The sequence below is a fragment of the Corylus avellana genome, chromosome 5 (genome assembly GCF_965113065.1).
Source record: "Corylus avellana chromosome 5, dhCorAvel1.hap1.2, whole genome shotgun sequence".
NCBI classification, from domain to species: domain Eukaryota; kingdom Viridiplantae; phylum Streptophyta; class Magnoliopsida; order Fagales; family Betulaceae; genus Corylus; species Corylus avellana.
In genome coordinates, this window is record NC_142494.1 from 25352221 (window position 1) to 25494650 (window position 142430).

The window sequence follows — 142430 nt, forward strand, 5'->3', positions numbered from 1 at the left end:
TGTCGCCGTCAGCCACGCAATGCTCAAAGAATGTTCCATGGATCTCAATGAGACCGCTCAGAAGCTCCTTCTTCAGGGTACGATTGCCTTTCCCTTGTCATTCTTTCGCGTCTCTGCTTCTCTTTCAGCTTAATGGGCTTTTCATCTTGATCGGGTTCTGTGGGTTTTTTTGTGATCCGTGTGTTGGGCTTTGTGTTTTCTCTTTTGGGTTGTGTTGGTTCAGTGTTGTTTTCTTGCGGGTTTGATTTGATTTCACTTTAGATTAAGTTTTGGTTGTGGAGGAAGTGGGAATTTTTTAGTTTCATAAGATGGGTTTTCATTGTTGGTTAGCTTTTTATAAGGCGAAGTTTGAGATTCTTATATCCTCTATATGTTTTGACACCTTTCTATTTATGAAGGAAAGCACTTTTTCCTATTCTTTATTATCTGTAAAAATTTAGCTTTGTTGGATGCTAGAAATCATATTCTGGACCATTTAATGGTTTATGTCAATAGTTAGATTGTTCTGCTTGATTTTCCGAAATAAGGACTAAGCAATGAAATGGGGTTTTATTTCGTAGTCATTGTTGGGTTCTTGATGAATTGCTTCCAAATACATGTAGTTCTTTCCCAAGTGTGTTTAGGGTTTCTAACGGGTCGGGTCGAGTTACTAAGCTATTTTCGTGTTATAATCGTGTCAGACCCGATTACCCATTTAACTAAACGGGTCGTGTCTGTGTATAGGCTAATTGTGTACTGGGTACTCGGGAGTCGTAATCAGGTCGTGTCAAATACCTATTTTGCCACCCCTTACATATTATCGTTATAAAAGAAATATGTCTCAAACACCGAGTCTGCAACATCACTTAAAAGTACTGATTTACCATGAGCAGCCGATAAAATCCTACAATAAGTCTTCAAGCATTGACTAGATCACTACCATTACACGAAACAGCAGCAAAATGCCTCGAGATCTTTCTCAAATCTGACATGTAACGGTAGTTCAACTATAAAATAACACATGTTTTACAGGTAAAAAAGTAGTTTAAATTCATGACTTAATCATGAGTATATTACACAAGGATAATGTGTTATTGGTGGTGAACTTGGTTGTTTACAAAAATGTTTGCAGTCACAAGTAGTAATAATGTGAGACTCTTAATTCAATGATAATACAATATAAATATAGTCTATGATAATTTAGAGAAGCATGTCATAGTTCAATTTCATATGGTCTATCCAAACTTTTAGTCTTGTTTTGATGGGGTTGGCGCTGTCCGAAGAAACCTGTAATACAACATCGCTGATTCGCTGCCCCAATGTTGCTATGTACCATCATCATTAATGGCCCGACCGGATTTAAACCCCGAGTGATCCACACTATTAATAGTGTCGTAATTATGATCTCATTTGTACATGATGCACTAGTCACCTAAAAAATCATTGGATCCAAGGATAGACAACAAAAATAAATCTCTTTGATCCATATGGTCAATTTGAATAATAGTAGCCGATGGCTTTCACCTGAACATGAACCACCATGTCATACAATGTAATTATCCATTATCTTTTATTGCATGCATTTACAAAAACTCAAATTTTCACCATTTCATAATTCATCAATCTTTTTTCTAAAAAGTGGAGTTGACATCTTTTTAAAATACATTTCATATGAGTTGTAAGAGCTTTCATTTGATTTTTCCTAAGTTTAGGGAACAAAACTACTTTTTGCTTTCCTATCAAACTATATTTCACAATAACTTTCCTTACCTTTCTCTATTCTATTAAAATATTATTTCTTTAGGAAATATAAGTTCCTTAATACCTTCACATTTTTCACAAAATTCTAACACAATTCCTAATGAAACACAAAATAAGGAAAGAGGAAAAAGGAAAAATGAAAGATAAATGTTTATATTAAAATAATGTATAAGAAACCACTTTCGGTTCCCTATACAATGGGAAACACTGTAACTACCCAAGAGTGTTGGTTAAATTTAGGGAAACTGATGTGAGTGACTTTTTGTGATTTTTTTGAAAATTTTCCTAAATATAGAGAATTGAATAGGCTATAGGGTATGCTCTAAGCATGTAAGTTTGCTGCATGAAATAATCATGTCATGAAGAATTGAACCAGCAACTACAAGTATTCGTGTAAATTTTACTATTAGAGGTAGCCGAACCACCCCAAGGAGGCTATTAAGTGTGGTTTGGTCACCATAAATGGCCTTTGAAAATAGTTCAACCAATTCAACGAATCATCTCCAAATTGGCTAGAATGAGTGGTCAAGCAACTCCTATTTTTATTATTATTATTTTTTTTTTTTTTAAAACAATGTGTACAACATGATTGATGCGGATATGAGACCCCACGATTTCCATCAAAATTTATGACCAAGTTGGGTCCATAAATTTATTTGTATTTTTTGATTACCACCAAAAAAAAAAAAAGTTTAATAACTTTTAAATTTTAAAACACTATATGCAAATCATGTCATGAAAATCTCGACGGATTTGCTTGTCTTAACATGTGTTCTGTCGCCCAAAAAGCTGTCGCCTTGTGGCCCATATAGTGCTGCCTGCTGGATTGCATGTGCCGAATGAGAGAAAAGGAAACAAAATTCAAGAGGAGCTCTCTCTCTCTCTCTCTCTCTCTCACTCTCTCTCTAATAATAGGCCCAAACAAAAACGGTGCTTGAAATAAAACAAATAAAAACTGAAAAATGGACAAAAAATTAATTGTAATTTAATGGATTAGGATTAAGGATCGCCACTAAAAGTTTGTTTGTTTGTTTTTATATGGCTGCACAAGAGGAAAAAAATAAGGGATATACAAACTTGTAATTTTCACTTTAAGAAGTGTGATATTTGTCTTATTGAGCTATCTTTTAAAAACTACTAAAAGTTGGTTTGAGATTGCATTTTGGGGTTTAAAAAGTAGTTTTAATATTTTAAAAATGGTGACACACAAAAAGTTGGTATGTTTGGTAAAACAATTTAGGAAAAACTTACTTAACCCTCCTAAACTTTCATCACTTTTGTAATTACTCCTTAAAGTTTAAAAACTTTCAATTTAGTATACCGAATTTCCAATTTTTTGCAATATCAACCTAGATCTTTGAAATTTTTCATTTTTTTTAATAAAAAAAAATATGAGTATTTTGAGAATTTTGACCGAATTTAACAAAAAAAAAAAAAAAAACCTAATGGATGTGCGATATAATAAAAAATTATAAATTTGATACACTAAATTTAGAGTTTTTCAACTTTGGAGAGTAATTGCAAAAGTAATAAGAGTTTCAGAGGGTTAAATGGAGTTTTCTCAAAATTTTAAAATTATTTCTTTGTCTTGTTTACTCCAAAAAGAGCCCAAACACACTAAAAAAAAATAAGAAAAAAAAAAAAAGGCTTTAAATTTTTATTTTTATTATTATTATTATTATTTTTTTCGAGCTTATATGAAATCTATTTGTTCCGATAGATAGCTAGATAACTTAAAATTTATTTCAAAAAGTGGGTTTCATATTGGCTTTCTCACAAGGTGTTGCCTAAATTACTAGCAATTTGAGCAACAAATTTGTGAAAACTCTAATCCAAAACTTGTCAAAGGTGTTGGAGTTGGTGAATGCTTTAAAGGTATTGCCATTTTTTTTTTGGTCAAGCAATACTACTCTTAACGCCCATTTTACCTTGATTGATGTGACATATTTTAAATAGCTTTTGTTTATTTATTGTAGTGGCTAAAATGAAGAGAGAGAGAGAGAGAGAGAGAGAGAATATAGAGTTAAATCTAAACCGTTAAAAAAAACTACAACGCATACGCTGTTTGAGCAAAAGTTATCGCAAGCTTATTTGCTTGTAGATTAAAAATTTGTTTGGGATTGCAATTTCAATAACTGCGATTTTCAAATTTTCTTTTTTATAGATTACTTTTTTGTTACTTTTAAACATTGCAAAGGCGTTTAGTAAACATGTTAAAAAGTAGTATTTATCAAATATTTATTATGCGAAATTGTGATTTTGGTTTAAATTCGCGCTTTTTCAAATAAACACCCATAGCCGGCTTATAGCAATTTTTTTTTTTTTTAGATGAAGTGTTTTTTAAATCGTAATGCTAAAAGCCTTACGTTTTGTGATATCTTTTAAAAACACAAATTATTTTTGCGAAATCGCAATCTCAAACGCATCTTAAGAATGGTATTTTTTATATTTATTTTAGGGATGAATGCAAAATTGGTTATTGTAGTTGGCCTAAATTACAAATCGCTGCATGTGGTATAAAAAAATTAATTCTGAGATCCTTAGGGTAGGTCAAAATAACAATTTAGTCCCTGCAGTCGAATTCCGTCAACACACTTGACAGATTCCGTTAGTGTGCCACGGCAGCACCAATGAAATGATGACATGTATCACTCTTAATAAAAAAAAAAAAATTAAATGTATAAAACTAAAAACTTAAAAAAATAATTTAAAAAAAAAAAAGAAAAAAGGGGTGGCCTTCGATCTGTTTGTGCCAAAAACCTTCAACTTCTTTGTTCTCTGTTTTTGTAATGGGTTTCAGGTTTGAGTAAGATTCATAATTGACTATTCAAGAAGCATGGTTATATGTTTCTTTGGGTGTGGGGTGTATCTTGGGTTTTTCTGTCTGCCCTGTATCACGGTATCACGTTTTTTTATATGTTTTTTGCTACAGTATGTTTAATTGAATCATTGAAATCTTAATCGTTGTAAGCCTTTTTGGATCTATTATTTCTGCTAACCACGTGGTTCACAGCACAACCGATGAAAAAGCCGTCGGCGAGCTCTGTGACTTGAGACGGAGAGCTTGAGGTCTCCGTGTGTGGACTTTATGTCCGGAATCATACTGCATTTAAATTAAGGGTTAAATACTTTATTTTTGTATGGTTTAATAATTTTATTTTTTATGGTTAATTTAAGTTTTATCATATGAGGTACATGTTGTTTACATAAAAATAAAAATAAGTCTAAATTTCGTCCAAATTTTGACGAAAAGTCACATTAACACCATTAACAAATTGACATATGTCCATATAATTAATTAATTTTTTAAAAATTAAAAATTAAAAATAAAAATTGGCAACTTGGCCATTTGGGTGGTTTGGCCACCCCAAGGGCCCCAATGGGAGTGGCCAGACCCCATGGCTAAAGGAGGTGGCTAAATGGCCAAAGGAGCCACCCAAATTTTTTTTAAAAAAAATTAAATATAATTTTTAATATTTTTAATTAATTGTATGGACACGTGTCAATTTATTAATGGTCCTAACGTGGTTTTCCGTCAAATTTTGAACGAAATTTAGGCGAAAGTACCATCTCAGTTTTTATGTAAACTACAGTTACTTCTTGAACCCTATAGAGCAAAAAAATATAGTTGTTAAATCATACGGAAATAAAGTATTTAACTCTTAAATTAATTTATGAAGTATTTAATGTTTTAGTTTTATATATTTAAATATTAATATATTAAATTTTATTTTTTATTTTAAAGTAACATGTCTCATCATTTTATTGGTACTGACGTGGCACACAAACAGAATTGTTAAGTATTTTGACCGAATTTGAGTGCATGAACCAAATTGTTATTTGAGTCTACCCTAAGGACCTCTGAATTAATTTTTATACTACATATAACAATTTGTAATTTCGATTAACCACAAACCCAATTTTATATTTATCCTTTTATTTTATAAGTAAATATTTATGTAAAAAAAAATAATAAAAATAATAATAAAAAAAAGCCCCTTATATTGCTGCACTACACCTGCTCCAATTTCATTAGCTTCGTTTGGCAAGGGGAGGGCCAGCACTGTAGCTGGAACGGTACTGTTCCAGCTACAGTGCGGAGCTGACATTTTCAGCTTTTTCAAAATTTTTTTTTTTTTTTAAGCAAAATATTAAAAAAAAAAAAAAAAAAAAAAAAAGAAAACAGAGGGAAAAGATGGGGTGGTTCCAGCCACCCCTTGGCCAAAATGGGGTGGCCGGACCACCCCATTTTTGGCCAAGGGGGTGGCTGGAGCCACCCCCTGGCTGGTCGATCTGGGGGTGGTCGAACCACCCCCAGATCGGCCAGGGGCCACCCCCTTGGCCAAAAATGGGGTGGTCCGGCCACCCCATTTTGGCCAAGGGGTGGCTGGAACCACCCCATCTTTCCCCTCTGTTTTCTGTTTTTTATTTTTTATTTTTTATTTTTTTTAATTTTTTGCTTAAAAAAAAAAAAAAAAAAAAATTGAAAAAGCTGAAAATGTCAGCCCCGTACTGTAGCTAAAACAGTACCGTTCCAGCTAGAGTGCTGGCCCTCCCCTGGCCAAACGAAGCTATTATTTTGCCTCAAGCAGCTCTGGATCCGACCAGGCTCTGCCACCAGTACCCTTTCCTTTGTTACACAAACTTTAATAAAATTTGGCACGATTGATGTGATGTAGGTCTGGATTTTACCAGGCTCTGCCACCATTCTCCTTTCTTTTGTTACACAAATTTCAATAAAATTTGACACGATTGATTTGATTAATAATATAGAAATAGAGGTGGGCCCAAATACGGAAAATTAATTACATTTTCCAATTTTGGCTCTCTCTGACTGATACCACTCATGGCTCATCACTAGCCCAATGAGGCCCACCCATCAAACTCACATTTTTACTCGTACTTTTTTTTTTTAGCTATGTTTTTGCTCCTACTTATTCCAAGGGGGAACATCCCGGTTCCCACTAGTGTGCCCCAAATCTTTATTTTAGCGAAAATTATATTTTACTCCTTAAAATTTGGGAGGATTTATAATTCGGCCTCCAAAATTCTACTTTTGTCAATTCACCTCGTAAAGTTTTAAATTTTTATAAGGGTTAAATACCTAATACCCCATGGGTTGAGGAACTTTATTTTTACCCTCTGAGGTTTCATTTTTATCACAGGACCCCCCTGGAGTTTTGATAAAGGACCAACTTAGTTCATCCGTTAATTGACCGTTAAGACTGACAACATCTGATTGGTCCACGTGTCAGTCTTAACGGTCAACTTACGGATGGACTAAGTTGGTCCTTTATCAAAACCCCAGGGGGGTCCTGTGATAAAAATGAAACTCAAGGGGAGTAAAAATAAAGTTCCTAAACCACATGGGGTATTAGGTATTTAACCCTTATAAAAATTTGACTAATATTATCTCAAAATTCACGTATTGCACCTAATTTTTTTTTTTAAATTTTTTATAAAAAAAAAAAAAAAAACAAAAAAACAAATTTGGAGGTGCAAAAATGGCTAGATGGCTAAATGGGTGGCTCCGATTTTTTTAAAAAATTTTTTTATAAAAAATAAAAAATTATGGACAGTATGAAAAGTTTTGGATACAATTTGTCAAATTGCAAAAATTTGAAACTTTGGGGGATGAATTGTCAAAATTGAAACTTTGGAGGTCGAATTGCAAATCACTCCAAACTTTAAGAGGATAAAATATAATTTTCTCTTATTCTACTAAAGTATTCAAATTTTAATATCTTTATCTCTGTACTTGTCATGCATCCTTCTATTATTAAAAAGAGAGATATTAAAGAACTTCAAAGAGAAATGACTTCTTGAAACCTTATGAGGTTTATGACTCTTCCTACATTTCTTTTGCTTTTTAAACCGCTTTATGCGGTCCTTTGGAGAGGATCGGGCTAATTATTTGGCCCATTTTCTACTTTGTTCTGGTTACTTGCACTGTTTATTTTTGTGTTTGGGTCTATTGTAGGGGAGTCCACCCATTTTCGGTGTTTTGATCACTTGTAACCCTTTCCCAATATGCTTAGGAAAAAAAAAAAAAGACTTCTTGTCTTTAGTGTGTGTTTGAGAGTGCTGATTTTTAAATTAAAACATAAAAAGTACATTATTTGGGAGTGCGTTTAAAAAAATAATAATATGATTTAAGAACATAAAAATAACTAAGTTTTCACATTGCAGACAATACACTATTTTAAAAACTAAACTGCGATCATAAAGATGAAATTATGATTTTACCAAACACTCAACTATATTTTAAAAATTTGTGTTGTCAAATCGCAAATTTTAAAATCGTTATTTTTTAATCGCACTTTTTGAAACTACAAACCCAAATCAACCTTTAGTTTTGGCCACCCCAAACAAAATTTTCTTGTTTCCCCCCTATGACTGGATCTAATTGCAGATTGTTTTGCAATGTTCTTTGGACTTCATTCTAGTATCTCCTATCATTGGCTTTGATTCAACATTCATCAGTATCTCCTCTGTTGTTGTGATTCTCCTTTAGGTATGTTGTTGCAATTCTCTTGGTTGTGCTATCTCTGGTGTACCTTGTCCAACCACTTTAATTGGTGGCCAAGTTTCTCGGTCTTATTACCAAGAATTAATAAGGCTGCATCATTTATTTAAAAAATTTTATTTTTATTTTTGTTTACATACATTGATGTGGTCGTTTGCCGAGCCCTTTGTTGTAGTTTCTTCGTTGATGTACTTATAAATAAATAAAAGAGACAAGTCAATTTGCAACTGTCAATTTCCAAGATTAAGTACCTATTAAAAAAAATGTTTACATTTAACTCTAAAAAGTAAAAAAAATTAAAATAAATAAATAAAGGTACTTTTGTTGATTTATCTAGTCACCTTTCAAAATCGCTAAATATCAAAATTCTCTAAATATTTATCTCTTTTAATTAAATATTATTCTTTATTGGTGAAACTAAATACCATGAAACTAATTGTAATGCCCATCTAGTATTACATATACACAGATACAATTAATTAACTCGCCCAACTACAACTTCAATTCAAACTGTTTTCATTCACAACATAAAAATATTAAATATAATTGTACAAAAATTTTAGGGATAACTTCATTTGGCCCTGAAATGTCACGTTTTTTGCAAACACTTTCTTAAAGTTTAAAAACTCTCACTTTGGTATATCAATCTTTTGATTTTTTTTCAATTACCCCCCCCCCCCCCCCCCCCAGATATTGGGATTAAATCAAACAGTCGAAGGGGTAAAAAAACCTTCATACTCCTTAAATTTTTAAAATTTCAAATTTACCCTTATATATATATATGGTGACACATTGTGGGTCGCCTTGGCTACCCGTCATTTTGGGTCAATCAAAAGATCGATACACCAAAGTGAGTTGTTAAACTGTGAAGAGGTATTTGCAAAATGTATGATATTTCAGGTGTAAGTGAAGTTACCACAAAATTTTATTTAATTCTCTTATAAGAGCATCTCCAACAACACTATCTATTTTAGTTACTCAAAATAGACATTTTTCTATTTTAACTACTAGCTTTTGTTAAATCACCAGTTATCCTAAAAGTTTAAGCTGATAGGAAGAGGTAAATTTAATCGCTCAATCATTACTTTAACAGCTTTTCAATGCAAACTCCAGTAGAATATCTATTTAACTCTCTATTTTTATTAAAAAATTATTTTTAATGTTTTCTTTATCTCCTCTCTCTTCACTCACCGCCCCCACAATCCCTCCCCCTTCTCTTCCTTTCCCCTAAATGGTCACACAGAACCACAACTGGAGTTTCCTTAAGCTCTAGATTTCGAAGTCTTGACGATGTTTCATAGGAGAGAGAGAGAGAGAAATATGTATTTGGGTTTATGTAAATATTTTTTAAAGCAATGCAGGGTTGGGATTGAGAAATTTTTGGGGGGGAGGGGGGGGGGGGGGGGGGGGGGGGGGTGTTCTCGTGGATTTTTGTGTGTTTATGAGAGGTGGAGGGTGCGTTGGGTTTTGGGTAGTGTTCTTCAGGCCTGATGGTTTGTGTTTGGGATTTTCTTTCAGCTGAGAGAAAGTAAGGAATTTAAGTCAATTTTGGGGGCTGGTTTAACTTTAATCTTTGATGATGTAAAGCTTTTCAAAGATGTTGGGCAAAGTGGTGTCAAATTTTGCATCTTTGTGTGTTGTTTTATGCTGCTTTAAATTTGTTGGGAGGAGTTACGGTGCAGCTGAGATGAGCTTTGAGCAACCAAAGGAGAGAGATGAAGAGAGAAGATAAAAGTAAAATAATAAAATAATTAGATAACGTTTAGGGCATTAACATTATTGTAATGCTCATATTTTCTTTCCAATTTTTTTTTTGTTGTTGGTGTCAGGAATGAATTATCTTGTTTTACATTTTCTTCAGATCTTTTCCTGGGTTTTATTACAACAAACATATTTGATTGTAGGTTGGGCATGCTGTGGGGCATTGGTCTAGGTTCTAGTCCCCAACTTCATTATTCATAGATGGCACAATAACCCAAATATGTATACATAGAAAAACAACTTCTGATTATAGGTAGTTGAATGAGGCAAACAATATAGATTTATTTCCTTTCATCAAACAATTGGTATAATAAATATTTTCAGTTTACAATGAACCTTAAATAATGATTGAATACATTTCCACCTAATTAAAAATGCCTAGTACCATGTAATCCACCCAGAATGCAGCAGCACCCATTCGTGTCTGAACCGAGGAATCCAGGTGAGGATACTCTTGTCTCTCTCATATACTAGTGCAGCCCAATGCCTTGATCGTCTCTCGACGCCACATTGCAGTCTCAGGATTAAATCTCAATTCCCATGTAGGCCAGTAGTGCAAATCCTGCTTCAATGTTAGTACCCGAGGCTTTCCATTCAGGTGGACTGTCCGCACACGAACGAACTCCCCATGTTCTAATTCCTGAATTGCGTTAAGAGGAGATCATCATAAATAAGCATACCACTTGCTACACATGCAAACACACACTTGTATCCCACAAGAAGTGAAAGGTTTTTAAGGCCCCAAGTCAAATTGACCCTTTAAGAAAGTGACAAAATCCCACAGCTTCTATTTTATATCAGGCGCCCAACAACTTACAGACAAGGTCCACGCACTGGTTTTAACTAATGCTAAATGCCTCTGCCCCATAGTATAGCATAAATTAAGATACATGCTCTCTGTTTTCAAGAGAAGCCACAATGTTTTTATGTTTTCCAATTTCCAAGTCGCTATCAACATCAAGTATTTAAATCAAACAGAAACAAAAAAGAAATTAAGGGAGTGGTGGGTTAAGGGGAGGGGGGTGTTGTAGAATTTTCAAATCACATAAGAGGCACGCACATGCGCACGAGTGTGCCACACACACGCATACACATGCATATATTGAAATAGAGCAGGGGAGGGAGCTAGCGGATATACCTTTGTCACATTAACAAAAGCATCTAAATCAGGAGTCGGTTTTCCATTAACTTCAACAATCCACTGAAGTGCATACAGACCATACCTATGCACTGGACTGCCGTGGCACCACCTGGTAAATTTCACAAAGTTATGATCCATGATTAGTTGAAACTTTAGAAGGGAAAGTACCAACTTTTATTAAAGTGTAGAAGAGTAGGAGAGGCGATTAGCTAGGCTTGGCCCCGGGTTCGGTCAACAGTGAGTAGAAACACGATAAAATTTGTTGTCTTGTGATGTTTGACAGGCATTAAGCTGAACACTTACTACTAAATTAGCCTTTTTAACTACTTTTGTGGGTGTAAAACATTTCTATACTGCATCCAGAAACAAGCAGTTTGCAAACACTTGGTCGAGCTACTTGTTAGTGAGAATGCCGACAGAATAGCTATTGTGTATTAAAATTAAATATCCTTCATATCACTGCCAACATTCTAAATGTTTGCTGTTATGTCCATATCAACAAAAGCATAAGATATTTGTAATGAGCAAATCTCATACCTCGCCACATACACACCATGACCTTCTTCAGGAAGAAATCCAAGAGCACGTACTGCTGAATGAGGATCCTGAACAATACACCCACACCAATTTATCACACGGGTTGTGCCAATCCCATCCCTAACATCTGTCCCCACAAGAATATCAATTTCACGTCCCTGGCAGACCACACAGATGAAATTATTAATAATGATTCATTCAGTGCTCCTCATATAAGGATTCAGTGCACAATAATATGAAGCAGATAAGTATACCTACGCAATACCTTCCTCAAGCCCTGTTCCTAAATAAATGTTAAAATAAAAAATGTGAATCTACATGGAACGTATTATTTGGTTACCTGCCGAAAAATGGTCAAGTTAAGCTTTCCATCATTGTTATCACATTTGTCTAATGCTTGGCAAGCAGTTTCTATGTCATGGAAACATGTAACTGGCTCTTTGTCGATTGCCAAGATCATGTCTCCTTGTTCCAGTAAATTTTCAGCTTGGGATCCAGCCAAACAACCTTTCACACGTAAAACCTGTCGTCTGATTGGATCTTTCTTGACAAGAGCCTACACAGAACATTCACTAATTACTAAATTATAAAATAGGGATATTGGTATTACAATAATATTTATCTAAGAAAGGAAATAAGGACACCAAAGCAACACAATAAAAAATAACTTATCACAACAACAGGCGCACAATTCCAACATCTAAACCTGGCAAAATCAATGGTGTTTAGCCAGAACAATACATAAAGTGAAACATAAGTTAATAAGCAAGATAGGTTAAAACTGGTCACATACATCCACTTATAAGGCTTTGGCATTGATAGACCAAGAAAAAAATATTCATTTTGCATCCTCAGATCTGTTTCCGCTATTTTATACATGTTCTTATGTTCTCTCATTCCAATTCTGCTAGGCCTCCACTTAACGCCGCAAAGTTCTTTTTTTTTTTAGTCTACGAGTCTTCAAGTAAAGCAGACAACTAAATTCAAGAAAAAGAGAAAAAAAAAAAAAAATACACAATTTTTATCACTCATTAACCAAGGATTAATTAAGACTATAATGATAATCAAAATATGACCAGTTAAATCAAGTTTGAAATTATTAAAGGCCACACTTCTTGCAGACTATGTTACTAGAACTTAACAAAGAAACATTAATTCTATTCGAACCTACCAAAATTATTGAACGTCTTTAATGTTCTATTACTAAATTCCATTGTCTAGGATACTTCATCAACACGTATGTGTTTTAGGAACCACAATATTAAACTTGTATAAGCCATTATGGACTCACAATAAAAAGAGAATTAAATAAACAAACCATTTTCCTTATCACAAAGATGAATGAATTCTTAAGTTTAAATCAAGGGAGAAATGCATTCACATTGCATACTAAAAGAAGAAAAAAGAAATGATAAACTATTTGCTCAGGAAGAATACGTACTTGCACCCAATCATCGCCCAGTCCAAAACTCCGGGCCTTTGACAGCAACGTAGGATAAAGTTCAACCTCTAAAATTCTAACGAGTGGCATGGGCCTTCTGACACCATTTATGAGAAGAGGTGGCCCCTTTGCACCAGATATGATTTTGTCAAGCACTTGGCTGATTGTATATATTGGGATACCTCTGACAAATTGATGATCCTCGGACGTGTTGCAGCCAAATTTCAGCTGAAATCAGTAATTTATCTATCAGAGTAAAGCGATAATGAAGCACATCAGAAGAAGAAATTTTACAATGGAAACCTGAGTTGAAAAGCTTCCCCATATAGCTTGGACCCTTCCATGCTCATCAGTTAACGCACCCGAAAATGTACTTCCAAAATCTGAGATACAGAGAAGGGTAAGACATCAGAAATGCATCAAACTCAACATCTGGACAAATAAGATCTACTTTAATAACAGAGTGAACTTGCCAGTATCAAGCTCGATGACTTCCATGTTGGTTGCCCTATACCGTGGACAATCAGCTGAGCCAATATTCAATGCAGCACATGGATTGGTCACAATGGATTTTCTGGATGTCGCTTGCAGGCTTCTACTTAACCCCACAAGATACACCGAGTCGCCACGACATAATGCAGGCTCTGTCTCAAAAAGTATAAGAATGAATATGCATATATTAGGTAAAACAACTGTCATTGGACTTGGAAATTCGTAAAAGCAGATTTATTACTTCCACGCATGAAAGAAGACCAGCTGTATGTCTGCTAAAACATGGGTAGTGATGCAAAAGTGTGACATGGCAAAAATAGACTTTTTTTGGAATATGGAATCTGACCAAGTCACTATAAAGCGAACAAATGAAAATTGAGGAAACAATATGAAAAGTCAAGCCTACCAGGAAGTAGCTCAGCAGCCCGAACAACGGAGGCACCAACTGCTCCTAGAGCAGAAGGATCATATGCGACAAGAGCATAATTGTGAACAGGGTGGAGAAAAACAACCTATAAAGAAACTGGGCAACTTAAGCAGAATAGTAAACAATGTTTTTCAAGATTTATAGACATCTAAAAAATTTACCTCCCCGGGAATTTCAATTGGAAAAGCAGCAAAAGACAGCATCACATCAGATGCAGATATTGCAACTGTGTTCTTATCAACCACCACAAGTCCCATGCTTTGAGAATGATATATAATGACACCAGTCCCAAAAAAATGTTGTGAATGGACACCATCAAGCATACATGATGGTGGCACATGGACCTGCAAGTATAAAAACCATCTTATTAACAACATGTAAGCTCTCGAAAGAAACACTTACGTAATGAGAAAGCAGTGAGCCATCCATGCCAGCATGTTTGACCCATTGAGAGTGTGTTATATATATAAAGTAAAATATGGAAGAATGACTCTCTGAACCAAATATAGTAGTAACAAAGATGGAAACGGTGCTTCAAAACTAAAGACTAAAGAAAAACAAAAGCCTCTTGTAGATTTCGATTGGATGTGATCAAAATAATAACACCCCACATTCCTGGTATAAGCAACTAAACAAATGAACCTATGACTTTATCTACAACCCATTCTTGTGCGTGTTGGTTGTGGGGGGGTGGGGTGGGGGGGGGCATCATTTGGCCCAAAGACCACAGACTCCCTGGATTGGAGGGGCCTCATCTGTGACATACCTAAAAGCCAATATGACTTGCACTAGATACCAAAGAGGTGTTTGCTCATCACTGGAAAGTACAAGTTAGTGACTTTACTTTAAAACGGAACTATTAAGATTAATATTTTTAGGGATGGTTTTAAACTTGCTTTGCATATGATACTAACATTTGTATAACATATGTTCACACTTGCGTGAAGCGTGATCCTCTTCCTAGAAAATTCTGGATAATTAAACTTAAAAGGGCCAAATTGGCACACTCATAAAACTCAAAAAGGAACATTACTTCAATTCAAAGCCCAAGGATTAATTGATGGGAATCTTTAATGCAATAGGCACCACAAACTTTAATGCAATGGGAATCTTTAATGCAATGGGATTAATTGAACAAGGTTAGAGGGTAAAGTGTAAAAACCTTTAATGCTTACGTAACAAGAAAAAAGCAATAGGCACCACAAACTAGTTGGGTAAAAAATCCACTAGGCGATTCAACAAATTTAGGCAATTGATTGAAGACAACAATGATTTTATAAGATAATTACCTCAAACATTACAAGAGTGGGCTCTATCACACGTTCAGAAAAAGAAGCATTAGCGGCAGTTGCTGTTGCTGTTGCACCTTGAAAATCTCTTAAGATAGCATTTTGTGCAGTGTTAGGATCCTCCAACTTAACTTCTCTGGTTTCAAGCAAGGTACAGTCAGCAACAACATTTGTATTAGCAGACAATTCCTCTTCCACCCTTCGTTTCTTTGTACCAACAGAGTCATCCCGAGGTCGTGTTTCGTCACAAGTATCTTCACAATTTGTTTCCATACTGGTAACACCATCAGTCAACTCCTGGTTGTTACTCTGATGTAAGTCTCCCATACAATTAGCCTCGCCTCTCATTGAAAACATCTCGACTGCCAGACTCCCAGCATCATTGATACCAGGGGATAGTAAAAGGGAGTCAGATTGAAAAGCAGGCTTTGCAATCCACAGACCAGTACTATCATCACGAGTGTATATTTGCGGAGGTGCATACCATTCATGCCGATCAATTGTGACAAGTACAGACTGCAGCCAAAAAAAGTCAGAACAATCAGGAAAAACTACAAGGGGAGGGGGATGAGGGGGGGAGGGGGGTTGTTGAGAGAGAGAGATCTAAGAATAAATGTTATTCTAACAATGAATACAAGTACATAGCACAGAGCACAGAGCACAGAGCACAGAGCATACAACAGAAGACCCAAGGAAGGACAATTAGTGCCACTCATGCTTACAAGTGTGATCATATCAACCAAGACTTCTATGGATAAGATCTAAGAATAAATGTTATTCTAACAATGAATACAAGTACATAGCACAGAGCACAGAGCATACAACAGAAGACCCAAGGAAGGGCAATTAGTGCCACTCATGCTTACAAGTGTGATCATATCAACCAAGACTTCTATGGATAAGAGTCAGCGCATCTATGTGCTAAAACCAGGGGAAACAATCTAATTGAGAAAATAGCCACAATAGATGAAAGAACCAATAGGCCTCAATAGGTCCATGAATATTGTCCTCTATTAGTCAAACAATAGTAGTCATTGGAGTAAACCAAACCAGAAATCAGTAATAAGTGTCAATTCACCATTGTGATAAATGATCAATATACTGTAATAACTAATCATCACATACCTTCCTCCGATGACGATCCATGTAACTTATATACTCCAATGGCACTCGAGCACCCCTAGAGAGCTTGAACAGAATTGCAATTAGTTCCTCAAGACATGATATTTCTTCGCCAGCAAATTTTTTAATAATGGCATGGCGAGGAACTCCTGCTCTAAAGAGCATATATCTGCAATAGGTAAAATAATATCTCCATTATATTTAAAAGGCCTACAGTGTCAAAGTACTGAAAGCAAACACATATTTGTCCAATTTTTCAATATGATTGAATTGCATGCCCATACTGTAACACAAACTCAGGATTATTGGCATGAAAGTTAGTGCCACAAGTTCAAAATGCCTTATTGAGAGTCTTGACAACTCAGGCACAATTTAGCTGGCCACTCTTTCAACTCATATTCTACACTAGTATGTGATTAGACCGAAAACATTTCTGTGAAGATCATCAAAAACAGGGGCAAATTAATTGTAAGGGGGCTCCAGATAATTACAGTATCGAACCCTATGCTACCAAAACTTCTAAAGAAATGGATGGAAGGGTTTTAAGAAAGTTAAATAGTACAATACATAAAATACCAATACAACAGATGCTGAAGAACAAAGCTTTTTCTATCAACATCGAACTGTTCGAAGTCTTGGCAGAACAGTCCCAAAGCACTGGGTGGAGCTTCTAAGATATCACTCAGCAGTCCTCTTAGGCAGCTTACTACCAGGTTGGGCTAGCTCATATATTAAAACCCCACAATACTTATTTATTACAGTGACCCACTTAGGGAACCATGGAATATGTTATCAGGCAACATATCTTCTACCAATATTAATTAGGGAGAACAATCATTCTAGTCTTAAATTATATATTTGACAAAGAGGTAATACAAAGTACAAAAGATCAACATAAATTTGCAGATTGTGCATATGTCAATAGATGAATACACCAAAATAATTAGTAACATTAATCTTCATACAAAACCCATTCTCTGCAATGTGCACCAACTGGATTGAGAGAAGTGGCTTGGGTTAGCTGGGTCCTTACTTCTAACTGACTTTGTTAGATAAGCCTTGACACGTTCTGTTTCCAACAATTTAATAGTTGGCCAAAAACATGGCACTGACTATCAGTGGTAATACATGTTGCAAAAAGGGAAACAAACAATAAGTATTGTTTGGAAATAATGGCCACAAAGGAGGCTACATCTCTGTCTATGAATCTACTGGTTGGAACCATAACTATCAAGGCTTTCAATTTTGTTCATCCTTTTAGGAGGTTCATTTCTTAGGTGTAATCATGTATTTGTGCAAAAAATATGGGAAAAAAACCAAATGTTCAGTCCATTGCCCAGCCATAATTTCATGAAGCTGTTGAAGCCCCTTGACTGCAGGTTGCTGGAAAATCCAAGGGTGCTGGTTCAAAGGATTGGGATTTCTAGAAATTCAGTTTGTAATTCTTTATGAGACTTCTTCTACACTTTTAATAGCTTCTCTTATTTTGGCAATAAAAATTGATGTTAGTTATCAAAAAGAACATGTAAATTTTCATACTAGATATAAATAAACTTACCCTGGTTCTGTAACATATACGAGGCCACAGTGGAAACGGAAATTTCTGGCCTACATCAAGTAAATATAAATTAGTTATAATGTCTTCTATAATAATAAGAGTTACATAAAATACATAGGTAGCAGAAAGCAACATTGACCACACTACAATTTAGCAAAGCTAAGTTCAACAGGTTTGGCTTCACACTAATTGAAGGTCAGATTCAAAAAATAAAAATAAAAAGAAGAAACTGATGTAACAACTGAAGCATCCTCGCTTCATTCAAGAAAGGTTTAAACTGATAGCATTCCAACAAGTTGTGAAAACCTCCGCCTGATCTGATCACATGCAATAAATACAGCAGTGCCCCCGAATGAAGCAAGAGCAACTGGGAGAGAGGGAACTTGCTTAGCAGCTTTAGAAAATTACATTTCCTAAGTCTCAAACTGATGCATGCCATGCATGAAATGATCATCCAATCACAGTCAAAACTGATGAATCAACTGAGAGTCTTGCGCAGCCAAGAATCTTATGTCAAAAGGACTAGCGATGATGAAGGAAAGAACAGGATTTTTAGCACAATACGTAAATAAAATGGAGGATAAAAAGTTGCCACTCTTAAGAAGCAAGCAATAATTACAAATTGCAGCCTACCTGTTGATAGGAAAGAGGGTGTATCACTGCGCCACTTACTTCTAAGAAGTAATCAGGAGTTATTGAATGTAAATCCTGCACCTGAGGTATATATAGAAGATATTAAATTTTGCAATAATAAAATAAAAGTAAAATGGAAAACTAATAGAAAGCTCTGAATATAACCAAGTAAACAGTACATAGAAAATAAATTGTATCGGTAAAATCTAATATGCCATTGAAGGTGGGAGCTAGCACAGAAAAAGGATGAGCATCCATAGACAGGGTGATCCAATGGCCAGCCCAGAAAAACCAAAATCTTGGGGATTGAGCCTGAGGTTTTAGCCTTTAGGCAAAGGTTGGGTGCTTTTTCTTAGCCCAAGCTTGACTATCAGCGGCCTGGCCCAGCCCAAAAGTTAACAGTCTTAACCCAAACGACTTGAGCTACAATTTTTCTTTGTTAAAAAGGAGGAAATTACAGCTTTATCTCGTAAAATTATACAAAACTCTTTCTCACTTTCAAACTGAAAACTCTTCTCAAATATCAATCATCCAAACAGGTTTCCAACTGACTCCCACCATTAATACATTTTTCAAAACAAGCCACAAAATTATTTTCAAAATACAAAACACAAAACACATTTTAAAAACAACTAAACACATGCTCATTTTCCAGGTGTGGAGGCTGCCTTGTTACATTTTTTTTTTCTTAAAAAAAAAGAAAAGAAGTGGAGTCAGGTGTGGTGGCCTATGGTGGTGGCAGCCACCGCATTGGCTGCCAAAACCGTTTGGCACAGCAGTCACCACAAGATCTGTTTGGCAGTCTCGTGATGGCCAACAGATTTGTTTGGAGACCCCGCAGTGGCCAACACCAAATTTGAGAAGCAGATACCATAACAGCTGCCAATCTATCTAGCAACCTCCACAGGGGTGGCAGCCACAAGCCATGGAGGCCAGCTGCAACAGGCCCAATAATTTCTTTTATTTAAAAAAAAAAACACACACACACACACTTGTCAGTTTATTGTTTTTCAAAAATTTTACCAAACAAATATTCTTTTGTGACCCCACTACAACACTTTTTCAAATGTGACCCCCACCAAAACACTTCTCAATTTTCACATTTTTCAAAACCCAAAGCACTTCTCAAAACTTTACCAAACCAACCCTAATGTTTTTTTTTTAGACCTGGGACCACCACTTCTCTCTAAGGCCAAGCCTAATAATTTAGCTAACATATGGTATTGGTTCAGCAGCCGCGGCCTACACCATTAATCAAGGAGAGGGACACAATACGAGCTTATTTCATTTCCTGAGATTATTACACGCAAAACAACCATAATAGAGTTCAGCCTTTAAAAGCCATGTGATGTGTATAGACATCATTGATGCTAATTTCCGTATTTCATCCACCCCCCCCCCCCCCCCCCCCCCCCCAAAAAAAAAAAAATTCTATACTATAAAATGAAATACATGCAGACTTTTTCATGCAACCAAGGAAAAAAAGGATTAAGAAAATAATTAAAGTAGTTTATCTTTAAGTAATAGCTCAAGAAGGGTCTTATATTATCTAACTAGTTGAATATTGATGAGTCAATTTGCAAAATTTTAGGTGTCTCTTTTCTGCCAGGCTTTCCCTTTAAGCCCTTGCTCAGGGATCTAAACCACATCTATGAACATTGCAAAGGACCTAATCTTGATGTCATATTTGCAAAACTGACCCTTAGTCCAATAGTCTTGGGTCCATGGTTATTCGCAGTCAACTCCATTTGGATTTCATTCTTATTCATGCCACTATGGCCCTTATATAATTAACAAGCTTCATTAGTCACTTACTACAGCTACTGCTAGGTGTTTGCTGTAAGACCTACAATTCTATATGGGTCAAGAATTTCATAGACCAACGCATAGAGTGGCTCTAATGGTTTCTAAGTGAGTCTCACCAGGATCAATATCAGCATGCAGATAATGGTCTCCAAGTGAGTCTCACCAGGATCAAGTTCAATATTTTTCACAGCAAGCTATGTACCAGAATACCTTAGTACACTTTTCTCTAGAAAAAGTAAAAAGGCAGTAACCAATGGTTACTTGAACATTAGCAAAACAAAAAACCAAATAAAGTAACTCTCACCACCAAGCTGACGGTCACTGATTTGCCACCCCTTTCAGTTTGTAATTCAATGTTCTGGTTGACACTGTCATCAAGCAAAGTCTCCAACTTCAAGAATTGAGTAACCACCTGCATTAGGATTTGCATGCATTAAACCAACTCATGCAAGAAACAGCTCAACAGTAGTAGAAAACAATATCTACTAAAAAAAAATATTCTTCTTCAAACTAAGGCATGATTATTCAAGGCTATTTGCCCTTTGTTACATAATGAATAATGTCCAAATGAAGTTGCACAACTCCACATGAGCAAAAAAAGCAGTAAGGATGTCCCAATGAATGCGTGGAAAAAAAATATATAGAAAAAAGAGAATATTGGGGCTTGTTAGAAATCGGCTCTCTTTCAATTATCCCCATCACCAAAAGGAGAAAAACAAAACACACACACACTTCTTCATATCAGCTTCTATACCCGGCTCGGGAAAAAAATAATAACAACAGAAACATTATGTTTCCAAAATTTCATCTTCTATAAGAATTACTGGAAGCTTTTTTTTTTTTTTTTTTTTTTCTGTTTTTTTTGACGAGTCAACTAGTGCTGCTTTCTAGTAATGAGTTTTATATAACAATGCAACCAACAAAATAGTCCAGCATTTACAATATATGATTAAAATCATATACAATAGCTCATTGCAATAAATCAATGAAGTCAGGAGTAAATCAAGGCATAACTTACTTCCCCATTCACACGAACAAGAACATCTCCTGGCTCCAAATTCTTATGAGCCGGGCCACCAGGCACCTGAAACAAGGCCAAGACCATATGGGTCAAAAACTCACAAAACTTTACCTTTAAAATATGAAGGTTACATTCAGTATGCAGAATAAACCTCTGAAATAGAATAGCTATTCCGTAATTTGGTTTTTTGTTTTGTTTTGTTTCTTTTTTTTTTTTTAATTCTTAGGAATACTTAATCCACAGGAAAAGCTATCCGTTCCCTATGGGATAGCACATCGATTAATCTTCCCACAAAAACACTCAACAGAGAACAATTGAATCCTCTCTCTCTCTCTCTCTCACTAACATCATAGACAATTCTGGCATTGTTGTTGAAGCTGAAGCTGAAACTGGGAAAGATAGATGCTTTGTTACATTAATTACAGGTCCGCTAAGCCTTTTGTCACTAGCTGAAATAACAAAAACCGAGAATTCTTCTCTTAAAGCTAGAAGAATACACAATAAGCATATCAACCAGGACCTATGGAAGAAAACCATTTCTGAATAAAGGAGATTTTAATGATTTTGTAGAAGAAAGATATGCCGGTGTAGGTAATAGTGGTGGGAACACTACTGAAAGCTTTGGGGAGAATTTAGACAAGTACTGCTTTTATGTATGTGGCATCATCAGGCATGAATTAAAAAAATAGTCATACCATAATTGTTTATATTTAAAAACTAGAGAAAAAATGTCCTTAAAAATGTGAATTAGAATTGTATTAAAAGGGTGTTTTAGAAAATTTGGCTACAATATGATTCCATTTACCAGCGTATTGCATTGTACATTTGTACCAAACAAAATAATACATATTTAGTGTTCGATTTTAGTGTTACAACCAAATTCAGGAATAGGAATAGTTATTCCATTCGAGCTTCTTCTATTTCTAGTAATAACTATTTCTTTTCCCAATGGAATAGCATCATTTCGTGTATCAAACGTACCATATGAAAGATATTTTTTTGATAAGTAATTGAAAAATACTAAGAAAATTATAATAAAGTTTAACATTAGAAACACAAAATCTACTCTCTTTTTATAGGAAAAAAAAAATCATACAAGCGTACTTACCACGGAGTCAACAACAAGCATTCCAGTTTCCCCCGCTGGAGATGCATGTCGTACCACCTAAACAAGTCAAAAGTACAATAAGGAATCAAGGAACCCCAATTTTATCAAAACATTATTTGGAAACAACGCATGTGTAAAGGTAGAGACCTGCTCTGTTTCACTATGTAGACCAAGCCGACGTGTCTCATCAAATCCTTTATGGAGAAATGTTGCCTATTCCATGGATTACCAAATCCAAATCAAACAACAATAAATCTCAGATATTGTATACAAAACATCCATATTTTCCAAACCGAGAAAATAAAAATTTGCATAACTAATTCAACGTTTTTAACACAACTTGATAATGACACCACTGGCACATCAAAGATTTTTGAAGTGAAAAGCATCATTAACAGCCACTTTAAAGATCAGGAGAAAACAACCACTTCACAGTCTACACAAAGGACAACTTTTTCATAACCATTTTCTTTATTTTAGGTAAGTTGTCATTTCCTTCATATGACTCAGTATTCACTGCCAGAAGTCGGTCAAATGAATGGTGTACGCATGTCTCTATTCCTTTTACTAATTTCCTAAGTAAATTAACTCAGTGATCAAACGCAAGAGTGCACAAAATTCCATTCTCCCACCACCCCCACACACCCAAACAACAAATGTCCTCAATGTTCAGCTGATGTACTATAGTTTCCCAGTCTTAAGACCCTATCTTGGTATGTGCTTAAATAAAAATTATAAAAATGCAGCATGCTTTAGAAGACAAGCAATAACACAATGATTTACCATGACAGTCAAGTGAAAATTAAATTCTGGCCTAATCAACAAAATATGTTCAAACTTGTCTAACGTGGTACTAGTGGAAAAGTAAACAATTAAAAAAGTAAAATTACTGGTAGGTAAGCTCTGCAAGGATAACATTAACAACAAACCTGAAGCGTACCACGAGGAATGGTAACTGCCTCCCATTTATTTACATAAGAATCACTGCCCTTCTGAAGAAACCTCAATGCCCTCACAACCTGCCAATCAAGCCGCTCTATGTTTAGTGCCTAATTTGAATTACACGCTCCCCACTAGAAGGATTGTGCTTGATATCAATTAGAACTGGAAGCATGGCATAAAGGTTCAGCAAATATACAAGAAGCGCTCACTCGTTCTAAAGGCAAAAAGAACGCTGATGCACTCGATGACTTGCTCCCAGCATTCAAAGCCACCGCTCTGCCTTGCCAATCAATAACTGGGGAACCACTAGAACCACCTTTAGTCCCAGATGCAGCCTGCAAGCAACCAAATCATTAACTAAGAAAGAAGAACGTTTAGGCTCAAGCTGCAAAAATGCAGATCAATAATATGGTGACAGACAACCAGTAAGGAATGTCAAAAATCAGTTATAGCAGAATCAAGAAGATGGCTCTTCATGACAACTATGTCCCACAAATTAGCAGCAATTTTAATGCACCATGGAGCATTATAAGATGTCAGGACCTTCTATCGACTGACACCAAAAGCCCAAAACCATAAAAGCGTAAATTTGAAGGCTTTTTAGTGCACACACCAAGCATAATTTTTTTTGATAAGTAATAATGCATTAGAATAGCGCAGAGGGGCGTAATCCAAGTACACAGGAAGTATACAAGAGAGCGATTAAGAAGGAGAGAAAGAAGAAGAAGAGAACATAAAAAGAAAATCAAGAAAATTGATTACTAAGGGTGCAAGCCAGCCTGCCATCCAAGTGAAGAGAGTATACAAAAAGAAATGAACAAGGACCTCAAGGTTCCTCGACAAATCCTCAAAGCATCTAGCATTCCTTTCCTTCCATAAACACCATAAAAGACAAAGGGGAACCATTTTCCACACCACTGCACTGCGGGATTTACCACCCTACCACCAGCTCGCAAACATCTCCTTTACGCTTCTAAGCATAACCCAACACATGTTGAACCGAGAGAAGATAACATCCCACAAAGTGCGCGCAACCCCACAATGAAGAAAGAGATGATCCACAAACTCCCCTTCTGATTCACACATACAACATCGGTTAATCACAACAATACCTCTCTCCCAAACATTATCCAAGGTAAGAGATTTTCCAAAGGCGGCCGACCAAGCAAAAAACGCCTCTCAAAGGAACCTTGGTGCGTCAAATACTTTTCCAAGGGAAATGGTTGGGCTCTTTAAGAACAAGCTTCCTATAAAAAGAGCGAACCTCAAACTTCGCTTTTCTTGAAGGAATCCACCACATCCGATCCTCCCCTTCCCAACGCATCGAGAGCGAATACATGAGCGAGAAAAGAGAGGCTAAGACCATCTCCTCCCAATCTTGAATCCTACAAGTAAAGGTAACATTCCAAAGAACCCTACCTTTTAAACACTCCCTGATATCCACAATGAAAGCATCCTTATTACTAGCAATATTGAAGAGAACGGGAAAAGCCTCCTTGAGAGAACTCGCCACACCAAGTATCCTCCCAAAATTTGACTTTCGACCCCAAGCCAGGATCAAATCTAAAGTAACTTTGAAACAACCTCCAGCCCCACCTAATGTGTTTCCATAACCCCACGGTCCCCACCCCATGCGATCCACAAGGGACCTTAGAACGCCAACCACCCCAAAACACCCCATACTTCGCCACCAAGATTCTTCTCCACCAAGCCTCTTCCTCATGAGCAAATCTCCACAACAATTTCCCCAAAAGAGCTTGATTAAATAAACGCAAACTCCGAATCCTTAAACCACCCTCAGAAACCAGAGAGCAAACCTCGTGCCAACTGACCAAGTGGAACTTAAACTCATCATTGAGCCCACCCCATAAAAAATCCCGTTGGAGCTTCTCAATGCGATTCGCCACAGTAGCAAGGATAGGAAAAAGAGACAAAAAATAGGTAGGGAGATTGAATAAGGTGCTCTTGATGAGGGTGAGCCTAGCCCCCTTGGACAAATACTTACGTTTCCAAGGGGCCAACCTTCTAGCAATCTTCTCCAACATGTCCTCCCATATAGCCAAAAGCTTGAACGAGGACCCTAGTGGAAGACCCAAATACTTCAAAGGCAACGAACTAGTACCACATCCCAGAATACCAGCCAAATCACCCGCCTCATCCGTACCTCCAACAAGGACCAAAACAGATTTGACCCGATTTACTTTTAACCAAGAGATAGCCTCGAAGCCAATAATAAAGGCTTTTAATAAATCTGATTTGGTTAGGAACAGCCCCACAAAAAACCAGCGTATCATCAGCAAAAAAAAGGTGAGAAACAGTTACCCTGTCAGGCTCTCTAGCTCCCACATAGAAACCATTGATAAACCCCCTATAGATAGAAGCATTAATCATCCTACTGAACGCCTCCATGACCATGATGAACAAAAAAGGCGAAAGAGGATCGCCTTGTCTCACCCCACACGAGCTCTCAAAGAAGCCAGAAGAAGAACCATTAATCAAAACTGAGAACCGCACCGACGAGATACAATGCTCAATCCATAAATACCATTTCTCACCAAAACCGCACATTCTCAACAAGTAGAGTAAAAACTTCTAGTTCATATGATCATAAGCCTTTTCCATCACCAAGCATAATTAAGTGGCTCAATAGTTGTGTGTGTGTAATTGGCCTCAAGGAGAGGGGAAGGAGAGATACGAACTAGTGATCTCCACTTCGTGAAGCAGCATGGTCTCCAGTCGATTGAGCTACCCCTTGGGGCAAAGTGGCTCTGTAGTATAATATGGCAACACACTTAACAAAACAAATTCATTCAAAAATTACGAAACATTAATTCCATTAAAATATTTTCAAAAAGCCACCTCAACACTACTTATTTTCTTCCAAGGAAATGAAAAACTAAGAGAAATTCTTCACATTCATACACGCATAGGATTGGTTGCTAAACTCTTGCATAAAAGACAACATGAAATAGCCACCAATGTACCAAGATTGAAGAACTGGAAAATAAAACAATTAGATCAGAAGGAAAATGAATCCACTGCCAAGTTCCATTCAGCAGAATCAAACCAAGATCCAAAAACTATTGCTAGCTTTCAAGGGAGAGAGAGAGAGAGAGAGAGAGAGAGAGAGAGAGAGAGAAACTAAAACAATAGAGGGAACAAGAGAATATACTACCTATCATCAAATTTAACCATTTGAAACAATAACTATTTTAAATTTAAAGATTAAAAAAAGCAACAAAAAGCAAGGCCTGCAAATGAAAGTGGACAAACTACTAATGTTATCAATTTCAATTTCAAACGTGCTAGCAATAAATGTGGACATGCCTGGGCATGAACTTCTTGTTTTAGTTTTTAAATATCATTGGGAGAGCTTGAGTGAAGTTGAGAAGATGCTAAGCCCCGAATGAACATAATCATAACTCCCAGAAAAGGTCAATTACTCAATAATTTAGTCTTTGTTGCCGACATAAAAAAAATAAGAAACTATCTTATTATAGGTAATGATTAAGATACTTACTTGCATGTAGAAAGTATTGAAGTCATTGTAGCCATCCCTACACCAAATAACAATCATTATTTACTACTATCGGTAGTGAACACATCATAGGTACACAAGCATGGGAATCTCAGCTTGGTTTAGAATTATAATTCCTGCATAACAAAGGGCTGACAAGAAGCCATGACCAGAACCTCGCAAATTGCATCACATTCTTAAGAATTTCAATGGCAGAAAATGGAAAATATAATATCGTAACTCAGTTTTAATGAAATAATCTCATCTCACCACCAATAGATGTAGAATTTGAATACGCACACAACTAGATCAGAGAAACAGAACCAAAAATCTATAAGAGACAAGAATTTCAAATTTGCTCATTGATGTAGAATGTGTATACACACTCTACTAGATAAGAAAAAACCACGACCAAAAATCCCTAAGAGAAGATTTTCTAATTTGCTCAAGTTGATGTCAATTAAATGTCATTAAATTATGTTTTCCAAATGTGCATTTCTTCAAAGAGTAAAGCAAACAAAATAGAACTTTCGTAGAGATACCACATACTTTTTATAATGAGGAGCATCTCTATCTAATCGAGCAACAGTGCCAGCCAAAATGGAAACCTGTAAATTCAGCATCAAATCAATGAAGGAACCTTGATGGAAAAAAAAACAGTATTAGAATAAATTAAATTCCCATAATCTTATGATAGGGACCAGATGCAAAATATATGTAACATCGAGAACGAAGCTATGACAATATTCCCTTTTTTTTAGCGGGTTGGTAAGCAGGAACCAAACACGACAAACATAGACTACATGTAGGCCACCACAATCAAGTTCTCACAATAGTTTTACCAGGAAAGTTGAAATGATAAATCATTAGCAATTGCACTAACCACTACCATGTTCAACATCAAACACATATATAGATATATACCTGCATGCATACATAAACTTAATTTCATGAATTACATTCCTATACAAGATCATATATACATAAATATCTTTGGACATGCATGTAAGCCTGCATGTGTGTTTGCCGGTTAAAATTTTGAAGCTGCAGAGACATACAACAGCTAGAGCAGGAGTTATAACCACCATCAAAGTGGCCTTGTCTCCACTAATTGGAGTCACTCTATTTTTATAAATTATGATCATCATTTTAGCTCTACTTACAAATAAGGGTTAACTTTATATTCATAGCTTGGTGAAACATGTGAACCCCGACCGCACGTGCATTTATAAAATTAAAGACAAATAGAAATGAACCCAGACCCTAACGGTTGGAGATAAAATTAGATGGTTTTGTTAATAGTATCAAACCTGGACCGACCCAGCCAGTCAAACTAGTGAACCAGTCACTCAAAGGTTCAAGGTTTTATTTGGATCACCAGTCACACAATAAAACTTACTCAATTCACCCAATTCTTTTACAAGTTTGAGCAACTCAACTTATAAGACTCTGTTTATCATTGATGAAAGCTTAATACAACATGGGTCTTGTTTGACAACGCTTTTTGGGGGAGCTTTTTGCTTTCTAGCAAAAAAAAGCAAAAAAACAAAAGCATTAACAAACAACTCCAAACATAAAATACTTGCAAAACACTCAACTTTTTTCGATAAGTAAATTATCTATAACAAAACACTCAAAACTACTTTCACCTTTATGTGACATAATCACTTTTTCAACCAAAAAGCAAAAGAGCAAATTTTTTTTTTTCTTTTCTTTTCTTTTTTTTTTTTGGCCACCCTGCGGGTAGAGTAGTAAAAGGAGACGATGTAAGGTCAATGCTTTAGGTGGGTTCCCCATTTGCCTTACGTAGGAATTCAAGAACATTTACTCTTTCCCTTCATTTTGAGATGCCATTATTATCTCAAATGGTAGTATCAATGGATTCCTTATAGAGACGTCTTTCTTCAATGCTACCTCTTCTATCGATTAGCAGGCATAAGAGGAAGATTGCCAAGGAGATGCTTAAACCTTGCTACTATTGAGATTATATAAAAAGAACAAGTAGAACAGTTTTTGGAGATTAGTTGGAAGCCATCAAGGAGCAAAGTTCAAGGTCTCTAGCAGGAAATGGCTCAGCTGAAATGAGGATATTCCGATGGATGTAATGAAAGGCAATGCAATTCAACAGGTGCTTCTTCCTCCTCTCCTAGATAACATATTCCTTTGCAGAATTTAAGCCATCAACCAAATTCTTTGTTCTAAACAGGTTTTGGTTGTTGTATATACACAATCCTGCTCATTATAAGATCAATAGTATCAATGTATCATAAGACATCAATCAGACTATCTTCATTTTCTTAAGTTCCATTGGCATTTTGTCATGCTAATAGAGTAAAGGTGGTCAGTCTGCTGGTCTCTAGCAAGTGAAAGTTAAGATTTCTCCAAAATTCTTTAATGAATGAAAATAGACAATTAGATCAGAAAGGTTTTTGAAAGGCCTATGTACTTAATTTAACCAAAGAATGTATTGGCGCTCTATTTGTATGGCCCTGGATTATTAAATGCATTAATTGATGGTAAAAGAGTACTTCAGTAACTGTATGCTACTTGAGGCCCTGGATTATGCCGAGTAAATGTGTCATTTAGAACTATGTTTTAGCTTTTCATTTATTGCTTTCTTCTGTGAAATCGCCAAAGCTTGTTTCTTGTTCTATACATGTGATTCTTGCAGTGTCAAAAGGAATTTATGAGCAAGCATGCATCTTAAAGCTAACTAAAGCTCGACTGTCATCTACAAAATATCCCATTGTACAGGAGTCCTTGACATATTTTCTGACATCTAAAACAAAACCATGCATACAGAAGTGGATAAGACATGCAAGCATCTGCAAACTTTTACCGAGTCTCTTAAAAAGTTACAAAAAGATTGGCATAATCAGTTTGTTATTATACCCTGAGAAGTAGAAAGAATTAAAATCCCCATGTAAATATCTCAAAAATTAATCAAGCTCTAAGAGTGATTTCCAGTCAAAATTTGATGTGAATACCTTTTCACCACTATCATTACCAACAACCCTAATTTCCAGTCCAACACAAGCAGCCTCGGGAGCAAGAGGAATCTCCTCGTAACTAAGAAACTGGATTGCACCAGGATCATAACGAAAGAAGCCAAAATCATGCACCTAGAAGATTGTTCATGTAAAGTTAGTGCCACTGAGAAATACACAGGAAAGAAAATTTGTTGAAATTTGAGTGATATATCTATTATTTGTGTCAGCATAAGGACAATAAGGCATACACATTAACACAAGCCCTGTGCTAGCCAAATAAATCATCTATACACTATGACATAACTACAGTATAGATCATGTTGAAAGCAAACTAACTTAATTTTCCAAGTGCAATAGCTCTGAAACTCTTGCAGCATTTCAAAAGCAATGTGAAAAGAAAATGAATACGCGGAAAGAAACACAAAAATATATAGACCAACAAAATTGACCTGCTCCTATTTGTGGCAGCATTTTTAACTAACACAGAAGGATATGAAATTAAAAAATAAATAAATAAACTATACCAAAGTATAAGAGAAAAATAACAGAAAACTAGAAAGCTAGCCATTCCAGATATCATAAACAAAGAAGCAAAACAAAAACAAGACAATAAACTACAAAACAAAAAGTACACATTTAAAATTGTTATTTGGACCTCAAAACCACAAATAAGGGGGCCATCACATCAGAAATAGTGATCCTGGTCTAGTAACTATCAAGACATTTTCTCCCCTCCATAAGGGTGATTAAAGAAGACTAGAAGAATAAAGGTTCTTCCATACCAGCAAGCTATAGATTGGAAACTAAAGGGTTTGCTAGATGAGCCCTAGGTGAGCTCAGATTCTCCAATTCCTATTGCGTGAGTTCTAGTTATTTCTCTCTCTTCCCTATTCCGGTAGATATGGCTAATAGAATTGAAAAGCTTTCGAGGGACTTTCTATGGAAAGGACTTGGTGATGAGTTTAAATTACATTTAGTGAAGTGGTCGAAAATTTGTACTCCAGTAAAATCAAAAGGATTCGGGGTAAAAAATCTGATTTAGTTTAACCAAGCCTCATTGGGTAAGTGGTTGTGGCAGTATGCTACAGAGAGGGAGACTTTGTGGAGATTGGTGGAGACTTTGCGGATGTCAGTGGTGGATACTAAGTATGGTAGTTTGATGGGAGGTTGGTGTTCTAAGGAGGTTGTCAGGCCCTTCAGAGTAGGAGTGTGAAAATGTATAAGGAAGGGGGGGGAAGCTTTATCTAAATTTGTTAAGTTTGAGGTGGGAGATGGATCAAAGGTGCGATTTTGGCATGATTTATGGTGTGGGGAACAGGCCTTGAAGATTGTTTATCCAAAATTATTTAGTATTGCATGTTGCAAAGATTCGTGGGTTGCAGGTCATTTGTAGTTCCGAAATGGAAATGTTCATGGGAATATTTTCTTTACAAGACGAGTGCATGATTGGGAGGGGGAAGTGGTTTCTTCTTTCTTTGAGTTGTATCTCAAAAGTAAGGCAAGGAGGTGAGAATAGAATTTGTTGGATACCTTCTAAAAGGAAAAAAAATTAAGCAAAGTCCTACTTATGTGTGTTATCCATTCCTGAAACTTCCACTTTTTCGTGAAAGAGTACTTAGAAGGTTAAGGCTCCTTCGAGACTAGCGTTCTTTGTGCGGACAGCGGCTTTAAGAAAAATCTTGATTTTGGATAACTTAAGAAAAATGAACGTTATTGCAGTAGATTGATGTTGTATGTACAAGAAAAGTAGGGAATATATTGATCACCTCCTTCTTCATTGTGAGATTGCAAGAGAATTATGGAGTTCACTTTTTCATTTTTTTTGGTGTTATTTGGGTTATGCCTAGAAAAGGATGAGAGAATTATAGGTGAGTTGGAGAGGACAAATGGGAAAGTGTAATGCTTTGGAAATGTGACTGTTGGCTCATTTATGTCTAATGTGGTGTATTTAGAGAGAACAAAATGCAAGGAGCTTTGAAGATCAAGAGAATATATTGTTAGAGCTGAAAAAGATGTTACAGTCTCTCTACACATGGATAGCAACAATCAATAGCCTGCCCGTTTCAAATTTTTTCGAGATTTTAGGATTTTTGTTCCTCCTTTCCCTATATTAGGGGTTTATCTTGTATAGTTCTATATATTATGATTTTACTCCTATGTGCTTTTAATGAATGTTTTGAGAGCTCGAACAGGGGAGGTGAGAACTGAATTATTTGTAAAAACAAAACTAAAACATGCAAAAGATCAACAGAAAGAAAAAATGTTAAAAATATATATATATATATACTAATGAGCTTCTTTAGCACAAACTCCAAGCAGACCAACGCTAGAGATCTATTACCTCACCAAGAAGCCAAACACCATTCCACACCCAAAGATCAAATCAACTTTCCATTCAAAAATGCTACATAACTTGCATGAGTTTTCACTCACTTACATAATTTAGGAAGGTACCACTAGTCTTCTTTTTGGGGGCAGGGAGAATATAGTTCACACCCATTTTGCAGCCATTTGGATTTTAAAACTCCAGCTTCCAATTATTTAACATTAAAAACCAAGTTATGGCCTGTTTCCAATCCAAGGACCTCCATTAGCATTTGCATCAATCTTTGAACGATTTTTTTTTTTTCTTTTCACATAAGCCATCCAATTTCTTTTTCATCACTTATGCCCCCCCCCCCCCCCCCCCAATTTCTCTCTACCCTCCCCACCATGGAGGGTCCAACTTCCAAGGCCGGGGTGGTCAGTTGAGAGAGAGAGAGAGAGAGAGAGAGAGAGGGAAGATAGGAGACAGAAAAAAATAGTTTAAAAATTCATATAAATGCTAATAAAGGTCTTGCATTGGAAATGGAACACAACTCGCTTAATGTCAACAAATTGAGAATTGAGGTCTTAAAATCCGAATGGCCTAAGTACAAGACGTGTCAAATATATTATCCATTTTTCTTCTATAACTAGTGCCGGAATCTTTCTTCCTTGTTAATGTCCACCAAGTATCTTTTGTGATTTCTACGTATGTCTTTTAAGTTTTAACAAAACAAGAAAGAGAACTCACCGGATCTCTGTATATAGGATGCACCGGAATTTCTTCACGGTTCACGAACGTGGCCTCTGCAACTACAGGACCTACACAACCAGCAAATATAAATTAGTGAACGAAAGCATAGATAAACAAAAAATACAGCCACAGGAACAGTCCTACAGTAAAACAAATATAAAAGCCCTCCTCCGTCTCGTCGCACCCAAAATTCCAACGGCTTTTTGGGTTTTGAAGTGCTTCAAGTTCTTCCATTTTTTCCCACATTTTCTCAGCGACCAAACAAAGAGACAGCGCAATTGAAGAATCATTCTTTATTCTTTAAACTGATGAGAAGAAATGGAATACATATAACTACCGGGCTTGACCACATGCCGGTTGGTGAGGATAATCCCTCGGCGCTTGTCGACGACGAAGCCGGTGGCGTAGCTGGCGCCTGCAGACTCGGTGTCGAAGGCGCGGCAGGCGGTGGTGCGAAGCACGACCACGGCGGGAACGACCTTGTTCAGCGCCCGCCTCCAGTCCTCTGCCGTGGCCACGTTCTCGCGAAACGGCGGGTCGATCTCCATGCACAGCTCGTCCTTGGCGGTACTGGCCCCCTCCACCAGCCCCATCGCCTCCGATCCTAGCCTCTCCAACGGATCACCCATTCACAGAATAGCGCTAGGTCTCGTTGTTGTTGTGAACTTTTCTCGGGAAAGTGAAGGAAAGCGAGAAAAAGTTTAGGGTTTTAGGGTGGGGTGTGCGGAATGGGTGAATGAAGAAGAGTTGGGGAGTGTACTTTAGGCGTGTCGCGTGGGTGTGTTTGCTTTGTTTGTATGTGTTCCTGTTGGTGAGGACTGACTCCGAGGTTCTGTGATATAGACATATAATAATAGTCATTTTTAGAGCGAGGCGGCCAATGATTTGACTAATAGTACACAAATTTCCATTTGCTCTTTTCATTCACCCATTTATATTTATAGACGTGTTCCTAAAGATCCTTCACAAATTTAATTGTGATATAATATAAAAAGTAAGATGTGTGTAATATTACTCCAATAATTTTGATTGGTGAGATATTAGAACAAGGGCAAGTATGCATTGGCGTTGGAGACAAGGTCACAAGGGTGTCTTTGGGAAAGCATTCTATTTATTTATATAGTAATCAAAATTGATTAATGTCACATAAGGGTAAAAATGATTTTAAATCTCTTTTGAGAGAAAAGTGAAAAAGTCGTTTGCTAATATGAAGAACGTGAAGGTGAAATGAGTTTTAATTTTTTTGTGAGATAAAAGCAAAGAAAATTGTTTGATAATGTGAAGAAAATGAGCGTGATTTTTTTTTTTTCTTTAGATAAACGAAAAAGGAAAAATAGTGGGTTGCCACATAAATACCTTTTATTTCATTTAAAGTATAGATAGTCCTATTTCTAACTCTCGAAGAGGGACTAGATTTGAAGTCTTAATTAAATAATAGGGACCAGGTCCTGATAGTTTAACAGTCCAACGGTTCATAAGCTCAGCCGACCAACAAGATATATAAGAGTGCACATTCACCAAAGAGATGTCACTAAGCAAACGACCCTCTCTCCGCTAGCTTAGCTAACCGAACGCTTACACCAAAATGTCCTTCCTAATAGGTTGAAGAAGAGAATTTTAACGTTATGTAATAAACTCTTGATTAGAATCTCTTGAATCCTATGAAGATGTTGGCTTATATAAAGAGTCAAAGTGAACCTCGCATTTATACAATCTAACCATTGGCTAAACAATGTCAAAATACCCATCCCCATACATCTATTTACTTGAGTGTCGGAGTAGCCTCATTGAATCACACGGTGAGCCCTTTTAATCCATTTTTTATCTTGCATAGCTTCTCCTTGAAAAGTACTTGTTTGAACTGTCTCCACATAACTTTACTGAAAGCAAAAGTGTGCGCGCTTGTTGGTAAAAGGGCGCAGCCGCACAGAGGCGGTCCATCAAGAAAAAAGTATCAATTTTCTATGTTCTGCTATGCACTTCAAGAGATTCTCAATGTCCAATCGGGACTCTAATGTTTGCATTTTGCATAAAACAAAAACTTTGGGTCTTGCTTAACTCACGAACATAACAATTGTCCTACTAATCAGCTATACCAAATCAATACACCTAAACAAAATGCTTCTTGCGGGAAACTGAGGGTCCTGGAAGCAGGCTGCAATAATTATTTAGTTGTACTACCTCTGAGGAATGATCCATTCTGGACCAAGTCTTGAAGTGGTTTGTCTGTGGATCTTATGAGATTATAGGCAAATGCTCCAGCAATTGTTCCAATAATTGGCCCTACTATATACACCCACAATCCTTTGTACACATGCTTTATAACAGCCGGCCCTATGCTCCTTGCCGGGTTCATTGAAGCTCCCGAAACCGGCCTGCACATGTTTAAAGGTGCTATAAATAACTTTTACTTCAAGTCTTTTACAAACTAACTTGAAGCTAAAGTCTTGTAACATTCTGAAATGTAACACCACATCAGTCTTATTAAATTACCCAAACGTCATCACAAAATAGAGAGTTACCCAGCAATGAAGACGTTTAATAATATAGTCATGCCCACAGCAATCCCTGCTACTTCACTTATCTGTCAAAAAAATAAAAGGAATGGGATTAGCATCCTTTGTTTGTTTATATAGATGCTAGCTCAAGTCAACAGACAATAAAGTTTTGAATGTGTGAAAATACTGCTCTACTATCTGTGGCAACGCCCGAGATGACAAACATGAGAAGGAAGGAGCTGATAATTTCCAGAACTAAGGCTTGGATGTTGGATCCAACAGGCACAGTGCCAAAGTAAGCATCAGGGGTCACATCAAACACCAGAGCCAATGTGCCACTAGCAAGAATTGATCCCATTAGCTGAGCAGCTATGTACAGAGGAACCTGCACTTCATTGGAACAATAGATATAGATCAACAAATCATCGAAGAGGTTAATTAGCCTAAGTTCTAACCCTTTAGAAAACTCACCTCCTTGTAATGGAAGCGACCAAAGATGGCGAAAGAAATGGTCACCGCCGGATTAAAGTGAGCCCCAGAAATATGACCAACAGAATAAATCATGACGGTGACTATCAAACCCCATGTCACACATACGCCCGGAAATGTGACAGACCCATAGATCTTATTGACAGCGACTGCGCCACAGCCAGCAAATATCACAAAATATGTGCCAATCACTTCTGCAATCAACTGCAAATAATAACCCACCAAAATATTCACTTCTGTAATCAAGTGAATATGAAAAGGAATGAAAAAAGAGCTGCGCAAATCCCACAATAAGTCTTGATAATGGTTTATTATAAGTATTATGATGCGTTTTTTTTTTTTTTTTTTACCTTTTGTGTGATGGTTACTACTGAAGCTGATGAACAAAAGGCAGCATCCCCACTGGTTTTGGCTGTGGTGGATGTGCCAACACCTTCTTCAAGCTTTGAAATTTCTTGCTCTTCTATGCCCATTGTTATGAAAAGCAATTAATTATGGTCTGAGAATGAAAACTTTGAGGGGTTTAGAGTGAAAGTTTGTTCTATACATATGAAGTGATTTAGGGTACGTTTGGCATTACGATTTTATAAATAAAAAGTGCGATTTAAAATCGAATCCCAAAAAATAGATTGTTTGGAATTGCATTCTTAAAAAACTGTAATTTTGAAAAAGCGGATATTTTGCATTTTCAAATCTCATGTATGGAGATACTTTTTTGAAAATTAACAATTTTAAATGATAAACTGTAATTTTAAAGGTCAAACTGCGATTTTTCTAAATGTCAAACTACGTTTTTTTAAAAATCGCACATTTTAAAATCAAAAACCCAAACAAACCCTTAATAGGGTTTTGAAGATAAGAGCAAAGTAGTTTTGTCATTTGGATTGGATGTAGTTGAGAAAAAATCGTTAATTTAGGATTTGTTGGAGACTTGGCTAGTGGGTCAAGTGGATTTAAGATGCAGTACTCTTATGTGATTTTTGGCTTTAGCTAGATGCCACTTCTCCTACTTTGTTGCCTTCTTTATCTTAAATGGATTAGGTTTTTAAATCCTATAAGGACGAGTCAGTTTTTGTTTGATTTGGCCAAGCATTTTAAGAATCATCAGAATTTTCATTTCAATTTATAAAGGATTTTACCCCCAACAACACTAAATTCGTATACTTCAATCTGTTTCGGTTATTCAATGATATATATATATATATATTCTTTTGTCTTCTTTTGATTCACATTTCACGTGTAATAATATATAATTCTGTTCATGGTCTGCCTCCAAAAAAAAAAAAACGTCATTTTGCTTGATAATAAGAGAAATTAAAATCTGTCACATGGTTCAATGCTAGTGAGGAACATAATTAAATTTGGTAGGAGCCTTTATTAAACCCCTGTCGGCATGATATTTATCCTAAGTTGTTCAATATGATTAGAATGGATTTGGTTCGTATCGTATTTGGTCCTGTAATCCTATTAACTCCACATGCATTCAAAGGGCATTCCCCACTATGTCGTAAAGAAATAGTGAAACATGTGATATATTTGACAACACGTATTTTTTCTTCCTATTCATAACCATCCTTTTGACTTTTTATTTACATATTTAATTAGACAATTCATCACGTACCGACAGGGCCGGCCCAATGTATTTGGGGGCTTTAGGCAAAACTTTAAAATTGGGCATTATTTTTTTAATATTTAAATATTAATTAAATAATATTTATTTTAATACTGCAGGAGATCTTTACCTAATAAGCACTGATTTCGCACTCAGCAATTTTTTGTTTGAGACTAAAATTACTATTTTGCACTCTTTGTTCTTTATACTTAAATTAAGCAGGCTTATTTTTGTCTTTCAGCATTTTCATAAATTGCAAAATAACCATTTTAAACTTTTTGAAATGTGAAAGTTGAACATTTTAATCTTTTGTGAGGAACTGAATTTTTGCAAAATAATCACAACATACAAGTCAATGGGATTCTCATTTTTTTTTTTTTTTTTTTCGTTCTTATTTTATAGAGAGCCTCGATATTATAAACAAATAATATTATTTTTTTAAAAACATGTCTGTTGAGGGGCTCGTGGCTGTTGTGCAGAAGGTCTCCATATTATAAAAATAATAATATAGTTTTTTTAAAGCATGTTGAAGGCCTCAATAAAGCATGTTAGGGCATTGATATTATAAACAAATAATAATATTTTTCTTAAAGCATGTTGAGAGCCTCAAGAAAGCATGTTGAAGGCTTTTATGCAAATTTTTTTTGGCCTTACTAAAAAATATTTTGGGCCTTAAATTTTTTTTTTTTGGGCCTTAGAAATCTGGGGATCTAGACGCCGGCCTAACTCACCTAGCGGTTGGGCCGGCCCTGCGTACCGACAACCCTTTTCCCTCCTAATGGCTTTTCTTCTTCTTTATTTATTTATTTTTTTTGGTTGGACCGACAGCAAACCACCCTAATATATTATCATCATCGATTCATTTAGATTGTTCATTGTAAATGAACGGCTCGGATAAGAGCTATTACGCACAATACAAGTCGTTGCACAGGGATGAGATACGTCCAATCATAACCTGAAAACAAGACACTAGAAAACCTAAACAAAGAAAAGTAAGAAAAAAAACCGTTGCACTTGGTTGACAAGTGAATGCAACGTTTAAGAATTTCCCACCTCCGACAAGTCTAGTGTGGTCACCCCACCTAACATCTTTTTAATTTTGTCAATTCAGGAATCATACTGGAAAGATTCTAGAAAAATCTTACAAAGAAGAAAATAGGCGGAGGATTGAAGCCAGCAAAAGAGAGGAATTGGACGCTGGTGGAAGCAAAGGTCAATTCAACAAACAGGAGACAGATGCTGACTCAACGCCCATCGATCTTGAACCAGAAGCCTAAAAACCTCAGCTCACATCCCATGAAATCTAACATGTTCACCCTTGGCATTCATATCAAGTAAGGCAAGTAAAGAAAAGGAGAAGGAAAACCTTTACCATCTGTATAACATTCATACAACATTTTCTTTACAAAATTATGCTTTAAACCATACAACTTTTAAGTTTATTGACAGTTTTACCAGTCACCCGGTACCAACATAGACGGCCTGGACTGGCATCACTATACCTTATTTTCTTTCTTCTCGCTATGGAAAATTACATCTTACAAACCCCATATGGAAAAAAGAAGAAGAAAAAGAAAAAACAAAGCCGCAACTAAAACAATCGCTTTGAAGAAACTTCAGAAGTACAAGTAGCAATAGGCAGATCAGTTGGCGTGCATACAAGAGCCCTTTGCTGCAAATGTCTCAAGCTCTGCTCCATGCTAACTTGCACCATGTCAGCCAGCATCTTCTTTGCTTTACCTGATTGTTCATCTCCATCAATCTGAGAGATAATGTTGCACACTATATTCTCCAGTGTGTCAGGTTGAAGCTCAGATCTTGGATAAGGAGAGTCTCTCAGTAACTGCAAGAGCCTTTGTGCTTTAGACTGAGACTTGGGTGTTCCTTGAACAGTGAGCTCAAGAAGTCCAGGTATTACACCTTCTCTAAGAATTGGTTCCCTATATTTACATCGGTCGCTTTGACACATTGTCAGTAATGCTCCAACCGCATGCTCCCGACTTTGGATAGACCCATTTTCAAGCACCTCCACAACCGCAAGTACTCCACCTTCTTCAGATGTCAAGGCTGTTCTGCCCTCATCGAAACCCACTAAAGATTCTATGAGAGCGCTGCATTTTTCGGCGGTTTTTGAATGTTTTTTGCAGCTTTTGAGCAAATGAACTATTGAAGGGATTGGTTCTGTTTCAAGAATGACCTGAAGATTATTATCAGGGTGTGTTGACAGATTGGAAAGGGCCATTACAGCATCAGCCTTGGCTTGTGGGCTTCCATGTCTAAGAATTTCTACAAGGAGAGGAACGGCACCAGAAGCACTTATAATTGGCTTGTTGATGGTTGAAGCAGACAGAGTAAGCATAGATGCAGCTGCATACTCCTGTAGGTTTAAATCCTCTGACTTGAGGAAACTAATTATGGGTTCCAACGCACCAGCTTCCACAATGCTGATCTTATTCCTGCAAGATAATAAAACAAGGGAAATTTTTACACATCCATTAAACACCAAATTAGTTCTTGTCTGCAAAATCTGCTAACAAAGATATTTATATTATCCATGCTCATTAATCAAGCCACCCCCTTCAAGAAACTAGTGGCTATTTGTGCATTACACAACTCTAGCAGATTGAAACAAAAAGGTGAAACACATAATAAAGAAACTGGAGCTTCACAGAATCTGTATTTATATGGACTTCTATAAAATGCGGGAATTACCCAACCACAAAGCATGATTCCTTTAATAAAAATACCCACGTCTAACAACATAACACATAGTTGAATTAGATAGTGTTCAATTTATCCCCCGAAATTTTCAACTAACTACCAAGAAAATATAGATACTATAATCTCAAATATAGGGCACTTCAATTATACCATCTTATCCAAATGACTACATAAAAGTCCTTTCCCCTGAATTGCTAATTAGTTATTACTCATTTTGTTGCCAGAAAATCAAAAGTGAAGTTTAAAATAAAAGAAGAAGAAGATAGAAAGATAAAAAGTAACACACTACCACTTTGATAGAAAAAAAAAGTAACACGCACACACACACAAAACGTTGAAAAAGAAACAATGGTAGAATCCTTCACTCTCACACAAGGTATAAGTTTTCTACCTCACCAAACAGGAACCCAAATTACAATAAGAAAACTTCAGAGAGAAGATAAAAGAAAAAGGCAAAAGCAAGAAAAGGAAGAAAAGACCGAGTAACATGTGAATCAAAGGAACCACCACCACCCACCCACCCACCCACCCCCAGTCGAATCTCATAGCGGTTTCAACCATAAAAGCATCCAATTCCTTCTAAAGGGTACAGGTCAGAAGCTTTTAACCATCGAAAAGCAGATAAATTTGTATACAATCATAAGGTCAAAACAACGAGAACTCATTCCCCCCACTAAATCAACAGTTTCTTCATTGGTTTAGACCTTTCTCGAGAACTTTTTTTTTTTTTTTATTACGTGTCCAAACAGGCTTTCGTTTTACAAAATATGAAACGCACATAAGCAAGAGCAAAATTCTTTTGGGGTTATTTATTTTAAAATAACAAAAATAAGTTAAGTATTTGTTTTGCCTTTTGGGGTTTTCTTAGCATCCAAACAGAGCATAGTCCGTCGCATATTCGACGTCCTAAAATTCTAACCGATCAATTATTTTACAAATCTCATTCATGTCCATGACCATGACCATGACCAGATAGTTAACTGAACACCCATACGTGTTCGGTCCCTGAGAAAATTAAGGAAAAGAAAAGCACATCTCGGGTTCCAAGGCATAAAGATTTTAATCATTCTCTCACTCTCTCTCTCTACCCACTTTCTCACCAACCAATCAGATAAGCAAAGAGTAAAAAAAAAAAAAAAAGAGCAGAATCTCCGAGTACCGTACTGAACTATTATTTGTCACGCAAATTGATGGATCCGAAGATATTTATTTTATTTACACTAATACTAAAAAATAAAAATCATATAATAATATTCGAATGCCAATTCCAAAACCCACTAAAAAATTATCCACAAATTTCAGCGAGGCCCTTGTTAAGAAGGGAAGAGTAGAAAACAAACTTACTGTTCGTCTTTGACGGCGAGGTTGAGGAGCGCAAGGAGGGCGGCCTCGTGGGACTCGGGGGAGCCGGCTCGGAGCATGGCGACCAGCGGATTCACGGCTTGGGCGAGCTGGCGCCGACACCGCTGCGAGCTCTTCGTCAGCCGCCGGATCTCGCGCGCCGCCTCCAGCCTGCAATCGGAGTCGCCGGATTGGATGAGCTTGAGCGCGCGCTTGACGGCCGAGGACGAGGAGTGCGGTCGCTGCAGCCCGCTGTCGCCGTCGGGGTTGGCGTCGTGGCTGTGGCTCTCGGCGGCGCACTCCATGGAAGAAAAGTAGGCACGCGAAAAATCAGAGCGGTGTGTTTCAAGAGAAACGAAAGGTGGGGGTGGCGTTAAGCAACAGTCATAAAAGAAGGGAGGTGGGGGTTGGGGTTGGAGGGTTGGGCTGTGTGTGTATGTGTGTTTGTTTTCTTTTTATCTTTATTTTCAACGGCTTTTTCTTTTCTTTCCTATTAACTTGTTTGGCAGTTGTTGGTCTTGTCGTTCGGTAACAAGTCATTAAAAAAAATATATTTATGTATAAGATAATCAAAAGAAAAAAATTTACTTACTATTCCTAATATTTTATTACCCGTTTTCTTAAAAGTTTAATAGTTCGTTTGAATTTGTAATTTTAATAAATATTATTTTAAAATTACGTTTTTAAAATTGTAAAAGCGTTTAATAAAACATATTAAAAAATATTTTTTATCAAATATTTATTATGCAAAATCATAATTTTGTGTTATAACTTTTACGTGGCATAATGCCACGTGGTCCACGTAACTATGTAAGGCTCAATTAAACCTTTATCATATTTGTATTTTAAAATTTTAAAAATGTCAATTTTAATTTATCATCTCTAATAAATTTGGAATACTAACCCTTCCATTAAATCGGACGTTTTTTAAAAGATTATAACCTGAAATTGATAGTTTTTAAAGTTGAAAAATTTGATCACAAGAATAATAAAATATCAAGAAACGAATCTCCCGTTGGCCCCGACCAGGACCGTCTTCATTTTGTGAAATGAAAGATTTATTTAATGGTTTTTTTTAATAAGAAAAGATTTGATAGATTTGATGGTATGTTGACGCAATATATTAATCATACCATTTAAATTTGTTAAATGACGTCGGCAATAAATTCTCTACATTTCAAACATCTATATAGACCTTGTATGGCAAACATTTTTAAATTTATGAATGTAGCTGAAAATAATTAATGTGGTATAAAATTTTAAATTTTTTATATTAAAAAGTAAACAATTTTGTTTTATATAAATTTATTTATTTTTGAAACATATCATACTCATTTATTGATAAAAATTACGCGCCTAAAGCTCTTACATACAGAACAAAAAGCTCTGAAGTAAATCATAGCCAAAGCTAAAGATACAGTCATCAACAACAGACCAAATCAACAAAAACACAGCATCCGCTAACCTATAACTAATAATAATAAAAAGTTAATAATATAATATACAACATTATCATAAATACAATCAAACATTATTTTTGGCTTTCGGTGAGTTCTCTTAAATACAATCAAACATTATCGTAATCGCAGAACAAATTTTCTCAATTTCACTTAAAATAAAAATAATCCTATGTTTTTTGGGGCAAAATTTTGAAAATAATAATAATAAAAATAGAGAACCCATTATATGAAAGGTTTTGAAAACTTTCAACATGGGCTCCTAAAACTTTGAATAAAGTTTTACTTTTCAATATGGGCCTCAAAGCAATTCGTAATTTCATTATCAAAACATTATACTACCCTGAGAAAATATTAAACCTCAAAAATAAAATAAAAATAAAAAGATCATTCAAATCGCTCACTTTTCTCTTCCACGTGATTGGTGTCAATTTGTTAAATTGGGTGATCTTTGTGATTGATTCCTAACAAAATCATTTGTCCATTGAAAAGAAAAACAGTCCCATCCGTCGTTTCTGTTTGTCTAGGTACCCAAATTCAAAAAATATAATTATAAAAAATATAAATAAAAAATAATAAATATTAATATTAATAATAAAAACAGTCACTCCCTAGAGGTGGAGGACAGCCACCCCCACCTCTAGATTTTTTATTTTTTTTTAAGAATAAAATAGGTTAGTAGAAGATTGAAGTCGCACTTGATTGTAAGAATTTTTGTTTATATTTATGACTTTATAATTTCATTTATTATAAATTTACAGAACTTTATACTTTGTAAAGTAATAACGTATAAATCTTCAATAACGACATAGTTACAGTGAAAACACTAAAAGATAAAGAATACAAATAAAAAATGTTATTTGTTTAAAGGTGGGAGATAATCTTTATTGACCAAGGGATAAGAACCGTTAAAGGAAATTGTCGTGTGTGGTTGATCGTTCTTGGGAAAAGAATGATGAATGCGCTGACGAGAGAGGTGGTTTAATTCAATTTGAATGGCTGAAAAGGGGCGTTAAACAAAAAGACTTTAAACAGTATTTAGTAGAAACAAAAAAGAAGAATTTGATTAAAATAAATAAATATGACCACAAGTACATAACTGAGACAAGTATTGATGGAATTAGTAAAGACAAGTGTCTTGTTCTTTTTCTATCTTGAATTCACAAAAGGGTGGAAGAGAAAAAGAAAAAGCCAGCAATCGGTCAATAAAAGTTTAAAATAAAAAATTGATGTGATTTTTTTAAAATTATTATTAATTTAATAATTTTAAAAGCCATAATAGAAGTGAAAATGTGGGTAACATTTCTCAAGAGATAAGACTAAATCCATGTCACTTTCTTGCTTTGGTGATCATCCAAGTAGATATTTGTATGGAAGTGTCAAGAAACTGTATTGGTGGTAAAATCTTTTTACCATATCATTATCAAAGTGGGACAGTTACATGTGGAGAGACCATTAGGTAAATTATTAACCTCTTACATGAGTTTCTACCTAACAAGTTAGGGACAACAAATAGAAAGAAGGAAACAAACAAGATGGCCACCGTAAAACTTTTTGTTTACGGCATTCAACTCATTAGAAGTTTCACACATAAGATCAAAACATAAAAAACCATAAAAATAAAAACACAGTAGCTTTAATTTAAATAAATCCTATAAAAAATTTCATTTGTTCTAATCAAAAGCCCAACGCTCACCTCTCACCTCCGAATCCTCAACATTGTAATCTTTAAAACTAACCAAGACAGTGACTCCGACGATTTTATCAATGTGTATTTTGTCAAGATAATACAAATTATTTCGTATGAAGGGTTATATTGTTTTTTGGTGTTTCAAGTTAAGATGTTTACTTTCTATTAAAATGTAAGGATAACTTCACTGAAGACCCCTGAACTTTCACTCGATTTGACAAACTTTTACTAAACTTTAAAATCTCTCAATTTAGTCTCCTGGACTTTCAATTGCTCTCAATTTGAACCCCTCCGTCAAATTTAGTAGTTAAAAATGCAAAAAAAGACAAAAATATCCCTGATTTTTCCTTTTTTAAAAAAAATAAAAAAAGTTTTGAAATTTTATAAAAAAATTCAGGGGTATAAACGTCATTTAAAGTTTAAAATCTGACAGAGTGGTTAAAATTGATTGCAATTGAAAATTCAAAGGACTAAATTGAAGTTTGGGAAGGTTTATCAAATCGGATAAAAGTTCAAAGATCTTCAGTAAAGTTAAAAAAAAAAAAAAAAAAAAAAAGTATAAAATACACAATTTACACTACCAGAAATTATTTTGGACAAAAAACAAAAGAAGAGGACCATTACCACCGGCACAACTTGGAGCTGGTAAACCAACACTCCAAACAACCCCTCTCTAAAAAAAAAATTAAATAAATAAAAGAAAAATGGAAAGAAATAAGAAAGGACAGAAAAATATAATGAGGGGTGCATTGCCTACGCACGCTTCCACCTTTATCACCACCGGCGGCTGAGCGGCATTGCCGTCTACCACACAATCAACCTATAGACTCTAGAGCATGCCTTACGTGTCTCATGTATCATTAATGGTCTCTATAAATAGCCTATAATAGAACATTAGGGATAGTTTTTTAAGTTTTTGTCCATTTTTAGTTTTAGATTGTTTTTCTAGAAATATAGCCTCCATGCTTTCGTACACCCAAAATACAATATATTTTTTCAAATAAATAAACAATTTTTACCTTTGACAAACTACTTTTCAAATATATATATATATATATATATATATATATATAAAACACATTAATAAACAAATAGTTTTTAGACCCATTTTTTTTTTTTTTTCTAATTAAAAAGGTTGGAGGGGAGGCCAATTGTAGCTATCCTGCGAGGCGCTGTTCAGGAGGGGCCTAGACGGTGGGAATCGCAGGCGCTCCCTTAAAACCGACCGAAGCATAGCTTAATACTTGCCCCATCAAGGCATCAATGAGAGTTAAGATGGTTAGCACTAATAAGCTAAAAGATTTTTATTGCAAGAGTCGAATCTAAACCCTAGTACATGCCCAACTTTATAAAAATTCCCTTGAGACCATTGAATTACCTCCCTTAGTGGTAAACCCGTTTCCTTCTTATATAATAATTTATGGGTCGGACACATTAATAAACAAAAAGTGTGTGTCCCTCATTTCTTGCTCATTGGAAGATGAAGTTTGGAACAATCATGTCACTGTTTCACAGAAATTGCAAAAATGATGATTTTTATGGGCACCCTGATGAGGACAACAATAGGTCCAATGTGATGAAAGTGTTGTGATTGTGAAGGGCCCCAATCTTTAAAATATTATGGAGCATGATTATCAGGTGGGCAATGTGCTTTTAATATGGAAAGCCACCTGATTGCCGAGGAGTCAGGGAAACAAGGCACCTAGTTGGAGTTGATTATCAGTTTGCTGCAGTTTTGCCACATGGGTGTTCGTATAATATAAGTTTGTATGCATAAAAGGGAAAAAAGTTAAATATCTTGAAAAGAAAAAGAAATATGTTCGTTTCATCGGTTCCTTTCTTGGGCTTCAAGTGATTTTCCAATAAGGTTCTCCCTCGTGTATTTTTCTGATTCCTTTTTTATTTTTATTTTTATTTTTTTGTTTGGGGGGGGGAGGGGGAGGGTGTTGGGTTGAAACTTGAAAATTGCTCAAAGTGAAAGCTTCTTTATATTATTTGACTAGCTCTTAGGGTGGGTAGGCCTAGGCTAGATCAAATAATGTTGAAGAACTTAATGTGATAAAGCACTCCAAGTCATATGTCACATCTATGTTGTGTTAACATTGATAACAATGTGAAAAAATACGTATGTCAAGGGGCATTAAATGTAATCATAAGCTGATTTATGCCTCAATTAGGAGGGAGCCAAACTAAAAGGCTCATCGTCTTGCAGCTCTTGCCTAGCCTTTAGAACAAGTTACTTTATGTGTATTCAGGACATTGTATTACTGAGCAAGAGTTTTTAGGTTAATTTTTTTTTAAATAAAAGAACGGCTCATTTAAAAAAAAAAAAAAAGTTGATTTATGCCTCTAGAGGGCTTGTGAATATGCTTATACCTATTTGTATTATAGTAATGCCTCTAAGGCGGTAATTTAGTGGTTTTAATTAAATTTTTAAATTGAATAAATATACACTAGTTTATAGATTTGAATTCCGTAATAAGAGAAGTGGTCTCATTTATGTCTTAATGAGACTGTATCAGTCTATATCTGAAACAAATTTGATGAAGCATATGCAGTTTCCAACAAATAAGTCAAATAAGTACTACCATAATAACTCCTAAGTAGAGTAGCCCCTCTTACCTTCTTTATTTATTTATTTTTTTTGAACTTATTTTGTTTCAAAACTTCGTTTTGTGAATGAACTTGTGCTTTTGGTGAAGGGTGCAATGAACAAACCATATTACCATAAGCTTTTGGCATCTTTGAGATTGCTGATAAATGACGTTCAACACTTCAATTTGTGGATTATATTAAAAGTATAATAAATAATGCAGGTATAGGAATAGGAGAACCTAACAATCTAGCTCTATGCTTTAGGATTTAGGATTGGCCCATAGAATTATTTCTCATAGACATTGACTTAAAAGTTAAACCTGTTAGCTTTTAGAATTTAGAGTAGGCCGTATTCCTGGTCAATGTAAATTGAGCTAAACCCATTCAAATATCGTCGGTGGCCGGAGGCCGGAGACCTTTGTGATTGCTAACCTCTAGGAGTGGGCTTGTTTCCGTAACCCAAAAATCCAACCCAACCCAATCTTTTTTGTTTGGGTCGGTTATGGGCAAAAGCAACTTTGTTTTTTATCAGCCCAACCCGATTCGGTTGGCTGCACTGAACCCAATTTTTAAAACCCGTTTTCCACGTGATTTTTGTTTTTCTCATTAATTTTATAAGTTACTTTTGTATCACTCCAAAAATAAGGTAATTTGATCAGAATTCAATAATGATCAATCAGAAGCCTAATGGTGATTTAGAACATTATTTGTAGAGTGACACAAAAACGCAATAGTGACTTTTAGCAATTTTTTTTTAGCCTTTGGTGAAACGGGAGATTTTAACCATTGGATAAGGAGCAAATGACACGTGTAACCATTCGATATTTTATTAGTATGAATCTCAAGACAAACGGACCAGTACTATTTAATGGTTGTGCAACCGCCCCTAAAAATTTGGTTAGGATGGCTGACAATCCAGATGATTTTTTGAAAATATTATATTTAGAGAAATTTTATTCTTGAGAGAATATATATTACTACAATTACTTAGAAATGGATATTCTCAAGAATGAAAGTATTGTAACCAAACAATTTTCGTACGAGAAGTGTCCCTAATTTTCCACCAATATTTTATCTCTTAATCCTGCATATATTACTATTCTAGTTTAGGAATATGCTATTTTGGTTCTAGTTTCAGATTTAGTTCTGTTTGATTATGGGAATAAGATAATCCTTATCCCAATTTGAAAATAAGATATTATTAGGAAAAAAAGAAAAAGAAAAGCCAAAGATGCCTACAAAAGACTAAAAGAGGTCATAGTTGCCCATCTCCTTTCTCACTTAGCCCATAATTGGCCTTCCCTTCTCAAAAGAGGCTATAGTTGCCAATTTATTTTCCCCTAGCCCATAGTTGGCTCTCCCTTCTCAAAAGAGGTCATAGTTGTATTTTTTTTTTTTTTTTTTCTTAGCCTATAATTGGCTCTCCCTTCTTTAAAAGAGGTTAGCTCTTTCTTCTCTAAAAGAGGATATAGTTGCTCATTTCTTTTCCCCTATCCCATAGTTGGCTCTCCCTTCACAAAAGAGGTCATAGTTGCCCCCGCCCCCTTTTTTTTTTCTTAGCCTATAGTCGGCTCTCTCTTCTTTAAAAGAGGTTATAGACTTATAGTTGCTCATCTCCTTTCTCTCTTAACCAATAGTTAGCTCTTTCTTCTCTAAAAGAGGTCAAACGTTGCCGAAGTTCAAGTTCAAGAGCAGCTAATGTTTCAAATCAGGCGCCATCAACTCCACTCAACTACCTCGACTGCCCCCAACTCCAATGAGTTTTCGGTCACCATCTTGGCCTCTGTTGCTAACCAAAGAACAAATTCAAGTTTTCACAAGTTTATACCTTGAGTTAAGTTTTAGGGGAATGTTAGAGTATATCATAGAGTTTAAGAATAATAGTCACAATATAAGACTATTACTAACTTATAGTTGAAGACTATCACTGAGTTTCAGTTAAATAGTTAAAGACTATTCACCTAGCTAACTAAGCTAGAGTAAAAGTTTATTTGTATCTAACATAATTCTCCTATAAATAAGAGCATGTTATATTGTAAATATTTTTCAGATAAATAAAAGCTTAATGCAGTCTTAAAACTTGATCTTATGGATCTAAGTCATAAACTGAACCATGTATATTTCTATGTCATTTCTATCTTATTATTTCGCTTTATTATTTTCGCATTATGAATTCTTACACGTCATTTACCATCCCTACGGCTAGGTCAAGGTGGGTTGTTGAGCATATGAATGAGCATACACAAAACTTTAATTGGGACTCGAATTGTCAAACTCCTAGCCAACTACTTAATGTCGCACGTGCATGCTCTAAGCACGAGTATTTAATTGAGTATAAATATGAACACCTGCCATTCCCTACTCTCAGTCTCACATGCACCATGCCAATTATCTTAATAATAATAGAAGTGTATATGATCTTTTATCTCACACTCTGTTCTGATCATGTGCAAATGTGCTTGTACGTGCTTACCAGCTTGTCTTATTTCCTAAATATTTATGAATAATAAATAAATAAATAAAACAAATGATTTAGGAAGTAGGCTTCCTTCCCGTCAATGTTATGAATGAATTTATTTGCTGTAGGAATGTTAAGTGATCTCATAATATTCTTCTTTTGTTTTTTTGATTTTAGATAAATATTGTTATTTTAAGATTTTTAAAATATAATATCCACTATAAGTCTATAACATTTAGTATTTTCCTGTATGAGCACTGATTGGCAGCACGCGCGGGCGTGGCACGCCCAGTGCAAATTTTTTTTTTTTTTTTTTTAAAGCTCAACAGCACGCGGCGTGCATTGCACGGGCGTGCAATGCACGCCGCGTGCTGTTGATCTTTACCCTTTCCTGTATACTCTGACCCTCTACTTCTGTCTGACACAAGCTCCGGAGAAAGCCAATGTGAAGTCCACGTGTCAAATTGAGTACAGCTAAGTACACCGAATTAGAACAAAAAATAAAGTACACCAAGATTTTCCCGGGATCAGTGGCGGACATAGGGCAGGGATGGGTCCTAAGCTTCCTTGGGCCTTAAAAAAAAAAAACAAAATATTACATGACCTGCCCTTCAAAAATAATAAAAATTAAAAATTAGGTAAATATATTATAAATATCTGATTCAATACGTCAAAACTGTAAAATTCTTAAGTTTTTTTATTTTTTATTTTTTATTATTATTTTTTTAATTTTAATTTTTACTCCCTTATTCAATTGAAAATACAAAAAATCTTTACTGTTTATCACGTAAACATATTAATTTTTTTATTAATTAAATATAAAAAAAATTAAATTGAAAGGGTGCCCCTAACACCTACGGGGTGGCTTGCTGCCACCCCCAGAGTGAATTCGTTAAACCCAACCCAAAACTTCATTTTAGCAAAAAAAAAGAATCGGAAACCAACCCAAAACTAAACCATAATCGGTTAAACCCAAATCAAAACATCAATGCAATCTCCATCAATTGAACCACTACCCATTAAAGAAAACGATAGAGGAAGAGAGAGAGAGATGGACCATTGAAGTTGAAAGAGAAGACAACAGATCTGTTTGGATCAGTAGTGGTGGTGACTGGTGGATCTCTGTCTAGGCTACTAGTCTTACGGAAACATTCAACACCAAATCTACACAAGACGGAACCATTTCGAGTGTTAGGCTCTAGAAAATATTTAGGAGAAGAAAAATAGAAAGAAATTCAAAGAATGTTATTTGGGCACATGTTTAAGAAGGCATACAAGGTAAGGTTTTTCTACCCAAAAAAAACACAGATCCATTGAGGGAGGTCCATGTACATAACACATAGGATGTTTGGGATTTGGCAAAGAATCCCAACACCCATTGGCTCACAAAAGCATATAATTGCTACAACTCGAAACAAGAAAGAGGTTAAAGACAATTCAGAAGCAGATCATTAACAATTTTTTTTCAGAAAATATATATACTGCGCAGACCCACAAACTTGGGGCCACCCCCATAGGGGTTAGGGGTGGCTTTTCGGCCACCCCTTTAATTTTTTATATTTAATTAATAAATTATTAATATGCTTTCGTTGTAAAACGGTGCGTTTAGTTTGGGATTAACGTTCGTTAAATCTTTGGAAAAAAAATCTAACAGTAGAAATTTTTTTGCATTTTCGATTGACTAAGGGAGTAAAAATTTGAAGAAAAAAAAAAAAAAAAAAAAAAAAAAAAAACCTTAGGTATTTTACAGTTTTTGCTTGTTGACTCAAGAATTTATAATATATTTACCCTTAAAAATTTATTGTTTTGGTGTAGACATGTACTGATGTACTTAAGTGCATGCCTTGTTCATGAATTTTTTTTTTTTTTTGAAAAAATAAATTAGATTATCAACTACTTGTTCAATTGTTTGTCAGGAAAAAAATTCTGACATCTAAGTAAGTTCATATTTTCTTTACTTAACTTGTGCACAATTCTTTGTCAATTTACTGGAAGAGTAAATTAAATCAACTATACAAGATATAACAATTTACTAAAAAAAAAAAAAAAAATTTAATTCCATAAAAAAGTTATAACTCCATGAAAACAGGAGTTAGAACTTGTTTCACAACCGGGTCTCTAAACAAAAAAAAAAAAAAAAAAAAAACCAAACGCATGGCCAGCATGATTGGTATCTTTTATTTTGGCTTTGACAATAATAATTCAAGATAAACACTTAAATATTTATTTATTTATTTTTCGCTAATTAATATGAACTTCAAATCGTCAAACACCATAAGTCCAAAATGGAGGGGGTTGGACTTTGGAGAACACGTAGTTATATATTGTGTTGTATATATTATCTACAAATAGTACGGCCAGAAAGGCACAGTTCAATCATTTGGCAATAAACTAAAAAGAGATTACCCAATTGGGGGAAACAAGAGAATTCGAAGGAGCTCGAGACACATCACCATCTCCTACTAAATGCCTGGATGGAATTTCCAGACAGCTACATCCATCCCTAGCTACATGCATGCAGAAGAGGAAGATGACCACCGAAAATCATGGAGTAATTTTTAAAATAGTATTGCAAGTGCTGTTTATTTTCACAGAAAGAGATCTTATCAATTATTGATTAATAATCTCAATTATGCATGGCAGAGCTTCAACGGTATGTATATATATGCTAAGACAACTATAATTATTATTCAGTACTGATTTGGATTTGATTTTCTGGAGAGCAATTTTATGATCATCAACTTCTTACAATCCATAGTTAATTAATCATTAATTTTTTTTTTTATTAATTCATTATATATCTTATCAATTATATCCTACTTAATTAATTTCAACGTACACCTTCATTTTTCTTATTTTCTGCAAATTAAATGGGAGAAAAATATATCCCTTTATATATATATATATATATATATATGAGAGTGCAGTGGATGAGGACAATTCAAGAGATTCGTCCAAGTGATGGTCGAATCATCCGGATAGATTCGTACAGTATTGAAATTCATTGTAACATTCGGTTGGTTCATTTAATTTGAGTTTCTTTGAGAATATATATGCATACTATATATATAGCATAATATATATGGTTCCCAACAGGCAAAAAATAAGGTAGAAAAACCGCTTTCTATGGGATTTGGCATGTGATTGGCCATGTGACCCTATTAAAAGTCACACGTGCCCAATGGTCCCCCTATATTTTTGAAAAAAAAAACCAATTAAAGAGCTGATCATGGTTTGCAATCTCAAAATTTTGAGTTAAATCGATCTAAAAATGTTTTATATAGGGAAAAATCACTTTACCCTCCTGAAGTTTCAGGTATTTTTCAATTTGAACCCCAAAGTTTAAAAATTGGCAATGTACCCCCTTAATGTTTCAAAAATTTTCAATTTAAATTTTTCGTGACTAATTTTCGTCAAATTGGACGGAAATCTATGAAATTATGTAATTACCCTTAGGCTTCTTTTTTTTTTTTTTTTTAAATTTCCGTCCAATTTAACGAAAATTAGTAACGAAAGGTTTAAATTGAAAATTTTTGAAACATTAGGGGATACATTGCCAATTTTTAAACTTTGAGGTTCAAATTGAAAAACTCATGAAACTTCATGACGGTAAATTGAATTTTTCCCTTTTATATATGTGGTTTTCAAGTTTACCAAAACACTTGTTCGATTTTAGAAAGTGATAGTTTTTTTTTTTTTTTTTTTTTGAGTATATAAGATAATTAGTTATTTCGTCCATCTATTGTTATGCTCATTCGCCACCTGTACCCAAAAAATCATGTAAGACCTATAAAAAATTGTCACATATACATCTTTGTCATATAAGTACTATACTTCCTAAAGCCAAAGAAAAAGGATGTGGTGGCAGTGGCAGTGGCAGTGGCGGTGGCAATTGCTACGGGATAATCTCCTTTACGGATGTTAATTAGTAGGGTTCTTGATGACCCATCCCCACCCTACAGAGGTGGCTTGGGAACCTTCACCCTACGGTGACAGTCTCTAGGATGAGGAGTTCCTTGCGACCCACCCTCTCTCGTACTAAGATGTATCGTGGCTGTAATATCTATTATTTTAAAATATAAAATTTGGACATTTAAAGTCATTGAGGATAATAAAATAGAAAGGCTTCACAAATCGTAATAGGTTAAGCGCAGGTTGACCCAATGGTCTCGGGCCAATTGGGAGTCAAAACTCTTAACATTAGAACTTCGAAAATTTTCTAAACAAAAAGCCCCATCCGAACGAGGCTAGGGTAAACTTGGGAGCATGAATCTATTAAGTCATGTCCAAACCAAGAAGAGATTTCATCGAGGATGAAATCAATGGACCATATCAAGTCATGTGGGGAGTTGATGGACGTAATATTAAGCATTTTAGGCGATCTACCAGATTTTCAACCTGACAAGGTGAAATTCTTGTCTTTTAGTCTTGGATAATGTTGTAGTACCCATTAGCTCTTAGATGATCCGCCGTTATTAAAAAAAATAAAAATTGATAAACACTGTCACACGATTCTTTAAGATTCCTTAAGATTAAAGTATAGTATATGACATTTCTCATTTATATTATAAACTGAACCTCCATAGCACTTCTAATGATATGTGTGTATTTGAACTTAAAATGAATCAATATCACTTCCTCAGGACTGGAATCCCAGCTTCACTAGAAGATACTTTTATCTGCACTTTGATTCCCTCATCATCTATTTTGAATAGGGTTTGGCTGACTAGTTTGCCAGTTATGAAAACATTATTGCTACACCTTTTTAATTATCCGCAAAGTATTGCAGTCTCAGTTCTCATTACAGATGGAAATCCATAATCTGATCACAAGAACTTCAAATATGACAGAAAAAAAGAAAAAAAAAGTTATCTTCTAATTAGTAATATATCTGATCTTTTACTACTAGACCGTGCTAACTTCCAAAAAACAAATCTTTCCCAATAATTCCTTCTGAAGTTATCCTTGGATTTTATTACTGTATTCTGACTCCTCCTTTTCTTCTTTTCCTGATCATTTTAACCATTACTTTCATGAGCTCGAGCTCCTGTCTCTCTGAGAGGAGAGAATGGCATCAATTGCTTCCTTTACTTGAGAAATATCAAGAGCTTTCCCACCTTGAACAGGCCAAAATTCATCTGTTGCCAACACCTGAAAATCAAGAAAAGAGGTCATATATATGTTTTTGTTTGTTTACACGTCCATAGGTTTGGGAGGGAAAAAGAAAAAGAAAACAGAGAAGAACCATATATATATAAAAAGATGGTTGAACTCACACACCTTTACTTGCAGTTGAAGAAACTTGACATAACTAATGGCTTTGTCTAACATGGTAACCAGATCAACCTGCGTAAGGCGCGCAAAATACAAAATTAGAGAGAAATAATTGAACAGAAATAATTTTTTTTAAAAAAAATTACAAGGTTTTAATGATAATTTGTTTCTGTGATCACCTTGGAGCCATTAGGTACAAGTTCCTGCAGTGTCTTAAGCCGCTCGCTAATCCGCTCTCTCCGGTTCTGAAAGACGAACATTCTTTCATTATTGACATAATGTATTTACTGCTTTTGCTTAATTTGCACTCAAAACATTTGTTAATTTCAATATCAGGCTCTAACTTGATTAGGATTGAGGTAAACCTTCGCTGAAATGCTTTGCGGGTCCTTTGGCGAAATTGCCTTTGGCTTGGGGTTCTTATTTGCATTCGTAAATTGCTTCTTTATAGCTGGCATGCTCTCTCCCTTCAACAAAGCCAAAATTGAAGAAAATTAACCCCAAAGAATTGGCTAGGCAAAGCCCCAAATACCCCAAAGGAAGAAAATTACCGTATGGGCACGCTTATGGAAGGATGTTTGATGTGTTCCAGAGTCGTGGATGCTATGATCAGCGACCGCAGTTGCTTCAGAGTACAACCATGATCCATATGTACCATGATGATCTCCTTGTTGGGTGTCTTTTGTTGTGGAATTGGTAATGGAGCTGTAATTGCTGGCTGTCTGAAAAGAACTGAGCTCCTCTAACAGCCGTGGATCGATGGTACTGCTGCATTTTGGACTAATCTGACTGAAACTACCCTCCCACATCGAGTACTCAGCTGCTTTATGATTATGAGTTTTGGAGAAAGTAGCAGCCTCTTCACTCTGCTCAAAGCTAAGTAAAGATTCACAAGAATGCATGATACTATTATTATTATTATTAGCGTACCCGCTTTTGAAGTCTATCAAGGAATGAGCTTCTTCATCAAACGCACTAGAGTTGATGATCATGTTGCTTGGACAGAAAACCCCACTTTCTAAGCAGCAGGTTTCTTGATCTCCAAGGATTGCCTTGTTAAATTCATCAACGTCTGCAAGCGCCATCGATCGATCCTCAGCTAGAGTAATATTTAAACTAGTTCAAGCTAGCTAGCAGATGATGACAGACTATAGCTTTAGGAGGCTCTATTTGTAGGGAATTAAACTAATACATATTTATATATATATTACATGGTGATAGAATTATATATTATTAATAAGATAGAGAATTGGTTAATTGTGTGTTGGGATTGTTAGCTGGCAGAAGTGAAGAAGGAGAGTGTGAAGCTTAATTAGTTTGGTTGCAGAAACGTCGCCGGATCTTTCTCCATCCCACGTCGTGTCTGAGATTCCTATATATCTTGCTAGTCTCAGTTTCAGGAACCTGGACCAAATTGGAGGGGAACCTTCCTCCGCTGTTTCCTCCTTGCTATGGCACGTGGACGGATGCCACATTTTATACTATATCTTACATTCAGTGTGAGCGTGTGTATGCTGGTCATGCATGCACATGTAAGTTTCATGCATGGTTATTTCATGCCCATTTCTCATCCGAAGATCGAATATTGAGCTTCATTTTCCCAAAAAAAAAAAAAAAAAATAGTGAGAAAGCAGGGTGAAACCTTATAATTACTTGGGAGGGATTGCGATTTGGCCGACAAAAAGTTCAATTTTAAATGAAATAAAATGCATTATTTGTGAGTGCGTTTTCAAATATAGAAAAAAATTGGGTTTTTAAATCATAGATAAAGAGATGCATTTTTAATTACGCACAGTATTAAAGCTGAAACTACGATTTTATCGAATACAATTGATATATATATATTACAAATGAGTTTTGACTCCAACGAGAGCTATTAACCTTTATCTTAAGTGACATGGTCCCCGCTCAATTATGCTTTGGATAACATATTCACATATTAATTTACAAGGCCATTAAAACTTGACTAATGTTATTTATTACGTTATATCAGTTAATGTTGACTATTTTAAGTAATTTTTTATATTAGTCACTTAAAATATAGAGGATAATTTCACCAACTCCTTTGTACCCACTAATAAGAATCTGTCACATAGAATTATTGCACCAAAACACTAGATTAAATAGGTTTTTCAATATATATTTTTTTTTTTGGGGTGGCCGGCGAGCCACCCCAAATGGGCTGGGGGTGGCGGCACAGCCACCTCTAGCCCCCTTGCACAATCTTAAAAAAATAAAAATAAAAAAACTGAAAAAATCTATATAATTTAGTATTTTGGTGCTTATTTAATTTGGTGCAATAATCGTATGTGGCAGATTCTTATTGGTGGGCACAAATGAGTTGGTTTACACTAGCTCTTTGTAGAAGTTATCCTCATATAATATATTACGGTGTGTAGATATGTGATAAATAAATATAAAGAGTAATCTTAGAGTTGGTTTGGGTTTGCGATTTTAAAATTTGCAAATTAAAAATGTTTACGGTTTGACCTTTAAAATCACAATTTAACCTTTAAAATTATGTGTTTTTAAAAAAGCACAGAGTTTGTACTACAACTTCCAGCTTGATCCTTTATAATAATCTGCTCTAATTTTATTAATTTTATCATGTCTTTATACTAACTAACATAAACATTAATATCTCTGTTCAAACAATATAATAATGGATTTAATAAATAATTTTCTTAACCAGGGCTTACTACTTACTAGGCATGCACTTAACGTTAGCAAACTAGCAATGTGATGCAAGCAAACTTTTAAATACGTACTCTTCCCATCAAACCTAGCTGGCTAGCTTGGTGATTGAAATTTTTTGTTATTAATCTGCTCTAATTTTATTAAATTTTGGACAACCCAAAAGAGGAGGTGTTGAGACTCATCTCCTTTGAGCAAATGAATTATGAATCCAATATCTTATTATGCTTGAGACAGGGTAGAACATGCAACAATTTCTCTTAAAATGTTCAAATTTTACAAAAATTCAAGTAGGGTTTTTTTTTTTTTTTTTTTTTTTTGTTTTTTCTAATAATCAAATATGGGAAAAAGGTTTGGGTGGATTCTTCAGCAAGTCCAAAAAAAACCGTAAAAAAATACATTCAGAACGTAGAAATTGAAGCATAAATAACTCAATACTTTAAACATATCCGGTTAGCCATATTAAACAAGGATAGAGTTTTTCCTCAAATTGGGTCGGTTGAACTTCTTTTAATTCAGTTATAAAAATGACGTGTGTCATTTGAACATGTGAGATACACATATTCTTTAATAATAGAGACAAAGTTGGAATAACTAATATAAAAGACTCATGTGTATCTCACATGTTATTAAAAAAAAAATACATATAATTTTTATAAATTAAATTGAAAGAAGTTTTTCTAACCCAGTTTAAAAGAAAACTCTGTCCATTAAACAATATTGGTTTAAAGTCAATAAATTGTTAAGAAATAGAATAAAGTTTTGGGTGCAAAGAAAAGAAAAAGAAGGTAGGTATATCACTGTGGTTCCCAACGAAGATCATCATCCACATGTTCTGTTTCCTGAGAAGAAAAATTGATTATGGAGAAACAGAGCTGGCATCTAAGGCAGAGCTTTCCCATATTTCAAGGAGTTTCTGTTATTCCTCATTTAATGAGCTTGGAAACATTAATTATCATTTGTTGTCTCAAAATCTCTCTCTGTCTCTCTCATATCTTGCTTGTTCTAAAACTGAGATGAAATGGAGGAAATTTTATTATTTGATTTCTAAATTCATTTTTCTATTATTTTTTTACAAATTAATATGGGAACTTTGTTTTAAAACGAATGGGATATGTCATCATTGAATCGTGATGAGCTTTCATTCAATTAATTAGTCAACTATAACCTAAATGTGATGCGTCATAAAACCATCATAAGGCAATTAAAAATAATAAATTTAGTTTCACAACTTTGACCCCAAAAAAATATATATATATTTATTTCCAGCAGAAAAAAAAAAAAAAGTTTATTTAGTTCTAGTCGATTAACCCTACTAAAATTGCAGTCTTTCTATTCGATGCACCAAATTTAAGCATTGATCTCATCAAGATAGTTAATTTACTCCTCTATTATTCATCTAGGTTTATATGGGATTTTTGCAAAAGCAAATGCGATATTGGTAGCAAGGTACATGTTGATACAACATTTAGCACGGTTGGATCGAAGAATGGGTCACCTACAAGATAAGGGAGAAAGTTATCGAAAGAATAGTATGGAATAGGAAAGTCTCCCATGCTTAAGTTAGTGAGGCATTTACATAGCAAAGCTGACTAGTTAAAAGAGTTTAGAGAAAAGAAAGCGATACCTAATTTCTCAAGATAATGAGCTTTTAATGTGAATCTCTTTAATAAAGTGTGATTAGTCGCCTTGTAGTGGCTGTAACGGTATAATAACTATTCAATTATACATCATGTAGCGGGAATCTTAATGGGTCTTTACGTAAAACAGGCCTTAAACTTTGGGCCCGATGCTCATTTATTGTATGATCAGTACACATAACAAATGCTAATAGGAAAGAAACTGCTATAACAGTTGCAACAACCTTTATGTTGAGTTCCATACTCAATCTAACGAAGGTTTTATACACAACCCAATTCAGGGAAGCCACCTCACTCAATTGTTTTCTACTCTAAAAAGGGTGAGCTTAATGAAGCATCATCATTTCCTTTCCTAAGGTTGCTAACTGTTTAGAATGTGGTCGCCGGTTATAAAGGCTACTAACCGTTTAAAGATGAAATCCATGAAGCAAACTCTCCCCCAAAAAAAAACAAAAAAGAAGAAGCCACTTTACATTTGTGTACGTCAAAAAGTTAAGGAGGCTTTTAACTAATTTGCTCTTATATAAGACCATTGCTAATTAAATCTTTACCAAAACAAAATGGCACCACCACTCAACTTCTCGGTGCATGTCAATGAGCCTGAGCTCGTCTGGCCGGAGAAGCCAACCCCAAAAGAATTCAAATACTTATCCAACATTGATGACCAAAGTGGCCTAAGAAATCACATACTCTTTGTGCACTTGTATCCTCCACGTGCAACCGTGGGTGCGCCAGTCCAGGACCCAATCATGATGATTAAACAATCTCTGGCTAAGGTTCTAGCATTCTACTACCCTGTGGCCCGCCGGCTAAGAAATGCTGATAAAGGCAAGCTTGTTGTGGACTGCTGTGGGCAGGAAGTGATTTTTCGTGGTGCCAATGCTGATATTACACTAGCACAATTGTGCAAAAATGGTGGGTTGAAGCCACCATTCCCTCAGTGGGACAAGTTGCTTGTCGATGACGTCTGGGGCAGTAACTTGATAAGTAACTTGATAACCAATTCACCATTGCTCCGTGTGCAGGTAACAAGACTTGCTTGTGGAGGGTTCATCTTAGCTTACACATTCAACCATTGCATCTGTGATACTTATGGTGCTTACCAGTTCATTACAGCCGTGTCAGAATTATGCAAAAATCCAAACAGAAAAACTCCTTCCTCGCTACCCGCTTGGGGACGAGAAACACTAAGACCCCGGTCCCCTCCCATCATCTCCTACCCACATCATGAGTATGATGACAACTCAGGAAACCCCACCATTGCTTATAGTGTTTCCGACTTTGGCCTTGTTTGGTAAAAATGTTAGAGTTGGCCTAGACACTATTCATCATCATTTCCTAAAAAAATCAACATCAAACATTCTAACTTTTTAACTTTTTATATCAAATCATACACTTTTTAAGAGTCTGGCTCAAACCTCTGTTTTCCTATCTCGTGCCAACATATTAGCCCTCAAAACCCATATTAATGGCAACAAAAAATGCCCCACCTTTGATGCAATCGCTTCATGTCTATGGAGAGCAAGAACTCGAACGGTCATTAGCCCTGAATCCAGCACAAGGCTAATCTTTCCGATTGACACCTGTTTTCGATACAAACCATCACTACCGAATGGTTAGTATGGAGCGGCGGTTGTGTTTCCCTGTACTGTTATAAAGGAGGCCAAGCTTGTGGAGGAGCCGATACACTGCACTGCAAAGCTGATTTGGGAAGTGAAGAAGGGTGCCATCGGAGACGAGTATTAGGCGTCGGTCTTGGACTTGATTGAGGCGAATGGACGCAGGGGGTTCTGCAGTGAAGGAGCGTTTGTGGCGTCTGACATGAGTCGGTTGAGGTTTGTTGATGTGGATTTTGGGTGGGGAGGAGGAGTGTATGGTGGTCCGGCAAGAGCTGGGACTGGGATGGGTCCTGGGATGGTGACTTCAGTTATAGGTCACAAGAATGAGGAGGGTGTTGAAGGGGCGCTGGCCTTGGTTTCTCTGCCACCTGCATTGCTGGAGAGGTTCCACAAGGAGGTGAGAAAAGAGATTGTTTCTGTTGCTCCTTGCAAACCCATTTCTGCACTCTAATAGAGTAATAGGGAACATTAAATTACGACCGATAAGAAACGCTATGATAACAATAAAGCAACATAATATCAAAGGCGTCACAAATAAATTAAAAAAAAAAAAAAAGAAGAAGAAGAGTGAACCATAATATGTAACTGATTTCAAAGTTCTAATATCATAAATTACAATGGCGGCGATGCATTTTTCTAAAGAGAATAACTTTTATAAGAACTTGGCATAATCATTTAATAGCTACTAAGTCAACTTGTAACACCAAAACCCATTACGACGAAAACATTGGATGATTTCTTCTATTTTCTCCATACCCTTCTTCCAAACCCACCAAAATTTAACTAATTCAAAGAATTGCAACTCCAACGCAAAGGTAATGCCCAAATTCCAGTGGCAAAGCAATTCTGAAACCCTCATTAAGCTCTAAAGTAATGAGAGTGAGTTGGAGGAAAAGGGAGTTGAAGAGATTGAGGAGAGAGGGAGAGAGACAAAGAGCTTGAAAGGTGCTTCAAATGTTGGTTTGTATGCAAGTGTGTATGAAAGAGTTATGGGGCAGGTCAAAGGTGCTTCAATGGGGGCAGAGGGTGAGCAAATTTATGCGATGTGGGTGGGTTTGGCTTTAAAAGGGCTTTGCCGGCAGTGATGGTGGAAAGAGACAGAGATAGCTGAAATGGAGAGAGAGATCGCAACTGATTTTGCACGGAAGAAGAAAAAGGAGAATGGGGCGGTGGAAGAAGGGAATGGAGAGAAAAGAAGAAATTATCTAGTGTTTTTTGTGGTAATGGGTTTTGGTGTTACAAACTCACTTGGCTGGTTGTTATTGGAGGATACACAAACCTAATTTATGCCAAATCCTTGGGAGTTATTCTCTTTTCTGAATCATGTTAATGTTCAAATGTTGCACACGTAAAAAAGCAACATAACATGGAAGTAATGTCAGATCCATAATGGTATGATCATCACACTAGGACATGTTGCAAGAACCAAACAGAAATATTAGCTTGATGATTAAAAAGCAACCGCCTAATTTGACAGAATTTTCACAATGGTCATAGGAAGAAAACAGTCAGATCCAAATAAAAGAATTATCTACAAAGCGCACAAAAAAGGATTAATGTCTAACCAAATCCAAGATGACAGATCGATTTCCTCCTAACTAAATATATACACAATAAACACCAGAGTTACTACATGTTTATTGGGCTACAGAACAGGGGGGTGGGGCTTGAGTGATAGGCAAGGCAGCAACCGGCAACCTACAAAATGAAGGGCAAAGCAAATGAACCCTCAGAACAAATATACTTTCATAAAGCAACATCAATACCTATATAATAACCATAACTTAGCACAAAGAAGAACATCATTTATGCACAAATAAATCTATCTTGCAGAGAAAGGCACGAAAAGGAAAAAGAGAGAGAGAGATGTTGGCCAGCTTAAATGATATCTCATACAGTACTAGAATAATGGAGATTGGAGACAGAGAGAAGAAAACTCTCAAAATTAAGTGAGGAACACTGCAAGCCAAGAACTGATAGTAATTTGACAGAAATGTAAACCAATGCTTTCTTTTTATGTAAATATCTGATTTATGACCTTAGTGTCATTGAAAGTGAGAGTGCAAACACATTTGAGTAAAGGGAGGAGAAAATAATATTACGTAGAATTAGCTAGCAATAGAAATTCATTCAGAAGGCCTTTTTGGAAAACATGGGAGTATGCTCGATGCTAATTTATGGAAGGAAGGAATTATTCCAGATCTTATCTAGGTTGTGAGGGCAGCCATAGCAAATGCAGTGGGGTATTATGGTGAACAGAAGGATGGGGCACCCTCTATAATAAAAAAAAAAACGGCAGCATTTTATCAACCAAGCTTAGCATGTTCAAAACCCTGCTAACAAGTTTCATGATAACAAGATGCTTATAGCTGTGTCTATCATTTATCAGAAGAAATTGTAGAATTAAATGGCACAATTAAATGGCATGTCCTTAGAAATCAGTAGCTCTGGCGCTACCTCCAGGAAAATTATTTTCAGCCAATGCCATCAATATAAACAAAATCAGGTACATGAACACAACATTAATTCAATAACTTGTGATTTATTTTTATTAGAGGGAAACTGGTCAAATTTCACTACTAAGAGTTTCTTTCTCTAAGCAAAAGGGTTCAAATTGAAGGCTTTGGATAAAGATCTGGTAGCAACTGACTCTAGTGTCAACAAAGAGGGACACTAGGGCCAATGAATGGTTTATGAGTGAAAGGTGATTCAAAAGAAAGTCACAACAAAAATGTTCCATCTGACTGTATCGAAAGAGAACTAAATGAACAAAATCACACGGATAAGCCATCAAAAGAGCATCACCCAGGAATCAAGTGTAGAATAGTTAACACTAAATGAGAGAGAGATTATATATAGGCAGAGACAGTCAGGGAGCAAAGATTCAAAAAAGTGAAACAACATAGGTTGCTTACGGCATGCTTCAAAGTTAAATTAGGAATGTAGGCCGCAATGAACACCATAACACAACAATATACCATCAAACACAAGTAATGAAGGTTAACAAATACCTAAAGCAGTATTACAGTGAAGAGAATCAAATCCACTGCACACCAAACAAGAGAATCATGCCAAATATGAAAAAAGAGAAACTGAAACTTACTGTGTGTCAGGTCGCAATTTCTTGTTAGATTTTTTCTTATTCTTGCGACGCTTTTTTGAAGACCTCTGACCTTCACCCGGAGGCTGTTGTAAAGCAGGACCCACAAATGCAATTGGAAGATTGATTGCTTGTGATGATGGTTCTATATTGATTGGTTGAGGGGATTCTTCTAGTTTTGGTACTTTGAATTCATGCCTCAATGGAGCCATTACTGAGAAAGCCCCTGGAATTGAACCTTTTGATACATTCTTGGCAGCAACAGCCACTTCAACTCCCTTATCTTTATCAAGTACCCTGGGAATTTGTCCTGTGTTGACTCCTTGCGGTGCAGCACTAATTTGCCCTATGCTTACCCCTGGAGGTATGGCGCTAGTTTGTCCTACGCATACCCCTGGAGGTATGGCGCTAATTTGTCCTACGCTTATCCCTGGAGGTATGGCACTAATTTGTCCTACGCTCGCTCCCTGGGGCATGGCATTAATTTGTTCTACACTTGCTCCCTGGGATATAGGACTCTTATGGGCATAGCTTGCGTCCTTCACTTTGTCCAATGCGGCATAGAGTTTTCGCTTAGACTTGATTATCTCAGAAAGAAGTGTTCCTGTCCCAGAACTACCTGAATTATATTATTTCAAATACTCAGCTACACAAAACATAAGAGCACGCATTCAATGAGTAGATTAAAAACAAATTCATATTGATCGTAGAGAAAAATGATACCTAGGAGAGATAGAATAACAGCACGTGCTGCCAATTGTTCAGCTTCTTTCTTGTTTTTACCAGCTTCACCAGTGTAACTTACACCATTGAAAACCAAAGAAGATGTGAAAACAGGAAGCAATGCTTCTTGCTGGATGGTGCTGTAGGTAGGCGGTTCTAGATTCATCTTTGCAGCGAATTCGTTAAGGATAGACTTGCAAAACACCGTATCCTGGAAAAGACCACAAAAGAGTTAATTAAAACAGTAAAAACTAATATATTGGACAATATTTGAAGCAATAATACCAGACTAAGTGTAATAATATATGCCATGAGAATCCAACACCTAATTGTATTATCTCAACTCCTACCATTCTTCACAACAAGAAACATTAAATAATTTCAGTGCCATCAGAAAACAGCAATGAGACCTTGGATAACATAGAAACATCGCTTGCTAAAGTAAGTTCCAAATGAGAAAAAAAAATGTTTGTCTCTACGACAAGAACAAATTTTCCAGATTATCTAACTTATAAATAACCACAATAGAATTAGTTCTACAATAACAAAATTAATGTCTCACACGTGAACATGAAATCAGATGGCCAATATTGTACTAAAAAAAAAAAAAGTAAATGATGATGAAGAAAGGATGCAAATTACCAATGCCAAGAAAATGTGAATTGGGTTTGCTACTATAATGGCTGACCTCCTCACTGATATGGTAGCAATGCATGATCCTACAAATTGAATTAGATATATTTCCAAGAAGGCATGTTGGCTTTAGCAACTAAAATAGTATGGGAAAAGGCTTGAAAACTACTTTGAGACCTTGTTTCTACTAGGAAAGAGAAGATAACATGCAGAAGATTGAACTAAAGAATATTACAATTTGATCCAAAAAGGGATCACTAAACATCCAAGGTCTAAATCTACAATTACACTGCAACAAACCTCAAGAATGAGAGGACATCCTTCCTCCTTGATCTTTAGTGATATGCCCTCCAGCGCAAGTTTGGCAACATCTTGTTCGGCTGCTTTTCGATGAGAAAAAGTATTTGGAGAGGTATAACTTACTCCATCTATCCATACAGTTGACCTAAATTGAGGTGCATGTGAGGATCCTTCATTGATGGTCTGGTAAATTGGTAGTGGAATGACAGACCTCTGCGTATATTCTTGAAGTCTATTCTTGTGCATCCAGTTTTCTGGAAGACCTAAAACAAATTTGATCCAGATAACATTTAGACATTACTTCTCAACTAGTAATATCATAACAAATTCAACCAAAATATTGCCCATACTATATACATGCGAATAATGTTAATTATTTAAGCACCGATAACAATAAACAAATATTTTGGCATTTTCCAATATCACATGATATCTTAAAGGGCAGTTCCAAAGGCACACAAAATGGTTAATATGGAGTACAATAGAAGTGAACTAACCTACCACTTAAGCATCATTTCGTACACCAAAAATAGAAGCATCACCAATTTTAGGCCCTATTTAAACAAGTGAACTACCAAAAATTATGGCCCTAATAGCAAATTACAAGCAATAACATATGCCACATATGGAATTTCAATTTGAGAACGACTCAACAAGGCAGTTGGGTTTGCTCATTTTAAAGAATCAAACATATGATGCAGAAAAGAAAAAGAAACACATTACTAAATATGAATCTGCACAGCCCACTCAACATAAATATCACATTTCAAATTCTGATATATATATATTATTTTACTCACAGAGTCCACGAAATTGTAGAGCTTACTAAAAATGCACCATTTTCACTGCTAAAAGAAGAACAAACTTAAAAAATAAAAATAAGCTATATATTAACAACAGAAATGAAGGAAAGCAACGAAGGAAAACTAAATATTCAGGAAAAAAAATTACGATTACCGTTATTTGTTCACTGAGAGACCCTAATTTATTATTATTATTATTATTATTATTATTATTATTATTTTTTTTTTTTAACAAAACAAAACAAAAGTCCAAACTCATTTTTACTGTAATTTTTGGACAGAGAATAAGTACAAATTTAAAGCTTCGATCTATCTTTACTAGGAACATTAATCAAAACAAAGAAAAAAAAAAAAAAAAAAAAGTATCCTCATTTCATCACTAGCGACTGATTACTTAGAGAATACTAAAAAATAAGAAAACAAATAAAACCCTAAAATTTTACTTTTGTGTAAACCTTTCTTTTACTCACCAGAAGAAGTGGACGGCGTGGCAGATGGAGGCCCAGCAGTAACCTGAGCCGGAGCGGCAGTTTCAGTTGTAGATGGAGCCCCAGCTGGAACTTGAGCTGGATCCGGAGCCGTAGTTGCAGATGGAGCTCCAGACGGAACTTGAGCCGGATCCGGAGCCGCATTTGTAGCTGGAGCTGAGGGCTGAGGCTGAGGCTGAGGAAGAGTACATAACCATTGCCACATTTTGACGGGATGGGTTTTCTCCATCGGATGGGAAGTAGGGGATGCAGAAACAGTGAGATAGTGCGTCTGAAATGACTGTTGAAATTCGATCAACGGGGAAACCCTAGGGCATCGACTATTCGACTGGTCTCGGTTATTTTCGTTTTATAGTAGAAGGGCTTCAGTTTTTTTACCACTTCTAAATTATTTCGTCCTTTTTCTAAATTTTAGAAAGTGCAATATATTTAGGGAAATGTTTAGATTCATTCTTTTAAGTTTTAAGCATTTTCTTTTTCTTTTTCTTTTCAATATAAAAGATTTGCAAATTCACGGGTGAATATGAAAATTTATATATTCAATGGTTTGTTTTTTAAAAATAGGCAATAAATAAGTAAGAAAACGATACCAATTAATTCTTTAAGTTTACTTATTCGGTCCAAAACTCCTCAATAGTAGGGGTGAAAGTTTAGAATAGTTAACCGCTTTTATAACTGCTAACCGTTTTAACTGCATTAATCGCTCACCACTTTATGAGGTGTTTTTGAGAATAAAAAATGAATGAAACTAGTATACAAATTATATTTAAATATAATATAGTAAAATTTAGAGAATTTATTATTTGATACTTTTGCATAGTTGCTAGTTAAACTAGAAAATGTGAGTTTTTTAGCCAAATTTTAGCTAAAAAAAATAGAAAATTCATTAAGAATACTCTGAGACACAAAAAACATAGCATATTTACAATATGCTGCCGCCGGTGAGGGACAAAGGGAGGGGGGCAGAGAATTTGCTGACACAAAGGAGCAGCGACGTTTGAGGGCTAGCCGATGGCAAGCTCTTGGTGGCTGGCGCCTGCCGGTGGATTTGGAAAGTTCACGAAAGGTCTTTTACTTTTTAACGCATATGAGGGATTGATTAATAAAAATATGTTGTTTTTGTATCTTTTTACTAAGGTGTTTCACGTTGATTTGTCAAGTCCTTACTGAATGGCACAAAAAATTTGATTTATGCTAAAACCGTATAGATAACTTATTCTCTTAAAAAGAGTATTGAAATGAAGTGAGAGATGGGGAAGATATTTGTTTTTTTTTTCCTAAAATGTTCCTCCGACTGTTTTAACAGAAGAAGTCCAATCGGACAAATTAAGGATTCACCAAAATCTAAAGAAACAAAATGTATTTTATTTATTTAGAGACACAGGAAAAAAATATTTTGCTTGCTTTAATTAATAAAAGAGATAAAATGAAAAATACCGTGGATTGTAAGTCAGACACATCAGCAAAATCTCTCAGCTCTCCTCCCCAAACCCGCCTAGGGTTCTTGATCAGTGATCACCCTAACTCTTCTCAACATCCTCTGAAAGAATCATGGGCAAGAACAAGAACAGGAACAAGAAGAGACCCCGCCATGACCACCATCCTTCACTTCCACTCCCCCGCATCAAGAAACACCATCTCTTCTCTCCAACACAAACACAAACACAAACACCTCCATCGCTCCTTCCCCCAACCAGAAACCAACCACAGCTCTCTACCAAGCGCCCAGCCTTCGCCTCATACCTCGACGCCCCGGACCTCCCTCCAAAAGTGAAGCTCCTCTGTGGGATCGTCGCCACCACCGACTCCCTCTCAGTCGAGGAGGCACTCAAAGACACCGGCGTCCGCGTCACCCAAGCCGACGTCGAGCACGTCCTCAAGCTATCCTACGCCTTCCCTGGCCCCGCCCTCAAGTTCTTTCGCTGGTCCGGTCGCCAGCTCAACGACAACCACAGCCCCTACGCCTTGAACCTCGTCGTGGACCTGTTGGGCAAGAATTCCCTCTTCGACCCCATGTGGAGCGCCATTAAATCCATGAGCTCGGAGGGCCGCTTGCTCTCCCTGGCCACATTTGCCTCCGTCTTCAGCAGCTATGTCATTGCCGGCCGCGTCCGAGAAGCGTTCCTGACGTTTGAGGTCATGGATCAGTACGGCGTTCCGCGCGATATCGTGGCGTTGAATTCGCTTCTTAGCGCGATTTGTAGAGACGGGGAGGCTGCGGATGCGGTGGAGTTCTTGCGGGTTGCGAAGGAGAAGATCAGGCCGGACGTGGATACATATGCGATCCTGTTGGAAGGTTGGGAGAAGGAAGGCAATGCCGATTGCGCTAGGCAGACATTCGCGGAGATGGTGTTTGAGATCGGTTGGGACCCGAGCAATGTGCCCGCTTATGATTCGTTATTGAGCACTTTGATTAAGGGCCCTGATGGGCCTCGCGAGGCCATGAAGTTCCTCGATATGATGAAGGATAATCGGTGTTATCCGGGGTTGAAGTTCTTCAAGTTTGCTCTCGACGAGTGTTCGAAGAAAGACGATGCTCGTGGAGCTGCATTGGTTTGGGACGCAATGGTGGGTGATATTGGTTTTAGACCCGATACCCAGATGTATAATTTGGTCATTGCCTTATATTGTCGATGTAAGGGTACAGATTTAGCGAAAAGGTTGTTGGATGAGATGGTTTGTTATGGGTCATTTCCGGATTCGCAAACTTATAACGTGGTGTTTCAGTACTTGATGAAGAGCAGGAGGTTAGGGGAGGCTTCGGTGATGTTCAATGAGATGATTAAAAATGAGTGTGTTCCTGACCATGTTAATTGTAGTTCAGCAGTTAGGATTTATATGGATTCTCAGGAATATAATATGGCTATAAAAGTTTGGAAATGCATGATAGAGAATTATGGTTCTGATTTGGAGAAGACCGGTAATCTGTTGGTTGCGGGGCTTCATGATATGAATAGGCTCCCAGAAGCAGTCAAGTATGCTGAGGATATGATTGGTAGAAGAATGAAGTTGAACTCTTCCACATTGTCAAAGCTGAAACAGAGCCTTTTCAAAGCAGGAAAGCAACTTGTGTATGATGAACTTTTAAGAAAGTTGAAATATCAGTAGGTAGGTAATCTCCTATATGCATTTTGATATTTATGGCCAGGTACATGGAAAAAAAAAAAAAAAAAACAAAACAAAACAAAAACTTGGCCAAGTGATACGTGGAAGTTCCGTGGACCTTGTGACATGGTTTTATCTTTGTTTTGATGGGATCATTTCACATGGTCTTGACTTGTAATTAGGATCGTATAACCTGTAACTAAAATTGTATAACTTGAATTAGAAAAATGCAAATAGAATTCAATGACATTAACTAGCTAACGACTACTTTAGAAGGCATCAGTCTGGATCAGTTGAGTCAGCCATCTAACAGATTTATACTTTCTTCATCATTTGATACATCAATAATCTTCAAGGAGAAAGAAAAGACCTAAATGATTGGTGCCTCAAATAGGTTATTAGGACTTATCCTTGTGGCAATTAGGTATTAGAAACCACCGTTCGTATAAATTCCAAAACTGGCGATGTGCTGCTTTTCTTCATATGCTCGAATGCAGTATTCAGTTGTCTTTGTCTTGTAAAGGTTGTTGGTTCCATAAAACCCGTTTCTTGGTTCATGAAATTGCAGATAAGCATTTAATTTTCTCTGTGCCTTTTAAATCAATTTCAATCTCTCTCAGATGATCCTTTAATTGTATCATGCTGGTCTAGTAATGGTGCTGGTCTAGTAATGGTCACTAGTAAAGATCCCCTTTCCCCCACCTCTTCAAAAGTTATGTTGAGGTTGAGGTTGAGGTATCTTCCTCAACTGCTCTAAAGGTTCTGCAAACACATTTTTATAAAGGTAATGCCGAATTTTGTGGAATCCAGAGAACTTTCCTAGTTTCTGGCAACTTTTAGGAAGGAAGCAGTTTTCAAATCCTTTCCATGGCTCTCTTTGTTGGACTGCGACCATTGTCTGTAAGGGGGAAAGGGTAACGTTTCAATCGATTGTGTCATTAAAGAAGCTGGATTCTTGGTTTTGGCTCCTCTCTGGTGACTTCTTGGCTGTATGTTCCTGTCACCCTGAGAATGTTGCTATTTCTGCTGTGCATCAGTTACAAAAAAGCTTTGAGAACCACCATGTGGCAAGCATTTTGCGGTAGCTCAGGTGAACCACAAAACTGTCTGATTTGTTGATTTAGCTGTTTGATTCAAATTGAATTCTAAGACGATGGGTCAGTTTGGAGATATTGTGTATGAGAGAGTATTTAGATCACGAGGTCAACTATATATTATCCAATCAAAACTGATTATTTTCTGCACTTGGTCCTGCAACAGTGCAACTTATTTGATGGTGGATATTTATCTAAAAATTCAGTTGGAAATGGTCACAAATTACAAGATTTTAGTGCTTATTGTCAGAGTGAAGTTTCTAATAATGAGGCATATTACATTTTCTTGCAAGTTTATCTGTTGGAATTGGAAAGTTAATGCATAGGATTTCTTCCCAATTATTGCTTGGTTTTTACTAATCCAGTGGAAAATCTATCTTGTAAGGTGCAATTTGGTGATTCATAAAAAAAAATAAGCTACAAGTTGGCGCTGAGTGTTTTTCACCGCTGGAAGTGTATATAGAACTATTGGTTGCATCAATTGACTCTAATATTGCATTGTTTAGATCTCCAAGGAACTAAATACCATAGCCACAGATGGAGCCTTTACATTGGAATGCCTGAATTCTGTAAGTGTCCGTGTTCATTGCAATATAAACAGTTCCGTTTACTTGGTCTAAAGTTGATTTTTATCTATTATCCTTTAAGTTCCCTACTCTTTTTGGGGAGAAGGTGATTGATATCTGTGACCTCATGACACTGCAGAATTTTGCAGATGCATGATTAATGATTGAAAAAAGATTCGGAGGAGAACAAGGAATTTTTATGATTGCCAAACATCTCTTAGAAATTTTGGTTATCTGTCTCTGTAGACATTGTATTAAAGTAGAAATTGTGTTTATCCACATTGGCTACCCTTTTCTTTTTCATGTATATGAGCTTGTGCATTTGTTTGACATAGAAAAGAATACTCTTCAGGTTGCCGCTTCTTGTTTATTCGTCTTTTACCTGAATATAACAGGTTTTATTATTAAGTGCATTAAAGGCAGTGTTCTTTTGAATATTTTTTGCTGTTGGTGGTGAGGAATGCACATGTTTATACTTGTCATTTTCTCATATTAATCTATGGATCCTTTTTATTGAGAATCTACCATTCATCAATTATAATTTTTAACACATTTCCATTCTCCTTGACCATCATCTTAGGAATGTTGTAATTTGATTGCTGGGTTTTATGTTCATAATCTACATGGATATATTTCGCTTGTAAAACTGGAAGGATCTGATTAAAATGCATACTTCTTTCTTTCTGTCTCATGTTATGGCTTATCTCCAATATCATGTGGTTCTTCTCGTTGCTTGTAAATGCATGTTCTAGATACTTTATTTGTTATTTCCTGTCAAGTGTTTCACTATCTAGGTTGCAGACATTAGAACAAAATATATATATTAGCATGTCATTGTTAACTTGCATTTAATTTAGTGTTTCATGCTTCCATTTTTCGAATTTTTTTTTTTCTTCCAGATTTCTAAGCGATAGCGCATCTTTTAATGGCCTATTCTTGATTAAGGCTTTCTCTTCTTCTTCCAGATTGAACTTGATATTTATTTGTTTGATGCACCAGAACATTATAACATAATAGATTACTATAAAATGATCATATGGATCTCTTTATATTACTTAAAACTGTTTCTTGTGTAGATTTAATTTATATATTTTTGAATTTCGGAAGATAGAAGTCAGCTTTGAAGCTTGAAGCACTTCAATATCTGACAGACTATTTTAGTGAAATGAATCCGTACTTTTACTCCATAAAATGTTTTATACACTAGAGTTTCTGACTATTGAACACTCATTATGTTAATTACGATTCATGATATAGAATGTTAACATATGTACACAATAATATATATAGATGTGAATACACATACACACATATATGTTTGTATGCATGCATACCAATGAGCTAGCTCAAATGGTAGCTCCTCCCTTTGTAATGAGGTGGAAGGTGAGGTTGTGGGTTCAAGTCCCACAGGGTGCCCGTGTAACTTATCAATAAAAAAAGGGGTAAGCGTATATGCATAGATATGGAGTTGTAGACGAATAAAGCCGATTGTGAACAGGCTTGAACTTAGTTCAGATATACTCGACTCAGACTTGGTTCATTTAATAAATGAGTCATCTGTGGATACAAAATTAGACTTGATTATTAAACGAGATATACGCATATAAACTCGGCTTGACTCGGTTAATGCTTGTGACCATAGTTCGTACAAGCTCAGCTCAACTTGTTATTAGGTTAACATGCTTACATTATAACATAAATGATATATTATATATACTTAGTAGTATCTAAATATTTAACTATGGTATAGTGTATTACAATCTTATATGTTGTTGCTGTTTTGTTCTTTTTTCCAGGTTCATGAATTGGCTTTCTTTTCTTTTGGTTTGTTGTTGTTGTTTTGCTCTTTGTTGTCTTTCTCTCTCTCTCGCCCGTGTTTGGGTGAGTGTGGGGAGCAAAACTTACTCACCTAATAGACTTAAGCATAAATTCCAGGTTACATTGTTTAAGGCTTAGATCTTCCTTCCCAGTTGCCTGAATGAAGTATATGTCCCCTTTTGTAGGTGAATCCTCACTTCTTTTTGCAACTAGCAATGTGATACCTCAACTCCTCTTAGATATCCTGGAAAAATGAATGTTCTCTCTGTCTTTTCAAACACCTAATAAATCATGCTTGTCCAGGCTAGGCTAATGACACATGCATGACCTGGTTTCCAGGTTCTGAAAGTGCAGTTGTTCTCAAAAGACAGGTGACCCTATGGACATTGGATTTCAGAGTATCACGAGAAGGGTTCCAGACACTGTTGCTGATCAAAAGGTTCTGGTTGAGTTTGCCAGGAATCATCATAAGGTTCTGGTTGAGTTTGCCAGGATTGATTCCTGGATGACCAGGAGACGATCCTATGTGATTTGGTTTTGTACTACCCACATTTTTTTTTTTTCTGAGCCGTTTTATGCTACCCGAACCTGTTAATTTTTTCTGTACAAGTCTAGTGGAGTTTGTCTTAATTTTCTGAAAGGGTCATCAAGATATTGAGGAGAAATGAGAGGTTGTTTATGGTAAAATGATAGAGCAATGTAATGAAACTGGTCATGACTCATGAAGACCCCCTGGTGAGGTAACTAAAGTATAAAACTCTTCGTATCTGAAAAAGAAATTTCATGCTTTTAGTACTGGAGGAAGATCCTGAAGTTAGAAGGTAAAGCTAAATGGTTTGTGAAGTACATAATTTGAGATGAACAGTGAACCTCTACAAAAATTGCAATTTCTCCCGTCTCCCTTGGAAAGCAAACATTGTCAACTTTCTAGTTGAAGGACAATGGCTTTAGCTTAAGTTATTTTCTCCTCATCTCCTTTCCCAGCTGTTTTGAGCCTGGATCTGGGGAAAGCAGGTTAGGTCATTGACCCCCTTATCTGGCTCTTGTGATACCCGCTACATATGTCATTCATCATAGGTACAATATAAATATGTTGAATTGACAATATGGGCAAAATTCTTATAGAACTTTGACTATATGCTTTTGCTATCAATGCTATAGAGGAGGAAGAATTTAGGATTATGTTGAGTAATGAACAGAATTGACCTCGGTTTATTTTTAAGAAAATGATATAGCAATGAAAAATATTAGACCTTATGTTTCAATTGAATTGTTTTTGTCCTCTGTTGTGAGGCATCTTTGTTTATGGATAAGTGGTTATACTACTCTTGTATGTTGTCTTTTGTTCTCTCTCTCTCTCTCTCTAAATTAGATTGTTCTTGGGGTGGGGTTTGTTATCCTTGCTTTTGATTCTAAAAGGGGGGAAAAAAGTTGGGGGAGGAAGAAAGATTGCCAGAACTTAAATCAAAGATGCAATGGAAGAAAAATGTAGTGATAGATAGGATCTGCTAGTAAAGATGCATGAAAACTCAAGACTTTATTACTTCCACATCTAATCATCTGAAAGATCCGGTGATGGCTATGGCTGCCCTCAAGAAATGGCTGAGGATAGATATTGAAGCAGAAAAGCTACATTCTAATGGGTTATACAGATAATTTTAAGGGAATTGGATCATGCTGGCTGGATTTCTAGAGCTTTAGAATAAGGCAATTGGGTTGTTGAAAATTGGTCCTACCCTCACTCAAATGAGGATCGATTCACTGTTGTGTAATAAGTTGTAACATCATTCTTGTATAATTGATTACCTTAAGGTCATCATCAAGTCTTAAGATTGTTGCTGACCATCCAATCATCGGTCACTCAGTGACCAGGGGTGATAGGTTAATTTTTTAAGTAGCCTTTAATCGTCCTTAGCCCCCAACCGAGGAAAAAAAAAGAAAAGAATAGTGCTAAAAACTATATTTTAGGTGAAGATTATACGATCGCATCAAACCTTTTTTATGTCATAATCAAATGGGTAATCTATCTCTACCTATCTGTGCCGATTAGAATGTATTGAACATTTGTGATTGGATGTTACGGTTGTGGGCATGGTTTGTGGTACCAGTAGGTGATGTTGGTGAGGGGTATTATCAAACTTTTGGACAAATTAAGGCTCAAATTGACATTTTTCTCATTACAAGTATGTGATAAAAGATAGATAAGTGTAAGGAGGAAAGAACAAAGTCTATCCTTCTCCAGACCTCTTGGTATGTTGTTGAATCAATGTTAAGCTATAATATTATTGTTATCTATATCAACAGCTTCCAAGAATATATAAGTATATAAAAAAGGCCATTGGACCCATAAATGGTGAATGAATCACCTCAGGCTCACAAGCCATCACATGTGCACCAATTAATACAAATACATGATTCCTACTTTGCATCTACGTAGATTGAATGCGCAAGGTAATGCATCACATCACATGCCTCCCATTTTAATATATATAATATTCCTCACAATATTGTACGTGAACCACCATCTAACTCTAGTATAGGCCCAGGACCACTTAGCCAGATTTGATGCATAGTGCCGATTTTTTTTTTTTTTGTAATAAGTATTAATCTATAAGTAATGTATTTTGTGGTTGGGGCAGAGGGGTTTAGAGTGGCAATTCCCACATTCCGTTTACCCAAATATAACTAGGTCCTTATGTCATTCAATTAACAACTTTTTCCCATTTCCATGGTTGGGTTATTCGGCCACCGTCCAGTTGCAGTGGTTGACTGAGAGTTCAACCGCCGTGGTTAAGCTAGGATTGTGGATGGGCATCAATTCGATTCATCGTTCATTGTTCACATGAAGCCCTTGTGAAATTACAATTTTATTATTAACAAAATACAAAATAAAAACTAAATAGAAAAAGTGAATAGTTCGATGATATCCAAAATTAAACCATTGAATGTGATAGGCCGAAACATTCTCTAAAGCCATTGTGATTTGAGGGTAGCCGACTAAGGACTATCTATTTTTAATTTTTTTTTTTAATTATTATTTTAGGATAGAATTATAATTTCCTGAAGAGTTTTTGTCAGAAAAATAAACAAAATCTGTACCAAAGAATCGATTGATAGGGAAGCTGGAAGCATACCAGAATAACCTTTTAAGATAATTTCTGTACCGTACCGATTGATTTAATCAAGTTGCTGTGTTCAAACTGAATAAAATCTAGGCTTTTTAAAAAATTTTAAAAAATAAAAATAAATAAAATAAAAAATAAAAATTTCTATGTAGCTTACAAATTGAACTTATCTGCTAAGAAAAATAAAAAATGGGGGGCTCTAACATGGGTGTGATCCGCTGTATGGGGGCTCTTTGGATCAATTTCCAAACCAATTATTGAACCATTATCACATGATCATGTGCTCGAGTCAATCAGACTATTTTGATAATTTTTATTTTTTATTTTTAATCTCGGAATTTTAAACAATAGAATAAGCAAATAGATATTAAGTAGCATTCCATTATTCTCGTAGCATGCACATGGTGTGCCTTCGGTATAGTGAAGGGGCACAAGGAATATTGCCAAATTGTTAGTGGGAAAAAGCAAAGTTATCTCATATTTTGAAGTAAAGGATAAAATCTACTGGGATTGCTTGGCATATGCTCTTTCTTTTTAGTGCCAATTCCAACCCCCCTCCCCAACAAGGATGGACAAAAAGACTATTGGGACAAAAAGATAAACACAAGTACAATCGCATATGCTATGAAGAAAATGACTTGAGCTTCTTAGGTCACTTCCAACCCCAATCCGATTGAGATCACGAATAATAGGATACGTGTTCTAATTCTAACGAGTTCAATTTCAGCTTAAGTCTAGTTTTAATCAGTGGAGATTGCGACATGTGTCTCATAATAAGACATAAGAAAATAAACATATTTTATTATTCGTAACGGATTCAATTCCAATTAAAACTGGACTCAAATCCAAGTTCCAAGCCAAATTTAAGAAGCCTGTTCCTATTTATAGTGATTTTGGACTCATCCCAATAGTCCAAATTGATTCAATCTAACGGTCATGGATTATAACAGCTATATATATCCCATTTAATTGCAACCTTAATGAGTATTTTAATACCAACGGCTAGGATCTTTGTGCGCCTCATACTTGTTTAGTGAAGTCATTGTTAGGTAGTAGGTCTGTTATGAAGTATTATCAATTAGATTATTTAGTTCATTAATGTTTTATAGTTGTTTTATTATTTTAATATTGTTGTGTGTGTATGACTCTTATGTTATGTTTATCTCTTTTATCTTGTTATTTGTTATTTGGGTAGGATTAGATTTATCTATTTTAAATAGAAGTCTTATCTCATATGGAACTCTATTTTCTATTGTCTTTAAATACTGCATTATTTATGAATAAGGAAATAAATCAAGTAAATTATTCAAACCCTGTGTTTGTAGGAGTTGAGAGCACTTCGAATTGCTCATAGGAGGTTTAAGATTCCTCGAAAATCTTATAGGAGGTTAAGGATTCTTCGAAAATCCTACCATATCAATATTTCTACTTAGTTCTCATCACGTTATGTAAGCACGTAACAAAGTGGTGTCAGAGCCAACTTTTCGTAACCCACTGCTTCAAGTTATGAAGGATTGTCTATATCAATGTGTTGGTCTAGTGCACGAACTCCAAAGAAAAGTGGAAAAATTTCAAAGAAAAATGGAAGTGCATGAACTCCAAAGAAAAGTGGAAGAATTCCAAAGAAAAATGGACGAGTCGTTTGGCAGATTCGAGAGCACTTTAGCGGAAATAAAAAAATGAACGCCTACATGAGCAGCAACAAACGATGTTGCGGGTGCAAAAGTTGCATGCCCTACACTGCCACTACAACCACGACAACGCCAAAACTCAGCCGTCATGTTCAAAAATCCAACCACACCACCATCATCACATCGAAGTTCCACCACCAAAAATTCATCTGCACAATTCAGTCCACCAGCAAACACAATTTCACCATACCAAACCGGTCTTTAGTGAGACAAACCCCATCAGGTTCTCATTGCACAAATTGATCTTGGTTTTGTGGTTCACCAGAAAAAAGAAAAAGCAGATTGCCTTCTTTGTTTGGTTTAGAAAGAAACGAAAAAAAAAAAAGAAAAAAAAAAAGGTGAGTCCAAGGAGAAGAAAAAAGATTTTCACCGCAAGATTTTTACGACCTTGAGGACAAGGTCGATTCAAAGAGAGATGGAATGTTACGTGTAGTCATTGTTAGGTAGTAGGTCTATTATGAAGTATTATCAATTAGGTTATTTAGTTCATTAATGTTTTATAGTTGTTTTATTATTTTAATATTGTTGTGTGTGTAGGACTCTTATGTTATGTTTATTTCTTTTATCTTGTTATTTGTTATTTGGGTAAGATTAGATTTTTCTATTTGGGTAGGATTAGATTTATCTATTTTAAATGAAAGTCATATCTCATATGGGACTCTATTTTTTATTGTCTTTAAATACTGCATTATTTATGAATAAGGAAATAAATCAAGTAAATTATTCAAACCCTGTGTTTGTAGGAGTTGAGAGCACCTCGAATTGCTCATAGAAGGTTTAGGATTCCTCGAAAATCTTATAGGAGGTTCAGGATTCCTTAAAAATCCTACCATATCAATCTTTCTACTTAGTTCTCATCACGTTACGTAAGCATGTAACATTACTTTGGCCTCACGTACAATATCATCTAGATGGGAGAAAACCCCTTCATGGACGAGCTTGTTCTTTTGAAACCAAATTTTTCGAGCAATTGCCACAAAAAAGTTTAAAATCTTCCTTATTGCACCGCTGGAAAAAATCTTCCACTAGATGGAAAAAATCAGATTCCATGCAACCTTGCTTCTGAAAAATCTTTTTGCTAGCCCCCCACACATTCTTCGCAGAAGGGCATTCCCATAAAATGTGGAAAATGGTTTCAGCTTTTAGATTGCAAACTGGACACCAAGGCTCCTTAATAACCTTACGCTTAACCAGATTCTCTCTTGTAGGGAGAAGATTTTAGCATCCCCTCCACATAAAATTTTTCCATGCATTTGGAACATTCATAGACCAAATTCCATTCCACACCTTGCTCTCTCTCTTACAATCCGAACTTTCAGCCTTTGCTTGATTTTCTACCTCCTTTGCCAGGTGGTACACACTACATACAGTAAATTTTCCCTTGCAGTACCCCTCCATATTTGAACATCCGGCTGATTTGTTAAGTTAATTGGTATAGATTGGATTGCCTTTATCTCTTCTTCATTAAAAATCTGCTTGAGAAGGCTTATATTCCACCATTGTAAGTCTTGCTCTATTAACTTACTTACCCTAGCCTTCTCGTTCAAAACAGTCGTAGAAGATTGGCTCTTGTACGTACCCGGGATTGGTAACCATTTGTCTCTCCAAATTCGAACATTATTCTCATTTCCAATTCGCCACATCAAACCTTCCTTCACAAGATCCCCCGAATTAATTATACTCCGCCAAGCAAATGGCGGCTTATTACCCAAATTCGCCTCAAGTACCGTACAATTCAGGTAATATTTTGCTTTCATAATCCGAGCCACCAAACTGTCTCTGTTCTCCCATAATCTCCAATATTGCTTTGCAAGCAAAGCTTTGTTGAAGCAATGAAGATCTCTAAACCCCATCTCTCCTTGTGCCTTTGGTGTTCCCAGTCTCTTCCAACTAGGGTTGGGCACGGGTCGGTTCAGGGCATTTTTTGCCACCTGACCCGTGCCCATCGGGTTTGGTAAAACCTTACCCGTTACCCGGGTTGAAAGCATTAAAACCGCCGGGTTTCGAGTAGGACGGGGCGGGTTGCTCAGGGCGGGTTGGTCGGGTTTGTCGGGCGGGTTGGTCGGGTTTGTCGGGCGGGTCGGGTATTTATCTTCTTTAGAGTACCAATTGTTTACCATCTTTTTCTTCTTCCTACAACTCTGCAATTTCAGTTTTACATCATTACACAATCCAACTCCATTTTAATATATTCATACAAGAATGTCAAAGAAGAAAGAAATGAAAATGTATTGCATCTAATCAATACAATCACACAATCGTACATACCAAAAACCAAATAGGTGCCTTAGTTTTCCGTCTTCCCAGAGAGAGAGAGAGAGATGAGAGATAAACCTGGGATCGGCTAGGTTAGTGCTTCGGTACTAGAGGGAGCGGCGAGAGAAAGAGAGAGAGGAGTGGCACCGGCGAGAGTGACACTGAGAGAAGAGCTGCAACTGACCTAAATTTCTGAGAGAGGAGACTGAGAGACGGCTAAAGGATTAGAGGAAGAGGCGAAAAGGATATTAGGAATTTAGGGTTTTTTGGTTTTAAGCATATAGGGGCGGGTCGGGTACCCGCCTCTTAAAAAATTCTATACCCGCGGACCGACCCTCACGGGTCTGATTTTTCCCAATTCGTATATGCCAAAAAAAACCTTAAATCCGGCGGGGCGGGTTGGGCGTGTTTTTGCCCACCCCTACTTCCAACTCATCCAATGAATTCGAGATTCATTTGATTGGTGTGCCCACCATAACTTTTGTATCAACGAATCGATTTCCGAACAAAAGGTTTTTGGAAGCAAAAATACGCTCATGCTGTATGTTGAAATGACTTGTATGACCGCTTTAAGAAGAATTTCCTTGCCTGCCTGGGACAAAAATTTGAGCTTCCAATCTTGCAACCTTGACCAAACCCAATCCTTTATACTATGGAAGCGCTAATTCTTGATTTTCCCACTAGAGCCGGCAAACCCAAATACGTATCGTACCGTTGGGACGATGGGATCCCCGCTACTCTCAAGATTTGTTCTTGCATCTCCATGGGTGTATTCCAGCTAAAGAAAATTCCAGTTTTCTCCTTATTCAACCTTTGCCTTGATGCTTGCTCATATGTGTTTAAGATTCTTGATAACCGATCCCAATGATTTAAATTCGCCTTGCAAAATAAAAGGCTATCGTCTGCAAAAAACAAGTGATTGATTCGGGGTCCGTGTTTAGAGGTTGGGACATCCATTAGAACACCCTCATCATCTGTTCTTGTCAGTTGAGAACTCAGGGCTTTGGCACATAGGAGGAATAGGTAGGGGAAATGGGGTCCCCTTGCCGAATCCCTCGTGTAGGCCAAATTTTACCCACATGATTGCCGTTAACCAATATAGCGTAGTTTGCAGTTCGGACACACATCATTATCAGCTTTACCCACTCCCTTACAAACCCCATCTTGTACATAATCGCCTCCAAGAAATTCTATTCCACCATGTCATAGGCTTTACTCATATCTAGCTTAACAGCCATGTATGCCTTCTTTTTGTACATGCGTGCGTGCATTGTGTGGAGGGATTCGTATGCCGCCAAAATGTTGTCCGTAATTAATCTCCCTGGTATGAATGCACTTTGATTCGGAGAAATAATTTATGGCAAAAGAACTTTCAACCTATTTGCAAGCACTTTGGAGATAATTTTGTATAGGACATTACAAAGGCTTATAGGTCTATAATCAGAAACACAAGCAGCAATTGTTTTCTTCAGTATAAGCGATATATAAGTGAAATTCAAATCTGTATTAAGAATACCAGAATTAAAAGTAGTAAAGATCGCTTGGCAAACCTCATCTCCCACAATAGGCCAATTCTCTTGGAAGAATCCAGCTGAATACCCATCCGTTCCTAAGGCCTTCAAGGGGGACATCTGAAAAACAGCTTCCCGAATTTCATCAGTAGTAAATGTCTTAGTGAGCTGCATGTTCATTGCTTGAGTACTTCGGCCTTCTACTCCTTTGAGGCAATGGCTCATATCTCCTGTTGGTTCCGAAGAGAACATCTTGCTAAAATATTTTATCAAGGCTTGTTGGATCTCCTCCTCCTCCTTGTCCCACGAATAGCCCCCTACATCTGTAATCTTGTCTATCATATTTCTCTTTCTTCGTTGATTGACACATGCATGGTAGTACTTTGTGTTCCTATCTCCATTCTTCAGCCACAATTCTTTTGATTTTTGCTGCCACCTTATATTTTCCTGCTCTAACAACATAAGGATGTCCTCTTTAAGAAGACCCACTTGCTGCCCATCATAATTGTCCTCTTCCCCTTTCAACAAAACCAACTGTTCAGTTTTCTTTTTTATCTCCAATTCGGCTGATTTTAGTGTGTTGTTATTCCAGAGGGTCAACTCCTCCTTACAAGTCTTCAATCTTCGGAACAAGAGCTGCCACCTACTCCCTTGATAAGCCTTCACCCGCCATACCTTTCTAATGATGGCTTTGCACTCCTTATGTAAAGCCCAATGAGCCTCATATTTAAAAGGACGTCTAATTCGCCTCCTTCTATTTGCCCCATGCAAACTCCATATGATTGGAGCATGATCAGAACTAAGGTTTGCTTCCACGGACACTGATACCTCTGGAAATTCCGCACACCACGTAGCATTAGCCACAACTCGATCAAGACGTTCTTGCATGAATTCCGCATCTTCCCTTCCATTATTCCATGTAAACTTTGGCCCCTTGGCTCCCAAATCTGCTAGGCCGCAAAATTTTAAAGTATTTCTAAAGGCTTCCATCAATCCCCTTGCGCGTGCTGCCCCACCTTTTTTCTCATCAGCTTTAAGTATTTCATTAAAATCTCCAAAGCATTTCCACGGTTCCGGTGACAAAGAAGCTAGATGTCACAGTAATTCCCATGCCTCATGCCTCTTATGTGCTTTCGGATGGCCGTAGAAGCCTGTCATCTTCCATGGGACACCTCCGTGAACCGGCTTGATAGTGGCATTAATGTGATGCCGGCTGAAATTCTGAATCTCCAGACCCACCTCCTCATTCCAAGTAATGTAAGACCACCACTCCTCCTGACACAGTCCACAACAAACACATTACAAAATTTTGGAATAACATAAATGATGTAGATCTTTCAAATCAATGCACTTAATACTTTGGATATAAAAATATATTTCATAATTATTTGAAATAACCAGAAAAAATAATTTTATTTATTTATTTAATGACTATGTTAGAGATCTTATAGCAGATTGATCAATTGTTATTAATGTTTCTTACTTTATGATTGGTGAAAGAAACAAGAATATTTACAAGGTTTATGTCAGCGGGCAAGGAAACACCGAACCAAATGTTTATATTGGGTGTGATATTTTGTCCCAAAAAACAAAACAATTCCAGCCTTTCAGGTCAATTTATTATTAATTATCTCTTAACAATTATTATGGGTCTTAACAATTACCACCAAATGAATCATACCTGTTATTTCCAAGAACGACAAAGAAAAAAGTAGCCTATTGTTTTTGTTATTTCCAAGAATCGTGGAGTTGTTGGCCTTGAAAGTTGCTGCCTTGGCCAATTCTCCATCCTAATGATAAAAAAATTTAAAATATTTTACATCAAATAATGGTTTAAAGGCCTTTAAGTTAAAACCCCTCAATCAATTTCACGCAAGAACTACCACTTAAAGTCTTAAATGGCTATTTAATAGGATTAGGCAAGGGAACAAACTGCCCCTGACCGAATCTTACCTCACCCCATGGCCCCATGCGATTTGTATTTGAAAAAAAAAAAAACTTGTTTATGTAAAGTCATTCCACGATACTAAAACGTGGGCCCAGAAAGTGCTTTGGATTTGGGAGTTAGGTGGCCTTTCTCTAACTAAATCAAGAAGATAAAAATAAAAAATAAAAAAAATAAAAAGATATATATAATTTTGTTTTTTCCTTTTTTCTCGGGTAAAGTTCATCAACCTCCTTCAAACTACTACTTAATTGACAATGTTTTTCTAAACTTCTATTTATGACAATGTCTTCACAAATTACCAAAAATTGTCAATGTCCCATCTAATGGCGAACATACCCTTAATAAATTATTAAAATACAAAATTAAAAAAAATATATACTAAAGCTAAAAAATTTTAAAAAATTGAGTGGTTTAAAAAAATCATTTTTTTGAAGGAAAAAAATTAATTTTTTTTTTAAAATTTTTTTCTCGAATTTATAGGGGTATTTTTGTCTATTGACAACAAATTAGAGTTATTTTTGTCTTTTTTTATGGCATTGGGAGGGACATTGTTAATTTTTTGGTAGTTTGAGAGGGACATTGTTCTAATTGAAAGTTTGAGGTAAACATTGTCAATTGGGTGGTAATTTGAGAAGGGTATGTGGACTTTTCTCTTTTGATTTTGTTTTGTTTTTTAAATAGCTATGAGACATAAATTTGCGACAAACTGGTTTGTAGTAATTCATACAAACTCATCTAATAAAGTAACATGTGTCCCATAAATATTAAAAAACATGTGAAAAATACATATTATTAAAAAAACACGTGTTTCTCACATGTTAAAGGATACGTGTCACTTTATTAGATGAATTTATATGAATTAATTACAAACCAATTTATAGCAAATTTTTGTCTCTATTTTATGTATAGATGACTTTGTCTTTTGAGACTACCAAAATGAGAATATTTTTAGAAAAAAGTAAATGGACAAGTGTCACGTGCTCGGGCATGTGATGTAATTTTCTTTCACATATAATGCTCATATTTAATTAGGAAACTTACTCGTAACAAAATGATAGTTCGAGAGTACAAGTTGCAATGAATCACGGCTTAGAGGTGCTAAGTCTAAATGTGATAGTAGTTTAGGAGGCAAAGAACGGTTAACCCTAAACAAAATAAATTTCAAAAAAGTTATGATTTTCCAAAAACCTTAAACAAGTGGTCTTAGTATAGCATTCTTGCTATAAACGGAAAAGATTTGCAAAATAAAATTAATGAGCCATGATAATGTTTCCTGAGAACAAAAACAGTACTTATTATGGCATCCTAATTATAATTTCATTGCTGCCCTAAAGACGACCGCTACAAACCAAACGAAATTCCTATAAAAGGAACTTTCGATTTTTAAAATTGAGTTAATGATTAATGAACATCATAATGTTTCCCAAACACAAAAACAGATTCTTATTGCAGCATAAGTACTTAAAAAAAAAAAAAAAATTCTTACTATCATTCTTATAATGATATAGTATAATTCAAGATAATAATAATAATAATAATGATAATGTAAATGCCCAAAGAAAAGAGAAATGCTACGGTTCATTATGATGTTCTTAGGTGGATATTGTTTTCTAAAAACTAGAAAAAACTTACAGCATCGGTCCCTAGAAGAAAGCAGAAAATAATATTCACGTAAGACCAGAATAACATTAAGAAAAACCGTAGCATTTCTCCGAAGAAAATGACTCATCTTTATTGTTTTTTTTTTTTTTTTGGCAAAAGCCTAATGGAATGAACTTCACAGTTGATATATATATATATATATATATATATATATATATATATATATATATTGATTTTGTACATTTAAAAAAAAGGGCTTATTTTATAGAAAGCGAAAGGTTTAAGATCATCATGAAACTTGGTAGGACCGATTACGGTACAGAGTACCGACAGGCACCACACGGGCAAGGTTGCTGTTCATAATTATGCAATTCTCTTACATTTATTTATTAAATTAAAAGTGGCCAACCGTACCATAACTCAGTTCATCACCCAATATTTTGGTCTCCAGCCACATCAGATGCATAAACAAATAAGTTAGGGAACCAAATCCCTTTTGGTTTATTAATAATGGTTGCAATTAACTCAAGCTAGGAAGTAGCTAGCCTAACTTGGCTTGAGCTCAAGCTCCTAACTTATGTTACATATTAATGTCAATTGCAAACTCATGTTGCATCTCATTCATTGGCCATTAAATAATCAAATATATTTGTTAATTTTTTTTTTTTAATCATTAAGATACTGTTATGTGAGCTTGTAAGAGAATTGTAGTAGTTCTCAGGGATAGCTCAATCGGTTGGAGGCTACGTCTCATGAAGCGGATGTCATTAATTCAAATTCATCTTCTCCCTTTCCTTGTGTGAACGCATCAAAAAAAGAAAAAAAAAAAAAGAGAATTATAGTAAAATATATAGTACTTCAAACATTTTCCCCTGTGGAAGCTTTATCTCGATTTGGCATGCTCCACCGATTAGCATATAGATCCTTTATTTGATTTGATAAGGAAAAAATATTAAGTTTAGGTTGGTGGTTACTTCATAAAAAAAAAAAAAAAAAAAGTTCAGAGATTATTTTTGTTATGATAGAGCCTAACTTATTACTTTAAAAAAATAATGAGGCGGCCACACAACAACCCCTAATGGAAAAAAATGGTCGAGCAACCAACCCAACAGGACATAGGTGGATGTGCGGCCACTCTTATTTGATAGACGTGGCTGCATGACCACCCCTCTCCTCTGCTAATGGTGGTCATCTAAACACTTTATTTGCACATGCAGGTTATGTGGCAACTTTCCGCCCATTTTCATGCTATAAAATATATCGAAAAATGTTATAAAAGGTCAATTTAAACATTTCAACCAAAAAAAAAAAATTGCATATGAAGAATGACACTAGTGTGAGTGATTTTTTGTCCATTTTACAAACAAAAGGTGCATATTGCAATGAAATAATAGTTTGAAAGGGTCAAATCTCACAAATTGAAATGTTATTATAAAAAAGATGACAGTTGGAAGGATTAAATATAGGTTTTTTAATTGTAATTAAATAAATTAGAAATAGGGAATATGGGGTCACCTATCTAGCCAAGAACATTCACATATCTTACTCTGATGGTACCACACAGTCATTCTAGAAAGAAAAAGGTATGGGCGATTTGCATCTTACAACTGCATTGAATTATTTGATACGTTTAGCTGGGGACACCAAAATTCCAATTTTAATTTGGTCAAGAAATCTGGGGCTTGTTTGGTAAGGTTTTTTAAAAGGGTGTCTTTTTATTTTGTAGTTGTGATGTGACATAAAAATGAAAGTAGTTCCAAGTGTTAATTTATTTGTTAATGCTTTTATGTTTTCGCTAAGACAATCCTTAAAAATCATTAACAAAAGAGCCCAAAAAATCAAAGGAAATCTACTTCAAAGCTCAGTAGGGCAGGGCTCCATGACAATTCCTAGCTAAGCTGGGCTGTCAAAAGGGTTGTTGAGGGGTTGGAAGGTTTTGGCTACTCTTTTTTTATTTTATTTTTTTCATTTTTGTTGGCTGGTCACCGAACTATAAAGAGTCATCTAAGTATGATTTTTTTTTTTAAAAAAAATATTAATTAACTATCTTTGTTCCAAATAGAATCCTAAAAGACTCACAAAGCCACAAGCTTCCTCTTTTCCTCTTCACATCATCATAACAGATAGGCCCTCTCCTCCTTTACCCAACCCAAAAAACAATAAGAAAAAAAACCCTCTCTCTCTCTCTCTCTCCTTGGCTTGATTTAGGTGATGATTGAGTGGAATCAATTTCATAATCCAATTTGTATACAAATCCCATAAAAGCAAGCTTCTCCTTTTCCCTTACTTCTTACCATCATCTCTTTTTCTGTTGTCAACACACAAGGGCAAAATTTTCTTGTAAATTGGGTTGTTGGAATTCTTCCAACTCAATTTTTAAAAGTGACATAATATATATATTAAATTCAATCTCTAAAATTTAAATGTGTTTCTTAAAAATATGAAAACTGGGTATTTTTATTATTATTTATATTAAAAAGGTATATACAAATTACATGCTATTGAAACAAAAGAAAAGAAAGGTACTTCTCAACCAATCACATTCTATCCTCATCGAAAATATGCACAAATGCTGCACTTGCTTGTGTTTTTACTATTACCCTCGACCCTCGTCTACTTTGTCTCTGAGAACAAGAATCTTGCTCTCTGTACCTCTCGCTCTCTCTTTAACTTTGTCCTTCACATCAAGAGCCTCTTTCTCTCTTTCTCTCTCTGAGCACCAAGTCACGCTCTCCCTCGCCTTAAAATAATTGCATAAACCCATAAACCAACGACAATATTATATGGAGAAATCTGAAATCTGTTTGGGGGGGCCATAAGCCAATAATCCATATACTTTCACCTTCTCCTGCTATAATGTAGCATTTCTCTAATCTAATTCCACGTTTTATATACTAGCCCACACCAAATACCCATCTCTCTCTCTTTCTCTGCTTTTTGTTTTTGCTGTAGAGAAATTCTCTCCCACCCTGCAAGCAAAGCAGCTTTCACTTTCTTTTTTTGTTTTTGTTCTTTTGGGTTCTCTCTCTACTTTTTCTGTCTTTCTCTCTCCTTTTGGTTTCTGGGTTTCTGTGCTCTCTCATTGAGATCTGCTTCAAAATGGGTTTTCTCCGAGGCACTTGCACTAGCTCGAGGGAGCCACCTAATAGCCCAGATGCTCCATACTCTTCCTCTCTACCTGCAAATCGATACTGTCACTATAATGACCTCAAAGTAAAGACCATTTTGAGAAAGATGATTTGGGAACTTGGGTTGGCCTGTGTTATCCCACCTCGTCTCAGGCGAAGCTCTAGCAAGAAGCAGAGCCAAGCTGACCAACATAACGACATTAACAACAAGAATTTGGAACACAACAAGGCATGGTTGCTGGCAGAGTCTGGTGGGTGTGGCGCAGAGTTGACTAGTGCTGACCCACAATCGGTTCACTCATCTTTCAGGTTCAGTTTTTGCTCTCAGGTTGAGCTCGAGTCTCTGAACATGAATCCTTCGACTGCTGCTACAGTGTTGATGGTGAATTTGGATAGTGGAATGACCGAGTCTCGAGCAACAGCGCTTAAGTGGCGCAGAATTGAGTCATTAGAGAGGAGCATATCCCCAGTGGCCAATACTCTGATCAGATTCAGCTATGGTGAAATTCTTTCTGCTACCCGCAATTTCTCCAAAGGTACTTTAGTGGGTTTCTTTTGGTTGAATCAAATTTGGTTTCTTTCTATTGAATTGTAACTGATTTTGTTGTAATGTTTAGGCAGAGTTTTGGGAAGAGGGGCTCTGAGCTGTGTTTTTAGGGGGAGAGTTGGGCTTTTGAGGAGGGCCGTGGCGATTAAACGGTTGGACAAGGAAGACAAGGAGTCTGCAAAGGCATTCTGTAGAGAATTGATGATTGCTAGCTCTCTTCACAACCCAAATGTTGTTCCTCTTGTGGGTTTTTGTATTGATCCAGAGGAGGGCCTTTTCTTGGTGTACAAGTATGTATCTGGTGGAAGCTTAGAGCGCCATTTGCATGGTATGTTCTTTTGGTCTTTCATTGGGAATTTGATTTTGATGTGATCGGTGATCATGTGATGAAGTTGAAGTTATTTTTGATATACACGTTTGCAGGGAAGAAGAAGGGTGTAAAAGGAGGTTCTTCACTTCCATGGTCTGTGAGGTATAAGGTTGCCATAGGGATTGCAGAGGCGGTAGCATATCTACATAATGGAACTGAGAGATGTGTTGTTCATAGAGACATCAAGCCTTCTAACATTCTCCTTTCTTCAAAGAAGACACCGAAGGTAGAGGTGTATTTTCTGTTGAATTTCATTTCGGTTTCACGCTCAACTTGGTCTGTTGTATATACAAGTCGTCCTGATGGATTAGTATGTGTTGACTGTGTTCACAGTTATGCGATTTTGGATTAGCCACATGGACTTCTGCACCTTCAGTTCCCTTCCTTTGCAAAACTGTCAAAGGAACATTTGGGTATGATCTCTAAGGAACTTATTAAGTGATAAAGCATAAGAAAGGAAATATTTTCTGTTGATTGTTACATAAAAGACTTGCTTTTTTCTTCCGTTAACTGAATTTGAAACGATATGCACAGTTATTTGGCTCCCGAGTATTTCCAGCACGGGAAAGTATCGGATAAAACCGATGTATATGCTTTTGGGGTGGTCTTACTGGAACTCATAACTGGCCGGAAACCAATAGAAGCAAGAAGGCCGCCGGGAGAAGAGAACTTGGTGCTATGGGTAGGTTAAAAGTACCGCTTCTTTAAAAGTTGCCTTAATTTCCTTTACTTTGGGTTGTATTAGTTGAGCTCATTTGCTTCCCATGTTGGAAAAATGAAGTTTTCCTAAGAGCTAATTTTTGACAATTGACCAAACATAAATCCATTAAATCAGGTGAACCAAGAATTTTTGAGCGATGGTGTCAAAACAGTACTAGAAAATCCTATTCATTGATCGGTTTTCTGTACTGATAGTTTCAACAGTTTTTTCTTCTAATTTGTGTGTGTCTATAAGGGAGTAGATATATATGGGTGGACACCATATATGACCTTGGTATATAAATTGTATATAAGTATTCTCATGTGTATAAGATTGTTTTTGCCTTCAAAGCAGAAAACGTTAACCTTTTAAGTCCACAGAGAAATGAATAAAGTTTCATCTTGGATTGAATTGAGTTCATGACATTTGTTATGTATTATAGAATCCAACAAATCCCCTTGTTTAGGTTTTAGTTTTCAGCGATGGTTCATTTAATAAGAAATTTGTAAGGCTTCTCTTAGACGAGTGGTTTTATAATTCGGTAGCCCAAAATTTGTTTGAACTGCACTTGAATAGATTCTTACATAGTTTTTAATTGGTATAACCCAAAATTACGTAATTTAGCTTATGGAGCCTCAAACCACTTAGCTTCTCCATGAATAATTCCATACAGATTCCTCTTAGACTAGGCATCATATTGAACATATCACTGTAAACTACACAGCTTTCATTCCTCACAGAACTTATAACATAAGACAAACAATGTAGTTTTCTCATTTAGGAGTTTCCCATGTACTAAATTTTTTATTGGGAAACTATACTAGAACCCTTTACCAGTTTTGCATCTTTCAGTTTTTTGTTCATAACCTGCAATTCTCAAAAATGGTGGAGAGTACCTTCCTTCATTTCTTTACGGGATTCTGCTTTCAACGATATAGGCTGGCTATATTTGCATTGGTGATGTTAAAATTAAGCATGAATGTCAATATTTAATCTGACACAACTGAAACATTCGTTGTACTATTCTTTTTTTGGTAGGATGGGCATTCAAATGCTTAGTAATATGTCTCTGCTTGATATAGTTTGTGAAAGGCGAAATTTTGTAATGATGAACTTGACATTCTTTTACAGGCAAAACCCCTCTTGCAGAAAGGGAAAGGAGCCATTGAAGAGCTGCTTGATCCACAGCTCAAATGCACCTTGAGAAATTCAAATCAAATAGCACGGATGATTGAAGCTGCAGCTCCCTGCATAACCAATGAAGAATCTCGGAGGCCAAGCATTGAAGAGATTATTGCAATATTGAGAGGTGAAGAATCACCTGTTTTCTCTAAAAGGAAGAAGCCTGGTTTTCTTGGAAATGGATGCGTCATTGATTGTTACCCCCAATTACAGCAAACAAATAGTGAGATGAGGAGTCACTTAGAATTGGCAATGCTAGGAGTTTCTGAGTTTGAGGATGACGATCACTTTTTCTGTCGATGAGGCATTATACTTTGAACTTAATTTCTGGAATTTTCCCATTATTTTTAACGTTTGCTTGCCTGAAGAGAGTGCTAGAAATTAGAATTGGAAGAGTGTTGAATTTGTAAGTAGGAAAGGAGTCTAATGAACGATTGGTGTGTACATATCTTCCATTTTACCTGTCCCTGTTCTCAGAGGGAAGAAGTGTAATAGATCGTTTCAAGTTCAGATTTCCCATGAACCTCATTTTACAGTAAACTTGTATAATTCTTACTACTTGGAAAACCCACACATGTTATACCTTTAAACAAAATGAAATGAAGCCGTCATCATCGGAGCCAAGCGTTTTCAACGCATCTCCAAACTCTGCCGCAGAGATTTTGCCATTGCCATCAGTGTCAATGTTTTATTCCTTTAGAATTTATTTAAACACAACAATACTTTCTAAACACCTCAAATAGCTAGGGAGGTTATTTGAGCCAGTGGTCCTATGATATGATTACTCAATGGTCAAATGCATGCGTAGATCTGTGCCACCATTTCTTCCCGAAGAGCATACTCACTCATGGTTGCAGTACTCCTTAGTGCAAGCCATACCGACGATGACTCTGGAACATACCTACCAAGAGGGCAACTGTGCAGTTATTGCTTGGCAAAAGCAGAGGCTAAGGGCTCTCCAGTATCTACTGTCTACTTTTTGTTTAATTTATGCATTAGATAAATGAAAAGGCTAAGATGCCTCTATCCACGGACAAGTCCTTAGGAATGTATTCCTATATTTCAGTTCTGTTTTCCACCCAAAACGACCTCATCTTACCAAGCTGAATTCCTGGAATTTCTCAGGTTGAACGCAGTAAGTGATTACCTCAAAGGTCATTAAACAACTTGCAAAACTAAGTTCATCAAGTCGGCAATTATGGGTTGAAGAGGCTTCTAGGGCAAGTTCAATCTGAGTTGGACCGGCTCCTAGCTGGGTTAGCTTCGAAGCCCAAACGTAGGAGGAAAAGGGTTGGTATTTTGGGCCTTGCTTTTACTGCCTTTTGTCGAGATACCGGGTCAGTCCATGAAGCAGGTTCGGGTCACAATTTGGAGCCTGGTTCTGTTCCGGATCTAGGTATCTGTTCGGATCCGGGTTTGGATCTGGTTTCATATATGGGCATTGGTTCGAAATCAGCTTGGGTTGACGTTTTGGAGCCCGTTTCTGTGATGAGTAAGCTTTCAAGTTCGGGTCCGGACTTTGGCACTGGTCTCCGCTTGGTCCTAGTCTTGACCACCGCGCTGGAACACCTCTCTGTCTCTCCGGTGGGTTCTAGGTCTGCAACGCCGGTGTCTTCTCTGGCGTTCCCTTCATTTTCTGAGGTTCTTCCTGGGTCTGCATCGCTGCAAAGGGTCAGAAAGCGGGGGCAGCTTGCTTCGGCAAGGTTTTTTGGGAACGAAAACTGCTTCTTCTGCTCGGTCCAACGAGGAGTTGCCGGTGGATTCTGGATCGTCGGTGATGGTGATTCCTGGGTTGGCGGTGGTTCCTAATATTGAGTTGCCGGTGGTCTCTGTGGGTTCTGAAGGTGATGCGGTCGAAGTTAAGTTGTATAATAGTACAACGGGGCCGTGCTCCTCTGACACCATTCCTGTGGATTACGGTCTGACCAAATCCCAAATATGGCAGATTGAGTGGATGAAGGAAAAGGTTGAGGACAGTGAAGAGTTGAAGGACGAAGATCGTTTGGTGCTCTTGCAGAACATGGAAGAGGATTTTCGTTGGGAAAATAAGGTAGCACGCGAGGAGGGGCTGTTGGAGGGTGATGAGGAGGAGGAGGAGGAGGATCGAAAGGTAGCGTGGTTAAATGAGGTGAAAGAGGATCTTAGTATAACGATCGCGTGGCCAGGGACTAAGGGCAAGACTATTACGATGTAGTGCCTGGGCAGGTTTTAAGGGTTGTTTTTTGGGTGATTTTGGGGAGCTCTTCTGAGCATAGGGGTGGTCCTGGGTTGTAGGTGCCAGGGTTGTTTTTTGGGTTTATGTTGGGTTTTTGGGACTTTTTGTGGGTTTACACTTGTGTACAGGCGCTTGCACTTTTTGATATATACAATAATTACCTATAAAAAAATTAAAAAAAAAAAAAAAAAATGTAAACAGCAAGATGAATGTGTGTTCGGACACCACAAAAGTACAGACCATATTGCTGGCATTTCTCAGCGCAAATGTTCATAAAATGATCTTATACAAGGGCAAGATGAATCTGCTGGATTGAAATAATTTCAGATGTTAGGAATACGAACTGGGATGTGTTTAAATTATTTCTTCCAAAATTTTGTTTATTCAGCACTATCACCATCATGTTTGAACAAGTAGACAGGAAACAACAATGTACTTGCGTAAAAACAAAATTGGAATGTAAATCTATGTTACAGACTGAAAGATGGCATTCAGCACAGCATCTCTAGTTGGCAAAGCCGGAATTGCACCTCTCTCCGTCACAGTCAATGCACCACAAGCATTAGCAAACTTGAGAGCCTCTCTCAGTAAATCCTCTTTCTACAATTTAAAACCAGATACATCACCAACTTTTTAAGGTGGCAGAGACAATATATTGTTGTGAAAGAAGAGAACCTAAATATGTAAATTAAACAAGACTACTGGCCAAAGTGACAAATTAGGGAATCAAATATTATATATATGTATACAAATAATGCGAGAATTTTATTGTAATGCAGGAGTTTTTCATGATATAAGGTATATGGTGAATATTATGCAACCATGGAATAGTTGGGCTTGTTATTTAACGGAAATGATTGGGTGCGTATTGAATTTTCAGAGGATTTTTTGCAGCTGAGCAATGCTGTGTGAGATGATTTTGAGCCTAATGCTGCTTTATTGGAATTGATAGTATATCAGATCCAGCAGCTGATTTCCTGCAAAATCAGAGGGCAGTTGGATACCCAGGCATGCTTTCAAATAAGGGTAGCCATCTAAAAAGGAACATTTTTGCAGAGGCTACCATTTCCTAGGCTAGCGTGTAGAAAACCTACACAATGTCTGTTTTCTTTCAATTTCACCATTGGGATCTGGATGGGTGGACAATAACAGTGGTATCAATAAACAGAGCCTGGTCTGGCAGAACACCATTGGTTGAACTGCTGAAAATCTTAGGTGGCTATGATCTAAGTGGCTGCTTTTGTTGCTGTTTTGTGCACCGTATTTGGCGGGAATACGGTGAACTCACTGAATTGTGTAAACTAGAGACTGCACATTAAGCAAGGAGACACCTTGTTTTTGTATCTTTTAAAGGTGTAATATGATGTGAAACTGACAATGATTTATTATAAACTTCGGTTATCATCTTTGGGTCAGAATGTATGTAAATGGACCATACTTTTGCTGAAGCACTTTATCATGTTAAAATGATAACATAACTCTTTTTAAAACTTATTTAGTTATGCTCTGCATATGCCTTTGGAAACAAATTTATATCAAAAATTGCTTATGAGATCATTAGAATAAAGGGACCAGTCACAACTTGAGACTAAACCTACTAGAATCTTGGGTTGTGACACCAACAACCGCCTTTCCCACGTAGGCCATGTTCTTCTTCAATTATGGTTGTGTGATGCATTATGATGACATACCCAAAACTCATTATACTCATATGATAACAAAGGCAGCGGAAAGGATTATTCAATAAATATAAATAAACCAGTTTGTAACTAAAAAGATATAGGGCATAATGAAGTATCGACTTTAAAGAAGCATTATTAGCTATCTGTATCTGAAAAGCAGTACCTGAAGCAAGGAGAGATCAACAGCTAGTTGTGATAATATTCCAGCAACAAAAGCATCCCCAGCACCAGTGGTGTCCACAGCATCCACCTTCAAGCCCTTGACTCTCCCGCCGAAATCCTGCAAAAATATAAAACACCATGTAATTGTAAGACTTCCGCCCAACAATACAGAGAACTTCAAACATGTAATTTGCATGTTAGAAGACTAATATATTGATTCATGGCACTTGTATTTTTTTCTTTGAGGAATGAATTAAACTGGATCCTTTAACCGATTAGAACCAGGCCCTTCTTCATCAATGCCTTATTGGTCTAGAACAATAAGGCATTATCTATTCATCTCTGGAAATAAGTATCTTGCTCAGAAAAGGAATTTATTTTTATTTTTTCATTTTACCATATCCTCCAATATGATGATTTAATGAATTCTTTCTCTTTGATTAATACTTCAATGAACATTGACACTTCTAAGAGAGGAAAAGGTGAAGCAGTAACAAGTAGATTAATAATATTTACTAGATTCGTGTACATGCAGAGAGAGAGAGGTCCATGAGTTGGAAAAAATAAAAAAATAAAAAAGATCATATTTGGGGAGCTTACCTTGGTGTAGTACCTGCAACCATCTGGGCCGTCAGTGACAAGGAGTAATTTAAGATTTGGATGAAATAATTGTCGAACAACAGCGTCGTCATATGGATCCTCCCCTTTTGTTAGAAAGGAAATCTCTTCTTCGCTTATCTGGATTCATGGAAATAATAAGAGATTTTAATTTTTGCATTGCCTTGTACCTACATTTTCTAGAAAAGGGACAAGAAAAATTAATGTGAGCCCCTAAGGGTGACAACCTTGATAATATCTGCAGTTTCCCATATGCTAAAAATTCCTTCTCTAGCACTTTCGGCAGAAGGCCACAATGGAAGCCTCAGGTTGGGATCATAAGATAGTACCACGCCAGCATCCTTTGCAGCTTTTGCTGCAGCAATGTGGGTTGATTTGCATGGTTCAGTGATGAGGCTAATAGAACCATAATGGAAGATTTTTGCCTGCCACAGGATAGGGATACAAAAAAAAAAGATGCATCAATAATATTTCTCGAAACTCAATGAGTCACATAAAATTCAATTTGCAAACTCTGGGGAGAGAATGAGGATAACAAGGACATAAATATGAAAATGAGTGTCAATTTTGAGCATAGAAAAGATGTCCCTGATATAGTGATCTCAAATTGAAATAAACGTTGATCCTGGTGCTAGTTACCAAAAGGGTGTCTGAAAATATACATGTTGGTGGAACTGACATAATAAAAGTTTTAAAATTGGAGGCTCCTTGTCGGATGTTATCACTTATGGGTAATTGAACTAAGTTAGTTTAAGTATAACCAATAGGATGCTTGAATCAAATAACTTACTATATTAAATACCTGTTCCATAACTGTTTCCTTTATAAGATATAAATTATGTTATTTCTCTCTATTATTAAATTTATGGTTTTACCTGATATTAATTTTGATATAATAGCAACTCTCACTCACCTTCCTAATTAAGTCGAAATCAAGTTCAGCCTCTTGAAGCAACATATCAGCACTAGGGTTACGGTAAAACATGAACTCACGCTCCCCATCGCTCCTTAGAGTAACAAATGCTAAAGCAGTTCGTGCACCAGGATCAAAACGCATCCCTTCATTGTTCACATTATTCTCCTTTAATATATCAGCAAGCATGTAGCCAAATTCATCTTCACCAACCTGTTCGCATTGAGAATAGAATTAAATATATGAGAGAATATAGATAATAAGTAGATTCTTTCTTCGAATAATCGTTCTTGAAAGTACATAAGAGACAGATCTTGACATATCATTCCAACGTATAATTATATAATTCCAAATTTGTGAATTTTTGAAATATGGATTGAAGACACAAAAACTGACTAGATTGAAGGTGATAACAAATCTCACCATGGAATTTCAGGGTATATGGGTATTGCCGGTCCAGTTTCCCACCATGTCACTTGACTGAGGAGAAAGATATTTCATGATCGCCAAATTGGGCAGTTCCCTAGTGTTTTGTTAAATTTGATTTAACTCATTAACCCATGGCCAGTTTCCAAAAATCTCGCTCTAATGAGGGGCAAGACACTCGGGGGCTACATTATTGTGGTTAATTAGAAGCATCTGTTCGTTCCAGGTCAAACCGTTACACAACCCAAAAACAAAACTCACGTGCGCTTGAAATTTGGTCTCTAGATCTCTCACAAGTACAATACTACTGAGTCATTAGAATGCAGACCGAGATATTCAGAAACAGTCACAGGCCAGTAATTATTTTAGGAAGGGTAAACAACTCCAGCCTCAGACAGAGGACTTCCTCTAAACTACCACATTTAGACACAGAAACACACAAAGACTGATAAAAGGGATCGGGGTAGGGGTAAATCAACCTAAAGTAAAAGTGGCTTCGTTAAAACTCAAACATTATTTATTATTGCTGCTCTCTCATGCCTTACAAACCATGAAAATGAAGAAGATTTGGACACATTATTAAGAACTATACCTTCCCTATAAAAGCTGATGAGCCACCAAGACGAGCTATGCCAACAGCAACATTGGCAGGTGCACCTCCTGGAGCTTTTTTAAATGCAGGTGCTTCAGCCAATGAAATCCCGTTAACAGTAGGGACAAAATCAATCAGCATTTCCCCAAAACAAACAACTAGGGGGGATTCCTTTGTTTCAGGTACTCCATCACCAGAAAATGCTTTTCCTAAAATACATGAAAATTGATAACAAAAACTTTTAGCTGTATTTAAAGAAAAATAAAAGTAACTAGGTCATTAAAACAGTCTGGTAATAACAATTGTGATTTGAAGTTGGCAGGTAGCTTAGTTGTGGAAAGTCTTTGGTTGTCATATCAGATCCCTAAGGTGAAATCCTGCCTTCACCAAGGATGGGGCAGGGCTAATTCCTTCTATGTAAATTATAGCTCTACGTGCCCTGTCCAGTGGAGTAAGAAAAGAGACTTCTGATTCTAATCATACCTAAAGTTCACTCATTGAGTACATATACTTCAAATTTAATAGCATATGGGCAGCCTGTCCTAGTTGCAGCTCCCCAAATAAAAGATGCAAATTTAAACAATGAAATGTGTGGTATATACAACTCACAACTTAGAATGAAAATTGTTTACCAAATGTAAAATTAATTACTCCTATCAAAAAATTACATCTGAGTTGGATATTAAATGTCTGATGTTATCCTAAAAGCTCTCATAACTATTGCGTGAATTAATACTAATATTATAAGGGCATGTTTGTAATTTTGAATCACTTATACAAACTACCTAAGGCCTAAGGAAACGCAGTACGAGAGAAAGGGCATTTCTCCTTTTCTTTCTTCTTGTATTTCCTACAGGAAATCCTTAACAACTTGGTATTACATCACAACTAAATAAGAAACAGGTGCAGAGAAAAGACGCAAGAACAGTTGAAGAGACAGCATCTACCACCAGCAGTATGCATCAGTACACGGTTGAAACCTTATGAGGACCCCAAAATTATATTTGTCCAACTCATTGAACTTTTCTAAAATATTGAAAATATTTTTCAGCATTTCTTTTGGTAACTTCACAAGTTTTTATTTTGAATATATATATATTATAGCTGCACCACCCCTCCATTTTACCCTATGAAAGGGTGATCGGCCCACCCCAACCACTCCCATGGGTAGGTGACCAGCCCCCATGAGCCATTGAGAGTGGTTTCGACCACTCCATACTCAGCACAAAAGCCCTTGGGGTGGCACAGCTGACGTAGAAGAGAGGGTTAGGGTTGTGTGGGTAACATGATATATACCATGTGGACTGTAACTTCAGTTTGTAAGGGGGTGTAGTAAAATCTGTAGTACCCCAAGCATTTTCAAGGGGATGTAGTAAAATCTGTAGTACCCCAAGCATTTTCCTATGTATTGAGTTGGGTAACGGCCACCACCCTGCAGACCATTAGGCTCACAATGACTTACAAAAAAAAATCACCTTATCTTCTCTCCTGAAACTCATCTTGTTCTCTGTTTCAGAATGATCTAATGCAAATTTTCTTTCTTTTGCCAATAAGCAGAATTGTATGCTTCAGAGACATCCTCATAAAATTGTAAACTTTCAAAGTTTTCACCCTTTAAAAATTTCTATCTAACATTATTCATCTATAGTTCAAGTATATGCTTCTCTGTTTCCTTTTTCCAATACATAATTGCACTAAATTTATGCTTTACATTTTAATTGTCAGATACTCTCCAAGCCACATGTCGATCTGCTTTCACTTAAGAATTAAGATCATCGCATTTAAGAATTCAATGAATTTGACCGCCCCTCAGTTAAACAAACAGATCCCGAACTCATCTCCGAAAATAAAGGGGGCAATGAGAACCATCACTAAGTTAAAATTTCCAGCCCCTATATCTTCTCCTATGTCAATTTTTTTTTTTTTTTTTTTTCCCTATATTAAAGTATTGTCCTTCACTCTCACATTGTAGTTCTTATACAGGCAATAATATCAAGAGCGCCCATGAATTCATAGACCCAAAAAAACTTTTTTTAAAAAAAATAAAAATAGTGAACCAAAGTACCCCATCAGCTCTATAGAAAGAATAAATGTAAAATGACAAAAACTGAACAGGAACCGTACCTTGCAAGCTCAACCGAGCAACCGAAGGAAGTGGCTGGCAAGAAAAACCTGCCGGTCGGCCAGTCCGTTGAGTGTAAAATCTCGCTGAATTACGATGGCCCAAGGCCACACTGCTGAAGCAGAAAGCACTTGAATGAAGAGCCATCAGGCAAACACAGCAGCTAGCGTATCAATCTCGATCTCTCAAAAGCAAAGAAACAAAAAAAAAATTGCTTGAACCAAAAAAGAAGAAGCACTTAATCGTGATGATAACTGCTTTAGTCAGTGTGTCACTATTATTGAGCTCGGGCAAGGCGTTAAAATTGATGGGTCGGCGAGGAAGATTCGAATAAAGGGTATGTGGGAAGCGGATTTAGCATTGGATTGGCCGCGAAATTGAAGAAAGAAAGGTGAGGAGCAGTCAGCAAGCAATGTTCGATAACTGTTTGCGCGTGTGCCTAAGAGAGAGAGAGAGTAGCGGAGAAAGCGAGGAGGAGGGGGAGGAGCAGTTTTTACAGGAATTGTCTCAACTTTGTAAACGCCTTTTGGAACAGAACGATGTTAGCCCTTCCTTTCTTCAGTTGCCATGTGGACTTGAGACTTGAGATGCTCCTCAAACTCAACAGGAGGAGCCGTGATTCAGAGCACGCGCGTGCCTCTGAACGCCAGAAGAAATTTTTTTTTAATATTTTAATAAAAAAAATAAAAAATAATTTTTGCCGGTATGCTCGTGCTATTTATCTTCACCCCAACAGGAGAATCGATACCTCATACCGGAGTAATGATAGAGAGAACACGGGCGTGATGCACGCCTATGTTTTTTCATAATTTTTTTTAATTATAATATTAAATTATTTTAATATTAAAAAACACGAGCATGCATCACGCCGGTGTTCTCTCTATCATCCCTCATACCGTAGGGTAGCCTTTGCCCTTTGGGCATCTCACAGGCCATAGCCACCAACACACAATACACAACTACCTCTTTCTTCTTTCTTTTTTTTTTTTTTAATTATTATTATTCTTTTCTTTTTCTTTTTCTTTTTAATTATTATTATTATTATTATTATTATTTTAATGAATACTTCGTTTATTAATTTATTTTTCTACATTTCTTATCCAATGTTAGCAAGGTCAAGTTTTGGAGTTGGAATCAATTCAAGAATCTCTTGACATAACATATTTTAATATGGCCCTTAAACTGTTAGTAGAACATATACCAAATCTTTTATACATTGTTTTAAACAAAAGTCCGAGTGTAGAATATAAAACTTCCTTAATAATATATGCAAAAGCATATTTTTGCAGAGCCGAACTAGACGACAAGTCATTTGCAAGATAAGAAAATGATTGTCGGAGTGGTGCCGGCTGAGGGCCGGTGGAGAGTCTTTAAATGCTTAATTCAGTATAGCTTTTCTTATAGTGAAAATATATTTTTTTTAAAAAAAAAATTAGACTCTTATCTTCTTTTAGAATTGTGACACTCTTTTATATTAAATTTATTGTTTAATTGCTACTCGATGGGGTTGTGATTGTTAAATTAGCATCATCTTCGGTTCATTTAGTTGTATTTGAGGGACATTTTTGTATTTTTTAAGACAAAAATGTCCCTAAAAATACAAGGAATGGAATGCTCTTGTTTCTAGATTGTTGAGACTTCTAGGTTTTTTAGCATTTATAATAAGTAGGCCTTTTATATTAATTGCACTCAAGGCTCTCTTAGTCTTAGGTTTTTCTCTTTTTTTTGACATGTCAACATAATAAGGGGGAGATTCGAACTAGTGTCCTCCGCTTTATTAAACGTTATCCCAACTGATTGAGTTACCTCTTAAAGACAAGTCTTGAGTTTATTTATGATACTCATTACCATGGCCAACTTGTTTGACGGGTTGGGCAATGAGATTTTTATTTTATTTTTTTGTTTACAACCAGGGTCATTCTTTTGAGATAAATAAAAATTTTCAAGTGTTGTTTTTTTGTTGCTTTCCATTATTCGAGTGATTCCACTTGTCCTTTTCAAGTAAAACTCCTGTAATCATTGGAGATAAACTCCTACTCAATTTTTTTTTTTTTTATTAATCAAAGCGAGAGAGGGGAAAGAGGGTAAAACTCCTACTCAATCAAGTGCATCGTAGTGCTACCCAACATTAACTCTTAACACCTATAATTACTGCAATATTAACTCTAAAGTAAATAAATAAATAACTACTTGTAGATGTCTACACCTATAATTACTGCAATATTAACTCTAAAGTAAATAAATAAATAACTACTTGTAGATGTCTTATGGAAATGCAAAGGTGCACTCCTTATTTACTATTACCTTTCATCGAATATCTAATATCGGAGCAGATTTGCTCCGAGTAACATTTGAAAAAGTGATATTTGTGGGGTTTGCAAATAAAAATTTATTTAGGGTATATTTGAGAAATATAGCTTTTAAGTTAAAAAATATTTTTCACACAAGCTTTATTTTTAAACTTTTGCCAAAAGTGCTTTCAATTTTTTTTATTAAACATATATGTTTTTCTTAAAACAGACTTTTTGAATGTTAAACACACTTTTAAACTCATCAAAGTAGATCCTAAACTAAAAAGCAAAAAAGCCAATAGTACTTTCAATTTTTTTTATCAAACCGATACTTTATTTTTAAAACGAACTTTTTGAGTGTAAAACGTATTTTTAAACTTATCACAGCACATCCAAACATAACCTTAGCAAACTAAAAAGCAAAAAAACTGAAAAGTGTGTTGAGAGCTGATTTTTGGGACACAATAAGGAGGCCCACACTCAATTCATGATCCAGAAAGGGCCCAATACAATAAAAGGTACCCGTAGCTCGTGTCAATTGCCAAGGGGAGTGTTATCAGGGGCGGACCTACTAGTATCATTGGGGGACGAATGTCCTCCAAAGTTTTTGAAATATTTTCTAAAGTAGGCATATTTTATATATTTATCCCAAAATTTACAAATTTGTCCTCCCAAATTAAAAAAGTTGTCCCTCCAAAATAATTGTTTACTCACCAAACTTTCTCGATTAGGGGCGAATGTCCAATCTTCAGCAAAGGCTTTCTCAATTAGGGAAAAAAAAACTCTCTGTCGGACCAATCTCTTATCTCTCTCATGCTGCACCGCGGCAACATGAAGTCTTGCTGAGTTGCTGTTAATTTGTTACTCCCCCCAAATTCATCTGAACGAAGTCTTGTTGTTCAGTATTTACCTCATTTCTCAACAAATAATTGTGCAGACTGTTCGTCTCATCTCATCTCTTGAAGATTCCTTTTAATCCTTTGTCTTTGTAGCTTAAATGCATTGATAATTTGTTACTTTGTTAGTTACTTTTGTTTTGTTGGTTATGGGTTTTAATTAATTAATTAATTTAGCATTCTTTCACTTGTTAGTGGTATTAAGAATTATAATAAAATTCTAATAAAAATCTTATACTTCTAGATATTTTAGTTAATAGTTATTAGTTGGTGTGGGCTGTATGGCTTAGTTGTTAAAGATTAAAACTAACATTTTGACTTCTCTAATTTGAGATTTCATAATATTAAAATTTGGGTTATCTTTATTACTACAGGTTGCAGCATTGTATTGGTTTATCTTAGACTCCCAGCATTATTGTTGGGAGCTTGAACCATGTAGATTGTATGTAGTTTATATTGCTGAGAATTTATGCAAATGTGTGTTTGTAATGCCATAAGATTAAAATTTTGAATAAGTATTTACTGTATTTTGATGTAGAAAAATTATACAAGTTTTATTTTTAGCTTTCATTGTTGGTTAATTTGCTGAGTTTTAATTTATTAATTTATTTGGAATTCTTTCACTTGTTAGTGGTAATAAGAATTATAATAAAATTATAACAAAATGACTTGTGATTTACTATGAAATTATATCTCATCATATGTATCTATATATTTATATAAGTTTGGTAGGTGTTACTATGATCATGCCTAGGTAAGATAGCCACAATTGGTTTCCCGGCCTACCCATTTAATTAGAAAAAAAAAGAATCGTCCCCCCACACTCAAAATCCTGGTTCCGCCCCTGAGTGTAAAATTATAATTTGAAAACGTAGAAAATCTATCTTTTCAAATCATACGTAAAGCTATGTTTTTTATAATGCAAAATTTTAAGGGCTAAACAGAGATTCTAAAGGTCAAACCGTAATTTTATCTAACGCTTAATTATATTTTTAAAAATTATATTTTAAAATCGCATTTTTTTAAATCGCAAATCCAATTCTACCCACAGTTTTGATCCAACTGTTTTTTCGCGCAACATTCAACTGTCCTAACCACCAAGGAATACGAGTTGGTCTAGAATACAGGATTTTTACGCGTTATTCATAGTCAAGTCCTTTTCAATGGTAGCTTTGCTTCAACCCACAAGCCGTCTTATTAAATCTATCTACTGCACTCCTATAAGAAGAAAGAATAATAAATAAATAAATAAAATACACTACCACGCGCTTCCAAAGTATCTGGGGATCTAAATACTTTGCTTCTGAGAATTAACGCGGTAACAGGTAGAGTGCGTGGCACAACATTGGAAATGGTCTTCTACCAAAAGTCTTTCCTTGTAAGCTCAGCACTAGGACAACTAGCATTTCGAAATCCAACGTGTCATAATATTATTGGTTCCAACCATTGACTAATAATTACTAAACCATGCCGAATAAGAAACCCAAACACATGTGATCACCGCCATAGCATAAAATAATAATAGGTCATTCCAAACGCGTCCTTTTAAAACCGCGTGGACTTTCATTATAGATCACCAAGCCCACCAGCGGTTCACAAAATTTTATTTCCGCGGAGCACAAGAGAACCCTAAAGATCTCTTTCTCTGTTTTCGACAATGGCTTCGAGAAGCTCGAACGGTACATCCATGGGCCCCACCTCCACGGACGAGGTCAAGAAGATCTTCAGCAAGTTCGACAAGAACGGAGACGGGAAGATCTCGTGCAGCGAGCTCAAGGACATTCTCCATGCGCTCGGGTCTATGACCTCGTCGGAAGAGGTCGAGCGCATAATGTCCGAGATCGACAAGGACGGCGACGGATTCATCAGCCTCGACGAGTTCGCAGAGTTCCACCTCGGTGGATCGTCGTCGAACGATTCGCAGAGTTATACCAGGGAGCTCCGCGACGCGTTCGACTTGTACGACCTTGACAAGAACGGGCTGATCTCTGCCAGCGAGCTCCATGCGGTGCTGAAGCGGCTGGGAGAGAAGTGCACGCTCGTGGACTGTTCCAAGATGATCAGTGCCGTCGACGCCGACGGCGACGCTCACGTGAATTTCGAGGAGTTCAAGAACATGATGAGCCGTGGTTAATTAGGTCTCCCGGAACCGAAGGTAGGTTACTCATCATTGAAAACAGTCTTTTAACAAATTATAGTAGAACAAAAATCAACGGTAGATTAGAGATTTGTTAGATTGACGTAGTATTGGAACTAGAATTAGGCCTGCTTGGATTGAATTGTTAATATGGTTTCATTTTCATGGTTATGGATTAGGTTCATGCAAATCTTGTGAATGCTTGGATGTTATGTGCTTTGTATGGTTGTTTATTTCCACCACTGCTTGAATAACTTTGACTTTGCCATACAAGTAGTGGAAGCAGCACAAATAGTAGTGAAATTGGGAATAGTTGTTTGATTTTGATTTTGTCCCTATGATTTGGGGGATTCATGAAAATCTCGTGAACTTTTTTTTTTTTTTTTGGTTCATGTCATGCTTTCGTCGCTTATCTTTTCCTCTTTTTTTTTCTTTTTTTTTTTAAAAAAGATTGCATTAATAAAAGAAAGAGAAACAGATGGAGCATCCGAACATTATTGGAATTTAAAATAGATAAAACAATATATATAGAGAAACTCTTATTTCGACGACAAGAGAAGTGAGCTCCAATACAATGTTCACGGTTGACGCGAAGGAGGTATTAGATCTGGATTTGACAATTTTTATAAACAAAAAGGGGCAGAGATGGGGAGATATTAGATCTGGATCTGGCAAATTTCATAAACAGAAAGGGGCATCAAATCAATCATAGAGGGGTAAGGGAAAACGCGGAGGAGACATATGATGGAGAGGAGCGGTAAAATAGGTGGTGCAGAGGCTAGCTAAGGTGATGGGGTGGTGTGTGGACGAAGGTGGAGCAGGATGGCCAAACATGCGCCTTCCAAAACTTTTTTAAAAATTGCGATTTAAAAACAAACATTATTTTTAAATTGCAATTTGCACGTATTGTAAACCTAAACGGACTGTTCCATCACTTGTTTTGCAAGGTCGCTAGGTTACTTATTAGAACAAAATTAAGGCAGGGAAAATGACTAAAAAAATACTTTTTAAGGTTATGTTATTGAATTAGTGGGGTTAATTAAGGAGTGGGTTATGAGAAGTGGTTGAAGGGGTCGTGATTAGGCAGCGGCGTGGGCAAGTTGTGGAGGTTTTGGGTTCGTAGTCCATGGTGTGGCGTGATGGTCTAAATAACTTTTGGAGCGTGGAATTCGTGTTGACGCATAAACTTATGCTTCACGCGGCAATCCATGTGGTTGGGTCTGTCGTCAATGCTGAGCTCAACGCGGAATTCTTTGCTTGCGGCAATCCTTTTCCTTTGCTTCCCTTGCGGGGAAGGAATTTTTAATTCTTTCCCAGCTTTAACACTCTTTCTCAGCCTTTTACTGTATTTACTTTTTACTATATAATAGATTAAACTGGTCAATGATCTTTCTCTACTACTTTTAACTTTTTCTGAATTCCAACCTATGCCATAAATATAGGAAAAAGGGGTCAAAAGTAAGGACTTTGACAGGTTGTATGGTACAGATGAGAGTTCAATATTTGTTTCCACATGTGGACTTCTCTTTTTCCCTTGCCATTTTTACACTGCTTTATATTAATTTGTTTTTTTTTTTTTTTTTTTTTTGAAATATATTAATTTGTTTTGGTAACTGAGTTATTGTCTTTCCTCCATTCCCAAATAAAAATGATTATTTAATAACACTCTTTTTCTTCTTCTTCTTCTTTTTTTTTTCTTTTTTATTTTTTAAAAATAAAATTATTAACAAGTAATCTAAAATATACAATGCTCAAAATTATTATTTATCTTTATCTCATGTTAAAACACTTTTTTTTTTTTAATTAAAAAAAAAAAGTACTATCTAAAAAGTATCAACAAATAAATACCCTTATGAAAGATATATGCATATGTATCCAAACGGGAGAAAAAGGTGTTTAGTATAGACTTGGAAAATATATTTAGAGCTTGTTTGAGATTGCGTTAAGAAACTTAAATAAATACCCTTATGAAAGATATATGCATATGTATCCAAACGGGAGAAAAAGGGGTTTAGTATAGACTTGGAAAATATATTTAGAGCTTGTTTGAGATTGCGTTAAGAAACTTAAAAAATATTTTTAATATCTAAAAAATTATTCAAAATAAAAAATTGAAATGTTTGGTAAAAAATTTTAAAAGCACTTATTTGACCTTTTTCACTTTAAAAATAGCTAAAATATACTTTTGGAAAAAATTTAAAAATGAAGTTCTTTCTAAAAAACTCTTTTTTACTTTAAAAATGCAATTTCAAATATGCTCTTAGGTGATTATGGGTCTTTTTAAGGATTACTTAGGTAAGGTTTATAAAAAATGGGCTTGTTTGGGCCTGCCCCTAGCTGGTTTGGACTTCTCGGCCCTCATTAACTTTTTTATTTGAGAAAAAATGCAAATTAAATTTTTTGGGTGCCACTAATTTGTAATTTTTCTTTTTTTAACGAATTATCTTTTCATTGATATAACAATCAAATGAAGTAAAATGCTCCATGTAATGCTAAAGATACAATATGAAATCTTCAGAAATCAAACATTATCCATGACATATACAACACAAACATTGTAAGACAATATTTACGAAAAAGTCATCGTCCTAATCAATTTTAGATTTATAGGGCTTATTTATTTATTTATTTATTTAATCTTTGCTACTAGTACTTTGTCAATTGCAATCCCCTTTGTTGCCTCTACCATAGTGACAATTCTTCTTTATGCTTAAGAACTCATCTGTCACCGGTGCATGGTTTGCTCCCAAAAAATGAACCATAAGAAAACAAAAGACCAATTGGAAGCCAATTCCGTTATTCTTAAGGATTCGTGAAAACAAAACCTATAAGAAAATGAATAAAACTTCACCTCCATAGATCGCTTCTAAAGGCAGATCTAGCGATAATACATTTTTATTTAAAAACAATGAAAATATAATAATAAAAACCCAACACATCCTCACGTGTTCCACGCGCCGCTAGAAGCCTAGAATGCACCACCAGGACCATTAACACACGCACCCTAATTGATTTAGAGTAGAGACGGAAAAAATGAGGGGGAAGGAGGAAAGAAAAGGAGGGAGTCGTAACTCCCTCCTCCCACTTTAATCCCTCATAGAATTACTAATTTGTAAATAAGAGAATGTCTATTCATCAAAAAAAAATAATAATAAGAGAATGTCTAGGATTGTTTTTGAGAGTTTTAAAAAATACATCTAATACCTAAAAAACCGTATCAAACAAACTCTAAAAAGGGGGCCAAAACACATTTTTTAGAAAATCTTAATAATGAAGTTTTTTTTTTTTTGAAAAAATTAAAAAATATATATTTTGCAAAATTTCATGTGATAAATAAAATTAAAAAATGTCACAACATCCAACTTTCGACCAAAATTTTGATGGTAACCGTTAAAAAATGTCACATCAAAACCATTCATATTACTACATGTAGTGGCGGAGCCAGGATGTCAATTCAAGGGAGCAAATTTTTTTTGATGAATACAAAAAGAAAGTTGAACAAAAAAAAATTAAGAGTATTAAAAAAATATATAAAAATTTAATTGGAGCTTAATAGAATCGTTGTTGTTCTCCATAATCTCATATAGCTACAATTATATATTTTATACCATTAAAATATGCAACAACAATTATAAATATTAAATCAATTAATTTAAAAGAACAAGGCTTGAATGCTTGAAGTTTGAAAGTTGAAATGAACAAATTTACTAGAACTTGAAGCAGAAGATGCCAATTGTTGAATGGAGAAAGAAATACTAGAGAACTTTGAAGTCTTTAAGAAGATAATGCCGTAGCAAATTTTTGTAAGATGTATATCTGATTTTGCAAATATCACACACACAATAGAAAACAAACCCAAAGCAAGGGAACATGGAGATTTGACAATTGCTTTTTGGATTTGATTGGCACATGGCTTTAAAATTGGTCTTTTTTTTTTTTTTTGAAACATTAAATTGGTGTCTCACGTGAGGTGAAAGTGTGTCTTTGACTAAAAGTGTAAACATTTAACTTAACAAAAAAACAAAAACAAAAACGTGTGGCTTTTGAGGTGAGACATGTGGCTTTCAAAAATACATTTTGTTTATTTTTATGCTCAGAAATTGAGATGTGATAAATTAGCTAATTTTTTTGTTATTTGTTATTTCTTTTTGAGATGTTATTAATTAAATGTAATGCACTTTTTTTTTTTTTTTTTTACTTGAGGTAACTTCATTTTAGATTTCTAAATTACCATGCGATTTGATAAGTTTCTGAACTCTATTTATTTATTTGAAGTTTTTAATATTGTTATTATTATTGTAAGTTTTTTTTGTTTCTCGATTTGATTTGAGGATGCAATTGTAATTTTGTAAAGGCTTAATAAAAAAATAAAAAAAATAAAAAATAAAATTTGTATGGAATAATCGATTTGAAATTTGTACCATAATGAGTTTTAAGGTAATTGTTTTGGTATCATATAGATCAAAAAAAAAAAAAAAAAAAAAAACCTAGAGACTGATTATCCAACCAAGTCACGTGGAATAAAGGAATTGTGAAGTAACTGTGCAAAGCAGAGAATTCTTGAGATTAGAGCATCTCTAACAGTATAGTTAAAAGGAAGATATTAACTACATTTAGCTATTTTTACCATTTTTTTATTCTACCAAAATCCTTAACTGCCACAGTGAAAAGTTCACTAAATTGAATATAATATTATTTCAACTATTGTTTTTGCTTTGTTTATTGTTTTGGGTATTCTCCTCCTTTTCACGATTAAATCATTTCTTCTTCCTCTTCCTCTCAAACATTTATTTCTTCTCTTCCCAAACGAGTTTCGGCAGATCCTAACCCTCTCCTCTTTGTTAAAAACTCTACCTCCGACCATCGCACATCTATAGCCACAGAATTTTTTTCTTCTTTCTCTTCTCTCTCTTCTCTCCCTCTTTCTCTTCTTCTCTCATTTACCGAAACAAACTCTCATCTTCACCACATCAATTTTTTTTCGCAGCTCTCTCTCCTCCCTCCAAAAGTTGTGATCTTCACCGCATCAATTTTTGCTGTGTGTGTGTGAGATGGGGAAGAAAATGGAAAGATAAAAAATAAGAAAATAATATTTAATTAGAAGAGATGATTAAAATAGATGTTGTGTTGGAGTGTGTAGTGAAAAATTAGTAAGTATTTTGAGTAGGCAAAATGAAAGGTGTTGCTGGAGATGCTCTTAATATACAAGAGCCAAAAAACTGGTCCGTGAGCCCAAATAGCATCCAAGATCTGGTTCTGTTCTACCCGGCACCCGCAAAGCAAAGAATCCATTTCTGAATCAATGAAGAGTATCCCTAGCACATGCAATAACTATGCACAAATCCACAACATAGTACATGATTTTTTTGTTTTTTTTGGTGATTTTATGGGACATGTTCTTAATTTAAAGGAGTGCCGCAATCGTGAGGGTTACTCACATTTGGAGGAATAGCAAATACATTATTACCTTTAGGGTTTGGAAAATTCGAACCTGGTAAAAGAGACTTTTGGTCTAAGCTCAAAATTTAGACTTAGTGTATTCAATTTTCTTTCTCAAATACAATACTAACTTAAGCATTGGACCTATCTCTCGTCAGCATCTACCGACAAGCTCTTGTGCTTACATTTTCTCTGTTTTGCTAGTGTGGATTATTATTTGGCATTAGAAAACTTTTCTAGCAGACACCATTAATTTGTTTTAACATATGCCAAAACAATCATCGAGTTGAACGATATGTATATTCAACGTCAAACTGAAAAAATAGGTTATTTAAATTCTTGTGGAGAATAGCAAGAAAATTCGTTGGAAAAAGAATTATGCAAAGGAAGACAACATAGAGGTTCTGAATATTCTCAGAAATCCTATAAACCCCCAACCTTTTAAGAATTCTACACTACTTTCTGCTAAATATATATAGTTTCCAACAACATATGTACAATAGCAACAGTGTCTAACTATGAAAAAACCTAGCAGACATCTAATTGCCCTAAGAGATTAGGGTAATAGTTCTACTGCAAAAAGCCCGCCAAAGAGGAACTTGCTCTTCCAATTTGCAACATAAAAAAATAAGCAACTTTGAAGTAGCCCTTCAGAATAAAAAGTGTGTCCTAGCCAAAAGAGACTTCAGAAACTTATTGCTAAAACTACAAACAGAGCTTTCCTAGTTAAAACATCAACTATTCAACTAGGCCATGTTGGCTGGGCCACAAGCCACCTAATTAAGGATGCACTTAGTATATCCACATAAGGAAGATGGTAACAAAACATGGGTGGAAAGCATAAAATTTTATCTCTTTCCCTGCTGCTGATGTATACTTTTATTCAGTCACAAATGTTCGAGCAGTCCTGAGTCTAAATGTAAGATTTATATTGTACACATAAAGACCACATGGAGCCACCAAGAACATAACTAGTCAGCAAATGCCATTATGAGAAGGAACAAATACCAGAGGGAACAGATAATTAACCACTCCTTTGTCATGCGAGCCCATCGCTGTAGGTATTGAGCTTTCTCAACTGGGAAGGGCACTGACAAGTAATATGCCTGCAATCAAGTAGAAGTTACACAATCAATTATAACCACAAATTAAAAGTCATATGATCTTAACACATTAAAAATTAATTTCTAAGCCAATTGGATAGGAAAAGATACTCGGAACTCAGAACTGCAAGTGGTTAATAGTAGCAAAAGGACCCAAGCTGTTGTATCCCACTCTGAAGAAGGGATCTGCTGCTTCTTTAGCCAAATGAAGAGCAAGCAAGAAGCTCCCATGATCAATTCTATGTGAAAAGCAGTCGGGAACCCGGGGTATTAGAAGAACATGCCCATACTCAATTGGGCTAATCAACTGATTATCAAAAATCACAACCCCATAAGAAAAATTTCACGTCATACAGAGACATAATTGTTGGAATTTGAATCGTAGGATTTTGTAAAATAAATCTCAGGAAAGATTTCTCCCGTTAGGGTGAAAATCCTGTGGAGATCAAGAGACCTTATTAAGAACACACAATCTCACGTATGTAAAACTAACGTACATATATTATAGATTGTTGGGATAATATTTGTATTCTCCTGGGACTCTATTTATAGAGTCACAACTCAACTCTTGACCAAAAGTTGTGTCTCTTGACTGGTTACATCTACCGGAAGTTATATTACATTTCTGTATATATTATACAATCTGGTGTGGGTATGACCACACTTGTAATAGTGTGATCATCCTATGCACCTTCATCTCCCACTTGCTCATATTATTATGATTGGTAATAAAACCCTAGTTGTACATGATTACCTTTGGTACCATAAAACATGTCAACTCCTCATCTGCTAACGCTTGTAGACAATAATCAGATCATAACATCTCTGATGCGTACACACTTATGTTATTTCATCTGATTGCACCTTTTTACCATATGTGTCTAACTGACGACATACTAGTGGTGACTTTACTTGCTATATAATCTAAGCAAATAACATTAATTATCCATAGTTGGGAATACAGTCCACACCCAAACTACAATTGATGATTTTTACATAGTAACCATATGTAAACTTGTATTGAATATTTCATTCAATTTTTTATCTCCAAGGTTATCCCTATTTGAGATAAACATTTTCACTTCTTTCTGATGATCCTTTACACTTTCGGTATACAGATATTATACCAAACTTAACATAATGCCTTGAGTGGACTTTACATTTATATCAATTTATAATGTTTGTTATTTACAAGTGTCATTCGCTCATGAAAAATTATTTAATTTTAATGAGGCGAAAGAAACGCATACCATCATTCATTGAGGTGTCCCCTGAATCCTTCTGATTATGTAGTTTTAACCATTAGTTGAGCATGATTACCATGGTAGTAATAATTTTGCCCTATGCCAACTCTCATCTGTAAAACCTACAGATTGGCATCAGATCATGACATGGTTATACATGCGCACGTTTTCGTCATCTTATCTGACCGTATCTTTTACCATATACTTCCTTACCGATAGTATATTACGGATGACTTCATTTTCTATCTCTCAAACGAGCAGCATCAATTCTCCATGGTTGGGAGTATAGTACACACCCATTCCACAACTGACGACTTCAGTCGAACACAAAACCATGTGTCGACCTACGCTAAATTTTTGATCAAGTACTTCCTTAAAAGTCATTATTCCTATGGTTTTCCTTGATGCACCTTATTAGGGTCTTTTTACACCCTCTGAGCATAGATACTACCCAATCTCAACATAATGCCTTTCAGTGTACTTTACATTTATGTAAGATGTAATATCATACCTCATTACTCTCATCTGCCCTTAACTGACCAATTATTTCCCCATTAGGCAAAATCATTCTTCTAGGTGTCCCCGGATCCTTCCAACTATGCGTCAACCCATGTAGCTCTCACCTAGGCGTATTTCAATCCCATTGTTGCTACATGCCCTCTGAATTCATTCAGAGGCAACCCCTTGGTCATAGGATCGGCTACCATCTTTATTGATGAAATAAATTCAACCTTTATTTCACCTATATCCACTATATCTTAAATACAGTGATAACTTTTATAAATGTGTTTGTCTTAGGAACTATGTGCTCCACTTTTTATTAAAGAGATATCAAACTTGTTATCACAAAACATATTTATTGGTCTACTAGGTATACCTAAATTAAACTGTTGACAAAAAATTAAATTCAGATGAAATTACTTACCATTGTGCTGCATGCAATGTACTAAGCTCCATTGTGAACTCTACAATACAACTTTGTTTCTTACTCAAACCAAGAAACAACCATTCCACCAAATAGGAATATGCATTCACTTGTAAATTTTTATCATTTACATAACCTTGATACCATGCAAATATCACAGTATTTGTTCATTGCTCGACAATGTACTCTAATTGGATTGAATTTGAAACATACTTATTAATCCAACTGCATGACAAATGTCATGCCTAATACTTGTCATAACATACATGAGGATGCCCATAGCCTGGGCATAGAGGACATTTCCATTTCTTTGTTATTATCTCCTCATTTTTCTGGCACATAGTCTCTCTACCCTTCGTAGACAAGTGTACTCAAAACTTTACAATTCTCCAAATTGTACCTTTTGAACACTTTATCCACATAGTTTTCGATCCAAAAATAATAATCCTGAATTTCTATGTTCAGAAATTCTTGTATCAAGAACATAAGTGTCATTACCCATGTCTTTCATTTCAAATTTGGATCTTGTGAATGCCTTTTATTTCATTCACCATATATGGACAATTACCAGCTAACAGTATATCATTAACATATAACGGCTATATTGTTAACTTATCTTGACACCCCTATGTGTAAACATAGTGATTTAACGGACTCATGGCATATCATATTTCCAATATAACTTGGTGGAACTTCAAATACCACTGTCTAGAAGATTATATGAATTTATATAGGGATCTTTTAACTTGTAAACTTATGTCATTATCACTCAGAACATGATGATCCCTGAGTATACTTGACAGTTGTCTTTATCTCTTACTCCCACTATTTCCATCACTTGCATCTACAAGTGATTGATCATTAAACTTTCTTTTACTCCCACTGTTTTGAATATATGTGTCTTGTTCAGCTTGTGATGGAGTATCTTGTAGTTCTTGACATTGAAGATCTACATCTTGTGAAAGTTCGATCCTTTCCATAGGATTAATTTAGTTGGTATTCTGAAGAAAGATAGCATCCCTACTTTATATCAATCTTCTCTCGTAATAGTAGATTTTGTATTCTCTACTATTCTTTATATATCAAATAAACCTGCATACCCAGATTTTGTTATAACTACCATGTTTGCCTCCGAAGCGTTTTGCATTACATTACTCTGAACTCATATCTGTGGAGTGCTCGAAATCTCGCATTTTTACATGGACTCATATATATCCCGCAAAAATAAATTTAAGCAATATTAGTAGTGCTATTAAATTTTGCCACAAAGACACACTGCTAATATTTTAAATCAATAATATTTAAATATCCTATTGCACATTAAGATTTAAAACTCCCACTTGATAGATATTCCTTTTCTCATGAGGCAATTCACCGGTCGGCATGTCTAGAGGTTCTGGCATGCATGGGCATTCAATAGCCTGTAGGTCCAGGCGCTGCATCTCAGACCCAAGCGTTGCGAGTTCGAGTCTTTTAGTCGCAATTTTTCATCCAAAAATTTTTTAGTTCCGACGCCGTGGATCAAACCGGTGCCTTCTTCCTCGCAAGTCTCCTTCGCAAGTTCTCGACCATTAGGCCAAGCGCATCCGATAATTGATTTTAACAAAATTAGTTAATAAACCATATTCCAATCTGCGTTGTAAAGATTCGAACTGGTGCCTTCTTCCTCCAGACCTCCTTCTTCCTCTGAAATATTGTCTTTCTCCTGCGATTCTTCCTCTGCCCAAACCGGTGCCTTTCGGGTCTGTTAGGGATTTTTCTCGAAAAATCTCTTCCTGCAGTCAGTCTTCTTCACTCATCGTAATCACGGAGACTCCCTTGAAGAAACTCAACCTCTTCACGGGTTGTAGCAAAAGGGAACCAACTAAGAACAAAGCCCCATTCGAAAGTACCGGCCAGAACCTTCCCAATCTCAGCAAGCACGAGTATCCGATGAAAACAATCTGATGTATGAAAATTTTCCATCATGGCTCAATTTTGTTTGCAAGATAAAATCTGGAACATTTTATATATTGGAAGAGAAAATATTTCGTCGGCGAAAATGGTGGCAGTAGCGCCGATTTAGGCCGAAGAGGAAAATCCCTCAAATCTTCATGTCTTCCTCTTTTTCTTGATAGGGTTTGTTTGTTTTGAATTGAATTCTTATTCACACCGCCTTGGATTTATTTCCCTCTATCGCTGTGTATATGTAATGAAGTAGGATTTTCTGGCTGCTTAAATTTGCGAATCTGTTAACACAGATTTTGAACATGTTAACGGTTAGAAATGAGTTTTGGCCCTAACTCAACCCAAAAGCTAGCTCAAGAGTTGATGTTTCCCCTCACCCTTATAAATGACCCATCTCCTTAATACCCCGGCAATGTGGGATTTCCAACACGCCCCCTCACGTGTGGCGGGAGGACATCCAAGCCAACACGTGCGACAATAGGTGATGGTGGGCCACAGCCAATTGGGCTAGGCTCTGATACCATGTTAGAAAATGGGTTTTGGGCCTAACTCAACCCAAAAGCTAGCTCAAGAGTTGAGGTTTTTCTTCACCCTTATAAATGGCCCATCTCCTTAATACTCAGAGAATGTGAGACTTCCAACATACACATTTCTTGCGATGGCATCCGATGATTGATTTAACCAAATTAAATTATAAAAACATATTCAAATCTGGTTGAATTTCTTCACACAGATTACTTGCATTGATCACCGTGCAAACTTCAATATATATATATATATATAATTGCAACTTGAAGATATAAACTTCAAACTATTCACGTTCATCCTCCAGAAATTAAAAAAAATGAACTCACACATGAAGTCAATTCAAAATTCTCTTCTTCCACAACCTGGCTCTTGCTTTAGCTTTGATACCACTGTTGGAATTTGGATCATAGGATCTTGTAAAATAAATCTCAGGAAGGATTTTTGTCATTACGGTGGAAATTTTGGGGAGAACAAAAGACCTTAAGAACACACTATTGAAAAATAATCTCATATTGCTTGTGGACAAAACCTTGGGTATGTTTAAAAGGAATCGACAACCCTTTTTTATTGAACTGATTTGATGAGATGAGTTAGGCCCACAAAATTTCTTTACAGAGAATCTCACGTATTTAAAACTAACCTATATATATTATATATATATTAATTACTTGGTGTCAAATTAATAAGAGATAGGGTGGTTTGGTGAGCTACTAGGGATGCTCTAAAAAGACAATGGCCCGCCCCTCACCCCTAATCCTCTTCTTCCTTCTCGTTCCTGTCTTCCTTCTCTTGGCTCGTCCTTGTTTGAGTAGCTGGAAATATTAATTACTTGGTGTCAGATTGATAAGAGATAGGGGGGTGGGGGAGGTGGCTGCATATGGAAAAAATAGACTTGTAGTCTAGGCTGCCAACAAGCTTCAATCATCTTCTCTTTTAGTTTTTTTTTAGTTATTCTCCATGTAGCCTAACATTGCTAAATTCACACTACCATTATTTTATTTTTTTAAATCACACTAACCATTTTAGGTTGCTATAAGTGAAATAAAAAAAATAAAATATTACAAATTTTGTTTTTTTTGGGTCAGTTTTGCTTCTAAATGCATTTTTATTTTCATTTTGTTACGTACTAAACATCATGATCGAGTAATAGCATGCATTTAAAATGATGCCTAAATTAAAATATCTTTTCTATATACGTGGTTGTTGGGGGTACGGTAGAGATGGAGCAGCTAGCGGGAGAGGATCTGAGTACATATAGCAGAGACAAATTTCAGTACAAAATTTAATCAGGAAATCAATTCTTACGGCGTGCGTGCTTGGTAAGCTCTTTGAATTCTGTAGCTAAACAAGAAGATTTTAGCTAGGCAATTGCCTTTTGCACACGTCTCAATTTAAGTAGATGCAAATTCCTGGCTATTATAAAAGCTCTTTTTTTCCGTGCGTCGATCTCTATCGAAAGCCAAAACCGAAAGAAGAAAAAAACAAGAAAATGGAAACCATGCTGCAAGTTCGTATCATTTCAAGAGAAATGGTGAAGCCTTCATCACCGACGCCCTCTCACCTAAAAACGTTAAAATTCTCCCTCTTTGACCAGTTGAATGTAACCAAAATCTATTTTCCAACAATCTTCTTTTACCCTAGAAATGATGGGCTTGACAAACTTGAGCAAATATCAAGTGGATTGAAGAAATCGCTGTCGGAAGCTCTATCTCGCTTCTACCCTTTGTCAGGAAGGGAAAAAGATCAATTCTGTGTGGATTGTAACGACGAGGGAGTCCCCTATTTGGAAGCCCTTGTGGACTATAAATTGTCCGACTTTCTCCAACCACCCAAAATAGATTTTCTCAACCATTTGCTTCCATGCAATCCCGGCGTGAAAATCCAAGACCGCGCTTCGGCGCCCTTCCTTGCCGTTCAACTTAATGTCTTCAATTGTGGTGCAATAGCAATTAGCGTTTGCACGAGTCACGTCATCGCTGATGGGCTCTCAGCCAGTGCGTTCATTAAAAGTTGGGCGGCCATCGCACGTGGGGCTGATGATCAACTCTTTCGCCCCGACTTCACCACAGCATCCACGCTGTTTCCTCCAATAGATGTGGAGTCGTTGATTGGTTCAAATCGAGTCACGCTCGCTTACAATAAAGAAGCATCATGCGTGACGAGGAGGTTTGTGTTTGATGCGAATGCTTTAGCCTCCCTGACGGCGAAAGCGAGAAGCGAATACGTGCCAAACCCCACGCGCTACGAATCGTTGAGTGCACTTATTTGGATGTGTTTGATGAGATCATCAAATTTGCCAACTGGACCGTGCTTCGTGGAGCATGCGGTGGACGTGAGAAGGCGAGTAGGGGAACCCTTGTCTGCTTATTCCATGGGAAATGCAGTAATCGTAGCCAGCGGAGTTTATCATCATCATCATCATCATGAGTCAGCAGCTGCTGACACAGATATTGTTAGACTACAGGAGTTGGTGACCATAGTAAGCCAATCCATCGAGGAAGTGAATGTGGATTTTTTGACAAGTTTACGAGGTGAGCAAGGGTTTTTGTCGATTCTTGTTTACGCCAAAGGCTTAGCGGAGATGCTTCAAAAAGGAGAGCCAGAATCATATGGGTTTACAAATTGGTGTAATTTTGGTTTCAAGGAGGTTGATTTTGGATGGGGGAAGCCGGTTTGGGTAAGTATTGGTGGGCAAAGTTGGGGGTTTACTAATTGTGTTCTTTTCAAGGATGTGGACGGTGTGGGTGCGGGTGCGGGCATAGAGGTATGGGTGACTTTAGAGGAAAAACAAATGCTTGTGTTTCAAAATGACCCACAACTGCTTGCTTTTGCCTTGCCCAATCCCCCCGTTTCTTTTTCGGAACCCAATTAATCATCACTAGCTTATTTGCCAAATAAACACGTACGTACGTACGTACGTACGGACAGTGAGATCACCTCCATCCTTCACTGTACCGTGTACCTACGCCGATCGATCAACTTTTTCCGTTTTATGTACGTCTGTAGTTTTTTTTTTTTTAGAGGTTAGAGGAGAGGATCTTTTCCATGTACCTCTGTAGTTTGTTTTTCCGTTTTATGTCTTTCTCAAATAAATTGTATTTCTGTCGGAATGGAAGAAAACAAATCTTTCATCATGCATGCATTAACCGAATCTCATGCATGATATGTCTCGTGCATGTTGTCGGATGTGTAAACTATCTATTTGGCAAATTAGCCATTAATTATTTGCACAACCAGTTGAGGGAATTATCGATTGAACTCGAAGACTAATTTTTTTTTTTTTTAAGGGGAATTTTTCGTATATATTTATTGAAAAAAATAAAATAAAATTAAGAACATAAGGCCCTTACATCAGAGAGCATAAAGTTTTGATAAATTATAGTTAAAGCTAGAACATAAGGCCCTTACATCAGAGAGCATAAAGTTTTGATAAATTATAGTTAAAGCTATGAGGTTACAACGTTATAGAAACAAATATAAAAATCTTACAATCAAGTTCTATCTATATATGACTTTAACATCTACTAACCCATGTGCAAACTTCAGTTATAGAACAGATCTGCTTTAGGCAGACTCAATCTAATACATAGGTAGTTAGATAGCCCATATTCCCAACTTACTAAGTGATGTGGCACAAAATGATTGTAAGAGTGCATATATATAATTAGAACTTTAAAGGGTACTTAAATATACTTAAGCCGCATGAACCATCAATCATTTTCACAAAAAAAAAAAAACACCCACAAATTACTGGCATCTGTGACACTTAAATACATCAAACTACCATTTTGTGGCAAATAAGCAACTATGTTGGCCTTGACCGTTATGTTTGATGTAAAAGTTGGTTTCTTTTCCTATAATATCACTTTTTAATTAATAAACAAAATTAAAAAAAATGATTTTTTTTAAAAGGAGAACACAACCCAAGGGTGCTTCGCCCACCTTAGATTTTTTTAAAAAATATATATATAAATTTAGACTATTTTTATTACACAAAATAGAGAATATAAATATCAACAAATTGTTCAACAAGTATGCACTAAATTATTAAACTTGTTTTATAACTATAGCACGCATAAAAAATAAAAGGGAATAAAATAAGAGATAAAAATTGTAGGGTGGTCCATAAAAATATTTACATTCTCATTTAATTAACAGAATTTTTTCCTACCCAACTCAAAAAGGATAACTGTGAGCAAATTAAGTTCAATCAAGATAAAGGTTTGCAAAAAGTGTTTTCGGTTTTGATTTTTGGATAATGCTAGATATCTCGAGAAATTTTTCTTAAAATGTTTCTCAAATGATATGACAAACATTTTTTTTTAAAAAAAAATTCTCAATCTCCCTCTTTTGTTTCCCACTCCTTCTTAAAATAGTACTTTTCACATTATTTTAGAAGAATTTTAAAAATAATTTTGGGACACCTAGCCACCGTCTTTGATTTTTGACAAAGTTGTCTTTGGGTCCACAAGTGGGTAACCTTTTCACAAAGTACATGGTTAGTGGCTACATGAGCGGCCACAGTAGTAGGTGTGGTGTCACGCAGATCCCGCAAGTTTGTCAGCAAATCGCCCCCAAGAATTAGACTCTACAACTGCTAAAAGGGGACCAGGATCCCCTCCAATTGATATTAATTGGAGAATCTCATGTTGAGGGATCCTGGCCGTTGATGAAATCCAATGGTGTAAGAATCTCATGCAGTAACTTTTGTTTTTACCGATGTCCTGTAAGTCTTCCTCAAACTTCTTCTACACACTTTTCCTCATTTTATTTTTCTCATTTCCTCTCTTTTTAATTATTATTTCGTTTTTCCCTCCAAAAACAAAAGAGAGCTCATTCCTCAAACTTCTTCTACAAGCTTCTTCCTCATTTGAAAAAAAAAAAAAAAAACCTTCTTCTTCCTCACCACACCACACCATGAAAGCTTGAAGCTTCTTCTTCACACCAAAAAAAAGCTTTAGTCTTGTGTAGGATTTCTGCCCCCAAACAAACAAAAAAAGAACTCAAGAATAATGTAAGTACTATTCTCAAAAATTAAAAAAAAAACTTCTTTCTTCCCGACCCTGTACTTCTCTCCACAAACCAACCCCCACTCCGCCACCGTCGAGCTTCCCGAGCCGCCGGCCCTCTCCTACGAGCCCGGTCCGAGCCCACAGACGCTTCTGGCGGTGGCGTTGGAGCTCGACAAGGTCGTGCACCTCCAAGCCGGTTAGCGGTCGGCGAAGATCATGACCATTTCAATATGCAGCTACACCGATCTCAATTAATTTTTTCAATGATCCAACTAGAGTTGTTTTGCTGGATGTGGTATGGACTCCATCAGTGGAAAGGCAAGCTATATCCTGTGCGCATAGGCTTGGGCAGGAAAAAATTTGTGTACATCCATCATTTTGTAATTGGTTCAAGAAGTTTTGTAGCCTCATAAAGTCTTTATGAAAAAGTCCCAGTAGATTTCAGAAAAATGTAAATAGTTTGCTTCCTCGGTGGTGTATATATCTATAATTAGTGATTCTTAGTTATGTTTCTTGAATTTTGTTGTATGATTTTTCAAGAATTGATGTATTTGCTAGTACTTCAATTCACGCCAACAACATTATAAGAAGATTTTATTTGCTGTGATTGTCGAGATAATGCAATCCAAAATTATATCAATAACACTGCCATTCAAATTTGGATACAAATGCACACAAATTGATAACCATTCATTTGAATAAACAACATTGATTTTCCTCTAGTTCCTTACAATGTTCTTTTACATCAACTTCAGCACACAGATAAATACGAAAGTAATATAGTTTCCAACACAAAAAAATGTTCTAATCACAGCACCAAGTCACCAACCCACTAGATCAAACTGACCGGAGCTCCGATCTCCAGTCACCGTTGATAAAATCGAGAAAGGAATCCGATCCCAAATCGGAACCCCAGAAGATCTGCATTGACGACATGCTGCAGAGGCACTGCGGCGAGTTCAGGCCGAGGCAGTTGAAGCACTTCGTGCTGACGAGCCTGGCTTGGGCTCTGGAGGCCTTCCACACCATGGTCATGATCTTCGCCGACCGCAAACCGGCTTGGAGGTGCACGGCCTTGTCGGGCTCCGACGCCTCCGCTAGAAGCGTTTGTGGGCTCGGACTGGGCTCGTGGGAGAGGGCTGGCTGCTCGGGAAGCTCAACGGTGGCGGAGTGGGGGTTGGTTTGTGGAGAGAAGTACAGGGTCGGGAAGAAAGAAGTTTTTTTTTTTTTTTTGAGAATAGTACTTACATTATTCTTGAGTTCTTTTTTTGTTTGTTTGGGGGCAGAAATCCTACACTAACAAGAATGAAGCTTTTTTCTGGTGTGAAGAAGAAGCTTCAAGCTTTCATGGTGTGGTGTGGTGAGGAAGAAGAAGGTTTTTTTTTTTTTTTTGTTCAAATGAGTAAGAAGCTTGTAGAAGAAGTTTGAGGAATGAGCTCTCTTTTGTTTGTGGAGGGAAAACGAAATAATAATTAAAAACAGAGGAAATGAGGAAAAGTGTGTAAAAGAAGTTTGAGGAAGACAGACAGGACATCGGTAAAAACAAAAAGGTTTAAAAACAAAAGTTACTGCATGAGATTCTTACACCATTGGATTTCATCAACAGCCAGGATCCCTCAACATGAGATTCTCCAATTAATCTCAATTGGAGGGGATCCTGGTCCGCTAAAAGGAGATATGCTTTTTTTCATTCTACCCCAGCATCTTCTCACCATTTCTTCTCTCTTTGCTGCTAAAAGTACACCAAGTTGGAGATTCCTCGCCCAAGACCATATGAGTTGGATCAGGATCCCCGACACTCTTTCCAAAATTGCCCATCAGCTTTTTCTCAAATCCTGGCCATCCAAATTTATCCAATAGCCACAATTTCGCCACGTGTCCCAATATTTATTTTAAAAATAAATATATAAAACAAAATATTAAAATATCAAAATTAAAAATTAAAAACATTGGGCTGACCGGCCACCCCAACTGAGCCATGGGGGTGGCTTCGGCCACCCCCATAGGCCATGGGGGTGGCTTCGTCCGCCCCCAATAGGTCCCTGGGGGTGGCCGAAGCCACCCTCGTGGCCATAGGAGGTGGTTCGGCGACCTCCCATGGCCAAAACCCAAAAATTAATTTTTGGGTTTTGGCCATTGAAGCCACCCCCAACCCGCCACCCCCATGGCTTAGTTGGGGTGGCCGACCAGCCCATTGGGGCTGGCTGGCCACCCCAGTGTTTTTAACTTTTAATTTTAATATTTTGTTTTATATATTTATTTTTAAAATAAATAATATTTTATTATTTACTTTTAGTTGGGATACATGGCGAATTTGTGGCTGTTGGATAACATTGGATGGCCAGAATTTGAGAAAAAGCTGATGGGCAATTTTGGGAAGATTGTCGGGGATCCTAATCCATATGAGTTAGGCTTCATCAAATTTTAATTATCAAAATAACTAAAATTACTTCTTTTTTTTCTTTTTTCTTTTTTCTATTTTAACTATTCTTTTTTTTTTAAGCACTCAAGTAGCCTCACTTTTTTAATTATTAACTTTTACTATTCTATTTAAATATTATTTTTCAAAGATTTCTTTATTTTTATTTTTTATTTTTTAACTTTTTTCAAAGAATGGGAAAGGAAAGAGAAAATTTATATTATCTCTTATTCATTTTGTAAGTGAATAGTACTCACTATACTGTTCACTCACAATTTATTTTGAGTTAATATGGCGAGACTGAAAATGGAAGATTTTAGCCACTTTCACCAAATTGTCTCACCAAAATAACCAAAAAATGGTTTTTGTGAGGCCGCAAAGAATGCTCATAGAATTAGTCAATTCAAAATTCTCATTAAATCATTTATAAAACTTAATTTTACCTGGTAACTAAATAATGTTAGACTTATCATTCATGAATATCTTTATACTATTCTCTATATACAATTTTTTTTTCTTCTCTTTTTGCATTAATTCTAAATGCTAGATATTAGTTTAGATCACGGCGTCACGCACACAAATATCTCGCGTTTGAATTAAATGCCACTAAGAATTTAAACTTGTAGAATTATTGGCGTTTAACTTAACGCCAGGAAGTCCAATTTAAAGTCCAAAGCTTAAAAAATAAAACTCAAGGCTCCGTAACTTAAGGCTCCGTTTGTTTCCGTTGAAAATGATTTATAGAAAATGTTTTTCGTATTTTTGGGTGTTTGGTGCGAGTGAAAATATTTTCGGTTTGACTGAAAAAAGTCTCTTTAATTTTCGGTAAACCGTAAACCATTTTTCAAGTCTGAACATGTCATTCTCAAATCGATAGACCCAGCCAAGAAGTCCCCAAGACCTCGCTAGGACTTCACCGGGACATCGTCAGGACCACGATGGGACCCGACCGGGAACCTATCAAGACCTAGTCGAGACTTGGTTGGGACTCTCTAGGAGCTGGTCAGCCACCGACGAGACCCGAACAACCCATAGGACCTGACCGAGAACCCGCTAGGACACGATCATAAACAAAAATACAATTTTAAACCAAATTGTAAAAAATAAATTGTTTGAGATTGCATTTTAAATAAAGGGGAATGATACAGCCCCAACTTGAGACCAACTTTTGCCTTATTTTTTAATTTAAAAAATTTTAAAAATTTAAAATTTTTTTGAAGAAATAATTTTTATTTTGGTCCTTCTTTTATTTGGTATTTTTTAAAAAAATAAAAATTGTATTTTTATTCATAATAATGACCAATTTTTTAAAATAAAAATGATTGCTTCTTTAACTTTTTTAATTTTAATTTTGTTATTTTTTAAATTAAAAAATAAGGAAAAAGTTTTTGAAGCAAAATACAATTTTTATTTTTAAAAAAATACCAAAAAAAAAACAAAGAATAACCAAAATAAAATTTATTGCTTCAGAAACTTTTTTATTTTTTATTTTTTAAATTAAAAAATAAGGCAAAAGTTGGCCCCAAGTTGGGCAAAATAGTTGGACTTTTAGCATTTCCCTTAAAAAAAAAGTCCTATTTGAACAAATCATAGGTAATGAAGTGCTTTTTTGAAAATACACAATTTTAAAAGTTAAACTGCGATTTTAAAGGTTAAACCACGATTTTGCTAAACACTTAACTGCGTTTTTAAAAATCATGTTTTCAAATCATACATTTTAAAATCGCTAACTCAAATATTCTTAGCCTAGGAGAATGATCCACTCTATTTCATTTGAAATGAAATGGAGGTGATCCATTTAGTTGTTTTAAGAGGGCATTTTCGTCCAAATGAAAAACAAATAGCCTAAAAATGACAAAATACCCCTTAAAAACAACTAACTTGTTCCTCTCTATTTCATTTATCCAAGTCCCTATAAATAGATGTGCCGGCAACCTTCACTATAGACCGAAAACATTAGAGGTAAAATTTTGTTATTATTGATATTGAATTCACTCAAAAATTGCGAGGGAAAGCCCACTCTTTTAGTTAGATAGGTCTCAACAATCCCTAAGAGAACAGTAAATTTCAGTTTTACTCAATATCCAAAGAGTGACTATTTTTATTTTTTACAAGTATTCTTCTTGTTCATTGTTACTTTAGTATAAATAAAAGATAAATAATAGGAATATCAAATCTTTTACTAAGAGATGGATACAAAGATGATATTGAACTTGTTCATTGGTATACCTAGCATTTATCTTTATTGATTATTGATTATTTTGATCATTTTTAATGAATAGACTCTACATCATCTTCATACGAATATCTTTATAAAAGATTTAATACCTCTAACATTTTTATTAAAAGAAATACCATATACTTTTTTATGTCTTCGTAAAGATCGAGCTCTATGAGATCCTATTCCACTTGACAATAAATAATTTACACGTGACCCCAACAAGTCATGTGTTGTAGACTTGTACGTAGTGTTGTACTAGCTGTCGAAGAAACAAATGTTGCAGAAGGTCGGGGTGCAGCTAATACTCTATGCACCTAGCTTTTTCCTCACTTAACAAATCCTCACTGAATACTCATATATATCTAGGTTCTTCTACAAACCCTAGCCGATTAATTTGTAGGAAAATTATAATTGGACCTTCTCATGAATTTTCGGGATTTAGACCTTAATATCTCAATTTGAAAATTTGAAAATTTAGAGACCCAAAGCTTTGGGATACTATAAATGCAAGATCTCCATCAATTTTTAGGATACATGAATGTTTCAGTGTCTATTTAAAGATACAATCAAGTTAATGAATAATCGGAAGAGTTAATTAATTATTCAATTGTAGTAGTTGTTTTAAGAGGTTTAACGTTTTTCTAATGACCATAAATTATCTGTTGTGTGCTTGAGAAATTAGGCACGTAACATTTGTTAACATGTTATTAGAAGTAAAAGTTTTGAATTTAAACATTAATTTTCTCCATTATTTATATCACATTTCAATTAAATATTGTGGGTCTCACTAATTAAGGAAGAGTTTAAATCCACACAGAAAGATGAGTGTTAGAATATAAATTAAATGATTTAATTAACAATTTCTATTAATTTAAGTTTTTGAAATAAATAATGATTTACAAAGAGATAGGTTATAGTACTATTGGATGTGTTAGAAATACTCTTATTCTAAATGAAAAAATAATACTTATCCAGTTATCCTTAATTAGTACAAATGCTTCTTTCATGATGGCGAGAAATTAGCCACTCCCGAAAGACACAGTTAAACCAGTGTGGGTTTTTTCATCTTCTTCTTTTGCTTTACTTTTCACTCAATTATGTATTTAATTAACAATTCCCGACGAGATGGCAATAATCTGTTGATGAAATACCTCATCTTAAGCACAAAGCAACATTCTCAGCAACAAAGACGATTAAGAAGACGAGAGAGAGAGAGAGATTGAGAGACAAAGACGGGAGATAGAGAGACAGAGAAGACGCAGACGGTGAGAAAAGAGACGGAGATCGAAGAGAGAGATGTGAGAAAATAGATGATTTTTCTGAGTTTTTTTTTTAAAAAAAAATATATAATTTTAATGATATAAGAAAGATTTAGGTAATTTATCAGGGTGTGTATTTAGATTTTAGGAAATAAGTGTCAAATATTATCTAACATGTTTGGGTTTCTTGGTTGGTAAAAATGTAAGATGACACATTATACTTATTATAATAAGTTGAAGGACTCTCTCTCACACACACCCAGATATGAGACATATATATATATTAACGACATAGTACTATAAATAATTTGATGGTTTTATATTTGCATAAAACACGTAAGTAGCGAGTATCCTGTATTATGAGTTGAAGTTAATTGACGAGACTTGCCTGTTATCTAAGAGCATTCCCAGCAGATTCCTTATAAGGGAGTTTGTTCCCTATATATAGGGAATATGGCTAAAAAATTGCAAAAATTCACCTACAGCAGACTCTCTATATGCTTTCTCAAACCTTCAGCTGCTACAGTAGAACCCAATGTTTTGGGTTCTACTGTAGCGATCCATATGCTTATTAAATTGAAAAAAAAAACTCTCTCCTCTCACATCTTTTCCTGCACGTCTCTCTCTCGCCTCTGTTTCTCTCTCTCGCACTTCACCAAACGGCTGACACAGAAACAACCTTGCAACCAAAAAAAACCTTGCAAACCCAGATTTTCAATACTTCAATCGCTTTCTTAACCATTCCTGGCCGAGGCAAACCGCCTCATTAGATACACGCTCGGCTAAACCCGAACACATAACAACACCGGATTCTAGCAAAGCAAGCTCCAATTTGGGAACCCTCGAGTGGAATTTCTTTAAGATTCTATATACCTTTTCGACATCGGCGGCAAATTCGTCGTGGCTCTGTTTGTGGGTCTGATCGTCTGGGTGATTTTGAACGCGAACTAGCCCAAACCCAGTTCTTTCAGCGTCTGATAGATGATTGCAGTTGCTCTGGCCGGTGGGTCTTCTACGGCTTGGATTGAATTGTGGTGGGGTTTGGGGAAGACCCATTTGAGAGTGAGGAATGGGATTGGGGAATTTCATGGTGTGTGGAGTGTGATGCCGCGTGAAGGAGGTTGAAGGGCTGATTTGATTTGGAGGAAAGGAGGAAGTGAGGGTGCTTATTGAAGAAAGTCATGGAAGAAAGTCATGGTTTTTTAAGATAATCTCTGCATTGTCGTTTGTGGGTTTGCAACTACAGCTCAGCTTGAAGACGAAGACGGAGACATGAGAGAGAGAGAAGAAAAGAGTTTCAAGAAAAAAAAAAAAAAAAAGGTAAAAAATATTATTTTAATGATATAGGGAATGATTAAGGGAAGTTATTGTGGTGTATTTTGACATAGAGAAGCAAAAAGTAGTTTGGTTCCCTAAACTTAGGGAATATGATAGAGAAGTTGCTGGGAATGCTCTAAGAGCTTATGGATCCTGATGATGAGATCAACTTCATCTTCTGCAAAGCCTCCTCTCTCGATATTTGGCTTTAGGTAGTTCAACCACCTCAGTCTACAGCTTTTCCGGCGTCTATTTAAGCCTGCACCAAAGATTGCATTATAATTAAAATATAAAACTTTCTTTTTTCATTTTCATCAATTTAATGTATATATATATATATATATATATATATATAAAAGAAAAACAAATTAAAAGAACTCTCCTTCTCTCTCTCTCTCTCTCTCTCTGTGTCTCATCTATCTGGCTTGTGTACGCATGCGGTACCTGCTCTGTGAGGAATTTGGTGCCACTTTCCTTCTCCGATCTTCTCAACGCAGTGGCTGAGAAGCATATCTTCCTCTTTATTCCATGGACCTTTTCTGACACCGAAAGAGCTGTCCATCTACAACTATAAATACTAAAAACCACGTTGGCTTACACTGCTGGATCCTCTTTTCTTCTCTTCTCTTCTTTTCTTATGTTGGCATGGGTTCTCAAATGGAACAAAATTTTCCTCCAAATTGAGTTGTCGAAATTTCTTTCAATCTAGTCTCTAAAAGTGAAATGTGTTAATTTTTTGAGTTTTTAATAAAATTTATTTCAACTTTGTTCTTACTATTAAAAAAACATATGCATCTCATATGTTCAAAGAACGCATATCACTTTTATAAACTAGATCGAAGAAAATTCACATAATCTACATAATCCACATGCGTTTCACACTTGACCACGAATAATATAACTTTAAACAAGTACAAGGATAAGGATAATGGGTGGCATGGGGACGGGCCAAAGCTAAATATAGAGTAGATTTAAAGCCCATCACAACAAGTAGGATTTCCCGGGCCAATGGTTTGGACGTCGGACCCCACAAAAAGCTTAGGCTTAAATAATCTGAAAAAGATGATAATGACAAGAGGACCCATCAAACCACAAGACTCAAGAGTTAAGAATTGAAACCCTAATTTTCTTGAATTGGCCGGGTCAATTTGGGTTTTGGATGTTGAACCCTAAATCTTCTAAAAGATTGGGTTATTTAGTGCAGTGATAATGATTTCCCTAAGCTGCAAGAGAAGTATAGTGTTTGCTCTTGAGTTATGTTAATTTGGGGGGTTTTGGTTATAAACCCTAAATTTTCTTATAGAATGAGTTAATTGAAGGTGTAGTGGTGTTTAACCCTAGCTTGTCTTAGATTGTCTTATATATGCTTTTGTGGTTGGATAGTATATGATTCAGTATTATGGAGTTTGCCAAAATCAATTTTTTTTTTATATGGGTACGTACGAGTCTAATTGTGAATTGCAATGTGATATATAGCAGTATTGTGGTTAAGTTGGGGATCATTCTCAAACGTCAAAGATGATATCGTAAGTATTTTACTTACTGGGTAAAGAACGAATGTTTTATGATATGATTTGTGGATACTTTTGATAGTTTCAATTATGAACATTAATACATGGAAACACATCAACCCACGTATTCAAATGCAATTAATTAGCTAGAGGAAGCGTACATGAAGAATTTCTTATTACTTTACACCATGCAGCCATTACGTGGACAACAATAGTATGAAAAACTATGTACCATTTGATCATTTTCTCTTAATCCGCATTCAGAAATTCCCAAAAGCTCATATCAAAAGAGAAGTCGGCCAAACAACTCGAAATATCTTCATCAAAAGTATTCTCACCTTTTGCCTCTGGGGCTATTTTCTCGGCCCAAAGATCTATGTTGGGCTCTTCATCTAACCCACTCGTAGTGCATGTGGCGTTTTCATTGCCTTTCTCGTCATCTAACAAACTTTCCCACCATTTAGTCTTACTCTCTGACACCATTAATGTTGGAGATATGTTGCTCACATTGTCCTCTGGTTCAAAAATTTTTCCGGTTGTAGGTTTAGGCTTCTCACTTAACCAAGTCAAATTATTAGTGAAGGTCCGAGGTTTTGGTTTTATCACGATCACTTTCACAACATCTTGTTCTTTTTTTTTCAGGTCTTTGTTGCGAGAAATTTCCTTCTGGCGCAAGTTTGTATTCCAATAGTTCTTCACATCATTAGCCGTTCTTCCTGGAAGCCTACCAGCAATCAGTGACCATCTATACAAACATAGAATATAAAGATTAACAAAATGTCAAAAAAAAAAAAGCATTAAGCTATTAAGCTTGTTTTATAATATATAAGATCACGATAGCAAGCATAAAAAATAAAAGGGGGAAAATTAAGAGAGAAAGAAAGTAGAAGGGTATGACTCCGTTTGTCTATAAATCTTATTCTAATTCCTATCCTTTTAAAAAAAAAAAAAAAAAAAAAAAAAAAAAAAAACATATCTGACAATTGTTCCTTTTTTAAAAAATAGTTTTTAAACGAAGTTCCATATATATATATATGCTACCTTTTTATTTCCAAAGAATTTAAGTGAAATAATTTCCTCGTTTTTGGCTCTTTAAAATAAATAACATTTAAAATAGTATACATATCTCAATTGACTGAGAAGAACTACGCTTTTAAGAAACGACTCTACTCTATAAACATACCAAACTACATAACTCTGACTGGATTCTTGTTCGGTAAATGTTATGTGAGAAGAAAAAAAAAACAAATTGTTTTAAGCCGCCAAATCCAAAATTAGACTCAGTGAGATTTGAGAAGCTTCAAACTTCAGTCCAATACTCTTTTACTAATTAACTCTCAGATATCTAGGAGTAGTGTTTTAGTTGGGTCTTTTCAAGTGTTTTAGTTGGAGTAGCAGTAAGTCTTGGTGGCCTAGCTGTTACACGGATTATAGTTAATTGCATAATAAAACATAATTAGTAGTATTAATTTGATGGGTCTATTGTTTAGTTGCATGCATGTGTGTTATGAGTTGGAATAATTATATAAACTAGACTTGCCTGTTACCTAAGAGCTTATGGAGCCTGAGCATCATATCAACTTCATCTGCGGTGAAGCCTCCTCTCTTGATATTCGGCCTCAGGTAGTTCAACCACCGCAGTCTACAGCTTTTCCGGCATCTATTTAACCCTGCATGCACCAGATTCCAATAAACCCATATCAAACAGACATAAATAAAACTCCATCACTTTTCATTTTCATCACTAAAAATAAAAATAAAAACAAAAACAGGAGATCTCTCTCTCTCTATCTCTACTAGCTACCTGCTCTGAGAGGAATTTGATACCACTTTCCCTCTCCAAACTTCTCAACGCACTGCCTCAGAAGCATGTCTTCCTCTTCAGTCCACGAACCTTTTCTCACACCCAGAGAATTGTCCTCCATGGAGGTGATCGAGAGAGAGAGGGTCTACAAAAGGAAATTGAAAAAAATAAAAACACAAACGGTTGGCACGTCTTCTTGGTTAGTCACGCGGGCGCGCGTACGCTAATCATTCTATTTTTGGTTGTGTGAGGAGTGTTGTATGCATGCACGACTTCTTATGTAGGCACGGTTCCCCAATTCCTGGACGCCTACGTGCCTATCCACCCTCCACACAATCCACATGTGTTTCACACTTCACCACGAATTAGGGTGTCAGTTTTTTATTTTATTTATTCTTGGATAATAACATTAAACCTGGATTACGGAGATAAGGTGGGGTGGGAGACGGCCCAATTAGGGATGTTAAAGTGAGCAAGTAGCTCGCGTGCCAACTCGGGATTGGCTCGTATAAGTTTGGTTTATGCTCGACTTAATTATTAAATGAAATAATTCTTGAACACAAATTTTAATTTGAATATTAAACAAAGTAAGCTCGACTCGACTCGATTAGACTTGTGAGCAAGGTCGTATAAGCTCGTGTGTGTATATATATAAACAAAGTAACACATAATTAATTATAAATCTCATAATTATTAAAATTTTAAAATTGCGTATATATTTCAGCGTTAGAAATTGAAAAATTCTAGACCCTTCGTGATCAAAGAGAGAGAGAGCAATCATTAAAAAGACTCCGATTCAATTAGAGCAGACCCAAACGAAAGGAAGAAGAATCAAACATAAACTATTGAAGAAGATTGTGAAATGCAGAAACTATTGAAGAATCAAATAGACCCAAACACTATCACTGCATGTTTGTTGAGCTAGAGTGAGAGAGTGGGAAATGACAGTTCGGGTGGAAGATGCGCTATGACTGGTGAGTGAGATTGAGAGAGAGACGTTGAAAAAATATTTTTTTGTAGGGGGCGTTGTCTCAATGCAGTCTGAATACAATCTGTTAACATGTCCCACTTTGCTAAGAAAACACCAATTCCCAAGTTTGCTTATCTATAAAATGATGCATATCATTCCTCTTTGAAACTAAGTGTCTTGCTGTATTGACTCAGGCTCCATACTCGACTAGTAAAGCTAAGCAAATGCTCATATGCAAGCTGGCTTCTTAAGCCGTTTAAGAATAGTTGAAGTTTAAATTTTTTTTTTATATAAAAAATAAAGAAAAAAATTAAATATAAGAGTCAGCTCGCGAGCTAACTCGGTTCGACTTTTCATGAGTTTGAGCTCAATTTTTTTTGCTCGTCCTTGAGCTTGACTCGAAATCGAGTTCGAATAAAATTTAAACGAGTCAAACCTAAACAAAGAAAACTCACTCAAACTCGACTCATTTACACCCTTAAGCCCAACCCAACCCAACCCAACCCGTCCAAGCTAAACTTTCAGACATTCTTTTTTATTTAAAATTAATTATTAATTGCAAAAAGATTTACACTAATGAAGGTAGGAGTTAAATAATAATAATAATAATAATAATAATAATAAAAGATTATGAAGAAATAGCCCATTTACGACAAGTATGACTCAGGATTGGGACCCGACAAAAAGCTGACGATTAAATAGTCGAAAGAAATGATGAGAAAAATACCCATCAAATCACAATGATTTTCGAGTGACACTATATATAGCAGTGTTCCCATACCCACCCTGCCTTAAAATGATTATGGACAACTTCCCTTCAAAAAAAAAAAGAAATTGATGAAGGTGAAAAAAAAAAGAAAAAAAAAAGGTAAGAATACTAATAGTATAGTTTTTTCTTTAAAATCCGGCAATAAGAAATAATCTCACACTGATCTATTCTTCCTCAACTCAAAGATTGGAAAACAATTCGTCACCGACTCGAAAGTCAAGAAATAAATTTCTCCTCAACCCAATGGCAAGGAGACATATTGCCACATTGGCAATATTAATAGTATAGTTGACAATAATTTAAAAGCGTTTTTTTTTTTTTTTTTAACTAAATAAGTATTTTTTAAAATAAATTATTTTAATGTTAAACGTATTTTTAAGTCCTTCGACGCTTAAAGACACAATTAAACAGGCCTTTAAGTATGAAAAAGTGAATATATATATATATATATATATATATATATATATACTAAAAACTTTGCCAAACATATTGTACCATTTGCAGCGGCAGCCTATTATTTTAATTATATATTTTTATTATTTTATTTCAATATTTTTTTATCTCTAAAAATCCATATTTTTTTTTAATATCCTCCTCCATTTTAATTTACCCAAACCGAAACAGCTGCGCGCTGTCTTCCCTTCCATTTATTTATTCTCCAAAATATTTCCCCGCTGTTTCTAAGACAGATAGGTAGCTCCCTAGCTTCATTATTTTTCTTCGGAAAACAGTTCATTAATACCGAGGCTGCTGCTATATATGTTGCACAGAGCCAAATATGCATGTTCTTTCTTCAGAAAATTAAACCACCATGGCCTCCCATAGTCCCATACTGCTTCTGTGTCGGTGAGAGCGATTGAAATTTCCTCAAATTTTTAAATTTGAGTTCTTTATTCTATATTTAACGGTCTAAATAAATTTAAAAGTTTGTGTTACTAAAGTAATTAATTTTAATTTTGTTAAATTCATTTGTTTTGATAATACAAAATTTTGAATTTATTTAGACCGTCAGATGAAATAAACGGCTCATATTTTAAAATATGAGCTGAGAATATCATTTTAAAAAAGTTGAGGGGATAATTTGTTAGATGCATAGTACTCTTTTAGAGTTTTTTTTTTTTTTTAGAATTTTGATTATCCAAAATAAGTAGTTAAAAGCTGATTAGGCTGCTGAGAATGCTAGACCTACACAAAATAATGTGATAGACTTACAAATAATAATAATAATAATAATAATGTGTTATAAATCCGCAAAATATAAAAAGGGTAATGCTGTTTTCACGCTGTGATAGTTGCATCCATGCAAATAATCAGAGGTCTTCTTGTGGTTATAAAATATTCATTCATTAAATAAAATATATCAAAATTGGTACATTAATTAAAATATAAATGGGAAGAATGAGTCTTGTTTCCTCAACAGTCAGTTGTTCACTTCGATGATATCTTCCTCGTATGAAAAAAGAAAAAAGAAAAAAGAAAAAAATAGGATACTTCATTAATACTCAAAACCCCTGGTCTTTATTACAAAAAAAAAAAAAAAAAAAAACTGCCTATTAAATGATATTTTCTTTTTGAAAAATATTAAATGAAATCTTAAACCTCTTTCTAGATGATTATTTGAAGTTATAATAATAGATGATCTGGATCAGATGGTAAAGGAGACAGCATTATTAAAGAGGTTGATTTCCTTGTCCCTAAATTCTCATGTGGGACCTCTTCGGCTAAATGTGCAAGGAACACTCATTGGAAAACATTTTTTTTTTTTTAAAATTTTTTTATCAGGATTGAACAAAAATCCACCACAAGAGAGAGAAATGGAGCAATCACTAAAAAAAATAATAATAAATAAATAAAAGTACTTTAGTAGCATTTTTTAAATATCACTAATCACATAATAAACGCCAAAAAATATAATCCTAGTGTTTATTTCTTATCATATTTTTTGTGTTAGCAACCCAGTGTCAAAAGCATTTTTGGTGGCATATTTTTTTGTTGCAAATAAGTTTTTCCCGGTGCATGCTCATGCGCCAACAAAATTTAAAACTTTAATGACACATGCTCACGTGCTAGAAAAATTAAAACTTTAATAGCACATGCTCATGCGCCAGAAAAATTGTTACACATGTTCATGCGCCACGAACATTAAAACTTTAATGGCACATGTTATGCGCCAAGAAAATTGAAATTTTAATGACATATACGCATACGCTAGGAAAATTAAAACTTTAATTTAATAGCACATGCTCATGCGCTGTGAAACTGCACTATTGCTGGCACAAGGGGCATGTATTAAAAGTGAAGAACTAGTTTCAATGTTGTTTCTACTCTTTCTTCACATGAGCATATATAATTGTTCTAATATTTTCTACTACAACTTCCACCCCTAGATATGAAGGCCAACTTCTGATGCGTTCAAAAGACACAACTTAGTAGGAGAGAATATAATATACTGTACTATCTCATTTAAATTATGGTTAGTAAATTCTTAATTAGGAATTAAGAATTATATGGAATAAGTTTTGATGCGAAAATTATGAAAAATGGGCTCGATATGACACTTTGGACAATTTTGGGGCTTGAGTGATCTATCTTTCCCATCTTGATGTTCGGAATATGGATTTCGAAAATCTTACACTAAGTTGGCTAATTATAATTTTATATTCCATCGTTTTAGAGGAGGATATATATGAATTATAATTGTGACGAGTTGATAGATTGTTTGATAGCTAGAGGCAGGGGCAGAACCACGTTGGGCCTTGGGGGGACCCTGGACCCCCAAGGCCCAAGTTGGTCCCCAAAAAAATATTTTTTAAAAAATTATAAAATTTAATTTTTGACACCCCAACCCTCCAAAAAAAACACAAATCTCTAGTTCTGCCCCTGCTAGAGGTGTGAATGGCATAAGTATAAGAAATAAGGGCATTTTAGTAATTTTGACCGGAAATATTTTAGGTTGGATATTCTAATATATTTGAAAGTAATAATTTTAGATATTTGATATTATATAATTATTTAAATAGGGTTCATTGATGGCCGATAGAAAAACACATCATGTTGGAGATCTTTTATATCACTTTATGAACAGCAAATAATTGATTTATAGGCCCAGTTGAATCACAACCGATGGCGGCCTTGCGCCAAACCGGAGAGAAAACATCCAAAAGCTGTGTGATAATTTTGCAAGACACATGATACTCATGTCTTAATCAATCACTTTTGGGCATAGCTGATGGTGAGACTCTAGACATGTCATGCCCACCATAATCACCAACAAGATCCAGCCATTTGATTTGGTAAAACATACGTACTCCTCTTAAACTGTCATATTAACTGTCATATTTTTAATTGAGATAATGTTCTTTTAATTTTTTTTTTTTAAAAAAAAAAAAATTAACAATGTCTCCCAAGGCCAAACAAAAAAAAAAAGACCTTATATTTTTGTCAATGAGACAAAAATACCCGAATAAATTCAAAGAGTATTTTTTTAAAAAAAAGTACTCACTTTTTTCATTTTTGTAAAATTTTAGTTTGTGTTTTTTTTTTTAAAAAAAATAATAATAATAATAATAAGGATATTTTCGCCATTAGAGAGCCTTGACAAATTTTTGCTAGTTTGGGGGAGATAATATTGTCTCAATTGAAAGTTTGAGAAAGACTTTATCAATTGGGTGGTAATTTGAGAGGGGTATATTGTAACGACCTAGATTTTAAAAACTCTCATATAAACAATATTAAATAGATTAAAAGAATAAATGAATAAATTAGATCAATGATATGTGGATTAATGATATTAAATAACTATTTAGTCTTACAGGTATATTACATTGATTTTTGACATTTTTGTATATCCCTTCAATTTTAAAATTTAGCTTCACTAATATGTTTATGGGCATAATTAAACACAATCTAGTAAATAAATTATTTATATTGGTGTTTAGTGAAGTTAAAAATTAATTTGAAGCTTTGCAATTTTTGGCCTAAAAAGCAGTGTCTTAATTTTCATACTGTCTAAATGAGATTAAAACTGTTAAAGAAAGATACCAAGGCTAGCCACCTTTGTTGAAAGCTTAAAGTCTTCTAGTAATGATGATTATAGTAAATATCATGATTATAATGATTTAATAAGGCAAGTAGCCAAGTGGGAATGCAAATAGTTAAAGCCTAAGTTGAATTGGAAACTTTGTATAAGCCAAAAATAGACTCAAACGAACTTGGATGAAGTCGAACAAAAAATATAAAATGTTTGTCTCGGAGTCCTCTATCTACTCTCAAAATTTCATGTCAATCGGAGTACGTTTGGACATTGAAAAATGGATCGGGATACACTGCCCTCATTTTGGACGAAAATTCTAATTGGTATAGAGCATGAAATATGGACTAGGTTCATTCTTTTGGTTAAATACATCTCAACCCTTAGATCAAATGTGTAAAAATAAATCCTAACAATTCATTCTCTTATAAATAGAGCCTTAGCTAAATTTACTTTCACTTAAGTTTTTACAATCTTAGAACAAGTAAAATTGTTTGCTCCTCCTTTCATTTTATTTCTTAGTTCTAGTCAAATACCATATAGCCTAGATCTTTCTTGTAGTGTTCAAGCATCTCAACCCTTAGATCAAATGTGTAAAAATAAATCCTAACAATTCATTCTCTTATAAATAGAGCCTTAGCTAAATTCACTTTCACTTAAGTTTTTACAATCTTAGAACAAGTAAAATTGTTTGCTCCTCCTTTCATTTTATTTCTTAGTTCTAGTCAAATACCATATAGCCTAGATCTTTCTTGTAGTGTTCAAGCGTTTTTCTAAAACTAGCTACCTAGAGAAGATTTGGTGGAGTTTTACTTCTAAAGGATTATTGGGTAAGTGTTTCTTGTATAAATATCATGATTTATTGCTTTTATTACTTGTCCTCATTTAATTGTTTAAAGACCCAATAAGCGTATAATGTAAAATAAAGTAATGGATACAAGTGAATTAATAATAAAGAGTTAGTGGACAAAATCAATTAAGGACTTATAATATTATCTATATATTATTTACTTTACAGTATTTACATTCAGTCATTTCTTTTATGTCATTTAAATTTTTGTTCATATTTCTGGCGGTAAAGACCATTTGATCTCATCCTCGAAATGTGCATTATTTGCATTCTGTTATTTCTTTTATGTCATTTAAAATTTAATTCATATTTTTGGCGGTCATCCCCAGAATATGAATTCAGTATTTACATTCAGTCATTTCTTTTATTGTCATTTAAATTTTGATTCATACTTTGGTAGGTACGGACCATTGGTCTCATCTCCAAAATATGAGTCATGTTTGATATATATTATTTATAATACTTGTTTGTATTTAATGATACTGGCCATTAGCCTCGTCACCAAAAATGAATTCAGGCATAAAGCTAATTATAAGTAACTATCTTAGATTAATATAATAAAATGAGTAAGTAAAGATGAAGTGACGGATAATAAATAAATATAAAAAGATGAGGGTCTTTAAACAATGATATTATTGGAGAATGAACTAAGTATTGTTTATATGTATGTATTATATGCAGAAGTGGAGCAGAATACTACACTAAGGAGAGTAAGTATGGATATACTTACGGAGTACTAGCTTTGTTTTATTGTTATAGGAATTCTTATTTTGTCTTATTGATATAATTTTGCAATACAACTGCTGCATAATGTGTCTAATAAAATGGACTGATAAGATAGCCACCTTAAGAACAAGCTGGGCGGATTGCCGCGAGGAACTGTCGGTATCTCAGTGGATGGGAGTATATAACCGTCCAACAGGCCTAATATATAACTAAGCTGGGACGGTGTAGTTGCCAGCACCAAACAGGTAAACCTCTAAAGTGTGAGGGACATAACGGACGTAAGCGGGCTGAGAGCTCACGAGAAGAGGTCTGAAGAAAGATTATCATAAAACACAAACTAATCTGTCATTACGCTGCATTCACAACTCATTCATTATTATATATTTTAGTCTTTAATCTTATTTGTTCAAACTAGTCTTTTTAGTCTTTATATCTAGGAAAATAGGTTACTCACTTGTTTGCCTATGTAAATATGATAACGTCATCTTTACATAGATCTTGATGCAGGAATAGAAAGTAAGGACGATGGTCCTTTTACTGGTTTTGATGGTTGATAGATCATCTGCTGCAGGATTTATGCTTACTCTATGGAGCAAGTCTCATTTATTTTAATCGCTTTTATTATGTATGGTGATGTGTGTAAACTTAATAGATATTACTATGTTAATTTAGGTGCCGTCTGTGGCATATATTTGGTACACCTAGTGTGTACATATGTTGTAATGAAAACCATGTTTCTATTTTATTTAATAATATATCACCTCGAGGTATTTCAGTCAGCTCAACTGTATTGTGTAAGTTATTTCTAGGTCATAGAAAAAGAAAAAAATATACATACTCCGCTGTAAGATTGTATTTTCTAAAGTTGTAGCGTCACGACTTCGATATTTGCTAATTCAAATATCGGGGCGTTACATATATAAGCTTTCTCATCATTTTTATTTTTGTTACAAGTCCTATTAGAGGAGCTTATGACACAAGATCCTCCAAACACACAATGGTTTACGCAGCGGACCATATATTTTACAGGTCGGGATCCAAATGAAGCCTACTCCAAGGTGATGGGCCCAGAACGGCATGGCCATGTCCGTGGAGCGGGGTTAATTTGGGCCTACACTTGGCACAGTCGACTCTAGTTTGTACATGCCATCATCATCATGCGCTAATGTGGACCATCGGGGCAATTGCAAAAATGGAAGTTAATATTGCACGCATAAATGGTACCTATAACATTTCTCGATAGAAAAAGGCATGAAATTGTTATAGTTTGATTAGTTTAATCAATGAAGTTTATATATATATATATATATATTACTCTTCATATGTATATTTATCACAAATATGATGTATATCATATCGGCTTACATAATGTATTTTAAGCTACTAAAATTCCTATCGGAAAGTTGATTATTTGGGCTGTTTATAAGTTGAGAGATATGATGGTCTTGTCTCTAACTTTCCTCGGGTCATTTATGGCGCAAAGGAACTTACCTGAACTCCTAGCTAGAGGAACCTTCTTCTTCTTTTTTTTTTTTCTTTTTTTTTTTTTTTTTTTTAAAAAAAGGTCATATTATCGAAAATTAGTCCAAGATGGGACCGGCATGGTAGGACTAATTGTTTTGCTTTCCTTTTTCTGTTTTAACTTGATTAGCAATGATACAATCACTTAAGATACGTTTTCACGACTCGATATATTTGGATCTTTGGTGTTCCATCAATGCAGATTCAATGAACCGGTGAATGCTTACATTCATTTATTTTTAAGATAATTAGTAATTTAATATAGTAGGAAAATAAAAAACGTGAGTTTGAGCTCTCAATTTATCAATTCACTCTCCATTTGATTAGAATATTATACTTGTTAATTGGGTCTTACATGCATACAAAAGTAGATTGCTCTCAAGTGAAAAAATCTCTTGAAATTTCTAATCCAATGGGTATTGATGTTGCGAAGACTTAATAACAACAATCACAAGCGTTTACATCTTTGGACCAAAAGACAAAATAAGTCCACATGCTTAAAGAAATATAAACTCTGTAGAGTGTTTGAGAGATAATATATAATTCTGTTGATTCAATTTTATATTACAAAACTAACCTATTTATAGAAGAAAAATACTTGCAAAAAAAATAAACCTAAAGTAAACATAATCTTAATAGGAAAAAAAATTATAAAATCAAATAAAAAATCTCTTTAGTATTTAGTGGGGCCATTGGGACGTACAATTTAGACTATGAGTGCTCTCAATGAAGAAAAAATTGATTCAAAACCATCTAAACCTAAATCCTAATGATTCTATTTGGTTCCCATCTTGGCATTCAGATTCCCCCGCCAATTTCAGTTCTTTAATTCCCCAATTCAATCGCCCAAATCTCCGGCTGATTTTGTCACAAAGACAAGGAGTTCTCAACCGG

The 142430-nt window shown here is 35.6% G+C and overlaps 13 protein-coding genes across 23 annotated transcripts; 5 read left to right on the forward strand and 8 right to left on the reverse strand.

The window, feature by feature from the left end:
* Positions 1-10289: 10289 nt before the first annotated feature.
* Positions 10290-33928, reverse strand: DEG7 (DegP protease 7). Its single transcript, XM_059593897.2, has 24 exons — positions 33447-33928; positions 33107-33177; positions 30049-30183; positions 27611-27669; positions 27065-27101; positions 23754-23879; positions 23532-23621; positions 22750-22815; positions 22603-22659; positions 21492-21557; positions 20778-20885; positions 18668-18748; positions 18035-18084; positions 16480-16645; positions 15355-15870; positions 14227-14409; positions 14045-14150; positions 13620-13790; positions 13450-13529; positions 13147-13374; positions 12046-12261; positions 11706-11863; positions 11166-11277; positions 10290-10667 (listed from the first exon to the last, which is right to left on the reverse strand). The coding sequence occupies exons 1-24, from the start codon at positions 33736-33738 to the stop codon at positions 10491-10493; spliced, it is 3351 nt and encodes a 1116-aa protein (XP_059449880.1). The 5' UTR covers positions 33739-33928; the 3' UTR covers positions 10290-10490.
* A 1187-nt stretch (positions 33929-35115) lies between these two features.
* Positions 35116-36569, reverse strand: LOC132182118 (putative aquaporin NIP-type). Its single transcript, XM_059595318.2, has 5 exons — positions 36447-36569; positions 36079-36300; positions 35795-35992; positions 35632-35693; positions 35116-35484 (listed from the first exon to the last, which is right to left on the reverse strand). The coding sequence occupies exons 1-5, from the start codon at positions 36567-36569 to the stop codon at positions 35274-35276; spliced, it is 816 nt and encodes a 271-aa protein (XP_059451301.1). The 3' UTR covers positions 35116-35273.
* A 2495-nt stretch (positions 36570-39064) lies between these two features.
* On the reverse strand, positions 39065-42183 carry LOC132180906 (ARM repeat superfamily protein). Its single transcript, XM_059593898.2, has 2 exons — positions 41774-42183; positions 39065-40164 (listed from the first exon to the last, which is right to left on the reverse strand). Exons 1-2 carry the CDS (start codon positions 42073-42075, stop codon positions 39300-39302), a joined length of 1167 nt encoding a protein of 388 aa, XP_059449881.2. The 5' UTR covers positions 42076-42183; the 3' UTR covers positions 39065-39299.
* Positions 42184-55001: 12818 nt separating this feature from the next.
* Positions 55002-56329, reverse strand: RSL1 (RHD SIX-LIKE 1). Its single transcript, XM_059595319.2, has 5 exons — positions 55796-56329; positions 55610-55711; positions 55424-55489; positions 55251-55316; positions 55002-55121 (listed from the first exon to the last, which is right to left on the reverse strand). The coding sequence occupies exons 1-5, from the start codon at positions 56327-56329 to the stop codon at positions 55002-55004; spliced, it is 888 nt and encodes a 295-aa protein (XP_059451302.2).
* Positions 56330-59864: 3535 nt separating this feature from the next.
* LOC132181282 (uncharacterized) lies at positions 59865-67612 on the reverse strand. Of its 3 annotated transcripts, XR_009440240.2 has the most exons (6): positions 67227-67610; positions 65954-66216; positions 65021-65231; positions 64301-64916; positions 62763-62895; positions 61559-61644 (listed from the first exon to the last, which is right to left on the reverse strand). XR_009440240.2 is itself a non-coding variant. In XM_059594427.2 (5 exons), the coding sequence occupies exons 1-5, from the start codon at positions 67471-67473 to the stop codon at positions 61506-61508; spliced, it is 1476 nt and encodes a 491-aa protein (XP_059450410.1). In that variant the 5' UTR covers positions 67474-67612; the 3' UTR covers positions 59865-61505. The 3 variants fall into 3 exon arrangements, 2 of the variants coding, with proteins under 2 accessions (XP_059450410.1, XP_059450411.1); XM_059594427.2 differs by lacking the exon at positions 62763-62895 and having other exon boundaries at positions 59865-61644; positions 67227-67612; XM_059594428.2 differs by lacking the exon at positions 61559-61644 and having other exon boundaries at positions 62612-62895.
* LOC132182120 (benzyl alcohol O-benzoyltransferase) lies at positions 60139-60876 on the forward strand. The gene has a single exon (XM_059595320.2). The coding sequence runs from the start codon at positions 60139-60141 to the stop codon at positions 60874-60876; it is 738 nt and encodes a 245-aa protein (XP_059451303.1).
* A 1087-nt stretch (positions 67613-68699) lies between the features above and the next one.
* On the forward strand, positions 68700-75643 carry LOC132180747 (uncharacterized). 9 transcript variants are annotated; one of them, XR_009440190.2, is made up of 3 exons: positions 68700-72012; positions 72149-74266; positions 74300-75643. XR_009440190.2 is itself a non-coding variant. In XM_059593676.2 (2 exons), exon 1 carries the CDS (start codon positions 68796-68798, stop codon positions 70350-70352), a length of 1557 nt encoding a protein of 518 aa, XP_059449659.1. In that variant the 5' UTR covers positions 68700-68795; the 3' UTR covers positions 74013-75643. The 9 variants fall into 9 exon arrangements, 2 of the variants coding, with proteins under 2 accessions (XP_059449659.1, XP_059449660.1); XR_009440188.2 differs by having other exon boundaries at positions 68700-71439; positions 71829-72012; positions 72149-75643; XR_009440189.2 differs by having other exon boundaries at positions 68700-70352; positions 71829-72012; positions 72149-75643.
* Positions 75644-78735: 3092 nt separating this feature from the next.
* Positions 78736-84381, reverse strand: LOC148585974 (uncharacterized). The gene is made up of 5 exons (XM_088516843.1): positions 84364-84381; positions 83583-83685; positions 82450-83498; positions 80173-80784; positions 78736-78792 (listed from the first exon to the last, which is right to left on the reverse strand). Exons 1-5 carry the CDS (start codon positions 84379-84381, stop codon positions 78736-78738), a joined length of 1839 nt encoding a protein of 612 aa, XP_088372969.1.
* Positions 84382-88613: 4232 nt separating this feature from the next.
* Positions 88614-92410, forward strand: LOC132182670 (putative serine/threonine-protein kinase PBL7). Its single transcript, XM_059595977.2, has 6 exons — positions 88614-89624; positions 89706-89963; positions 90059-90231; positions 90339-90418; positions 90540-90687; positions 91837-92410. The coding sequence occupies exons 1-6, from the start codon at positions 89060-89062 to the stop codon at positions 92188-92190; spliced, it is 1578 nt and encodes a 525-aa protein (XP_059451960.1). The 5' UTR covers positions 88614-89059; the 3' UTR covers positions 92191-92410.
* A 2041-nt stretch (positions 92411-94451) lies between these two features.
* LOC132182467 (putative fructokinase-6, chloroplastic) lies at positions 94452-101252 on the reverse strand. Its single transcript, XM_059595721.2, has 7 exons — positions 100620-101252; positions 98496-98704; positions 97478-97690; positions 96792-96989; positions 96547-96684; positions 95948-96064; positions 94452-94702 (listed from the first exon to the last, which is right to left on the reverse strand). The coding sequence occupies exons 1-7, from the start codon at positions 100762-100764 to the stop codon at positions 94568-94570; spliced, it is 1155 nt and encodes a 384-aa protein (XP_059451704.1). The 5' UTR covers positions 100765-101252; the 3' UTR covers positions 94452-94567.
* A 4145-nt stretch (positions 101253-105397) lies between these two features.
* On the forward strand, positions 105398-106245 carry LOC132182456 (putative calcium-binding protein CML23). Its single transcript, XM_059595708.2, has one exon. It carries the CDS (start codon positions 105462-105464, stop codon positions 105936-105938), a length of 477 nt encoding a protein of 158 aa, XP_059451691.1. The 5' UTR covers positions 105398-105461; the 3' UTR covers positions 105939-106245.
* A 12363-nt stretch (positions 106246-118608) lies between these two features.
* Positions 118609-120365, forward strand: LOC132182575 (epi-neemfruitin B 7-O-acetyltransferse L7AT-like). Its single transcript, XM_059595859.2, has one exon. The coding sequence runs from the start codon at positions 118617-118619 to the stop codon at positions 119997-119999; it is 1383 nt and encodes a 460-aa protein (XP_059451842.1). The 5' UTR covers positions 118609-118616; the 3' UTR covers positions 120000-120365.
* A 10750-nt stretch (positions 120366-131115) lies between these two features.
* Positions 131116-132868, reverse strand: LOC132182540 (transcription factor MYB113-like). Its single transcript, XM_088516276.1, has 3 exons — positions 132671-132868; positions 132407-132536; positions 131116-131611 (listed from the first exon to the last, which is right to left on the reverse strand). Exons 1-3 carry the CDS (start codon positions 132789-132791, stop codon positions 131116-131118), a joined length of 747 nt encoding a protein of 248 aa, XP_088372402.1. The 5' UTR covers positions 132792-132868.
* Positions 132869-142430: the final 9562 nt, after the last annotated feature.

Coding starts and splice junctions, on each gene's coding strand:
- DEG7 (XM_059593897.2), bottom strand. CDS start 33,738: ATGGGTGATCCGTTGGAGAGGCTAGGATCGGAGGCGATGGGGCTGGTG. Junction 13,791..14,044: donor GGCTGCTGAGCTACTTCCTG/GTAGGCTTGACT, acceptor TTTTTGAGACAG/AGCCTGCATTATGTCGTGGC. Junction 11,278..11,705: donor CATGGTGTGTATGTGGCGAG/GTATGAGATTTG, acceptor GAAATTTACCAG/GTGGTGCCACGGCAGTCCAG.
- LOC132182118 (XM_059595318.2), bottom strand. CDS start 36,569: ATGGGCATAGAAGAGCAAGAAATTTCAAAGCTTGAAGAAGGTGTTGGC. Junction 36,301..36,446: donor TAGTAACCATCACACAAAAG/GTAAAAAAAAAA, acceptor TATTATTTGCAG/TTGATTGCAGAAGTGATTGG. Junction 35,485..35,631: donor TTAAACGTCTTCATTGCTGG/GTAACTCTCTAT, acceptor AAACATGTGCAG/GCCGGTTTCGGGAGCTTCAA.
- LOC132180906 (XM_059593898.2), bottom strand. CDS start 42,075: ATGGAGTGCGCCGCCGAGAGCCACAGCCACGACGCCAACCCCGACGGC. Junction 40,165..41,773: donor CTCGCCGTCAAAGACGAACA/GTAAGTTTGTTT, acceptor ATTATCTTGCAG/GAATAAGATCAGCATTGTGG.
- RSL1 (XM_059595319.2), bottom strand. CDS start 56,329: ATGGCGCTTGCAGACGTTGATGAATTTAACAAGGCAATCCTTGGAGAT. Junction 55,712..55,795: donor TCCATAAGCGTGCCCATACG/GTAATTTTCTTC, acceptor GCTTTGTTGAAG/GGAGAGAGCATGCCAGCTAT. Junction 55,122..55,250: donor TTCTTCAACTGCAAGTAAAG/GTGTGTGAGTTC, acceptor CTTGATTTTCAG/GTGTTGGCAACAGATGAATT.
- LOC132182120 (XM_059595320.2), top strand. CDS start 60,139: ATGGCACCACCACTCAACTTCTCGGTGCATGTCAATGAGCCTGAGCTC.
- LOC132181282 (XM_059594427.2), bottom strand. CDS start 67,473: ATGGAGAAAACCCATCCCGTCAAAATGTGGCAATGGTTATGTACTCTT. Junction 66,217..67,226: donor CACGCCGTCCACTTCTTCTG/GTGAGTAAAAGA, acceptor AATTTGTTTTAG/GTCTTCCAGAAAACTGGATG. Junction 64,917..65,020: donor TGTTATTCTATCTCTCCTAG/GTATCATTTTTC, acceptor AATATAATTCAG/GTAGTTCTGGGACAGGAACA.
- LOC132180747 (XM_059593676.2), top strand. CDS start 68,796: ATGGGCAAGAACAAGAACAGGAACAAGAAGAGACCCCGCCATGACCAC.
- LOC148585974 (XM_088516843.1), bottom strand. Junction 83,499..83,582: donor TATCAAGCCGGTTCACGGAG/GTGTCCCATGGA, acceptor TGTGACATCTAG/CTTCTTTGTCACCGGAACCG. Junction 80,785..82,449: donor GGCCTATTGTGGGAGATGAG/GTTTGCCAAGCG, acceptor CTGAAATTGCAG/AGTTGTAGGAAGAAGAAAAA.
- LOC132182670 (XM_059595977.2), top strand. CDS start 89,060: ATGGGTTTTCTCCGAGGCACTTGCACTAGCTCGAGGGAGCCACCTAAT. Junction 90,419..90,539: donor ACTGTCAAAGGAACATTTGG/GTATGATCTCTA, acceptor CGATATGCACAG/TTATTTGGCTCCCGAGTATT. Junction 90,688..91,836: donor AAGAGAACTTGGTGCTATGG/GTAGGTTAAAAG, acceptor ATTCTTTTACAG/GCAAAACCCCTCTTGCAGAA.
- LOC132182467 (XM_059595721.2), bottom strand. CDS start 100,764: ATGGCTCTTCATTCAAGTGCTTTCTGCTTCAGCAGTGTGGCCTTGGGC. Junction 96,685..96,791: donor AAACTGCAGATATTATCAAG/GTTGTCACCCTT, acceptor CCATGAATCCAG/ATAAGCGAAGAAGAGATTTC. Junction 96,065..96,546: donor GTTGCAGGTACTACACCAAG/GTAAGCTCCCCA, acceptor ATATTTTTGCAG/GATTTCGGCGGGAGAGTCAA.
- LOC132182456 (XM_059595708.2), top strand. CDS start 105,462: ATGGCTTCGAGAAGCTCGAACGGTACATCCATGGGCCCCACCTCCACG.
- LOC132182575 (XM_059595859.2), top strand. CDS start 118,617: ATGGAAACCATGCTGCAAGTTCGTATCATTTCAAGAGAAATGGTGAAG.
- LOC132182540 (XM_088516276.1), bottom strand. CDS start 132,791: ATGGAGGACAATTCTCTGGGTGTGAGAAAAGGTTCGTGGACTGAAGAG. Junction 132,537..132,670: donor TCAAATTCCTCTCAGAGCAG/GTAGCTAGTAGA, acceptor TGGTGCATGCAG/GGTTAAATAGATGCCGGAAA. Junction 131,612..132,406: donor CATAAGCTCTTAGGTAACAG/GCAAGTCTAGTT, acceptor ATGTTTGTATAG/ATGGTCACTGATTGCTGGTA.